At 37.6% G+C, this 136,666-nt stretch overlaps 7 protein-coding genes and 3 non-coding genes across 14 annotated transcripts; 4 read left to right on the top strand and 6 right to left on the bottom strand.

The window, feature by feature from the left end:
- Positions 1–17,388: 17,388 nt before the first annotated feature.
- Positions 17,389–35,590, top strand: adgrg4a (adhesion G protein-coupled receptor G4a). The gene is made up of 26 exons (XM_053506270.1): positions 17,389–17,478; positions 17,575–17,679; positions 18,068–18,697; positions 18,874–18,971; positions 19,080–19,138; positions 19,334–19,388; positions 19,502–19,533; positions 19,635–19,786; positions 19,884–19,922; positions 23,111–23,196; positions 23,283–23,350; positions 23,436–23,584; positions 24,496–24,622; positions 25,289–25,398; positions 26,579–26,783; positions 26,968–27,133; positions 27,255–27,401; positions 29,763–29,882; positions 29,997–30,042; positions 30,151–30,254; positions 30,349–30,470; positions 30,558–30,826; positions 31,195–31,291; positions 31,392–31,672; positions 35,087–35,188; positions 35,305–35,590. The coding sequence occupies exons 2-26, from the start codon at positions 17,595–17,597 to the stop codon at positions 35,433–35,435; spliced, it is 3,480 nt and encodes a 1,159-aa protein (XP_053362245.1). The 5' UTR covers positions 17,389–17,478; positions 17,575–17,594; the 3' UTR covers positions 35,436–35,590.
- A 4,263-nt stretch (positions 35,591–39,853) lies between these two features.
- Positions 39,854–42,861, top strand: vgll1 (vestigial like family member 1). Its single transcript, XM_053506351.1, has 4 exons — positions 39,854–40,067; positions 40,696–40,887; positions 40,995–41,390; positions 41,946–42,861. The coding sequence occupies exons 2-4, from the start codon at positions 40,698–40,700 to the stop codon at positions 41,984–41,986; spliced, it is 627 nt and encodes a 208-aa protein (XP_053362326.1). The 5' UTR covers positions 39,854–40,067; positions 40,696–40,697; the 3' UTR covers positions 41,987–42,861.
- A 4,212-nt stretch (positions 42,862–47,073) lies between these two features.
- On the top strand, positions 47,074–49,973 carry cd40lg (CD40 ligand). Its single transcript, XM_053505352.1, has 5 exons — positions 47,074–47,369; positions 48,297–48,431; positions 48,554–48,575; positions 48,699–48,767; positions 48,847–49,973. Exons 1-5 carry the CDS (start codon positions 47,181–47,183, stop codon positions 49,227–49,229), a joined length of 798 nt encoding a protein of 265 aa, XP_053361327.1. The 5' UTR covers positions 47,074–47,180; the 3' UTR covers positions 49,230–49,973.
- Positions 49,974–52,521: 2,548 nt separating this feature from the next.
- Positions 52,522–86,648, bottom strand: arhgef6 (Rac/Cdc42 guanine nucleotide exchange factor (GEF) 6). 2 transcript variants are annotated; one of them, XM_053505350.1, is made up of 22 exons: positions 86,403–86,648; positions 85,158–85,241; positions 81,600–81,684; positions 75,516–75,628; positions 75,222–75,426; positions 73,667–73,737; positions 73,489–73,583; positions 71,853–71,948; positions 67,490–67,612; positions 63,931–64,069; positions 63,784–63,843; positions 62,598–62,744; positions 59,114–59,200; positions 58,927–59,008; positions 58,696–58,811; positions 58,366–58,551; positions 57,784–57,804; positions 55,153–55,246; positions 54,914–55,000; positions 54,732–54,831; positions 54,126–54,180; positions 52,522–54,035 (listed from the first exon to the last, which is right to left on the bottom strand). In XM_053505350.1, exons 1-22 carry the CDS (start codon positions 86,565–86,567, stop codon positions 53,913–53,915), a joined length of 2,334 nt encoding a protein of 777 aa, XP_053361325.1. In that variant the 5' UTR covers positions 86,568–86,648; the 3' UTR covers positions 52,522–53,912. The 2 variants fall into 2 exon arrangements, with proteins under 2 accessions (XP_053361325.1, XP_053361326.1); XM_053505351.1 differs by lacking the exon at positions 57,784–57,804.
- Positions 86,649–86,873: 225 nt separating this feature from the next.
- rbmx (RNA binding motif protein X-linked) lies at positions 86,874–92,500 on the bottom strand. Of its 3 annotated transcripts, none has more exons than XM_053505898.1 (10): positions 92,350–92,500; positions 91,104–91,218; positions 90,528–90,634; positions 90,153–90,318; positions 89,850–89,963; positions 89,654–89,771; positions 89,443–89,577; positions 89,276–89,367; positions 87,082–88,770; positions 86,874–87,002 (listed from the first exon to the last, which is right to left on the bottom strand). In XM_053505898.1, exons 2-9 carry the CDS (start codon positions 91,210–91,212, stop codon positions 88,478–88,480), a joined length of 1,134 nt encoding a protein of 377 aa, XP_053361873.1. In that variant the 5' UTR covers positions 91,213–91,218; positions 92,350–92,500; the 3' UTR covers positions 86,874–87,002; positions 87,082–88,477. The 3 variants fall into 3 exon arrangements, with proteins under 3 accessions (XP_053361873.1, XP_053361875.1, XP_053361874.1); XM_053505900.1 differs by having other exon boundaries at positions 87,082–87,192; XM_053505899.1 differs by having other exon boundaries at positions 89,850–89,948.
- LOC128532402 (small nucleolar RNA SNORD61) lies at positions 90,027–90,102 on the bottom strand. Its single transcript, XR_008361308.1, has one exon. It is a non-coding gene; the product is annotated as a small nucleolar RNA SNORD61 (small nucleolar RNA).
- On the bottom strand, positions 90,425–90,499 carry LOC128532401 (small nucleolar RNA SNORD61). Its single transcript, XR_008361307.1, has one exon. It is a non-coding gene; the product is annotated as a small nucleolar RNA SNORD61 (small nucleolar RNA).
- Positions 90,721–90,796, bottom strand: LOC128532403 (small nucleolar RNA SNORD61). The gene has a single exon (XR_008361309.1). It is a non-coding gene; the product is annotated as a small nucleolar RNA SNORD61 (small nucleolar RNA).
- Positions 92,501–94,065: 1,565 nt separating the features above from the next.
- Positions 94,066–110,413, top strand: LOC128531725 (transmembrane 9 superfamily member 2). Of its 2 annotated transcripts, XM_053505833.1 has the most exons (18): positions 94,066–94,378; positions 94,741–94,808; positions 94,894–94,987; positions 98,131–98,258; positions 98,415–98,544; positions 98,673–98,800; positions 99,466–99,577; positions 99,671–99,750; positions 99,871–99,976; positions 100,872–100,913; positions 101,380–101,512; positions 101,636–101,755; positions 102,406–102,463; positions 102,550–102,709; positions 106,073–106,224; positions 106,337–106,448; positions 106,878–107,049; positions 109,719–110,413. In XM_053505833.1, the coding sequence occupies exons 1-18, from the start codon at positions 94,208–94,210 to the stop codon at positions 109,784–109,786; spliced, it is 2,034 nt and encodes a 677-aa protein (XP_053361808.1). In that variant the 5' UTR covers positions 94,066–94,207; the 3' UTR covers positions 109,787–110,413. The 2 variants fall into 2 exon arrangements, with proteins under 2 accessions (XP_053361808.1, XP_053361809.1); XM_053505834.1 differs by lacking the exon at positions 100,872–100,913 and having other exon boundaries at positions 94,067–94,378.
- A 1,416-nt stretch (positions 110,414–111,829) lies between these two features.
- Positions 111,830–114,929, bottom strand: gpr101 (G protein-coupled receptor 101). The gene has a single exon (XM_053505835.1). It carries the CDS (start codon positions 114,492–114,494, stop codon positions 113,214–113,216), a length of 1,281 nt encoding a protein of 426 aa, XP_053361810.1. The 5' UTR covers positions 114,495–114,929; the 3' UTR covers positions 111,830–113,213.
- Positions 114,930–136,666: the final 21,737 nt, after the last annotated feature.

Below are 136,666 nucleotides of genomic sequence, written 5' to 3'. Positions count from 1 at the left end.
TACGTGCGCATGCCACTGCACATGTCACCGCTACGTGCGCATGGCACTCCACATGTTACCGCTACGTGAGCATGGCACTGGCAGCTGCCACTCCACATGTTACCGCTACGTGCGCATGGCACTCCACATGTTACCGCTACTTGCGCATGCCACTTCACATGTCACCGCTACGTGCGCATGGCACTCCACATGTTACCGCTACGTGAGCATGGCACTGGCAGCTGCCACTCCACATGTTACCGCTACTTGCGCATGCCACTTCACATGTCACCGCTACGTGCCCATGGCACTCGATCTTTCACTGTTATATGCGCATGGCAACCAACCCGGCACGGCCATGCGCGCATTTCACGCGACCCGACACGGCAATAGGAACCTGTCACTCGACATGGTGTCTTCACATATTGGCTGTCATTCGACCTGTCACCGCTACGTGCGACTGTCACTACTTAAAGCTTGGTTTATAGTCGCAGAGGTGCGCGCGGCGAAAATGACTGCGTGGTGGGTCAGTATGCGTGGTGGTGGGCACGGTATCTTTTGTAACTTCCGAGGTTAGCAGAGAATTAGCAGGGATGCGCGTTCAGAGCACTTGTAATTATATAAAAACATCCGTTTTTCTATGTATTTTTGTCGAGATGGGAATTCACACGCATGTTATCTTTGACATTCGTTTATGTCCTTGAGTATTGTTTGTTTTTGGTCACATTTCAATACATAGTTTTATGTAGTTACACCAACTATTTGCAAATCTGCATAACGTTTAAATTGTTTCTGAATACCCCTTTATTTTTAATTATCCCTCACCGATTTGTCTGTTCATACCTTAAGCACTCGTGTTTGATCAAATTTTACAAATTCAGAGGCCTATAGCGACCCCATTTCCTACACCGTTCATTTGTACACTAGTCACTTGATCTGGTATTCTCTGTATGTCACAGCATTCTCTCAAATTACTATTAAACAACCAAAGGAGATTAAGAAAATTAAAATTGTCATTATTATTAAGACTACTGTCAAGGCTAAATTAAGCAATATGTTTCAATCTAAACTGTAATACTATATTGCTTTTAATATATAGTAACTGCAACCTAAAGTGACAGAAATAAAGTGAAAAGAAACACTATATATAATCACACCAATCACTTCCTTTAATAAGACCTCTACAATGTTCCCTATTTACATTTCTATGATAAAAAAATAAATGACACTTACTTAATTTATGCAAACACATGAAAATAAATAATTACTTAATTTTTACATACATTCTTGAATGTCAGTGAAATTATTTAACTTTAACCACTAGGAATTTAAAAAGAAGTTGGGGACAGGGCCTAGAATTTTGTTTTTGTTTTTAAACAGTGGGCCTCCTCCTCTTGCCTTGGTCCAAAATGTATACTGTACTGAGTAAAGTTGTTGTGTGCCTCCATTATCACACAGGACAACATTTCTGGTGATGAATTTCTATTAAAACCATTTTGGGTTTGAACATTTTACCCTTCAAAAAAGAAACAGGACACATGTTCTACTCCATAACAGTGTTTGATTGTAAAGCCATTTCTGCCTGGAATCTGTGAAATCCTTCTGTCTTGTGCAGAATTATGAATGTAACCTTTTTTTTAGGAGACAGTTATGAGCAGTATGCACAGTGCATTTATTGATATTGTTTCATGTCCTGTATCAAAGTTTCTGTATATCTACCTCAGGGGTCAAAACTTCAAGAATGTAGGTCGTGCTTCCCAGGGAAACTCTAGGCAATTGTGTAACTGTGTATATCCTTTTAATGATCCTGTCTGTCTGTATACAGTATATATATATTTATATACAGCAAATTAAACAAACACAAACTTATTCAAAGTATATACATTTGTAGACAAGGCAAATAATATAAATGAATATGAATCTACCTGTTCTTCGTCAAAAAAACAAAACTTTTCATTGCGTTTCATTTTCAACTTTGGAAAAAATGTGGGATTTTTAAATAAAAACATTCTGTTGGATCTTATTGCGCTATTTTCCAAGCCTTTGTGTAAGTTCTGAAATGTTATATACAAACGGGATTCCAAAAAAGTTGGGACACTATACAAATCTTGAATAAAAACTGAATGCAATGATGTGGAGGTGCCAACTTCTAATATTTTATTCAGAATAGAACATAAATCAGGGAACAAAAGTTTAAACTGAGAAAATGTATCATTTTAAGGGAAAAATATGTTGATTCAAAATTCAATGGTGTCAACAAATCCCAAAAAAGTTGGGACAAGTAGCAATAAGAAGCTGGAAAACGTAAATTTGAGCATAACGAGGAGCTGGAAGACCAACTAACACTAATTAGGTCAATTGGCAACATGATTGGGTATAAAAAGAGCTTCTTAGAGTGGCAGTGTCTCTCAGAAGCCAAGATGGGTAGAGGATCACCAATTCCCACAATGTTGCGCAGAAAGATAGTGGAACAATATCAGAAAGGTGTTACCCAGCGAAAAATTGCAAAGACTTTGCAGTTATCATCATCAACTGTGCATAACATTATCCGAAGATTTAGAGAATCTGGAACAATCTCTGTGCGTAAGGGTCAAGGGCGTAAAACCATACTGGATGCCTGTGATCTCCGGGCCCTTAAACGACACTGCACCATAAACAGGAATGCTACTGTAAAGGAAATCACAGAATGGGCTCAGGAATACTTCCAGAAACCATTGTCAGTGAACACAATCCACCGTGCCATCCGCCGTTGCCCGCTGAAACTATACAGTGCAAAGAAGAAGCAATTTCTAAGCAAGATCCACAAGCTCAGGCGTTTTTACTGGGCCTGGGATCATTTAAAATGGAGTGTGGCAAAATGGAAGACTGTTCTGTGGTCAGACGAGTCACGATTCGAAGTTCTTTTTGGAAATCTGGGACGTCATGTCATCCAGACCAAAGAGGACAAGGACAACCCAAGTTGTTATCAACGCTCAGTTCAGAAGCCTGCATCTCTGATGGTATGGGGTTGCATGAGTGCGTGTGGCATGGGCAGCTTGCATGCCTGGAAAGGCATCATCAATGCAAAAAAATATATTCAGGTTCTAGAACAACATATGCTCCCATCCAGACGTCATCTCTTTCAGGGAAGACCCTGCATTTTTCAACAAGATAATGCCAGACCACATTCTGCATCAATCACAACATCATGGCTGCATAGGAGAAGGATCCGGGTACTGAAATGGCCAGTCTGCAGTCCAGATCTTTCACCTATAAAGAACATTTGGCGCATCATAAAGAGGAAGGTGCGACAAAGAAGGCCCAAGACGATTGAACGGTTAGAGGCCTATATTAGACAAGAATGGAAGAGCATTCCTATTTCTAAACTTGAGAAACTGGTCTCCTCGGTCCCCAGATGTCTGAGTGTTGTAAGAAGAAGGGGAGATGCCACACAGTGGTGAAAATGGCCTTGTCCCAACTTTTTTGGGATTTGTTGACCCCATGAAATTTTGAAGCAACATATATTTTTCCCTTAAAATGATACATTTTCTCAGTTTAAACTTTTGTTCCGTGATTTATGTTCTATTCTGAATAAAATATTAGAAGTTGGCACCTCCACATCATTGCATTCAGTTTTTATTCACGATTTGTATAGTGTCCCAACTTTTTTGGCATCCGGTTTGTAGTTACAAACATGAGAAAAACATAGGATGAAGTGGTGGATTATTTCTTAAAAGTTAATATTTGTATATATTAACTTTATATATATTATATAGATATATATATATAGATATAGATATATACAGTATATGTGTGTGTGTGTGTAGCAAACCTTTGTACCCCGTTCATAAACCCAATTCCCCAAGCCTCACAAGGCTTAATTAATTAGCCTACTGTGTTGTATTTTTCTTGTCATATGAACATGTATGGATGTATGGATTTATTCTTTAGTGCCAGCCTTTTATGTCTTTATGCAGCCTTTTTGAATCATTGATTGCACGTTCAAGTTTTATTTTAATTTTGCTCAGCATACCAGGGCCGGTTCTAGACCAGAAAATTTGGGGGAGCAGTCAGAAATGTGAAGGGGGCATCATGTGTACACGTCATGATCGAGCACTCTTTTTTCCCCCCTGTGCTTATAGTAACAGTATTGTCTTTGCTGAATTGTGTTGTTAGCTGCGTCCAAAGCCTGAAGAAGTGGATTACACTTTGTCAGGCCTCTACCTTCAGACCTGTCCAACTTGGGTGTCCCACTTGAAGACTAAGCTCCTGCTGGTATAGCTCTTAAGGTCACTGAGGCACGCAAACCCCCTGACCACAATAAGGTGGCAATCCCTCAGGGGGAAACTAAAAACTAAAAATTAAATAAATGAAACAAAATAAAATAAAATATCCTTAATCCAGATTTTATCAATCAACAACATAACATTTATCTTAGCTGGATGGTCTAATTCTCAAAAACGTTTAACCTAAGGTAAGACTTAAGACAGTATAAAATATAACTTACTACTATAGGGGCCAAAATAGAACTTTATTCTATTAAAAGTAAATACATAAATAAATTGTATCATTTAAAAATTACAATTGTAGCTCTACAGCAAAAAAAAATACAAAATAAAATTATACTTTAAATAAAACATTTATAATAAATAAAATAAAAATAAAAAACAATAATAAACTTAAGTAAAATCAACACTGTCATCTGCTGGAGCTTTCCAATGTTTAAAATTTACAAAGGCACACTTCTTGCCTTCTTTCTTGAGGCAAAGTCGTACATGAGCTCTTCATATGATAAAGCCTTTGCTAATTCAGAGTTGATGCTGACAGTTGCCAGACCACTCATGCGCTCTTGTGCCATAGATGAGCGCAAGTACGTTTTGATGAGCTTCATTTAAAAAAGAATCCCTCAGCAGAGGTAACAGTTACAGGGAGCGTCACTGAATCATATTAAGAAATATGCGTTAGTCGTGAAATTATTACCGACATTAAAACACATTATTAACGTCGACAGAATAAAATAATAATATTAATTTTCACAGGATTATGAACGTACCTGAAAGTGTAAACATATAAAAACCCCATCTTTGCTGTTAATAAACAGAGACCTTTCTGACGGACAACGTGTGTGTGTGTTTGACCGAGTCTCTCCTGGCGCCAGAAAAGCTTATCAAAAGCACAGCGGACGGACCGAGCAACTCGCTTCTTCTACTACGCAACTTCAGAAAAACTTTACACACAATGAGTCCCGTAACCGGCTTATACAGCTGTCATGTGACCAACGTATTTAACCGTGAGGAGTCCAGTGGCGTATACAGACGTTAATAGTCGCGTTGAGACCGATGACAGACGGACATATCAGTGGCAGCTACTGTACTGGTAGCGTGCGAGTGACAGCTGCCAGTGCAATGCGCAAGTAGCGGTGGCATGTGGAATGGGAGCTGCCAGAGCCATGCGCGCACAGCGGTGACATGTGGAATAACAGCTGCCAGTGCCATGCGCGCACAGCGGTGATACGTGGAGTGGGAGCTGCCAGTGCCATGCGCGCACAGCGGTGACATGTGGAATAACAGCTGCCAGTGCCATGCGCGCACAGCGGTGACATGTGGAATAACAGCTGCCAGTGACATGCGCGCACAGCGGTGACATGTGGAGTGGCATATGCCCGTGGCACGGAAAGATTTTACTCCCTCTCCAGTCACAGGGAGCATTGACCTTTATAAGTCAGTGTGCCAAAAGACATTGTCCTGTGTACATTGGGAGCTGCGTAACTGGAGCTAGGTATCTGCGTTACCATGTCTGCTATTTCATCATGGACAGCAACAACCCAACAAAGGAACAAAAGGTGAACGTGAAATTCAGTTTGAAACGGAGGAAATCTGCCACAGACATATTTGACATGATGTTTAACATGTTTGCGGGGCTGCTGCAATGAGTAATTTAAGGTGTTTTGAGAAGCACCGCACTATGAGAATGAAAGAACTTCACTAAAAGACAACAAGTGATCAGGAACACCTTCAATGAGCTCAATCCTTCGAAAATGTTGAAACCATTCGTGAACTTGTGCAAGATGATCATCAGAGAACAATTTACAACATTGCTGCCACTGCTGCAGTTGTGAACTGCCACTTTGTCCCTAGGCTGCTGAGACATAGCAGAGGGAGTTGCATTAAGGTCTCCCAAGAGCTCCATCAGCGTGCCATGAATGACCCATTCTTCATGGATCATTACTGGTAATGGAAGATGAGGTAGCTCGACCAAAATGCATGCTCATTATTATTAAAAAATTTTTACATTTGTGGCATTATGCATTGAGAATTCATCCCCAAGGGCCAGACCATCAATAGCAAATTCTACTGCCAGGTTTTAAGGCGTCTGAGGGAGGGCATACAGTGAAAAAACAGTGCTTGTAAACAGAGCTAAAGTCAAAACATTTTGATACCACCTTGCATAAAAATGAAATAGCTGTATATGTAAGTTTATTTGATTTACAGTATAGTGCAGACATAAAAAAAACAGATTTTCTTAAACAGGTTATTATTGTTATAAAGACTGTGCTAGGAATAAGGAATTTGAGGGGAGTTACATAGTGGTGAACCACTCCTTAAAAGAAAACACTGCTTGCTCTTGGCATACTACTCCATCCTTACAGATGCTTACCAGTTCTCCTCTTGTTCCACTATCTGATAAGTCTTAGCCCGCATGCCTACTCGTTAATTTTTCAGTTTGGCTTCCGTTACCCTAAATAATGTAGCGCCATCATTGTTACCGGTCACTAAAAAGAGTGTTAATGGGAGTGTTGGTGTCATGTGGAGGGTCATGTTATGTATGGACTGTTAGTCCAAAGTTTCATCCACTGTTATGCTTGTCAGACATAAAAACACTGTCCTTTAAGCTACTTTAATAAATATCAGATGTAAAGATTAATTATAGATATGCAAGACATAGACTTCACATTTGACTGTCTTGGCTACTTGATCTACTGTGTATGTAATTTATCACCAGGATCTGGTGAAGTGATGTAAGGCCTTTTAAACAGAGCATTGTTTTTCCTAGACGAATACATACAAAGGAGTGTGAGAACATTCCTTTGGACATGTGGAGAACATGAGAACCAGACAGAAATCAGTTCCTGAGTTCAGGCTCGTGATCTGTGAGGCTATAATGCACGTGAAATTAGCTAGGCCCTCGGGGGCACCTGCGGCAGTGGTTAGGTGTATCCTGGGAGCCAGAGCACCGGACATAGCAGGTAATCTTAGGGCTCTAGGACAGCATAGGTTCTCCAGTGGTACATGCTGGAGCGAACGATATATACGCCTTCGTCAGTCAGAGGTTAGCAAGAACAACTTTTCAGAGGTGTTTAAATTAGCGAAGGCAATGTCCAATGAAGTAGTATGCTCTGGGCCCATCCCAATGAGATGTGGCGACATATCTTACAGCAGGTTATGGTCGCTGAACTGCTGGATGTCCAGGTGGTGCTCTGAAAACAACGTGGGCTTCATAGATAATTAAGGGGCAAAACTGGCCTGTTAGGGCGGGACGGTGTCCATCCCACTCGGAAAGGTGCTGCTCTTATTTCCTGTAGTATAGCTCAGAGTCTCAGAAGAGGCCTAGTTAATCGGTGACAATCCTGAGCCCAGGCCAGGGAGCAGACAGACAGGCTAAACCAACCGTCTGCTAGCTGCAAAGAGTCGTCACTCAGGGTTCACTGTATTGAGACTGTGTTTGTTCCCCGAGTTAAGCAAAAATGTAGAAAGACCCAGAAAGTCTCTTTTAGTAATTTAATTAACATAGATACCACAAACTCGGATCACACTGAATGCGCAGCCGGCATCTGAAACTAGGACTGTTAAATATTAGATCTCTCGCATCTAAAGCAGTTATAGTTAATGAAATTATCACGGATCAGGAGTTTGATATACTCTGTTTAGCTGAAACCTGGATTAAACAGGACGAGTATGTAGCTCTAAATGAAGCTAGTCCTCCTGGATACAGCTACATACACCAGCCCCGGTTAACTGGTAGAGGAGGAGGTGTCACAGTTATTTGCAATGATATTTTGACTATTATACAAAAACACGGACACAAATTTAATTCATTTGAAGTTCTCTATAGTAACAAGTGTACAAAGTGTACAAATATTAAGTCAGCTCAGTCGATTCCACTAATTGTCATTTACAGACCTCCAGGGCCGTACTCTGAATTTCTTAGTGAATTTGCTGATTTCCTCTCAAACCTAGTTGTTTCTGTAGACAAGGCGTTAATTGCTGTAGATTTTAATATTCATTTGGAGAATCCAGAAGACCCTGTTCGTAAAGCATTTATGTCCGTACTGGACTCAGTAAGAGTAAATCAGTGTGTAGTAGGACCCACTCCTAAAGCAGGTCACACTTTAGATTTAATAATATTATTCGGATTAAGTATAAGAAATTTATTTACAAGTCCATTGTCTGAAGCTACCAAACAGAGTTTTATCAGTAATCTCCCAGAGTTATCAACTTTAATTAGATCACCGTTTTACCCCACAAAACTTGATCAGGCGACTGAATATTTAGAGTCGACGTTCCGTTATACCTTAGAAAATGTAGCTCCCGTTAAAAGAAAAATGATTAAAGATAAGAAACTCGCTACCTGGTATAACAATTATACACGCTCTTTAAAACAGACCGCTCGGAAATTAGAACGTAAATGGTGTCAAACTAAATTGTTAGTATTTCAAATGGCATGAAAGGAGAGCATTCAGAACTATAGAAACACTCTTAGTGTAGCCAGATCAACGTATCTCTCCACTCTTATAGAAAACAACAAAAATAATCCTAGATTTTTATTTAATACCGTAGCCAAATTAACCAGAAATAAGACTACTGCAGAAATCTCCACAACAACTTTGTGTAATAGTGGGGACTTCATGAACTTTTCTAATAATAAAATTGTAAAAATTAGACATAAAATTGAGGCTTTGAAACCAAACAATGTAAGTTATGCAGATGTTAATCGAGCCATGTCAGATCGGAACTTAGAATACTTTACTCCCCTTGAAGAGAATGAACTAATTTCACTCATCTCTTCTGCAAAATCATCAACCTGTACATTAGATCCTGTACCGACACATTTTCTTAAACATATAGTACCAGCAATAACAGAACCCCTGTTGAGAATAATTAATTCTTCACTCAGCATTGGGTATGTTCCAAAATCTTTTAAATTAGCAGTTATTAAACCGATTATAAAGAAACCTGACCTTGACCCCTGTCAGCTGTCCAATTACAGGCCAATATCAAACCTCCTCTTTATTTCTAAGATTCTGGAAAAGATAGTAGCGGAGAAGCTATGCTCATATCTACATAGAAATGGCATTCATGAACTGTATCAGTCAGGATTTAGGCCTCATCACAGCACAGAGACAGCACTCATTAAAGTAGTAAATGACCTTCTATTAGCCTCTGATCAAGGTTGTGTAACCATGCTTGTATTACTCGACCTCAGTGCAGCTTTTGACACCATTGATCATAGTATTCTTCTTCACAGATTAGAAAATGTGGTAGGAATTAAGGGTACAGCCTTTTCCTGAGGGTACAGTTCCTATTTGACCAATCGGTATCAGTATGTAGACTTAAATGGTGATTATTCTGAATGTTCTCTAGTGAAGTTTGGTGTTCCACAGGGTTCAGTTTTAGGCCCATTGCTTTTTTCCCTTCATATGCTTCCTCTGGGCAGCATAATCCGTAAACATGGTACTTTATTAGTTTTTACTGTTATGCTGATGACACACAGTTATATGTCTCAGGAAAACCTGATGAGATAAACCAGGTTACTAAAGTTAAGCAATGTGTGCAGGACATAAGAAATTGGATTCTAATTAACTTCCTTCTGCTTAATCCAGATAAGACAGAAGTTCTAGTCTTAGGATCGCATACAGCTAGAAGTAAGATTCTAGATCACTCTGTAACTTAAGATGGCCTTTCTGTTCCATCAAGTGCAACAGTAAAAGACCTCGGTGTGATTATAGATTCCAGCCTTTCATTTGAAGCTCATGTAGATAATATTACCAGGATAGCATTCTTTCACCTCAGAAATATTGCCAAGCGCTCGCCCTATCATCCGGAGATCGCTGGTTCGAACCCCGGGTGATGCTGTTTTCCTCTCACAGCCGGAGGCACAGAGAGAGCTGATTGGCCGAGCTCTCTCAGGGGGAGGGATGAGAGGTACTTGTGTTCCCACATTAATCACGGCTCTACAGCCAATCAGGGGCGTCTGTGAGCTCGCGCACACGGAAGGAGCGGCTAGCACTTTCCTCCAAATGTGTTACTCCGCCCCTAACGGTGCGTGAGCGAGCAGTTCGAAAAGATGCGGTCGGCTCGCGTCACGTGGTTCGGAGGAAACACGGGATAGCTTTCGTCCTCCCAACTGAGTGGTTGTAGTAGCCTTGATGTGTGTGGGAGCCTCCTAGTGACAGGGAGGAATTGGCCACGACTAGATTAGGGAGAAAATCGGCAAAAAAAGAATCGGACAGGACTAAATTTATAAAGAAAAAAAAAAAAAGAAATATTGCCAAGATAAGAAATATATTGTCGCTAAACGATGCAGAAAAACTATTTCATGCTTTTATCACCTCTAGGGTGGACTATTGTAATGCCTTACTGTCTGGTTGTTCAACTAGGTGCATAAACAAGCTTCATCTAGTCCAGAATGCAGCAGCGAGAGTCCTCACTAGAAATCTTATCTTCACTTCATTGGCTCCCTGTGAAATTTCGCATTGATTTTAAAATACTACTTTTGACATATAAAGCATTAAATGGTCTTGCACCGCAGTATCTGAGTGAACTGCTAGTGTCTTACGATCCGCCACGCCTACTTCGATCAAAGGATGCAGGCTGCTTATCAGTACCGCGTATTATGAAAACTACAGCTAGGACATAGCTTTTTCTTACAAAGCCCCGAAATTATGGAATAGTCTTCCAATTAGTGTTCGGGACTCAGACACAGTCTCAGTGTTTAAGTCCACGCTAAAAACCTATTTATTCAATCAAGCATTTTTGTAAATAGATTTGCCTTAGGTAAAGTAGCAGATCTGTGGGACTCATGGACGTAGAGTACAGTGGAACCTCTGATTTCGAGTAACGCGGTTTACGAGTGTTCCGTAAGACAAGCAAAGATTTTTAATAATTTTTTACTTAAAAAAACGAGCGTTGTCGTGGTTTACGAGCTCCGAGTATCATGTATAACGCATGCGCTTCTTGTTTTGACACCGAGCGTCGCGTCATCACAACTGAGCCAATGATTTTTCTCTCTCTGGCACTGTGGGTATTCATCTCCCTTGCTGGATCTTAGTGCTCGTCTCTTACTGGTATAATTAATCCGTGTGTGTGTGTTTTTTTCTCTTGCGCTGCAGAGTGTGTGTGTTACGTGTGTGCGCGCATAATTTGACACCGCCGGTTCACACACACAGCTGTCCAATTACAGGCTGATATCAAACCTCCCCTTTATCTCTAAGATTCTGGAAAAGGTAGTAGCGGAGCAGCTATGCTCATATATACATAGAAATAGCATCTCTGTATCAGTCAGGATTTAGGCCTCATCACAGCACAGAGACAGCACTCGTTAAAGTAGTAAATGACCTCCTATCGGTCATTGATCATAAGCTTCAAATGAAAGACTAGAATCTATAATCACACCAATGTCTTTAACTGTTGCACTTAATGGAACAGAAAGGCCATCTAAAGTTACAGTGTGATCTAAAATCTTGCTTCTAGCTGAATGCGGTCCTATGACTAGAAGGCAAATCTATTTACATTTTTGTAAATAGATTTGCCTTAGGAAAAGGAGCAGATCTGGGGGCCTCATGGATGTAGAGTATTATGGTGAACTGGTATGTTAACTGTTATCACTTCTCTTCTGCTCTGACCTCTGCTGTCCCCCCCCTTTTCCTTTCTCTATCGAGCTACACATGTTGTTCCTGAGCTGCCAGTGATCCAGACCCCCTCTGCCCTTTGGACCTGTCTGACTCATTCTGGTGCCCCGCTTCTGGTTAAAGATCTTATCAGATGGATGCTCTGTGTGTCTCTTTGGGATGCGTCTGGTGTCTGGGGATGATTTCACTCTACCATGAAGACGGTTCTGACCTCGACTGATGTTGACAGTTGTTTTTCTAAGGACTTGAATTGGCTGCTGTCGCTTGATTGTTCAGAATTGGAAATTCCTACAAGTCTACCTGAGCCTCCAATAACTACCTGGAGTCAATATTAACATCAATTAACATCAACTGTTATGCTGACCTGTCTGCCACCTAACACACTGTATAAATGCAGATCAGTTCCTGCTTTCTGTTTTACTCAAATGATGATGGGTTCCCTGTTGAGTCTGGTTCCTCTCAAGGTTTCTTCCTATTGCCATCTCAGGGAGTTTTTTCTTGCCACTGTCGCCCTCTGCTTGTTCATCAGGGACTATCTGACCATTTTGATTTATACACATTCACATTGTATTCCATACAACTTAAATAATTCTTTTGATTGTGTAAAGCCGACAATGACAATTCTTAAAGGCACTATACAAATAAAATTAAATTGAATTGAATAATGCTACCCACTTACCCAATCTTATCCGACAGTTAAATCAAGCAACATATTAGTTCATTAACACTTTGCTGAAAGTAGACAAATGAATATAGTGAAGTGTGGACAATTACCAAAATTAAAACAGATAAAACTTGCTTTTTTTTAAGGAAAGGCATTTTTATTAAATGGAACCAAGTCAGTTTAATTAAATATAATTTAAAAACTACTATACCAACACTCACTCACTCACTCACTCACTCATAGTCTATACCGCTTTATCCTGCATTCAGGGTCGCATGGGGCCTGGAGCCTATCCCAGGAGACTTAGGCCACAAGGCAGGGTACATCCTGGACAGGGAGCCAATCCATTGCAGCGCACACACACACACACACACACACACACACACACACACACACACACACACACACACACACACACTCACATTCTCAATCACACACTGCAGGCATAGGTGAGCCTTGGGAACCAATGATCCTCTCATAAGTTTACCTGTGTATAATTGACAATCAATGTTATTGTGTTATTACGATGTGAAGTTAATGTTAAGGGGTTACTGATTTATGTTCAAAAGCAACTGGACCGCTGTCCGTCACAAGCAGATGTGTAAGTTAAACATCTGTTTCTAAAACTATGGACATTTATATGTAGTGGATCCCACCTACAGTATGCTGCAACAGTCTCATTCTTCAGGCAAGGGTTTCCAATAGACTTTTGAATTGTGGCTGTAGAGAATTGTGCCTTTTTGTTCAGAAGTGCATTAGTGAGATCAGGCACTGATGTTGGACATGGAGCCTTGAAGTTCAGTCGACATTCCAGTTCACCCCAAGGTGTTCAGCATGGTTGAGGTCAGGGCTTTGTGTAGGTCTCTTAAGTTCTTTTATACCAACAGTGATAAATCTTGTCTTCATGGAGCTTGTTTTTTGTACTGTTATGCTGGAACAAGTCTGAGCCACTTAGCTCCAGTGAATACAAATCATACTTCCAGCTACCGGCTTTGTGGCAACAATGTGGAGAAGGCCCACATATGGGCGTGATGATCAGGTGTTCACATACTTTTAACCACACAATGTATCTTTAACCGAATTACCAGTAGAAATGGTGTGCACAAGAAGTTATATTTAGAGAATATAGAGTTTACATCAACTGCTCTAAGGAGATTATTGCATATTTTGCATGTCTTCACTATCGTTTTTGTAATTACACAGTAAGGTGTGTCCAAACTTTTTACTGGATGTGCGCATTTACTATATTTTATTGTAACAAATTAGTATATATTGTAGATTTTAGATTTTGCTTTTCTCCTGGCGTTTTGCCTCTCTTATTTTCTTTTTTTTTTGGTCACAAACATGTGTAATGATCATGTAAGCATTTCTTTGCATATTATATTGTAATAATAGAAATTAGAATTTTAAAATTGTAATTATAGTCAGCCAAAAAAATTATACAGATTTCTGTAAAATGAAAAATAGTATGATGCGTATTATATCGTATATAATACATAATTTATTAATAATATTTTTTCAAATTATCAAAATATTATAATATATAGTATATCAGTATATAACATATAGTAATCAATTTAGTATTTAAATATTTATACAAGTTTTTTCTTTTCCTGAAGTGTGTATAAATTTTCTTATCACTCACTCATTGTCTATACCGCTTTATCCTGTATTCAGGGTCATGGGGACCTGGAGGCTCAGGGCACGAGGCGGGGTACACCTTGGACAGGGTGCCAATCCATCGCAGGGCACACACACATACTGTACACTCACTCACACACTATGGGCAATTTGGGAATGCCAATCAAGCAAACCTACATGTCTTTGGACTGTGTATGTATATATATATATATATATATATATATATATATATATATATAAACTGTATATTTGTAAAATAAATAAATAAAGATGCTTTTTAGACTTTGTTTGTTTGGCTGTTTGTCTGTTTGTTTGTACACGCATCACATAAATACTACTGAACGATAGGGCTTTTCACAGGTGTATTTGGCCGAGCGTGAGGAACGATATAGGTTTTGTTTCATTGCTATAGGCCCATGGCAATTTCTTTTTATTTAAATGGAAAACGCTGTATAAAAAAAAAAAAAAACACTTTGAAAAAAATAATTAGTTATTCTCAAAATTTAATAGATGGCGCCGTACATTTTTAATACACACTAAACTTAAACTCACATCTTCTCATACATTCATTCTGCGTATTTCACGGTAACACGTAAAAAATTTAGTTCATTCCAAATTCAACAGATGCCATTGTACATTTTTTAAAACATGGTTATGAGTGTACAATTTAAGTCACAGGCACATCTACTATATATAAAAGTTTGGGATCATGTGCAGTAGTAATTTATTTTTTACATTCTACAACAATACTTGGGATTTTTAAGTAACACATACTGTATGGAGTTAAGTAATTATTTAACAACAACAACAGTCAGGTGTTATTGTAAGACACGGAAGTCAGCCTTTCTGGAATAGTTCTTTCAAGAACAGTATAGTTAAATGCATATGCAAAACTGATCAAGAACCATGATTTTCCCTTGTTGAAAATAATTAATTCTTCACTCAGCAGTTCATATGTTGCAAAATCTTTTAAATTGGCCTCTGATCAGGGTTGTCACTATACTTTGTTACTCGACCTCAGTGCAGCTTTTGACACCATTGATTATAGTATTCTCCTTCACAGATTTGAAAATGTATTAGGAATTAAGGGAATGACCATATACTGGCTCAGATCCTATTTGACTGATCAGTTTGTAGATTTAAATGGATACTATTCTGCATTTTCTCAAGTGGAGTTTGGTGGTCCACAGGGTTCGAATTTGGGCCCACTGCATTTTTCTCTTTGCTCCCTCTGGGCAACATAATTTGTAAACATGGTATTAGTTTTCACTGTTATGATGGTATTAGTTTTTACTGTTAACTGTGTGATGACACACAGTTATATGTTAGGACCACATGCAAGCTTTTTGATCACACTGTATCTTTAGATGGCCTTTCTGTTCCATCAAGTGCAACAGTAAAAGACCTTGGTGTGATTATAGATTCCTGTCCTCCCTTTGAAGCTCATGTATAAAATATTACCAGGATAGCATTCCTTGACCTCAGAAATATTGCCAAGATATGGAATATATTATCACTAAACAATAGTTCATGATTATATCACCTCTAGGTTGGACTATTGTAATGCCTTACTTTCTGGTAAATAGCCTTCCAAGTAATGTTCGGGACTCAGACACAGTCTCAGTGTTTAAGTCTAGTCTAACAACCTATTTATTAAGCCAAGCATTTTTGTAAATAGATTTGCCTTACTGTAGGTATCAGATCTTGGGAACTCATGGTAGACTGACTGGTTGCTTTACATCCAGGGGAGTTATTAGGGAGTTATCAGGGAATTATTGTTAATTATGCTGTCATGTTAAGTTTAGTTTTTTTGCATTGAGGGACTAACTATTCTATTCTATTTTATTCTATAGTTAGCTTTGCCAAAGTCCCTGCTTAAACTCTGCATTAAATATACATTCACCTTATATACGTATATATATATATATATATATATATATATATATATATATATATATATATAAAGTTTCCCAATAACAATTTATTGTTCAATTTTAATAATCTTTGTATAATCTTAAACAATATATGTGGATAAAAATACCGTTAAATAGAAGCTGAAATTTGGGTGTCTTATCATCTCATATTTATCCTTTGCTTTCAAACCTCTAAATAGCAATATGCAACTATAGCGTAGAAAAAACACAGAAATTGGTCTTCATTTCCAATACCTTACCCCCTTACCTCCTGCACACATTAAAACTAAATGAAAAATAAGTAAATAAATAAAAATATGCACCCTGTAACTATGCTTTACAGAGCCTTAGAGAAAACTATGGAGAACTTTGAATCAGAATTGGAGTCTGGTTTTATTCACCAAGTATGTTGACACACAAGGCTCTGAAAATCAGATCAACATAAAACATTGTACTGTACATTTATTATAGACAAGACACAATAAGTACACAATAAGTACACAACATTTAATAACTGTACAGATAAAATAAAGATGTACATAAAGTATACATAAAGTGAGTGTGCCTGCTACAATTTATAACCACACATAGAGAAAGTCTATCTATACTTGATCTGTTCAAGGCTGTGAATTCAATTTATTAGAGAAGAGCCATAGCAAACTTTAATCACTGTGGACACAGGCTGTGAAGTGTTTGTGGAACGTTGTAGCTAGATGCATCAATTTTGTGGCCTTATTTTACCACCATTTATTTTTATCACCATCTAGCTGATAACAACCTGCCCAGTGTGTCAAAACAGCTAAATTAAGCAATAAATTGTTTGAGAGACAGGCAAAGAAATTATAATGCATGCACAAGGTCTAGTCTAGACCACTGCATTGTAGTAAATATCTGAGTTATACAGCTTTTCCCATTTTTTTCTTTCTTATCTTTCATCATAACCTTTGGCAAGGTGTGCCTTGTCTTAGACATACAAGTTATGTCAATTATGGCATCATGCAATGTTCCTTGAAAGTGTATGCGTTCTCTGTTCTGTTTAAACATTGCATTTTGCTCCATAGTCCTCTACCATCATTTTAGAAAATACATGACTTAGGATGTAGTCATGTCTACTGTAACGTGACATTGATCCTTGTAGCTGCTGTTTATATAGCTTTGGATATTGGTAGCTTATATTAATTTACACATTATATACACATTATTAGGTTCATTGCTTTCTCTAAGTTTAATGATTAACTGTTAAAGCAAGCAGGAGTGGCCGTAAAGGTCCAACACAATGAGCTACATGGCTTTTTACATGGCTGACCTAAGTGTAAAAGGAGCGCTACCTTGGATTGGATGTTTTTTTGTTACAATTTGACATTATTTATGTCATGCAGAGATGTCATAGTCCTGTAAGTAATATGATTATATAAAAATGTATAGCCTATTACATTAAGAAAAGCTTGCAAAGTGAACAAATATGTATTTAATGTTTTTAATATACATAGGAAGAACTATCCTGTTTCATATGACTACAATCATGGGAACAAATAAGAAATGCCTGGCTTTTATTGTTTGTGTATGGACATGTGGGAGCTATCTGTTATGTTCAGGTAAAGTTCTGCAGTAACAGAGAATAGTATTACTGACTACATACTGTACACTGTTTTTGGCACATAAATGTTTGTCAAATCTTTTGATAAACGGGATAAAAGTGATTTGTGATTGGTTTTTATTCACAAAATCTATTAAATACAGTATCATGATTTTTTCTTTTTAGTTTGACTCCACTACATGGTTTGAAAGAAATGTTGCTTGATAACAGCTAAAGTTACAAAACTATTTATATTTAAAATGTTCCTTTGTACATGTAATTTTATATTATTATTTAAAGCCAAAAAAAAAAACTTTTAGTAGTCTACAATAGCATAACATTAGTAATTTCTTAAATTACAAGCAAATCTTAATGTACCATAAATTGTGAATGTTTTGATCTTTCAGTTTCTGCCAATCCCAGCCTCTGGGGAAAGAAGGTGAACTTCCTAGGTGTGAATTTCTGTCAGTGGCAGCTGAGCAAAACTTTTTCTATGCCGTCTTTAGAGGAACTGAGTGTATGTGTTAACCTTAAGCGAGGGATTTCCACTGCAAGTTGGACTGCTTTTATGTACAATAAGCCAGGAGGACACAAAACTGAGCTTGGCTTGGCTGGAACTGGGGGAAATTTAAAGGTCTGGCTTTTTGGCGAGGAATGGATGATTGCACATAACCTACCCCTTCATAGCTGGCACACAGTGTGTGTGACATGGTCAAATCACAATCGAAAAATCCAGTTGATTATTAATGGCACAGTTTACTTAGATTCTAAGGTAAATGACTCAATGTCCAGTAGCCTGGCTCCGAATGGCACTCTGACTTTGGGAGAGGCTCACAGAGTTGTTGGTGGAGTTATGGATATTGAGACAGGAACAAATTTCATTGGCGAAATTACTCTGTTCCGTATGTGGGAGATGGTGCTGACCCCTCAACAACTTATTGAGTTGAAATGTATTAGTGGAAACGTTGTAAGCTGGAGCTTAAATAACTGGGAGTATCAAAGATGTCCACCTATAACTGATCACAGCCAGAAATGTGGTGAGAAAAACCTAGAGATATTTGCACCAAATTCATATTATACACATTTGAATTAATATATTTTCCCACACCTTATTCAATGCATGGCAGATACTCTAAATCTGAAACATAACAGTGCAGTCAAAGTCAGAAGGATTAGTATCTGTATATAGTTCTAAATTTTTCTCTCATTTCAGAATGCCCCAAATATAAAATACATATGAAAATATCTGTTACACAAAAGATGAATTATGATCTAAATGTCAGTGAGACCAAGGAAGTCACAGAGCAGTGGGTAAGATAATAAAAAAATTTATATCATTTTAACAGCATATTAAACCTTGCAACTTATTAAGTGGATGACATGAAAACTGTATTTTCCTTTTTCATTCCCATAATTTAGCTGAAGAGCATTTTCCCTCAGAGCATTTCTCTAAATTATGTGTTTATATCACATGTAAGGTAATTCCAAGTTTACCATAATGTCCTGAAACATTTTTTGGTGTATTTTCAGAACATACATGTGGAATACGTTGTACCATAATGTCATAAATTCATGATTTACAGAAGCTTTGTTTTCTTAAGTTAACAATCCTATAATTATAATTTTTTAAAGTATATCTACCCAACTTTAAAATTCTGTCTCTTTAAAACCAGCCCAATACTTGAAAAAAACAGTCATCCCAGTGAACAGAACGACGTTAAAATGAAGGTAACATAAACCTAATAGTCAAATACTGACATGCTATTACAAAGATTGTTGTTAAGCAAGTAACAACCTGCATGTTAACAAGTATGTTAATAAACCAGTATGCATCTGTGCAGGAGGGAAGAACTTTGTTATCTAAAACAGAATGGTAAAGTGAATACATCTGCATATACACCTTCTTACAGCGTACATTGATAACTTATCTCATTTTCTCATTTCTTATGTATGTTTCCTCTGTTAATCATTAAGGTTCAACAGCATGGTATATGTGACAGTAAATCCTGCTGCTGCTGTCGATGAGACTCAAGCTCTGCTATGGACACTGTTAATACCTATCTACAACCTCAGGGATCATATCATTCTACAGACAGATCTGGCCTCTGTAAACATCCTTCCACGAGGTACAGTAAGTGTGTGAATACAAGTGTGTGTCAATATGTTTCTTACATACATGATAAAGCAAAGTTCATGTATCAATTCTTGCTCATCCTGTTTCAGCCACAGTTTTTGAAGGCTCGATGAACTCCACTCCAACAGGTTAGTGGTAAACTTTTTTTTAACTCATTCAATTTCTATTTATTTATTTATTTATTTATTTATTCCAAAAATCATGCAAATGTACTATAAAATTTATTACATAAAAAATAATTTGAGACTGATTTATTATATGATCCCTTGTGGATCTAGTTAACATAAAAACACATACATACAAAAAAAACATCGCAAAGAGTGTAATTTCTTGAAGTGAAATTCTTTATTGCAAGTTCCCGAACTATGCTGATAAGCAAAAAGACACATAAGGCATGTAAGGATTGTATAACATAAAGTGTACAATAGTACAGGAGAATACAGTGTGAATATACTAACCATGAATAACATCATTACATTAATCTTAATTATCCTAATTACAGCATTTGTTTTAAATAACAAACATATACAGTTTTTCTTTTTTTTTCTTTCTTTTTTTTAAATATCAACACACAATCCAAAAAGGTGACATAACCTTAGAACAAAAAAGCAGAATATGGTAAGCATGGACTATGCAGAACCTGTCAAAACCAGACTATCCACCAGAATAGAAACCTGGGTTTGATACTGACAGGTGCAGAACTGAGGCCATGTAATAAAATGAACTTAAAGATTGAACGCTTTCTCAGTACACTGGAACCTTCCTTAATATGACTGTCTCCTTTACATTTGAAATGCAGGCCTCCCAGGAGCTCTTTTAATGGCCAAACATGTGGAAATTGTTTGGAATGAGGTCAGGAATGTATAACTTCTAATAACTATAATGTGCAAATTATGTTCGCAAATGTGTACTGTCCCACAAACAGATTAATATCTTCCGCAAGCTGGTGACAAATTTTCAGTCAATTTTCAAGCATCAGGTTTTCCACTTGCCGAATGTTCACAGAAACAACTGTAGTGGGCTTTGACCCCACAACATTCTTTAAAATGTTTTCACTTCATCCATCCATTCATCCATCCATCCATCTTCAACCGCTTATCCAAAGTCGGGTCGCAGGGGTAACAGTTCCCAAAACGTCCCTTTCCCCAGCCACCTCAGTTAACTCTGACTGGGGAATCCCGAGGCGTTCCCAGGCCCGTGTGGAGATTTAATCTTTCCATCTAGTCCTTGGTCTGCCCTGTGGTTTTCTACCAGCTGGACGTGCCAAGAACACCTCCTTAGGGAGGCATCCTGGTGACATCCTTACTAGATGCCCGAACCACCGCTGCAGGTCACAGACTGATGATGACATCAAGACTACATCATCTGCAAACAGCAGTGATGCAATCCTTAGCCCACCAAACTGGAAACCCCGCCCCCCATGGCTGCGCCTTGATATCCTGTCCATGAAAATCACAAACAGGCTTGGGGACAAGGCATAGCCCCTACAACAGGCCAACACCCACCGGACTGTAAGTCTGACTTACTCCCGAGAATCCGAACACAGCTCTCACTTTGGGCGTAAAGGGATTGGATGGCCCTGAGAAGTGACCCCCTCACCCCATACTCCCGCAGTACCTACCACACAAATCCCGAGAGACCCAATCATATGCCTTCTCCAAATCCACAAAACGCATGTAGACTGGATGGGCATATTCCCCCTCCAGGATACCTGCAAGAGTAAAAAGCTGGTCCGCTGTTCCACAACCAGAACAGAATCCACATTGTTCCTCTTTAATCTGTGGTTTGACAATTGGCCGAACCCTCCTTGCCAGCACCTTAAAGTACACTTTCCCAGGGAGGCAGAGTAGTGTAATGCCCCTATAGTTGGCACACTACCTCTGGTCCCCCTTTTTGAAAAGGGAAACCACCACCCCAGTCTTTCCCCCTCCTGAGGTGCTGGATGGTTTTCCAGAGGCACCTTGGTGCCGCTCGAAAGTCCTTTTCCATGGATTCTTTAAGCTCCTCCCACACCCACTGCTTTGCCTCTGGTACCGCTTTGGCTGCTATCCTTCGAGCCCGCCGGTACCTTGCAACTGCTTCTAGAGTCCTCCGGAATAACATATCCCTGAAGGACTTCTTTTTCAGTCAGACAGCTTCTCTAACCACAGGTCAGCCCCACCAGAGCTAACCGATAACCCTTCACCTCCCGCACAAGCTCCGGCTCTTTCCCCCACAGAAAAGTGATGTTCCATGTCCTCAGATCCAGCTTTTGCCACCTGGGTCTGGTCCGTCGAGGCCCTTGGCCTTCACTGCTACCCAAATAACAGCGCACACAACCCCATTAGTTTCTCTCGCAGGTGGTGGGTCCACGAAATGGGGTAGGGCAGGGATTCACCTTGCTCTTTTGGGCTGTGCCCCGGCCGGGCCCCATGGCAGACCCGGACACCAGGCGCTTGCTGATGGGCCCTCTGTCCACGTCCTGGCTCCAGACAGTATTCATGGGGTTTCTCAAACCATACTTTGTCTGGCCCCTCGCCTGAGACCACTTTGCTTTGGGAGACCCTACCAGGAGCACATGGCTTCAGACAACACTGCTCCCAGGTTCATGAGGGCATGCAAACCTCTCCACCACGATAAAGTGATGGTTCCCGGAGAGAAATGGTATATGTTTGCACTATTAAAATGTTTTTTACTGTGACTAAGAGTCTCATCACAAGTAATGTTCTTGTAGTCTTCTCTAAATGTCAAATTTAATCAATAGTCTAGTTTGTCCTGAATGTCCCTCCAACAATTATTTAAATGGAGTTTAAAAATTGCATTGGACAGTTATTTGTTTCTTGTTATTATTTTATGAAACATTATATATATATATCTCCAACATCCTTTCTGGAGGTAAAACGCTACTATATATATATATATATATATACTGTAAATTTGAGTGTACTTACAGTGTTTTATTTAGTTTTTATTCAGTTAGTGTATATAAAATTATATATCTTGGTGAGAATACCTGAAATTTCTTTTAATACTTTGAGTATAGATGTTGATAATGTGATGAATCAGGTCAGTTGATCTGATGGTGTTAGCTGGCTGGGGATCTTGGGAGTTTTTTCAGTGAGACTGGAATGGCATGATAGTGTTAATACACAATAATTTTAATAAAGTAATTATGTACATGTGTTAAAAGTTTATTTATACTTATTTGTGTTATATCATGATTAATTCATGATGTTAATAAATCCAAGAAATAATGTTATAAAATAAATCTTCAGTGAAAACTGTCTCCACTTTATATTTTAAACTATAAATAATTATTTTTTTCATTTTTCACCAGGTTTTATAGACACTTTTTATAGAGTTCATATGAACCTTACAGTGCACAGCCATGTGGGGGATCCAGCTGAAATTATTCAACTTTGGGTGAATGCGAACATACACACACACGCACGCACGCACACACACACACACACACACACACCATATAATAATTCATGTTTTCTTCTTAGCTTCAGCAAACGTTAGGGGGAAGTCAGGGAATGAAGGTTGTGAATTTTAAGCTGACAAGTACCCCAAAGTGAGTACAGATGGCATTTTGTGTACACCATGTTTGGCGGATTACTGGGTTCAGTTGTCATTGAAATATGTTGTCTATACTATAGGTATATCTGCTCCTTCCATGTCCAAGCCCCAGCTTTAACGAATGTCACTGAAACTGGAATCATTATTTTTGTCCTCTTAACAAAAGGATTTAACAATAGTTTCATCACAATAAAAGTCCCACCTGATGAGATCAGCATCTTACACATAGGTATGGACCTACACACTATGGACACACACGATGCACTACAAACACTTTTTACTCTACATGTATACTAGAATATATGCTGTACCTGTACATGTTTTGTATATGTCTCAAACATAAGGCCAATGCACAGTATTCTGTATCTTTGGCACAAATAGTAAATATAGTATGAGTTAAATGTAGTACACAAAGCTTTTAAAGTAACAGAGAGCAATTACAGAACAAACCAGTCAAACCATATGCTATATCACTTAATAGTCCATACAGACAGAATAGTTTCTGTTTACACTTCCATCACCCGGAACTGTCTTGTTCTGCTTATAAACACTATTTTGTTGCTTTTACTCAACATAACAGATGGTAGTTTAAAAATAAAAAATTATATTCTTTGTATATTGCACATTTATGGTGGAAATACACTACACTGACACAAACTTTATTTGCACGATATATATAATACCAAAAATAACTGCTGTTTCCATCCATCCTTATACATTTTCCTTTATAAGTACCCACTATTTTATATTTCTATTTTATTCAAATTTCTGCACATTTTATTTAGATATTATCTTTGTACATACAGTATTATCTATTAGAATATTTTTTTACCATAATGCAAGTATTTTTTTTTACATTTTAAAGTTTATTTTAGGATTGACCTAATGTGATTTGTACGTTATTCTCTTTTGGCTGAGACAGTTGTTTCACTTTATATCGTACTGTGTATAGTTGAGTGTATTGTTTTAATAAAAAAACAAAAAAGCAAAAAAAAAAACATTGAATGAAAGATTTATTGACATTTAGATTCCAGATTTAAAAATGATTGAAAAACTTTTAACAATAATTTGCTCTTTAATGGTAGTACTAATAATTAATATTTCCGGCTAATATTAATCTTTTTTCCTTGCTTTTTCCAGAGCCTGGGTTCTGTCCTGAGGATACTACTCTAACAGTTTATGGTCAATATATGTGGCCTTCAACACCAGCTCAGGAAAACTGTGAGATGAAGTGTGAAAAGGGAAGTGATGTAGCCATAAGACTTTGGTAAGCAGTTTAATGTTTGAATGAATAAAGTTGAGTTATTTTATTTGACATAATCTGATATAACATAAAAGTTGTTTTTATTATAGGTATTATTAAAAATTCTCAGTTAATGATTCCATAATTGTAACTTTTTTTCCACAAAGTATTTTCCACAAAGCATTAAAAGCCTCTCAATTATTCTTGCTTCCTCATGTCTTTGCGTCACAGGGCACACACTCTACACACATCACACACGCTTTTCCCTGTTAGAGTGACTGATAACTGCTTTTTAACAAGCTTTTTATAAGTAATATGCCTCAAAGCAGAAATGAGCTTTGAAGATAATGCATGTAAATTTAAATACAACTCAAATATTAATTCATGAACAAATGAAGATAACAATAAAAAATTTAATAACTGAGGTAGAGCTAATTTATTTTATGAGGCCTATGTTCAGTATATGATGATGGCAATATTAGTTTTGAGTATATTTGCTTTTAGGCTGCTTTGACTACTCAGAAAAAAAATCTATTTTTAGTTCCTTGACCTTCCTGATTGACCTAGTCTATGTTTTGGATATAAATTAATGAATATTATAATGTTTATCCATATTTTATGTAATATTTAGAAATTAGTAACTTATGAAAATCATATATACTGTATATATAAAACCTTTTTGCCTTGCAGTAAATTAGATGCCAGCACTGATGAAGCAGTTTGGGATCCACCAGATTTGTCCATGTGTGAGAAAGTTATGACAGACATTAATGATTTAGAAAGTGTTACTGTTACACCAGGTAAGTGTTTTATACAGGTTAATTTAATCTAATTAATCGTTTAGTTTTATTTAGGATATCTGATATCTAGGCTCTCTATCTAGAGAATTGCCTCTCTGCTTTGATAAATTATAATCTTTGTTTTTAATAATGAATTATTATCATTGTAGTGCAATTCTATAGTATTATAAATAAAATAAAGATTTTACTAGTATACTGTATAATTGCATTATAAAAAAAAAAAAGTTCCCAACTAAAATGATCTCCCTTTATAAAAACAGGTAGAATTACAGCAATAAGTTTTTTCCCATTATGACTAACAAGATTGGAGCCATCCTCTGTATTAGTTATTAGATGCTTTTCCTTTTACATAGAACCCATTTATTGGCAAAAATGCTACTAGTGTGCATGACCAAAAATCCTGATACTTGTCACATTTGACGTTATGTCTGGGAACTGCATTGTGTGAGATGCTCTTGGAAATGGCTTTTTTGCAAAAGTTTGTTGGTAAGAAATTTATTAAATCAAATAACTGCCATCTTCTGGTCTTAACTGTTCTTACAATTAATCACAATTCTCACAGACTAGACATTTTATGTGCATGATTAAATGTGTGCTGGAAAACATGGTAGTGGATTTCAACAGGATTTAACTCCTCTTACTGGATATAGCACGGGGAACAACAATGTTTACTTGTTTAAAAAAAATGGTATTTAACTCTTTTTTTTAATTACAAGTTGACAGTTCCTTAGGGGTGTTCATGAATTTAGCAAATATATTTTGAGATATATATTTGAGAAAAAATGGTAATGGGGATTATTTTGTTACAACAAAGTTAAATAGTCCGTTCAACTATTTAAGTAAAAAATGTAACTAATAATGTGCAATGGTTATGGCATTCAATCAGTTTTACCCTTTCTTGAGGGTACTGGAAATTTTTTTAACAGAATTCCACAGAATAACAGAACAAAGAACAGAAACAGAACAGAACACTTACGAGAGCAGCTATTAGCTATTAGCCTCATCACCATACTGTGCTTAAAGTCTTCTGTAAATGTCAATTGGTTTGACAACACCTCCATTCTCAAAAAATTTCATCACAAGTTTCACTGAACACCCATCACATTAAGCTTGACATTTTGATTCTATATAGGTGCCTCGGTTGATCTGGAATTGTTTCTGTAAACTTCCTTTCCACCAGACAATTCAGATGAAGTTGTGGCCATGATTGAAAATTTGCTGCAGAACGAGACAGACTTGAGCACGTCCAAGCTGAACACTGTGCTGCAAAAACTGTCTGATGTTGCACATGTCGGTATCATGACCATTGACTTAGCAAACAACATTATAAATGTGGTTTCCAAGCTCTTTGTTTGCACATCTTCTCTTTCCGAAGCCACAAATGAGTAAGTGAGGCAACTCTTTATGTTGTATGTAATGTCTTGTGATACACGTGAAATCAAGTTGCATAAATTTAGTTGAAATAGAGTTTGAAAGAGTTAGAGCATCACTATAAGTAAGCCATCCCTGTAAACTGTTTCTGCATTCTTTAAATGTTTTATTTCCTGTTTTTTTATGTCTGTGGTACAGAATTCTTTCTATTACTGACCAAGTAGGAAACAGGATGAATTTCTCTGGAGACTGTCACAACACCACAGTTCCTTCATTGGCACTGCAGCTTGTCAATCTAGATCCACTGCTTTTCCAAGGACTCACATTTGAAGTAGCCTCTTTTCAAACAGGTTTTCTTCCTGAAGTAAGATCCTCAACTAACCCTTTAAATAATTACCGAAACATCTGAACAATAGAAGTGACTTCATACTAGATGCACTCACTTTCACAGCACTGAAACGGATATTGCCTCCTATCTCTTTCAGATATTTCTTAGCCAGACCTTTGTTGAGCAGTCTGACAGTGACAATGTGGCATCAATATCCTTACCAGTTGCCCTGGATACGTTCTTCCCCCAGAGCAGTAGAAGTCGTGTTCAGTTTCATTTCTATGGCATAGAAACTCTTTTCCAGGTAACAGGCACCTCCAAAAATTGCACATTTTAATAACAAATACCACATTGCTTTCTTATCCCTTTTTTAATTTATATATTCCTGTTTTATAATGGATTAAATAATACTTAACTAATCCATTGCTTGTCACATAGACATCTTTAAATAAACACCAGTGAGCCATAACAACCCACCTAATTTTGAGGCCAGGCTTCATTTCCCCATGTGCATCAGTCTGCCTTAGCCGCCCATGACCCTGTTGCCCATAATCCTGTGGTCAAATTGTGATGTCTAGACTGTCTTAGAGAAACTCCATAACTCTTGTGGCATGTTCCCAGTCTGCCGTGGTCAGGACCGACCAAAAGGGGTGCAAGGCACAAACTGGTTAACCGATGACATGGTTATGGGCATCCAAAGCTTACTGTAGCACATGGTGAGTGAAGGCTGTGTAGTTCAAACCAATAGAAAAGCTACTATAACTCAAACTTCTGAAAAAAGTGAATGCTGGCTCAGATAGAAATGAATAAGAACACAGTGCATCGCACTGGTTTTGGTGGCAAAAGAGGGACCGAATCAATATTAGGCAGGTGGTCATAATGCTATGGCTAATTAGTGTACAGTTGTGTGGAAAACTATTTGCCCCTTCCTAAATTTCTTATTCTTTTGCATGTTTGTCACACAAAATGTTTCTGATCCTCAAACACATTTAACTATTAGTCAAAGATAACACAAGTAAACACAAAATGCAGTTTTTAAATGATGGTTTTTATTATTTAGGGAGAAAAAAAATCCAAACCTACATGGCCCTGTGTGAAAAAGTAATTGCCCCCTGAACCTTATAACTGGTTGGGCCACCCTTAGCAGCAATAACTGCAATCAAGCGTTTGCGATAACTTGCAACGAGTCTTTTACTGGAGGAATTTTGGCCCACTCATCTTTGCAGAATTGTTGTAATTCAGCTTTATTTGAGGGTTTTCTAGCATGAACCGCCTTTTTAAGGTCATGCCACAACATCTCAATAGGATTCAGTTCAGGACTTTGACTAGGCCACTCCAAAGTCTTCATTTTGTTTTTCTTCAGCCATTCAGAGGTGGATTTGCTGGTGTGTTTTGGGTCATTGTCCTGCTGCAGCACCCAAGATCGCTTTAGCTTGAGTTGACGAACAGATGGCCGGACATTCTTCATTCCAGGTCCTGAAGCAGCAAAACAACCCCAGACCATCACACTACCACCACCATGTTTTACTGTTGGTATGATGTTCTTTTTCTGAAATGCTGTGTTACTTTTACGCCAGATGTAACGGGACACGCACCTTCCAAAAAGTTCAACTTTTGTCTCGTCGGTCCACAAGGTATTTTCCCAAAAGTCTTGGCAATCATTGAGATGTTTTTTAGCAAAATTGAGACGAGCCTTAATGTTCTTCTTGCTTAAAAGTGGTTTGCGCCTTGGAAATCTGCCATGCAGGCCCAGTCTCTTTCTTATGGTGGAGTCGTAAACACTGACCTTAATTGAGGCAAGTGAGGCCTGCCGTTCTTTAGATGTTGTCCTGGGGTCTTTTGTGGCCTCTCAGATGAGTTGTCTCTGCGCTCTTGGGGTAATTTTGGTCGGCCGACCACTCCTGGGAAGGTTCACCACTGTTCCATGTTTTTGCCATTTGTGGTTAATGGCTCTCACTGTGGTTCGCTGGAGTCCCAAAGCTTTAGAAATGGCTTTATAACCTTTACCAGACTGATAGATCTCAATTACTTTTGTTCTCATTTGTTCCTGAATTTCTTTGGATCTTGGCATGATGTCTAGCTTTTGAGGTGCTTTTGGTCTACTTCTCTGTGTCAGGTAGCTCCTATTTAAGTGATTTCTTGATTGAAACAGGTGTGGCAGTAATCAGGCCTGGGGGTGACTACAGAAATTGAACTCAGGTGTGATAAACCACAGTTAAGTTATTTTTTAACAAGGGGACAATCACTTTTTCACACAGGGCCATGTAGATTTGGAGTTTTTTTCTCCCTTAATAACGTAAACCTTCATTTAAAAACTGCATTTTGTGTTCAATTATGTTATCTTTGACTAATAGTTAACGGTTTTTGATGAGCAGAAACATTTAAGTGTGACAAACATGCAAAAGAATAAGAAATCAGGAAGGGGGCAAATAGTTTTTCACACCACTGTATATGGGAAAATCAATGGTTTGAAAGTTATAAAAAAATATGTTAAATAGTAAAAGTATTTGGTATTTATACAGATTCCAATGGCCAGATGAAAATATACATAGTAGAGATAGACGCACAGTAAAGTGTACAATTTACACTTGAGGGTATGACCATTGTGACATGGTTTTAAAAGTAATGAATTACATGAATTTCCTCTTCAATATCCCATCTCTAGGACCATTATAGCAGCCTGGTGCTGAATTCTTATGTGGTTTCTGCCAGTGTAATCAATGCCAGTGTAATCAACCTGAGGGACCCTGTCATAATCACACTTCTCCATCTTCAGCCCAAAAAGGTCTCAAACAACACAGAACATCTAGTTACAAGCTTAATAATTCTGGTATCTTTTCTTATCCAGGATTTTTCTTAATTTCATCTTAATCAGAAATCTCCTCTTCCTCTTGTATAGGAACATGACACGGTCAAGTGTGTCTACTGGAACTTAGAGAGGAACTGTACGTTTGAATTGAATGTTCTATCTGTGTTTAATGTAATATTCTATCTTTTCATAGGATCAGGCGGAATCTGTAGTTTTTTTCATGATGTTTTTGTTTGTGCAACAGATGGAAAAGGTGGTTGGGATGATAATGGATGCCAAGTTAAATATAGCAACGCCACTCATACAGCATGCCACTGTTTTCACCTCACACATTTTGGAGTGCTGCTGGTAATCAGATGTTGTACTTAGTCTGATATATATTTATATAGAATATATTGAATAACTGTTCATAATATCCCTCTTATTCTATTTTCTCTTGTAGGATATATTTAAAACACCCATAAACTCCAAGGATGACAAGATTCTCACAGTCATTACATACCTGGGCTGTGGCTTGTCCTCCCTCTTTCTAGGCATCACTTTGCTGACGTATATGGCCTTTGAGTGAGTTAACAGTGATGAATCATCTGGATCCTATAAAAGACTGCTGGCTCTATAATACTAAACCATCTCTTTCCTCTTGCTCTACAGGAAGCTGAGGCGAGATTACCCATCTAAGATCCTTATCAACCTCTCAGCAGCCTTGATGGGTCTCAACATGTTCTTTCTGGTTAATTCTTGGCTTGCTTCGTTTAACAATTATAACCTGTGTATTGCCATGGCTGCTATTCTTCACTACTTCTTCCTGGCCACGTTCACATGGATGGGGCTGGAGGCGATCAACATGTACCTGGCTTTTGTGAAAGTCTTTAATGTCTATGTTTCTGCCTTCATCCTTAAATTCTGTGCTCTTGGATGGGGTGAGACTTTTTGAGGAAATATGGTTTCCTTATTAAATTAATTAAATGAAAGCAAATTGAATTTAGTGGAGGTTCGAATATGTGCATAAAAAATACATGTCGTAAAAAATATGCACCAGTTGTTGTTGTGTTGTTAGTGCTCTAAAAGTTCTATTTCAAATAATTAATATGAAATCGAAGAACAGGATTGCCTTACACAATGCTATTCCACATCATTGGATGCACTAGTATCTGTTTTGGGAAGACACTTAGTAGTTTAACTCTACTAAGTTAGAGAAAAAAACGTAACAGTGTTGCTTAAGTAAAAGGGATTTGGTTATAAAATTATTACATTTGGTTGCTGCTAATGTTTGAAGCATTCTTTCCAGGTTTACCTCTGATTATTGTCAGTGTAGTGCTTGCCGTGGACAAAAACATCTATGGTAACACTCATTCCATAACAGCAATTGAAGATTTTTCATCTTTGTAAGTGTGATTATTGCTACATACATGGCAATCCTGATTCCAACATATACTCTATAAAACACCTCTATACTTTCTCCTGTTGTGTGTTTTTTTTTTTAAGCTGCTGGTTACAGAACGACATAGCGTTTTATGTAACTGTAGTAGCATTTGTGGTGCTGATCCTGATGTGCAACGTCAGCGTGTTCGGCGTGGTACTGGTGCAGATACGGGGCATGCACCTCAGTAAAGAAGCAAGCCATTGCAGCAGAATGCTGCATGAAATGCGTGTGGTTGCCAGTCTCACCTTTCTACTCGGCCTCACCTGGATGCTGGCCTTCTTTACCTGGGGACCTGTGCGAGTCCCTTTTCTTTACCTCTTCTCAATTCTTAATACTCTACAAGGTAAGAAGCATCAGGTTGATGTACAGTAATGAACAGTGTTTCAGAGTAAGATCCTAAAAATCTAGGAATTTGTTTTTAATTGATTTAAGTTTCCAAATTGTCGACAAGTTCTGTCTTTTGATGATTTCTGACATTGTTAATGCTTTATGGCGAAACTCTTAAATGAGTAAACCATTAGACTTGACTGATATGCGTTTGCTTAATATTATGACTAACACAATCAGAAATTCCTGTCATGTGTACACCAGTTGTACTTTTGTTCAGAGATTTTTACTCACTCACAAACTTACTAAACTACTCAACATTCAATTCAATTCAATTCAATTTTATTTGTATAGCGCTTTTAGCAATTTTCATTGCCACAAAGCAGCTTTACACAGTCAAAAGAATTATTTAAGTTTGTATGAAATGTGAATTTGTATGAATCAAAATTGTCAGTTTGTCCCTGGTGAGCAAGCCGAGGGCGACAGTGGCAAGGAAAAACTCCCTGAGATGGTAATAGGAAGAAACCTTGAGAGGAACCAGACTCAACAGGGAACCCATCCTTATTTGGGTGAAACAGAAAGCAGTAAATGACCTGCATTTATACAGTGTGTAGGGTGGGAGGGAGTTCAGCTATAATAGCTGATGTTAATTGATGTTAATATGGAGTCCAGGTAGTTATTGGAGACCCAGGTAGACTTGTAAGAAGTTCCAGTCATGAACTATCGAACTGTCAAGTCCCCGGAGAAACAGTTGCCAACACCAGTCAAGGGCAGAACCATCTTCTAGGTAGAGAGAACCATCCCCAGACACCAGACGCATCCCAGAGAGACACACGGGGCATCCATGTGACGAGATCTTCAGCCAGAAGCGGGGCACCAGGGAGGGTCAGACAGGTCCGGAGGGCAGAGGGAGTCTGGATCACTGGCAGCTCGGGAATGACATGTGTAGCTCGACAGAGAGAGAGAAAAAGTGAAAGGGGGAGACAGGAGGAGAGAGGAAAGAGAAAGAGGGGGGGAAAGAGAAGAAGAGGAGAGATGGCAGTTAGGTATGGTCACAGTCACACAATGTATAATGTGAATGTATATTAACTGTAGAGTGCAAGCAGAGACTCCGGCAGGACTAACTACAGTATGACAGCATAACTAAAAGGGAGAGCCAGAAGGAAACACAGACATGACGGCTTCCTGAGATGTAAAGCAAACAATCACCTCACCGTCAGCAAACCTGAGTGATCAATGAGAGTGAGAAAGACAGCATCCAAACATACCAGTTCATCATAATACTCTACGTCCATGAGTCCCCCAGATCTGTTCCTTTACCTAAGGCAAATCTATTTATAAAAATGCTTGGCTAAATAAATAGGTTTTTAGCCTGGACTTAAACACTGAGACTGTCTCTGAGTCCCGAACACTAACTGGAAGACTATTCCATAATTTCGGGGCTTTGTAAGAAAAAGCTCTGCCCCAGCTGTATTTTTTATAATACGCGGTACTGACAGGCAGCCTGCATCCTTTGATCGAAGTAGGCGTGGCGGATCGTAAGACACTAGCAGTTCGCTCAGGTACTGCGGCGCGAGACCATTTAATGCTTTATATGTCAAGAGTAGTATTTTAAAATCAATGCGAAATTTCACAGGGAGCCAATGCACTGAAGATAAGATAGGGGTGATGTGCTCATATCTTCTGGTTCTAGTGAAGACTCTCGCTGCTGCATTCTGGACTAGCTGAAGCTTATTTATGCATCTAGCTGAACAACCAGACAGTAAGGCATTACAATAGTCCAACCTAGAGGTGATAAAAGCATGAACTAGTTTTTCTGCATCATTTAGCGACAATAAATTTCTTATCCTGGCAATATTTCTGAGGTGAAAAAATGCTATCCTGGTAATATTATCTACATGAGCTTCAAATAAAAGGCTGGAATCAATAATCACACCAAGGTCTTTCATTGTTGCATTTGATGGAACAGAAAGGCCATCTAAAGTTACGGTGTGATCTAAAATTTTACTCCTAGCTGTATGCGGTCCTATGACTAGAACTTCTGTCTTATCCGGATTTAGCAGAAGGAAGTTAGTTAGCATCCAATTTCTTATGTCCTGCACACATTGCTTAATTTTAGTAAGCTGTTTTTTCTCATCAGGTTTTGCTGAGACATATAACTGTGTATCGTCAGCATAACAATGAAAACTAATACCATGCTTACGGATTATGTTGCCCAGAGGAAGCATGTAAAGGGAAAAAAAGCAGTGGACCTAAAACTGAACCCTGCGGAACGCCAAACTTCACTAGAGAACATGCAGAATAATCACCATTTAAGTCAACATACTGATAACAATAGGTCAGATAGGATCTGAGCCAGGAGAGCGCTGTACCCTTAATTCCTACTACATTTTCTAATCTGTAAAGAAGAATAGCGTGATCAATGGTGTCAAAAGCTGCACTCAGGTCGAGTAATACAAGCATGGTTACACAACCTTGATCAGAGGCCAATAGGAAGTCATTTACTACTTTAACGAGTGCTGTCTCTTTGCTGTAATGAGGCCTAAATCCTGACTGATACAGTTCATGTATGCCATTTCTATGTATATATGAGCATAGCTGCTCCGCTACTATCTTTTCCAGAATCTTAGAGATAAAGGGGAGGTTTGATATTGGCCTGTAACTGGACAGCTGACAGGGGTCGAGGTCAGGTTTCTTAATTATTGGTTTGATAACTGCTAATTTAAAAGATTTTGGAACATAACCAATGCTGAGTGAAGAATTAATTATTCTCAACAGGGGTTCTGTTATTGCTGGTACTATCTGTTTAAGAAAATGTGTCGGTACAGGATCTAATATACAGGTTGATGAATTTGAAGAAGAAATGAGTGAATTTAGTTCATTCTCTTCAAGGGGAGTAAAGTATTCTAGGTTCTGATCTGACATGGCTAGATTAACATCTGCATCAATTACATTGTTCGGTTTCAAAACCTAAATTTTATGCCTAACATTCACAATTTTATTATTAAAAAAGTTCATGAAGTCCTCACTATTGCATGATGTTGTTGTGGAGATTTCTGCAGTGGTCTTATTTCTGGTTAATTTGGCTACAGCATTAAATAAGAATCTAGGATTATTTTTGTTATTTTTGTATAAGAGTGGAGAGATATGTTCTTCTAGCTACACTAAGAGCTTTTCTATAGTTCAGGATGCTCTCCTTCCATGCTATTTGAAATACTAGCAATTTAGTTTGACGCCATTAACGTTCTAATTTCCGAGCGGTCTGTTTTAAAGTGCGCGTGTGATTGTTATACCAGGGAGCAAGTTTCTTATCTCTAATAATTTTTTTTTAACTGGAGCTACATTATCTAATGCATAGCGAAATGTCGCCTGATCGAGTTCTATGGGGTCAGACGGTGATCTAATCGAAACATGTTTGTGTTTGTTTCAGGTTTTTTTATATTTCTGTTCCACTGCCTCATGAAAGAGAATGTACGTAAGCAATGGCGAATTCACCTCTGCTGTGGAAGATTTAAACTCACTGGCTACTCAGGTTGGTATTTAATCTTGATCTGTAATAGCATATTGATCTGTACTTTATTTCCACACCTTGTGTCATGTTGCTTGCTAATTAAGATGAAAAAAAAAATGTTTGCCTTTCAACCTCAGACTGGAGTGGCTCATTGATGCAGGGTGGTAAAGCTAAGAGTGAAAAACTGGCGCACAGCCCATCTGAAACCACAAGTGAACGGAAGATTTCCAGGAGCAGCCAGAAAGATGAAAATATAAAAAATATATAATAAAAAAAGAAAACCAGAAGCTCAGTTTTATGGTTGTTGATGGTGCTAATAAGGACAATAAGTACAAATGTGATTCATTCTGTACAATTCTCTGTTTATTAATTTATTATGATTAGGCAGATGTAGTGCTTTTTGGTGAAATGACTTTAATGTATTAATACCCTATAAGAAAGATTGTTAATGTCAATAAATGACATGTTGTTGATAGTGTGTTATTATTTCATGACTTCCAGTGGTTACACAAATGTGTAAAACACTGTGTAAATTAAAAAATATATTAATTCAGTAACTAAGCAGTAGATAAAATGTACATGGCGTTATGAATTTTGTAAACACTACACCAAATTCAGCTGTGTTGCAGTGTGCGGCCTGTTCCCCATTCCTGCAAAACTAATGACGCAGATAAAAGGCCTGGAGGTGGTTCTGAGTGTTACATTTGCATTTAAGAATGCATTGAGCTGTTGACTCAAACTCTCAAAATGAGATCCAAGGAGGTGTCTATGTACAGTAAGTCCAGGAGGCCATAATTAGTCTGGGGGGAAAAAAAAGAAAATCAAAACATTGGGGGTGGCCAAAACAATTTGGAACATTCTTAAAACAGAAGGAATTCTGAAATACTCTCTGCTTATATGCAGCCAAATGCTGCAAAACTGCTAGGACACAGCTTTATATTACAAATATATAATGACATTCTGTACAGTGAAAGTTACCCAAGGGAAAGAAAAGGGATATGCTTCACTGGACAAGTCAGTCATCTTCTCTCAGCCTAATACAATATGCTTTTCTCAAGGCAGAAAGACCCATGAACAAGCAGCAGCTGAAGGCAGCTGCAATAAAGGCCTGACAAAGCATCTTAAGGCATGAAACTAGGCATTTGGTCATGTAGATAGATTCCAGTCTTTAAGGAGTCATTGATTGCAAAGGATATTTATTCAAGTATTTAAGGTCATTTTTAGGTTGGTAATTATGTTGGTTTGTGCCATAATTTATGAGCCCCCAAAATGATGTTAATGGCTGTAATTCCTGAATTGTTAATGCCACACTTTTGTCGAAACCTTTGAATTAAAGCTGAAAGTCTTGACTTTGCTACCTTCTTGAGTGCATTTCAAATTCAATGTGGTCTTGTACAGAGGCTAAACAGCAACAAATAAATAAACAAATAATAAAAAAGAACCGTTTGTTCCAAAATTTATGTACCTGACTATATAATAACAGCAGATAACTAATCAGCCCTAAAATTTAAATCATTACGATTAAACCTACCTAGATTTTGGGTTCCCCTTGTGCAACCAGGGGCTCTAGCATCTCAGGTGCAGCTCTGTGGGGCCTCTAGGAAGGCACTGCGGTGTGTGACACCAGGACATTGGCAGAATGTTTTGGATCAGACTTGCTTATTGAGCACATCCCATGGGTGCTTGATCACATTGGGTATTGGGAAATTTGGAGGCTGGATTGGCAGGCTTTTGCTATTTACCTGCCGGCACCCATTCGTGGTGGGCTGTGATGCTGTGATGCTGTGTTGGGCTGTGAATGTTTTGCTCTTTTTCTATCTTTTTATCATTTTGATTCTTTGGCTAGCATGGACTTTTTCAGCGATTTAATGAGTCAATTTAACAAGTTGAGTGAGTGGTGTTGTTTAGTTCACCTGGTGGTTGTGTTAATGTACTGATATCTGGTGACTGGTGTACATAGTGTTTTGCCATCCAAAGATAGAAAATTAGTGTCCTTGTTGCTTTGTTGCAACAGGAACATAAAAGTTCTATTTGACACAACTGATTTAATACCTCATACTTTTCATTGCATAGCTAAGGGAGAGTGTGTGTATGACTGGACTATAAGTATAAATGCAAATTTACCAAAGTTACAATCTGATAAAGTAACGCATATGTGGGCTACATCAAAAGTTGCAGAAGCCCTGATGTTGTTGTGATCAGTTCCCCTGGTAGACATACCTGCTTAAAACGTATTGTTTAATTGAAAATGTAAAGACCTTTGGCACATAGGACTAGGAGATAGGGACCTGTCACCTCAGTCTGTCTGATGCATATAAAACTGAAGGTTGCCTTTTGGCACCCTCTTCTGGCAGAACACTATTGATGCAATCTTGGGCTTTAGAGCCTGACAGATGGAGGAGATGTAAGATCGAGTGCAGGCCGAATTGGTGCCTCTTTGCCTATCCAGGGAACACAAATGGTTCAGGGGGTGACCCGACTCTCCTAGTGCATGAGTCACTGAAAATACCTGAAAATATAAACTAAACTTTAGGTGCCCTTCATTTTGATTTTATTGTTAACCACCAAAACAACACATGGTCTGCCCATCTTCTAGAGAAAAAAATAACTTTTGTTCACTGCATATATTATCTGTAATGCAAATTTCTAATGAGGACTATTGATTTGTAACAATATACCAGAAAGATATAAATAAATACATGTTTAAATATCAACACTTTAAACGACCCTCATAGGCAAATTGTTTTTTGTTTGACCTGTTGTATCTATTCTGTCCTGTTATTAGATAAAACAATTCTTTTAATAATCTATAAACATTTCTGAATGAAAAAATGACTATACTGTATTCTGATCATGATATAGGTTTCATGCTATAAATGGAGGATCTTATATTACTCACTATATACTATTGTATATATTTTTCACTGATTCATTCATTAAGTTAGAGGCAGGTATTTCTCAGCCAGAACTTTGTTGCCGTGGATACGTTCTTCCCCCAGAGCAGTAGAAGTCCTGTTCAGTTTTATTTCTATGGCATAGAAACTCTATTCCACGTAACAGCCACCTCCATAATTTACACAAATCAGTAACAAATTACACCTTGCTTTCTTATCCTTTTTACATTTATATTCTTGAAATGTGGTAAAATGCATAAAAAAATACTTAACTAATCTATTGCTTGTCACATCGTTAAATATACACCAGTGCGCCATAACAACCAACCTAATTTTGAGTAGGTCCCCTTTTGCCACCAAAAATGTGATGTATTGTGTGTTTTGACTCCTTTTTATCAGAGCCAGTATTCACTTAACTCGGACTACACAGGCCACCCATGTGCATCAATAAGCCTTAGCTGTCCATGACCCTGTCATAGCCGAATGATTCATATGTCACTGTGTCGCTTAAAGAACAAAAAAGCAGTGGATTAAGACTTTTGCACAATACTGAATATAAATAAATAAATAAATAAAATATATGTGATCGCTCCCAGAAAAGCTCCCAGAGTAAATACAAAAATAAACCTTTAGGAAAACCAGACTCTAAAGCAAACCCATTCTCATTTGGGATTATGGCATTTTTTTTTATAATTCCTTTCTATATCTGTTTGCTATAAATACATTAAAGTCTTTATGGCCATCTGACATTTAGCATGTAACTCTTCATCGTGTATGCTCTTTATATTTATGTAGCCCACCAACTATTTACTTATGGACATGTCAATTGACAAATATTAAAAGTAAATTAAAGTAAATTAATTTAGATAATTAATTTTACCACAACCTCATTATATGAGTCATTTTTACAAAATAACACATTCTATTCTTCAAGAAAAAAGAACAATTTTGCTACATCTCGACATTAACACACTGAAGCTTTCTAGATGTACTGTAATCCTATTCACCTATTCAAATATCAGGTCCAATAATTTAATGTGTTTTATCATAATTAGACTATTTAGTGGAGCCACAGTTTAGTGGAGTTTTTATTCATGAATTTTTGAATGAGTTTGTATACTTTCCACTCAGAGATGACAGTAGGTCCAAGTCAGCATTATTAATCGGCCTACCTAGTTTTTGACTTAGCCAGACCCAATTTAATGACTTTCAACCCAGTTAAATGACAAGGCTCATAAACAATGACCTCAGTAATAAAAATCATTACGTTAATGGAGATAGATTGTGATTGACATGTTATAGAAAAAAAATCACAACCACTCTGGCTCTGATTCATGATAACTCATTTTGAGCACAATTGATTTAGGTTACTAGGCTCTTATTAGTGTGATAAGAGCCTAGTACCACATAAAGAGCCTTTATGTGGTGATGATGAAGTCAGGCTGGAATAGGATTTCAAGGAACCACTTTAGATTAAGTTAAATAGGAAATTTAAAATATAAACAGCATTGTTCTAGTAGTCAAATATGACAATATGGCTGTTTTATAAAAGGCATAGCTCATAGCAGATATCTCCATAACAGTAAAAAACGCAGACGTGAATCCACTCCTTACTATTTTACTTGTGTGAAAGAAAATTCTAAACAGGTCAAATAAAATGATAAGAACATGGTGAGTTATAGACATGCCGAAGTCACTGGGCTTTTCTAAGAAGCACGTTTTCCCCTCCTGTATCAGTGTGGTTTGACCAGTTCAGGCACATTCTGCTCATGCTGTGAGAATTGCAGGAAGAACACACCTGTGCTGGGGATCATTAATAAAGACGCTAACACTTAAGTAGAACCTCTTGTCTAATAGGTAAAGGAAAACGAAATTTGTTCACCAAAGAAAAGGATTATTTTTTCTATACAGTTTTTTTCAGATGTCTACATGAAATTCAGCAGCAGACTCTGAGCAAGCTCACTGTTTACTTTTCAGTTTGAACGTAGCAGACATATATACTGGAGGTAAGTATAGAAACACATCACAGGAAAAGCAGGAACATTAACCATTGCATGTCTCATGGTAAATATTAATAAACACACTTTTAACTGAATTCATAAAACTTTTTTGTGTATTTAGTAAAAAAAAAAAAAACACAGTAAATGGACACCTATAATATATATTTAGCCAATTTTTGAATAAAAAAAAAAACATTTTACAATAGAAAATGTGAATACTTAAAGACTTGATGTTTTTGTAATTTTTTAAATATTATTTATGTGTGAATATTATGGGCATGACAGTGTTAATGAGATCCCGAGGTGATATTTGCAAATTATATAAAATTTATATAAAAATTATATAAAAGTAGGAGATGTACAGTAGTAAGCATAAACATTTATGATTTTAATTATCTTGCACTTTTATCTTTTACTTATTCAAACTATTGTAATTCACAAAGTATGTTAGAGATTTCCCTGTTTTCATTTAAATATGACTCCATGTCATCTGTTATATGTTGCAACCAGAAAATGTATTTACATTTATTGTTTTATTTAAAGGGGATTAAATAAATAAGTGTATATATTTGTATGTTACATTCACATACTTTGGACAAATGGGTAACATAACACATGAATTCTATAATCTCAGGAATGGAGCACCAACCAGGGAGTCCAGTGGCTGGCAAGGCAGAAGAGCATTCAGGAAGTCTACTTCTCACCTACTTCCAGGGAGATATTAACAGCATGGTAGATGCACATTTCTCACGTGCCTTGGAAAATATCACCAAACCGAAGGGAAACATCACAAAAATCAAGAAACCTTGCAAATTGGTCAAACCTGGTAATTTCTTTATCTCAGAATATTTTAATATGTTATAAACATAAGAGATTAGTTAGTACATACTGACATGCATACAGTTAAGTATTTCTTTTTTGGATGTGTTGCAGAGCAGCCAAGTACAAGCAACTGGGACATGCAATCGCACATGTGCTTTGATGCCACAGATTCTTCAGGACGAATTGAGCTCGGCAGACATGAAGAGATGCCGCCAAAGCCCCGTCTGCCACTTAATGCTCCTGTGGAGAGCACCAATGCTTGGCTCAATAGTCCACGGCAGGGCACAAGTCTGGTGTTGCCTCCCATGGTGTTTCCCTCTGCTGCGTCTGCCGAGGGTTTGGTGGTGGCAGATCATCAATACAATTCCCTATTAAATCTGCTACACAATGACCGACCAGACCTGGGCTCCGTCATGTTAGCCTCATCCAAACAGGAGCTCATGCCAGGATGGGTCCGGCATCCAGGATTTGGAGATCAGATGACTCCAGATCACAGTCTTGACTCTGGTATTGCAATTTTATCTATTGTACTCCTTTCTGTAAAATTTTAATGATACATTAGGACTTGTTTATCATAATTATAATGTTTCAAGCTTTAGTAGGTATGTTTTACAATACTTATCATAAATGTAATTGTCCTGAATAATTAAATGTAATCATGCATGCTGATATTTTATATAGGACCTTGATTGTAACTCCATTTATCTATTTACAGTCAGCTCCATAATTTTAAATCTACATATGCATTGCTTATAGTCTTTTTCACATGTGACTGAGTGTAGCTGAGCTGTAAACCAATTTTATGAAAATAATTCAACTTAATTGTATCCAGTTTAATTTGCAAAGCATGTTTAACCATATGCACTGTCACAATGTACCTTTACAAAAATCCAAATCTCTTCTGAGGGGACCAGTGAGTGAGCCTAGTTATTAAAGTAAAGCTGATTTAAATTATATGATAAAGATGTACTTGAACACCATGTTTTGTATTTTGTGGTGGATTTGCATTAGGCATAAACGTGGCTTTTTACATGTGTGTAATTTGTCCTGTTTCTTTTGTAGGTGTCCCAATGATGGAGAAGAAGGATTTATATTGGTACTAGCACTGTGGTGGTTGTCAGACATCTTTACGCATGAAAAAAAAAAAACCTGATTCTCAAGAACAAGGAAGTCTTATCTCTGTTTTTAGTGGTTATAAAGGTTCAGAGACTAGAAATGCTTTACCCGAAAGCCACTGCACCTGACTACATGCAGACAAACCTGTTCAGGAACAAGCTCATCGTGTAGTCCATCACAGTGAGTTTTAAAAGAACTTCCCTTAAGCCATATGGGGGTTGGTTGTTCCTCTGCTTGTAGACAGAGCATTTCAAGTGACTTTCAATCGCTTTGCTAAAGCTAGGTGATATTTAAATATTTGCGTCATTAGCCTGTCAATTACTTGTTCTTGGGAAGCATAATATCTTGTCACGGCCAGATATGGACATGTAAATCTATGTGTTATTAAACAAATGGACCAAAAAACAAAACAAAAAAATCAAGCATATGTGAAATTGATGTCTGAAAAAAAAATCACAGTCTGGATGTATGTTTGTAGTTGTCCTTATTTAAGTACACACTCTTTTAACAAGCTGTTAATCATATGGACATAATGAAAATGAAAGAGATGAAAAACATAAAATGAGTTTCACTGCGTACAGGGAAAACCTCAAATATTCATTCTTCTGTTTATCTCTGAGCTGCCTCAATTTTGCTTCTTTGTGAACCCTATTAAAAATGAAGTGTAAAAAGTAAAGATATATGAATTAAGTTGGAGCAACTGCTGTACAATGTGTAACATAATAATAATTGAAATCCATATGGATTAGGGACAAAAAGTGTATAAAGTATAAGTATATGCTTTCTGTTTAAAATTACAGGTAACATATGGACAATGTTTGCTGATATTTTTTTGATTCACTGTACATAATGCAAATAAACACAATAATGTGTACCTTAAATAATGACTGTTCATTTTATCCCTTTAGATAACATGCTATTACAATATGCTATTGTAATAATAATTTAATTGACTAAGTGAAGACGTAATCAAGAATATTTCTGAATTATGAGTACATTAGTCATCTGGCAATTTAAGTAATTAGATTTTACAATTGCAACTAGAATTAAATACAATTAAATACAATTAATTTCTTTTGACATAGCTGGTCAGAAAATTCCATAAGTAAGGAATGCATTTTGAACAATTATGTTAACTAGCTAAGTGAGCTATGCTGGAATGAACACAACCTGAAACTTAGCTAAATACCGCTACTGTTTTAATAGGTTGCTAGGTTCATTAGCAGATGTTAATTCATACATATTTCTAGCTAAATAGTTATATAGCTCAATATAGCTAAGATGCTCTTCATACATTATTCTGAGCAAAACAGCAAATCGTTACCAAACATCATAGTGACATCTTCAGTTTAATAAAGAGCTTCAATACTATAAAACATCGAAAGATCTGGCTAGCTAGTTAATAGCTTAACTGTACTTGTGTCCACAGGTTTTGACTTGCATAATGAGTTTTCACGCTATTTCTTTCAAAACCTTTAAAGTGTAAAACACATGATAAATTGAATAATGGAAGCTCATTTCTCTTCACTGTCTCAGGCATTGCTGCTGCTAATGACTTTGGCAGGAAATTGCTTTGTTTTGATTAGGTCCTAATTTATAATTTACACATCTTTACTCCTTGATAGTCCTATTATTTTATACTGTAATATAGATAAAAAAATAAATGTACTAAAGTTCAATAAATCACAGCACAATAGGCTGAGTATCGCTTATCATTAACAGAAAAAGGGAAATTTTAGCAAACATCGTTGGTTAGTTTATATGGATGCTATCACTGACATACTGTATCATGGATATCATGGATGCTTCATGGCATAGAGCTGTAGAGGCTGAATTACTGGCTCTACATATGGACTGCATATGGAAAATTACAAAAATATATTAATAATATTATACAATAATTGTTTATAATAATTATTGTTCCTGTCACTGACACAATACTGCTGTCTATCAACATAAGCTCTACAGCTTATAGCTGCTAAAGCTACATTGGTTTCTGTCATGTTGCTATCTGACAAAGCTGTTTGAGTTGTTTTTCTGTTTTGTGAACGAAAACTGAAGTTATTTATGTGCAGCAACCCTTCAAATTTATTATCTCTTCAGCAAAATGTGACAAGGATTTAGACCACTTTGTTTCCACAAACCAAGTGGGGGGAAAAAAAGACCAAAAACAGGAGTTTTGGGTGAATATGTTTTGTCCACATATGCACAGAAATTGTCATTATTCTGATCCACTTGGAGCACTGAAACAGTTTTATAAAATGCTCCTTCAAATATGCTCAAAAAGTATCACAACCCTAGCAAACATGCCCATGTGGGCCCACTGTGGGTTGGAATGGCCTTATTGTGGGCAGGGCAAACCCACATGAATCCCTCTCAAGTATTAAATGGGACAGCTCATATAGGGCCCTAAGCTGTTTTGGGGCTCTGCAAGGGTTTTCTGTGGGCAACCCTCTGTGGTCTTGTGCACAATAAGCCCACAGGATCCCCCTGTTGGTTAACACATGCAAGGCCCACAACAGCTCCGAAGGCCCTCCGAAGGCTTCCTTAGTATGTTTAATTTGAAATGAAATATTCTGATAATATTTTAAGTTACTGGATTGTTGATTGTTGTGAGCTGTAAGCTGTAACAATCAAAATTATGGATTCGGCTTACACACAATTTTAAATAAACAAAATTATTTCACGCTTAGGAGACAATATGCTTGATCATTCTGTACTACAGAATATTAGAACATATTAGTTGTGTAAATTTATTTTGATAAACTGAGTGCATATACTTTGATCCCTACTAAGCAATTGAAACAAGAGTACATGTAGTTCAATACTTTGTGTTACTTAACTCTGGGAAATTTGCCTTTCAAACAGGTTGGATCCTGCTTTGGTCTAGATACCATGAAAATCTCATGGGCAGGAGTTAAATAGTAAGGAGGAGAGTATATGATGTCTTTCTGCCTAACCGTGGTCATTACTTTCTTTTCTTTTTCCTTTTTTTGTTACAACATTGCCACCTAGTGAGTGAAAGATGAGTGTACTATCTTATCAGTGACACTTAAAAGATTTTTTTTTTTTTAATAAAATACAGCCGAAAAAATATGGTATAAAGCAATTCATGCTTAAATATTTACTTAGCTTGATTGACGTATATGGGCTCTTTAAAGGCATTTTCTTTGTGCTTGTAAGACTCAAAAGATCATCTTCCGCTTCATCATTGTGGTATGTTAGACTTAATTTGGATCTATAAATACTACCTAGATTATTTTTGCTTTGTAGCCTGACCTCATACCCCAAAAACTATTGGTTTCTTTTTTAAAATGAGCAAAAAGGACTGCCTGAAATCAAGTAGCATTGTGGTTAATGCTGCTGCCTCGCACCTCCAGAGTCAAGGGTTTGAATCCTGCTTTCAGTTCTGTCTGAGTGGGGTATGTATGTTTTCCCTGTGCTTGGTGGGTTTCCTCTGGGTGCTCTGGTTTCCTCCCATAGGCTATATGCCTGTAGTATGTGTGAGTGTGTGTGCTTGCTTGTACCCTATGATTGACTGGCATCGCCTAGTCCCCTGAGATGTGCTCCAGTCCTCCCATGCCCCTCACAGGTTAACCGGCATAAAGATAATATATATGTAGCAATTCCATTTAAACTGTAGAACAACTGTTTTTGTTTTACCATTGTTTTGTTGTTAGAACTACTTGAAATAAATAGAAACCTTATTCTTCTAGCAACATGTTCTCTCAAAAAGTGACAGCCATAACGAATATTTTAAAAGAATTAAAAAAAAAATTCACTAATGATAAAATCCTCACCAACTTTTTGGTTACTGTTATGGCTGTTTCCCTGGAGCATAAATCTGAAATAACCACACATTAAATTTATTTGTTTCCATTACTATAGGTAGAATTTTCAAGATAAAATAGACTTATAATTGTTCAAAATAGACAGATGATTGTGCACTGTATAATTAATATAAAATACATAAGCAATGGAAATTAGTATTTACCTGAATTAGGGCCATAGCAGAAGCTTTTACGTGTCTAAAACAGCTGGAAATTGGATACATGAGCAAAGAAAGAGTTCAAAGATCACAGTTTTAAATGTGTGAAGTTGATTATTAGATATCAAGTTTCGAAATCAACTGTTTAACTGCAATTCAGCAACAAGAAGCTGTTCAGAATCAATGCAAAAAAAGTAGTAGTTTCTTACAAACTACAATTGCGATTATGTGATATGTGGTGAGATGAGACCTGGAAAAGATTGATTGATGTGTTTGTGGTTTAGGGGCTTGTGTGAAGGTCGATAGCATCATGAATGCTATTTAGTGTGAGAGTAATCCTGGTTGCTTCTCGCATAAGGTTCCGATATGCCCAAAATTAGAGCTTTTAGCAATATAATAATGATTTCACAAAAATCAGTATTTTGCATTGACCACCTCCTCTATATGTTCCTCTATTTGAAACCTAGTGCAGGTATAAACTTAAGAATATAAATGAGCAAATATCTGCCTGGACATTTGGATAAATAAGAAAGAAAATAAGAAAGCATTTAACAATTCAGCTGCAAAAACACAGATTTTGTTGTGAAGTTGGAGATCAAGTTAGGGTTCTGGTCTAATAATGACTCAGTTTTTATTGTGTTACAAAAGATGATTTTCAAAGTAGCACTATACTAGACATTATATATATATATAACTCTGGGCCTTTCTAAGGTATAACAAGAGCAAGTCATGTGTTTGTGTGTGGCCTGGTTTACCATGAATAGCTGTCCCTCCACTACATGCTATTACAGAACATTTGTGGTTGATTCTAATTGGTCCAGTGTACAAAGTAAATATAGAGCATATCATTTATTAACACATTTTGTTGTTTAGTTTGACTTTTAAATAAGTCATTAATAAAATAACTTGAAGTTTCAAAAAAAATCTACACAAAGAAAGGCATGATTGTAAAAGTTGATGGGTGGAAAACAAAACGAATTAAAAAAAAAAAGAAAAACACTGACACAAACCATAGTTTCATTTACATAAAAAAAGAGAAAGAGAGAGAGCGATATGGTGCTTGACTATCTGAAAAGTTCAGAGCTTCCAGGAAGTTGCAGCACTCAAATGAAGTGTTGTGCTGGTGGAGGCCATTCTTCAGACCTGTATGGGTGGATCTGGTGTTCACGTCGCGCATCCAGCTGCCTGCAAATATGTCCACCATGATCAACACCTTTCACAGCAGCTTCAATCCTCCACCGATACCTCCACGGCCAGGCCACAGAGGAGGACCAGCACTGCCATCAAACACACCATTAGTCAAGTTCTTGTCAGTGCTGCTGCTTCTACTAATGATACAGACATTTGGAGGATTTCTCTACCTGTTCCACAGACTCAACACGGTAGGCACTCATACGCTCAAAGATTAGAACTTGTATCTCAAGAAAAACGTCTGCTTTTCTTTTTTTAACTGTAATCAACTGTAAGATCACAATGTCTTATTAGGTCTTTTTAGAGTAATTTAATTTGAGTAATTTAGAGTCTTAGTTTTGTAAGATTATCCTGATAAAATTAAGTTGTATAATACGTTTTTCTCCCATTGTGTAATAGATTAAAGCAAACCATGATTATAAATGATTTAATTTAATTTAAATTCATATTAAAATTTAATTAGTGGTGTATTTATCATACAGGTGTTACACTGTTAAAGAACATTTTTCAAATTTGACAGCAAAAAACTGGTTCATGGTTTTTTGGGTCGTGTGGTTGATGAGCAAACAAGTGTGCTGAACATCAAAGGAACAAAACCATTAACAATGATTTAATCATTAAGCTATTGTTATGCATTGTCTTAAACTACAGCCCCCACATATTTCTAGGAAAAAACTAAGCTTTGTCTGCTGTTTAGGTGCTACATATTTTCTCAATTACTACAAATTAATATTACTACAACCTTGTGAATCACTAGAACAGAATAAGAATATGAAAAGACATGATATAATATGCCCCACATCTTGACCTGAATATGAATGCATTTTTATTAATAGTCTACAATTGGTTTTAGTCAGTCAACTCTAAAAAAAAAAAAATCATAAATAGAAATGAATGAACAGTTTGAAAATCAACAATTTCCTTAAGATTGAACTCTCCACACTGAAAAAACTAGAAACCTAATTTAAAATTCTGATATTAATCCTAATTTTCACATATTTTGTATACATGCACACTATCATTTGCAACAGTAGGTTGTAAGCACTGTGGTTTTTTTTTTGACTGAAAACTGAATGCAACAGCATGCTCACAAGAAGCTTTTCCTGTGTTAATGGCAGCTGCAGGACAGACAAAATGATAACAAGATAAGCACACTAAAACAACTACAGCAGTGTGCTGAGAACAACCTAGAATTGAAGGACCTACAGTACTGCAACAGTATTGTTGAAAACTACAGGACTGTCATCAAGAAGGTTTGCAATATTCTTCATTTGGACCTTCAAACCTTGAAAGCTTTTTATCATTCTATTCATAGAAATGTGCCTCGTGTTGCTCTCAGCAAGTTAAATAAACTATGATTTGATTCCTTTTACAGATCTCTCAAGCTGAAGGAAAAGGTCGGTAGTTTTTTTTTATTGCAATGCATTTTTTTCTTACTTTTACTGCAAAATGCAGAAACATGTGAACATCTTATTTAAAGATGGGTCTGAGCTGATAATTGTCTTGTTTTCTTGTTATAGTGGCTTTGTTGACTGAAACTGGATCCTCCACGATACCTAAAGCAAGAATGTTACCTTTGATACCTAAAGGTAAGTATTTATACTAATTTTAGATCCTGTCTATGTGATGTATTGTTTTTAATCTATCCTGTTATGGCTTTCTCCTCAGATAAGCACAAGTCCAATACCCTGCTGTGGGACAGTAACCACTCTGTGCTGGAGAAGATCAGTGTTAGCACATCAGGAGAACTGAGAATTCACTACCCTGGATACTATTTGATCCAATCTCATGTCACCTTTTCCAAAGCGCACAGCAAAGCAACACTCAAGCAAACCATATGGATGAAAAAGACACCTGGTGAATCCCCGAGTAAACTTCTTGATTCCTACTGCAGCTTGCCTCGGAGCAGCACAATACCAGATATGTGCACTGCCTCACTGACAGGGGTGTTTAGGCTTGAGAAGGATCAGACGCTGTTTGTTAATGTAACTGACATGGGCTTGGTGAACTTGGCCTCGACCACTTTTGGATTGTACAGGCTACAGGATTAAGTGCAGACTGACTAAGAACTAAAAGGATCCACCAACACATAAAGTGGATATGATTCACTTTATCCCACACCATTTTACATGGTATACATGGATAACCATGCACTGATAACTTTATCACTTTATTGACTATTTTTCTATCTATTCGGAAAAGGAGGTTACGACTTCCGCCGAGAAAAGCTTCTTCCTTTAACTTACACCACAAGGCGAGTTCAGAAAATCTGACACAGCTGGAAACGTAGGGAGAATGGAGAATCTGTGTCACTTAGTGACTCCTTTTCATACGAAGAAATAGTCAATAATTTTAAACATGTAAAGTGGTATAAACGTAGTGTAATATTCTCAATCTGTACTACCAAAAATAATTTATTAATGTTTGCTGTTATGTACCGTCATATCTATATTTATAAAGGGAAATTCCAGTTTGAATAGACTACTCCTACTCCACACCTTATGTGTCATTTTAGGTTATGGTGATTCAGGTGTTCTAGAATAGAATAGAATGTGACACTACATTTAATAGAAGCTTGGTTATTTCTAAAAGTTCTTTACTGACGATAAAATGTTATACGTACATATAGTCTTATGTAGAATTAGAATTATTTTATTTGCTAAATCCAGTTGTGTGTCACAATAAAACTCCATCATAAACATACCACAGATGGAAAGTAGGGTTTAAATGGAAGCTCCTTTTTTTTTAGAATATGTATTTATATTTTTGTATTAAAACACCATTATCCAATTCAAGCACATAATTTTGTTTGTGTTCTGACTTTCAGAATGTTTTATTTATTATGAGATAAATGAAGGAAAGCACATGTATTATAGTCTAAACAGTTCCTACTAGTGATGGAACAGAATCAGCAATCATGCTTACCTACATAAAATCAAAACTGCATTGGCTTATGTGAGATAAATTTTTTTTGTTTGTTTTATATCTGTGTAACCACAGAAATGCTAGGCTCCCCCTCCCCCTATACTTTCCAGCACGATGCATGGTGAAATGGCTTCGCCACTGAATATGAGCCCTGATCTGACCTTATCATGTAAAGGCAATTGCTCCATTGATTCCTGTTTTACTTCAATGTTTAGTGGAAAAAACATTCTGGATATTAAGAATATGAATTAAATGACGATTTAATGAGCGATTATTATATTTTCAGAACTCTAATGCCACTGGGTGCCAGAACACCCACCAAACGTTTATAATCATGCAAGTTTCCTATCTCCATTTGAACAGAATACCACAAACTAATACTATGTATTCAACTAGATTTCATTCCCCACCATGGAAAGAGTGAGTGACAGAATGTACACCCAAGCTCTGGGACACATTTCTCTACTGTTACAGGAAGCGTTCAAGCAGCAACACTCATTCCATTCTCTCACATGTTCTTTGCTCATTTTACCTTTTCCTTTCAGTCACAATTTGCATGAACAGAGTAAAAGGTTATACTTATGTAAATCCGAAGGTAAATGACATGACTGTTTCTCAAGAACTAAAACCACATTTCCCTAAACGTTTGCGAAAAAGAACGTGAAATATTATTCATCTTACGTTTTTATTAAAACAGTTCATTTAAAAATTAAAGCAGAAAGGGGAAAAAAATTCCACAAAAGCACAAAAATGTCAAATATATATGTAACAATGATATTTGCATAGAAACCCATATGGTCTACAGAGTTGGACATTTAAAGGAAAAACGAATAACTAGATGAACATCCAAGAAAAATCTTCTGCAAGTGCTGCAGATATCAGGCAGTTATTTTTCTGATCCTAGACACATTCATGACATCAGTGACAGCATACAATACTGACAAATCTTAAAATATCATGTGATAATATAGTACCGTGAAAACGCAAACAAACAGAACACTTACTGCGCACAATCAGTCCTTCAAATTATGAAGCAGCACATAATCGATTATAGAAAATATGCACATCAGCATTGAGACAAACCACAAAAGCTGGACTGGTGTTTAAATTGTGCACATAGGATGATTTCAAGCCATGAAAGTGACTTCTGGTAGAATTAAACACATTGTGTTGCAATGTGAATAATATTTATAGCAACGATGAGAGATTTAAAAAATTTTTTAGAGCTATGCATAACATACACACATAATGATGAGCACAGCTTTGATTACTGAGTAGTACCAGTAAATTTCAAAAAGGAGAAGAAGAAAAAAAAAGATCACAGCACTGTAAAGACAGGATCATATAGGCTGTAGGGGTAAATCCTGTCGACTAGTCGGAGAACACACCTCAGTGCAAATTGAGGCTAGTCAATGCATAACAGATAACAGTAAACCAGTCTTCAGTCTTATTGCATTGAATACTTTTTTTTTTTGTAGGACTGCACAAATACATCAATTCCCGTTTTTATGGCTTTTTTTTTTTTTTTTAACATTCCACTGTACCGTCCCTAACTTATTATGTATACATATCATTGTATATATATCATTGACCACAGTGTCTAGTTTTGCATCAAACAGTTTCATGTTCAAGGTAATGGCGTAGATGGATGATAAATAAAAGGGAAACAATGCAACTCTTATGGTGGTTTCCTAACAAAGGTTTGGTGTCACTGAAAATGAATTTGACACTTATTCTCACTGAACACCTTCATCATATGATGAAACATTTCTATCCTGATGAGCGCGCTTTTACGGGTCACAAGGCGCTCTCCGCCACCTTCATCAGCGAGACGGAATATCTTTTGGAAGAATGTTGTTCACCGTACCATTACAGTTCCAGAAACTCAGGAAATCTGTTCCACTGAGCACTTACGCTCTTCGGGTGGCTCATAAAGTATGAACAACTTATTGACACTCTGATGATTTTTTTCCCTTTAAAATGTCACCCATCTCTTTGTGTTATAAGCATTATACATTTCAATTTCATAATTCATAAGCCTGATTACTTTACAAAAAAAATTGCAGCAAAGCATACAATATGTTTCCACAGGGTACCAGTTTTGCTTTTTGAACATGTTACAAAAATTATTACTAACAGATTACATCTTAATTTGGTTATTTATTTAGAAATTCACATTCATGGTGCTCTAGTTATAATAATAATAATAATAATAATAATCCTGCAGTGCAACAGCCTTTAATAATGAAAACCTACTAAATTTATTACAGCTGCATAATGTACTTCTAGTTCATCTGCAAATACAGCATTTCCTGTAATGCTAAAAAATCACAGAAGAAAGTCATTTGTTTTTTACCCGGAAGCTACATGAATAAAGGTCGAGACTGAAAGTAAAAGCTTTTTTTTTAAATAAAAAACAAACAAACAAAAAAGAACAATGAAATCGTCTTCACTAATAATTAAAAAAAGAATCCTACAAACTGTGTGTAAGACCAGACTGTTAATTGAGGTGTAAGGTCACAGAAAGAGTGCTTCATGATGCCCAAGTACCATGTTCTCAATACAGGACTACTGCATTCAAAAATAAATATATTTTTACAACCTCACAATGCTGTATGAAGGTTATAATCAATTGTTGTATTATTTCTAAATAGGAAAGCTTAAATCGTTATTTTTGGCTATACTAGCTATTATATACTCTTTTAAGTATATATGATATACATACATTGTTATAAATTATACCTTAATAATATTGAAATATTATTGTCATTTTTTTATGAATAGCTGCATCGTTTGCTATAAACGGCTTTTAACCATAACGACAATAAGAGAAACAAAAATAAAATGATCTGATGTAAAGAAATACTGTACAGTATATTGCAAATTGTAACAGACAGCAACAAAGTTTAAGGGATTTTTTTTTGATGACTGGTAATAACGCACCAGCTACTTTGCAAATTATTCAAAAGGCTAAAAAATAAAAATTAAAATTGAAAGTAGGCAAGAACAAGCAAACAGTCAAATTAAATTCGAGATGAATAGTAAACCATCTCATGTCGTTCATGTGCAACATAACATGACTATAGCTCCTAATATCAAGCACGAATGTTTTGTGTAGCAATCAAATAAACATACATAATTTAAAATAAAGACATACAAAGAAGTGGAAATGTCTGCCAGCGCACCATAATGGTAGTTTCACACATAAAGGCATATGGCCTTTGAACTCACTTTCATGCTTGTTGAATAGTAGCTTTATCAGGAAAGCACACAGTGGCAGGCGGGCACACAAACACACACTCATGTTTTCTGGTTGAAAATTTAACCTTATTTTCCAGCACAAGTCTAAACACTGAATCTTTCCCTCCTTCCAAATGCATGGAAATAACGGCTAGATTTCCAGATAGCTAGAATCTGCTGTTTGTTTACACTTATTATATTATACTGCATCGGTTCATCTCTTAATGGGTGGCCAAGTACATCACTCCAGAGATGCAGACTTTCACATCAGGTTGTAGTTCTTTTGCATAAGTGTCTAACACTTTTTATTGTCCCAGTCACAGAAACTAAGCACATGCTGCATGAACCTCTTCTGAAACCAAGTTAAGCAAAATGATCTCATAGCAAGAAATCCACAAAGAAAGTTATTGTTAAAAAAAAATTTTTACAAGGCAGGAAGGCTTTCGCATTGCAACATTTGGTGTGAACCCAAAACTAGCAACTCATCCACCCACTCTCTCTCATACGCGCGCGCACACACAGCCACACGCACTCACACACGCAGAAGGGGAGAACATTTAGAATGTTACTTAATGGCCTCCATCTTCCCACACATAATCATTCTTCTGTTTAGCCAACTTCCTGACCAGGCGCTCGAGCTCTTTGCGGGATTTCTGCTCTTCTTCCAGACACTGCTTCATCCACCTGTTTTCCTGATACCAGAATAAAAAATGTCATCAGAAAGTGCCGAAGCCAAGTTTAGGGATATTAAACATAATGGATGAGCAGCATTGAAATGTTACCTTTTTTAACTCGTGGACCTCGTCTTTTAGTGCGTAGACAGCATCGACGAGGCTTCTGGAGGAGAAAGAATGAACAGTAAGTTCGTCGTCATGTGCTTGAGGCCTTTAATCTACAACTGCAGCTATACAGTGCTGCGATAAAACCATTTGCCAAATAAATAAATTAACTAAAAGCTCAGTAAAAAGGCCTGATTAGGTAGAACACAGAAAAACACAAATAAAATAAATGTTTATTGCGTATCCTACAAAATCGTGTGTAAAATTATTTATAGCACAGTGCTGTTCAATCAGGCATTTGTTCTAATGCATTATGGTTACTATGGAAACGAATTACAATTAAAATAACCATCATTTTTTTGGATAACATCATTGGTAACTCATCCATTATTTATTAATTCATTAATTAATGTTGTGCTGTAGAAGAAATAAAAAATAAATGCTGGTGATCCCCATCACCTAATTATATTATTATTATTATACATTTTCCTATAAAATAAATACACCACCTTGTTTCTGTCCTTTAAATTACTTTAAATTATAATAAACCAGGTGGCTGACAAAATGCAAAGACTGTTTCAGTGCAATTTATTCTCTAGTTTCACATACTTCTCCTCTGTGATTGTTTGGCCATTGCTCTTCATCTCTTCGACAATGATCTTCTCCTCCTCTGGTAGCAGGACTGGAGGGACGCCGTCCTTACGCACAGCTGTGTAGGCATGAGCACATGGTGTCAAAGTGGTAGGATCAGAATCGTTTTCAGAAATGCTTACATGTCAGCTAGTAAATACCTGTTGTGGTTTGGTGCAGGCTGGCTCCAGTGCAGTACGCTTCAATCACCTTCAGAATTTGGGCATCTTCCTCCAAAGCTGCGGTACCTGTTAATTTCAGCACCACAACCCACATCTGAGACTTGAACATTCAGGGCTGTAATGGGCTTATCTATACCACAAGGAGAGACTCTTCTCCACTTCTTGCTTTGTTTTTTGATTCAATAAATCTTTATTTACCAGCATCACATTTAACCTACTTTTTCGGAGCAAATATTCATCGTCTGATGGTTTTCTCTCTGTCTTTCTCTTGTTCAGGAACTTCTTGATGGGTTTAGGGCTTTTGCTTGTATCCTGGAGAGACAAGGTAGCCATGAGGACGCAAAGGAATTAAGCAAATTAAACACAAATTAAGAGCATACGATTTACACAAATGGTTATATGGAGGGGACAACACTTATAAACAATAAGGTTATGTATAAATTATGATTTGCTATTTTTTGTGAACTGATAGATAGACAAGTAGCACAACTGTCATGTAAAATAAATTAGAAAGCAAATTACATGTCTGTTTCAACATGACTACTTATCCAGTACATGATCATTTTCACACTATTGTGTTAAATATATTAAACTGTCTCGGGGTTTGCATGCGTGGGTTTCCTGCGAGTACTCCAGTTTCCTACCACAGTCTTAAAAAAGCGCATATTAGGCAAATTGGCGATCCCAACCTACCCGTAGAGTGTAAATAAGCATGTAAGTGTGTGTACTGTATATATGAGTGATGGATTGGCACCCCGTCCAGTCTGTACCATAGGTCTTGTGCCCTGGGTCTCCTGGGATAGGCTACATTTCGGAGCCATGATGCACATCAATATTTATTAAAGTCATATTTATGTGCTAACCACTATATTACCATGTAATAATCAGCTGCCATCACAAAATAATGTGGCATTATTTTAGTACTATAGAAGCAGGCAGCATACATTTTTGTATTGTTTAACATTTCTCCTTAACATACTTTGTAATAAAAAATATACATATAATAATAAATCAACCAATGCTATTATTGATACTAAATTGCTTATTATCATGCAGAGTTTTGCAAAATGATCCAAAACTCACACTGATGTAACCATATGTGTTAAATGTTCAAGTGCTACTGTACTCTACATCAGCACTCATGTAATGCATCTTGTCCAATCAAATAGCTTCATGAACATTTTGACACTGTTGTATAGTGAGCTTTTAACACCCTTGTGAGGCAAATGTATATATAGAAACAGAAAATATTTTAACAGATTGTAAAACTTTTAGTAATTAGATTTTCTTATCTATTTTTTTTTTAAACCTGCCAAAATGGAGATCTCTCATTTTGCAGTCAAACTCTGTAATTAATGTTAAAAAATATATCTGAATTCATTATAGCTACAGTAGGTAAACATGTAGACACTACCTAATTTTAGAGCTCTTACATTAAAGTAACTGTGCTCAGTTAAGGATTAAAAATGACTATCAATGAATCTACTGTATATATTTCTGTTTTGGTAGAGTAAGTAAGGTAAGTGGAACTTATTTGTTAATTCTAACAAGCTACACTGAAAAAGGTCACATTTTTGCACAATGCTATGACAAATATACCAGATCAGAATCAAGAAATTCATGAAAGCAGCAGCTGTCATCTCTATACCCTATAACACGGTGGCGTAACATACTTAAGGAAAAGCGCCATCCACCACTTTCACATTTATTTGATCAAAAATGTCCATGATTGGCCAATGTAGCCAGATATGCCAGAGACCGTAACATCTCTTTAATCCAGAGAGCAAGGCTAATTTTGCTGTCTTTATCTCAGCCGAAGACGGGTGTGGCAGCAACAGAGCGTGAATGTTTTTTTTTTTTTTTTCTCGTAGTGTCACCAGGAACCAGGCTTTATAAAAATTGCAGGTGACGAAGAGTGTTGAATATGCAGCTCAACACTACAAGCTGGGATAGTTAGTTTTTTGCTACTCCAGACAAACTGGTTGACAGCAATGCTTCCTTCGAATGTCAATTTTCTTTGAAAATCTCATATAGAAATGCTCTAAGAACAATTGCTATCAATTGCCAACATACAGTATGCAATGCTGTATGCATCACTTTTTAAAAAATAAGATCAAAGATAACAGTCAGCAAACTTGTGTGGTTTTATGATCATCAGTTGTTTTGGAAAATACAATTAATAATTTGTGGTTTCAAATTTGATTTGATCTTGATGGAAGCATGACTTGTTCCAGTCCTTGTTTAAAGTGAAAATTTTAGTTACATTTTTAAAGCACTGAGCAGCACTTTATTTATTCATTATTACCTCATTAGCTATAAGCAAGTGACAAAAATATAACTTAAGCTAAAGCAAGCAAAGACTCTCAAGCATTCTCATTAACAACAAACTACAGGATATGTCATTCTGCATGCTTTCTTTTTATGGGAGCCAAATCAATCAGAAAATCCAATTCGATTAATCACCTCTTACCCTTCAAGACATTTGTTTGGTACCAAACTTAAACTAATCCTGAAGAAAACACACATTTTCCAGTTTATTCCTTCAACATTAAAGGGGTTAAAGGCAAAACCATGGTATTTAAAAGAAAATGCTTAAAAAAACAGTCTATAGTATGTTGCACACAGGACACTGATCAGCGAAAGGATGCGGGAGGACAGAAGACAAACGAACAAACAGGAAATGAGTGGTTTATAGGAACGAAAGAGAGAAAAAGAGAAAGAGAGAGAGAGAGAGAGAGAGAGAGAAAGAGAGAATAAAAAAAAAAAACAATGAAGCATGGCTAAATTGTGCTGCAACACCAGAGCTAGCCAGGCATACAAGACACACAAATTGACTGGTCTACTCTTACCTTCATGATATAAGACATCCTCTAAAGAAGCAGGAAATGAAGAGAGAAAGCGTATGAGAAAATGCATGAGAAATAAATGGAAGAGTCCAAAGGAACAAGATGAAGAGAACAGTGAGGGATGAACATTTCTACTGCGCCCTCAAATCTGACATAACTATACAGTACATATTCTGTCTGTGTGTGTGTGCATTTCTCTAAATCAGATAGGTACACCAAGGCCAGGCTCCGGGATCTATCAATTACTGCACCAGGCCTGGCAAATCTATTTCAGCTTCAACAAATGTCAACCTTTGAAAAAATTTGTCCTGCTCAGCTTTTTCATATTTGGAGCAGTATGAAACTTGTGGTAAACTGTATGGTAAGAGTAACTGTCGTGGTTGTTTGGCTACTGTCTCCACATGTAAAAAAAAATTAACATCAACACTCAAATCCATATCTGCTTGGGTAGGGGGGCTGTGCAACCTTCGTCTCAGGACCACTCAGCTGAGTCACAGACGTGCATTACGCACCCACACAACCACTTCTTATCTGACTCACTGTTTTCCGAACAACATTAAAGATGGGTATACAAAAGCCTCTTACCTCCTTATAGCCCAGGGCTGCAGATGGTTTAAGTGGGGGAGCGGGTCTCAAGCAGCTCAGGGACCATGGCTTGGTGACCTTGGGTGGCTCCAGAGGGCAGCAAGTGCCCGCGGACGTGCCAAAGCCCTGCGCGTGGCTCGGATGAGATGCTGTGCCTACCATGCTCATGGGTTTGCTTTCTACATTCTGCCATATAGAAGCAACACCGTCGATCATGGTTAACATTAATGCACTCTGTTAGAAGCTCAAACATACAAGCTCATTAGGATTAAGGGAGCCGGCTCTATTTATTGCAGATATATGTGGTAGTGTGTGCCTAAAGGTTCATACTTTTAGTATGGTTCCTACTGGACTTCCACCTTTGATAAAAACATGCAGGTGCTCCAGCCATTCCTGCAGGTCCTGGGAACTATTGCAGAAAACTGTCACACGCTCGATCGTACCTCCTGTAAAACAGCGGCAATCCATTCAAACTCAAACGTGGCAGCTACAACATTCTCAACACAGTTTGCCACTGCTATATAATATAAAACCAACAAACACACACAGAAAAAAACAAACCTCCAATCTCAAACGCATAATGACCCGTCTCCGTATCCTCCAAATGTTTAGTCACTGTAGACCCTGAGAGCAGCAGCCGACCCTGAGGAAACAAATATATATATATTATTGAAAAATTATAGTGTTATTGTAACTGTATATTATTTTATGTTACCTAAACCAGTTTATGCAGATTTAGAAAATGTACCTGATAGATGAAGCCACTCATTCGTGGGCTGGCAGACAACAGAATTAACACATTGGGAAACAGCATTAAGTAGCGCTCTTCTTTATCCTAAAAAAACAAAACAAAAAAAACGAATATGTGTCGACTCATAAATAAAAAAGCATTTTAACTCAGAAACCTTTGGAAAAAGTCAAAGAGAAAACCCACCATATGAAAGTGACAGATGTTGAAAATATGTGTGAAGACACATAAGCACAAAAATGCCCACATACAGTTTCTGTAACTAGTCACGAAATTTTTGAAATGGTAGTTTTAAATTCTGCTGAGTGAGGTTGATTAACCAACATCATACCAACAATTCACATATTTCACCTGAATACGGAGAAAAACAGGGAGTACTTTTTAATATTTCACCTTGCTCCATACTTATAATTAGCCTCTGCATGACATAATATTAGCCTCCCGCACATTTTTAGTTTCCATGCTTTATATCGTGGGTTGTTTGTTTATACTAATCATATCCTATTATCAAGATAATGCAGAGGTTTATATAGGAGCAGTTGCTCCTCAAAGTTTGTTCCAATAACTGTAGGAGGCAAATAGAAGTATAGTCAGTGTTATGCATATATCATATGCAACATTGATATGTCTTGAATCCTTGCTGCAGATAGTCAGAGCAGTGGTGTGTTTATCAGGTCTACCAGTTTTCTGCTGCACAAATAGCTATTCATGCAATATCTGATTCATGATATGCCTTTTAAGATAATGAGAAATGTTGAAATAGTTTTCACTAAATTTCAAAACTAATCTATTCATCAGTAGAACCACTATTTTTGTTGAGTTTTTTTAGGCTGACCACTAACAAACTAATTTGCTGTCTCTTTCTGCAGTATTCTTAAGCACAGAGATACTAAATAAATAGTTAAATGCATCTCTTATTGATCTTTCACCCTATCAAAGTTTCTTGATGGATGTATGGATTGTTTTGATGTTGTTGGTCTTTGAGAAGTCCCCAGGAAGAAGTCATTTGTTTTTGAAGGGGTTTAGTGGCCCATTCTTCTAGTCACATCATGTCAAATTCTCCAAGCAGACGAGGGTCTGTCATGGAGCTTTATTAAAAAATTCAAATCAGGACTCTGTCTACACCATGCAAAACTTCAAGAAGTTATTAAATATGATGCTTTTGCTGAAATGTCAATCTTTTCCCCAGACTCAGTTTCTTGGCTGATGAAATTTGTGTTTCCGCTACTATATCCCAGGACGTCACTTTAATCCTGTTTCTTTTAATGATATTTAATGTCCCAGTATGATTAACAGCGCCCCATGACACGATGCTACTACATCTGTACATCACTCTGAGCATGGTGTTCTTGGGTAAATATGAAAATTTTTTCCAACCATGAAAAGCTGGATTACTGCCAAAGAGTTGTTGTTCGCCTAAGAACATTGTTCCAAAAGAGTTCTGATCGGTTTTAACGCATTAAAAAATCTCCATGCTTCTTTTTTTTAAAGGAAGAAAGTCTTACATTCGGGGAAAGAATGGAGATGACCATGCCGGCAGTTCACTGCTTATGAAACATTCCTGATGCTTTAAGGTTGTCCCTAACGCTCTTCACATGACTACTAAATCCACCCTAACATTCTTTATCATTAGTCTCAGAGAAGGTAATGAAATATAGAGTTTATCCAAAGAGCCAAATCCAATTTTTATATACTTATTTAGACATTTAAGACATGAGATCAAAAGTTGAATATGAGAGGATCAAATGATCGCATGTAATTTTCAGATTTTTACATCTGGATGTGTTAAACAACTGCATTTCAAAATGGCACTTTAGCAAAAAAGTCAATTTGAGAAAATGATGTCTTGCTGTATTAAGCCAGTGACCCTGCTGACATCACCAAACTGTTGCGCTCTTCTTTGGTGATGCTTTTCAGGGGTTTTCATGCAGCTTTTTTTAGTTGTTGCTTGTTTTGGGGGATTCCTCCTTTAATCTCTCTTCAGGAGGTGAAAAGCAGGCTCAGTTGAATTAAGGTTTGGTGACTGACCTGACCAGTCCTGAACAAATCCTTTTTGTCAGCGTGTTTTTGGTCATTCACTTGCAGGATGATGAAGTTCCTCCCAATTAGACTAAATGCATTTCTCTCTTCTTTATCAAATGGAATGTTTCCGTAGACTTCTAAATTCATTCTGCTGTCACCATTATGTGTTACACCATTAATAAAGATTACTGAGTATGGTCAAGAAGCATAAATGCAGCCCTAAGCCATGACACTACTTCCACTAGCCTAACTGATGAGCTTGCATAGTTTGGATCATGAGCGGTCCCTTTCTTTGTTCCTCACGCTGGGCTTTCCATCCATTTGGTAGTTTTGTATCTTGTGGTAGGAACTCTATAGTTTTGCTCTCCATGAAGAAGTATGCTACCTTCATTCATGCTATGTGGAGATTGCTGTTTCTGTTGTCTTTGGCAGATTTTTTTTTATTGATCATGGGGAGGAAGGTATAAATGAAAAGGACCCATTCAATCCGGCAGTAAGTAAAGTACACATATAGCCAGCAGTCTATTTTTTATGTGAGACATTCCTTTAAATCTTGGAATGTTCAGGTGGGGATTTGTCCATTCAAGCCACATGAGCATTACTGAGGTCAGGCACTGATGTTAGAACTGTTCCAGTTAGTCTGAAAGGTGTTAAACAGGGTTTTTGTCAAGGCTCACCATGTTTTCATAAACCTTGATTTGTGTTCCATGCATGATGATGTTGGAACAGGTTTGGGCACCTTAGATCCAGTCAAGCGGAAACATAACTCTCCAAAAACATAGACATTTACAATTGCATGTAGTCATTTGGCAGATGCCCTTATCCAGAGCGACTTAAATTTTTATCTCATTATCTGAGCAGTTGAGGGTTAAGGGCATTGCTCAAGGGCCCAACAGTGGCAACTTGGTAATCATGTGGTTGGAACCTGGGACCTTCCAAACTGTAGTCCAAGGCCTTAACCACTGAGCTACCCCTGACCCCTGACAATCCAGACCATCATGTGCTTCCAACTTTGTGGTAAACATTTAGGAAAGCTCCACATGTGAAGATCATTGTCAGCTGTTTAAAGTTTTGGCCATATTATGTAAATATAAAAAAAGTAATGAGTAAGTGTCAGTAAAGTGTCAAAGGTGGCGGTGCTTACAATAAGTTAATTTATGATTTAATAACTTAATAAATAAATTTATTCCACTCTGTCATTTAATACTGATTTAATTTATTTAGGGGTGGTTTGTTAGCTTTTTATCTTTATTTGAAAATGTTTTATACCACTCATACTCTAAATATAAAGTGTATAAGTAAGACTTCTCTGTGAGAATTTTGTTGAGAAAAACAACATTGTGAGCAGCGTGTCTGTGTAACCACATGACTGAAGAAAATCAGCACGTGGCTTTGTATTTTTTTTGACACCCCGTTTACTTCCGGGAGCCCCTAGGCTGACCCACCCTTCCTTTTTCCTCACCTCACTAGAGCTGCTCTGCACGTGCACCTGCGACATGTAGGACACCTGGCCGAGAGACTTGATGCTGTCTCCCTCCCAGCCACGCACCGGCTCGGACAGTATCTGCACCTCCAGGTCCTTTCTCTTGCGCAGATCCTGGCATTGTATCTGAGGGAAATAGACCCGATCAGTAACAGTACATGGGATGACAAAAATATACAGCATTATTGAGGGAAGATAGTAGCTGGTGTAGAAATCATTGATAAATGGCCCCAACATATAATAAAAGTTGTTTACATAGTGAACATAAGACTTGAGAACAGCAATTAGTCACACACACACACAAAAAAATCAGGCAGGAAATGAATGCATATAAAATCATCTTCCAGTCATGACAGAACCATGACATAATATTCATGTCAAAATGGGTTGAACCTCTGAACCAGAACGAGGGTGGAATATGGCACGGTGTGGTTTTTGTTCCTGATGATGTTAGGAAGGCGTAAAGAAGAAAAAGCACAGCTCCTTTACATATCGGATGAATTTTTCACATGTAGCTATTTTCTGTGCATTACTGTGGGGGTAGACCAGGTCTGAAGACAGCATGTAAAACAGCAGGGTAGGCTACTGAGAAAAGAAGGGAAATTCCCTGAAGAGGCAGGAAAATGTAACGAAGAAAGCAGGGTGTTCCACAGAACACTCAGCACAGAACCCTCAAAGCCATTCTTACAGAAATCAAACAATGCTGAGGTTAGATAAACCCCAATGAGGATTCTGTACCAAGCAGTAGGAATGACTCACTGGGTCTTCTTTCCTACTGAAGATGTTTTAAATCTTATAGGAAAGGCAAACTGCTTAGACCCAGTTAGTGAACGCCTACTTCTGGAACACAAACGCCCACTCCAAGGTTGTAAGAGGTTGTTTTTGGTAATCAAAACTTAGTCTCAAAATTACCATTAGCCAATGTATAATGTATAGTTCATCAAAATCTGAAGGTTTTGTAATGTATGTATAAATAGCAGACAAGCTTTAAACTAAAAGCGGAATAACCACTGAGCACATGGCGAGTTTTATCACACTGCGCTGGTAATGGAAGAAAAACCACATGAACACACCCGAAGCACCGAAAAAAGAAGAAAAAAAAAACACAATCATTTGAGGTAGAGTTGTTTACAGGCCAGCGGTCAATAAGCAAATAGGGACATACCACAAGATTTTTAAAAGCAATGTTTGCCTTCAGAATGTCTCCGTAGTCTGGATGGGCTTCCTGAAAGAAAAATAAGATTGCTAAGAAGGAAGCACATGTAAAAGGGAACATTTTCAATGGTTAAGGGTCTGTTTTTTTTTTTTTTACCTCTACGTGTCTTTCCAGCTCCTGCAACAAGGTGGGATATTTTTCCAACCTCATGAAGGGTTTGCTCAAGCTGGTGGTCAGAGTCAGAATGCCTGGAGGACTGGCTCCCTGACTCTCCATGAACTTATCCAGCTCGTCACTGGCAAAAACAAAGATGAAATATAAAAATGCACATGCTGCACACACATACAAATTATATAAGCATGTGCATACTGTATATATATATATATATATATATATATATATCGACTCCAGTGGTGGCGTGCTTTAAACCACTGCATCCTATGCTTTCGGTTGCACTTGGTGATGTAAGGTTTGGATGCAGCTGCTCGGGAACCCATGCAGCTCTTTACGCATTGTTCTTGTGCTAATCTGAAGGCCACAAGAAGTTTGGAGGTCTATAGCTATATACTCTGCGGAAAGTTGGGGACCTCTGAGCACTATGCATCTCAGCATCCGCTGCCCCCGCTCTGTGATTTTACGTGGCCTTCCACTTCGTGGCTGAGTTGCTGTCGTTCCCAATCGTTCCACTTCATTATAATAATACCACTAACAGTTGACTGCAGAATTTTAGTAGCAAAGAAAATTTCACAACTGGACTTGAACAGGTGCCATCCTATCATAGTACCATGCTGGAATTCACTTAGATCCTGAGATTAGATTTTTTTAATTACATTTTTGAGTAAACACACAATTCTCTCTTACAAAATAAAAAAATTATGAAATCATCATGAAATCATTTAGGCCAGTTTCTTCCAACCAAGCAGTCAGGAACACAGAGTAGCTTCTATCAGACGTTACAGAGGTAGTGAATAGTGAAAGAGACTTCACAAAGCCCCTAGGTGGTGCTCTAAATTGAGTGGATTAATAGTGGCATTTTTAAAAGAATAAAAAATTTTAACACCAAAAAAGTCTGTAATATTAAACTAATGAAAACAAATCATACAAATAAACTGAATTACATTTTGATTCTATACACTGCCTGACCAACAAAAAAGTCAGACACAGATATTTTAAGTATACAGCTATTATATTATATTATATAAATATTATTAAAGGTTTTTAACGTTGGTTACAGCACCAACATAGGTCACCTATTCTAATGTAAAAATGATTACTCAAGCTTCCAGAAGCACTCTTCCATAGTGTGCCATTAGGTTAAAAAATACATGGATGTGATAACCTGGTCATTTAATATATTCAGGCAGACAGCTGACTTCTTTTTACTGCCACATACTGTAACATTGCAGAGTTTAGACCTGACCAACTGAAACAACCCCAGATCATAACACTTCGTCTAGAGGTTTGTACTGTTGTCACTTCGTCTAGAGGTGTGTACAGTAGCCACTTCGTCTAGAGGTTTGTACTGTTGTCACTTCGTCTAGAGGTTTGTACAGTAGCCACTTCGTCTAGAGGTTTGTACTGTAGCCACTTCGTCTAGAGGTTTGTACTGTTGTCACTTCGTCTAGAGGTTTGTACAGTAGCCACTTCATCTAGAGGTTTGTACTGTAGTCACTTCGTCTAGAGGTTTGTACTGTAGCCACTTCGTCTAGAGGTGTGTACAGTAGCCACTTCGTCTAGAGGTTTGTACTGTAGTCACTTCGTCTAGAGGTTTGTACTGTAGTCACTTCGTCTAGAGGTGTGTACAGTAGCCACTATGCATGATGGGTGCATCACTTCATGTGCTTCCCCCAGTCTTTGTTCTCCCTAGCAAATTAAAGCATTTTTTTCTGATTATTCTGACTAACAAGTGGTTTTATCATGTTCACACAGCTGTTTAGTCCAAATCCTGTCAGACCTTGTCACACTGTGGGTGGAAATGCTCTTACTTTCACTATTAAGCACAGCTGTGATTTCTACTGTCTATTTTAAATATTTAACTGATTTACGATCACAGTCATTCAAGATTTTTTTCCCCAATCACATTTCATCTGTGAAGTTGATGGTTCAGCACTTTCCTTCCAGGTTTTAATAATGCATTAGACAGTTCATAGCCAAATTCCAGTAATTAAAATGCTTTCTTTGCTTCTGAAATGGTGCCTTCTTTGTCAGGCAGTGTATATTCTACTGCAAATGTTGATACGCACATGCCATAATAGGAAGCGGGCATATTCATTTTCTTGAAATACCTACAAGGCTGTGACTGCATGTCTGAGGCAGTACGCATTTGATTCAAACAAATTTCCTGTGACTCGTGTCTATTTCTAGCAGCGACCAAGGCCAAAGGTCTACACATGACCTTTAGCTATACCTTACAAATTTAGAATTGCTGAAACAAAGCAATTGTTTTGGTTAAGGTGAAAGACTGCTTTTAGAGTAAGAAAACCGAAGCAAGATGATTCATCACAACACATGCTTTCACTAAGTATACGTGCTGTGGAAAACGCTGCAAAAATGCTGCAGCGTGAGATGCAATTTGAGCGCACGCTCAATTTCTCCATCAGCAGAACCACATCTAAAGATATCCTGTTGGGTTAGGGCCAACTTCCTGTGTTGCCTTGACAGTTTGTTGCTGGGATTTAGATAGACAAGTAGACAAGCAGGAAGTGTGTTACCGTCACCAAAGTGTTAATTTTACATTTATATGCTACAAGGAACATCATGAAAGATAAACTGGGTGAAAGATTGTAACTGTAACAAGTACAAAATAAAAGCACATTGGCACCCCCTAGTGGTACATTATTGCCGTTCTACCTGTGCTTACCTGCAGTATGCTAGAGATGTAAAAGTAATATAATGTATTTTTAAAACACGGCTTACAAGAAATCTATATATAACATGACAGTTGCAGTGCTGTGAGCATTGCATTATATATATATATATATATATATATATATATATATATATATATATATATAAACCTAGCAACTATTTTATTTATAGTACTGTGCAAAAGTCTTCGGCACATAGAAAAATATGGCATAAGCAAAAGATGCTTTTGAAAACATTTCTGCATAAAAGAAACTTCTATAAAGAGACATAAAGAGTAATAAAATAAACAGTAAATATTTGGAGTAAAAACTCATTGCTTAAAATCAGGAGTTTTAGACACAGATTTGTGCAGTTTTATACGAAAACAGCTGTTAGGTTTTACTGAGCTTGCTGAAGATTATGAGTTTCTCTGGTGACTTTGTTACACTTGCTGCTTTCTATTTTTATGCAAATCCCAGGAGCGTATATTAGGTTTTTTGAAAACTGCTCTGTCTTGTACTATATTTTTTTCTTTACAGCCATGCATAAATTCCCCTGTAATGTTGTTTATTTCTAAATTTTTAAGTTATATATGGAAATACTGAATGATTTTGCACATAATTATGCAGACATGATAAACATATATAACAAAATTGGTACAGCATATAATATAGTGCCTAAGACTTTTGCACAGTACTGTATATTCTATTTATAGAATTCTAGCATATATAGATTCAATATTTTGCAATCATTGTAAATGTATCCATATGAGTTAAGTGGCCAGTCAATGTTCACAAAACCGCACTAGAATACTAAATATTATTATAAAACCCTCATGCCCAAATGGCTCTCTTTAGTCAGGACTAACCTGTGGTCAGTGAGTACAGCCACTGCAGAAGGGTGGCTGGAGCAATAGGACAGGTACAATGTTCGGACCTGGCACATCAAGTTCATGTAACAGCCTCCGAGACGCTGCTGGCTTTCAGGCATCCTGAGATAGACACACGTGAGAAAAATGTAAATAGTTTTTGGCATACATAAACACGTTTTTCACTTTTGCAGGTAGCTGGCAGGATTCAGAGGTGCAGACTGCAGTTTACTGGTTGTTCTCTCCAAGCCTAAGAGCCAGTTCTCTACACGGAATGAAATGATCCTGACATCCAACATTAATATGATATGCTGGAACAGAGGAGCCAGTTATCTCATTCTGTCACCATGAGCTCAACTCAAGACACTTTACTTTTACAAGAATTATATAAAAAAAAAAAAAAAAAAAAAAAATATATATATATATATATATATATATATATATATATATATATATACTCAGCAAAAAAAGAAACTGGACTGTGTATTTCAACAATAATGTTGTAAAAAACCAAATAACTTTACAGATCTTCATTGTTAAACAATGTTTTCCATGCATGTTCAATTAACCATAATCAATTAATTAACATGCACCTGTGGAATGGTCGTTAAGACCTTAACAGCTTACAGAAAGTAGGCATTTAAGGTCACAGTTCTAAAAACGCAGGACACTAAAGAGACTTGTCTACCAACTGTGAAAAACACCCAAAGAAAGATGCCCAGAATAAGAATATATATAGAATATAAGAATATATATATATATATATATATATATATATATTTAAATAGATTAATTGCACACAGACCGATATATTTCAAGTGTTTATTTTTTTTTTATTTTGATGATTATGTCTTATAGCTAATAAAAACCCAAAATTCAGTATCTTCGAAAATTTGATAATTACTTAAGACCAATTAAAAAAATAATAAATAAATAAATAAATAAATAAATAAGATGTTGGACTACTGAAAAGTATGCCCATGGACAGCACTTAATACTTAATGTGGTGGTAATACTTGGTCTGGGCTCCCTTTGCATGAATTACTGCAGCAATGTGGCGTTATATGGAGGCGATCAGTCTGTGGCACTGCTGAGGTGTTATGGATGCCCAGGTTGCTATTATAGTAACCTTTAGCTCTTCTGTATTGTTGGGTCTGGTGTCCCGCATCTTCCCCTTTCACAATACTCCATAGATTCTCTATGGGGTTCAGGTCGGGCGAGTTTGCTGGTTAATCAAGCACAGGGATACCACCGTCCTTAAACCAGGTTTTAGTACTTTTGGCAGTGTGAGCAGGTGCCAAGTCCTGCTGGAAAATGAAATCTCCATAAAGCTAGTCAGCAGAGGGAACCATGAGGTGCTTTAAGACTTCCTGGTAGATAGCTGTGCTGACCTCAGACCCGATCAAACACAGTTGACCAACACCAGAAGATGACATGGCTCCTCAAACCACCACTGACTGCAAAATTTACACTAGACCGCAAGCAACTTGGATTCTCCTCCTTTCTTCCTCCAGACTCTGGGAACTTGATTCCCAAATGAAATGCAAAAATTTACTTTTATCTGAAAAGAGGAATTTGGCCCACTGAGCAACAGTCCAGTACTTTTGTCCTTAGCCAAGGTAAGACACCTTTGACCTAATCTCAAGAGTGGCTTGACACAAGAAAGGCGTAGCCCATGTCCTGTATACGTCTATGCGTGGTGGCTCTTGGTGGTTGACTCCAGCTTCAGTACACTCCCTATGAATCTCCCCCAAATTCTTGAATGGGCTTAATTTCACAATCCTCTCAAGGCTACGGTTAACCCCGTTGTTTGTGCAAATTTTTCTACCACATTTTTTTCCTTTTTCCATTTAACTTTCAATTAATGTGCCTGGATACATTACTCTGTAAACAGCCAGCCTACTGAGCCAGACTAAGAGACCATTTAAAGGCTCAGGAAATCTTTGCAGGTTTTTTGAGTTAATTAGCTGATTAGGAGCATGACACCATGAGACTCCAATATTGAACTTTTTGTGTTTTCGTTAGCTGTAAGCCATAATGATAATTATAAAAAATAGAAACAATATCAGTCTGTATGTAATAAATCTATTTAATATAAAATTTTCACTTTTTGAATTAAACTACTAAAATAAATCAACTTGTTGATTATATACTCAGCAAAAAAAAGAAACATCCCTTTTTCAGGACTGCGTATTTCAACAATAATGTTGTAAAAATCCAAATAACTTTACAGATCTTCATTGTAAAGGGTTTAAACAATGTTTTCCATGCATGTTTAATTAACCATAATCAATTAATTAACATGCACCTGTGGAATGGTCGTTAAGACCTTAACAGCTTACAGAAAGTAGGCATTTAAGGTCACAGTTCTAAAAACGCAGGACACTAAAGAGACTCTTCTACCGACTGTGAAAAACACCCAAAGAAAGATGCCCAGGGTCCCTGCTCATCTGCGTGAACGTGCATTAGGCATGCTGCAGGGAGGCATGAGGACTGCTGATGTGGCTAGGGCAATAAATCGCCATGTCTGCACTGTGAGACGCCTAAGACGGCGCTACAGGGAGACAGGATGGACAGCTCATCATCCTCGCAGTGGAAGACCACGTGTAACAACACCCGCACAGGATCGGTACATCCGAATATCACACCTGCGTGACAGGTACAGGATGGCCACAACAACTGCCCGAGTCACACCAGGAACACACAATCCCTCCATCAGTGCTCAGACTGTCCGCAATAGGCAGTCCATGAGGAGGAGATGCACTGCAGTACTTCTAGCAGCTCTTCAAGCACTCCAGATACTGACTGGTACTTTTGATTTTGAGCCTCCCTTCATTCAGGGACACATTGGGAAACATTTTTAGTTTATGTCTTATGGTGTTGACTTTTAGTGTTCATACAAATATTTACACATTAAGTGTACTGAAAGTAAAAACAGTCAGAGGACGTTTCTTTTTTTGCTGAGTATACACCCTACCGTTCAAAAGTTTGGGGTCACTTTCTAACTCCATGATCATTCCTGATTTTTATTTCTTTCTACATTGTAAAGGAATGATGAAGGCGTCCAAAAAATGCATTAATCTCCTTTGAACAGTTGATATTGAGATGTTTCTGCTACTTATGCTCTGTAAAGACTTCATAATGCCTTTAATCTGAGGTGCTGTTAATTGGTCATTTTTTAGGCTGATAACTCTAAATGAACTTCTCGTCTGCGGCAGAGGTAGGTTTTGGTCTCGCCTCCTAGGATGACCTTCATGAGAGACAGTTTCATTTTGGTGCTTGATGGATTTTGCAAATGCACTTGACAATACTGTTCTTGCAAGAACTATTACAGAAAGGTTGACTTTTGTGTCTTAAAATAACAACTAACTGTTGTTTTTCTTGTTGTTACGTAATTACCTAATTCCATATGTGTTATTTTATAGTTTTGAAATCTCCAGTGAAATTTGCAAGTGTTCTAAATCTTTTGAACGGTAGTGTATATATATGGGATGTGTGTGTATATACAGAAAAGCATCTTAGACAGCTATTGCTATTAAAGATAGGTGGATGGATGGATGGATGGATGGATAGATATCAAGAATAAACTTTTCAGACTAGACAAAGCCAATTCCATAGCCACTACACAAATGTATTCAGGGAATACTTTCTTTCTTTACTGGACTGACAACAGGTACCCTCATGAAACTTGCATGAAGTAAGAGGTGTGTATGAGAGGTATGTATGTTTCTAATCCCATTCCCGCCTATTCTCATGCTGAGGGTTGCTCTATAAATTACTACCTAATTCTGCTCAACAGCTCAAAGGTTTTAAATTAATTGTGGAATGTGTTTAAATTATATTCATCACATCAATTCAAATGTTTTCTTTTCCTGTGTGTAAAAGAGCTATGCTAGCATTAGCTTGTTGGTAACAGTTGCTGGCTAACAGCCGAAGCTGCTAAATAACACTTGAGCTATTTTAGTAAAGATAAAAAAGTTTATATCGAGATCTCCATACATCATATTATTGATGTTTTTACTAGGGAACCTCAGATTACTCATATTTGGTCAAATCTACAAATATAAAAGTTGTAAGTTTAAGATTTGGATGTCAGATCTTACTCTTAGTGAGCTCAATGTTTTTTTGTAATCTTTTTTTTTTTACAATTGTCAGCTTCCAAACACTACATGGTGGAAAAACCTCTATGATGCTTTTGAAGACATTGCAACATCCATCCATTAGACCACTATTGCCTAATTACATTAAATACAGACATTACCCTCATATTTATGATGGTTACTCTAAAACTATGATGAGGAACGTGTCTGATAATCTTGCAATACATTATTATACATTAATTAATATTTAGGTTGAAACTCACTTGCTACATTCCTCCAGCGAGGCACAAAGTCCCTGTTGGAAAGTAAGTATTTCCTCCAAGTTTCCACATAAACTGCTGCTTTCTGCACTTGAAACCCTGTAGAGTAAACACACACACTTTTCACTGATGGAAAATTCTCACATGGTGTACAGATTACATGTGGTCATATGACAGTTAGTTTTACACCGAAGCATTTCTGAACTCTCAAATCTGGTCTCTGGTCAGAAGGTGTTATACTGTTATACTTTATGTACAGTAAATGCCTTCTTTCTATTATAGTACTGTTTCTATAGGAACATCTTACAGAGGAGCTTGTACAGTTTACTCGTTTTTATATGATTCTCAAGTATATAATTAATTACTATAATTGGAATTTGCTATACTAATTAATTATTATTCTAACCTTAGAGCAAAGGGCATTACACATCATGGGTATTGTGCCAAACAATTGCAGGGTGCAAGCACACACTCAATAATACATTATGGGCAGTTTGGAAATGCCAATCAGACTACAGCGGTGGCCAAAACTTTTGAGAGAGAACAAAAATATTAATTTTCACAAAGTCTGCTGCTTCAGGGTTTTAAGATCTTTTGCCAGATGTAAACAGTCTTTCATATGATATACTAAGTATATTTGTAAGCATTTAATAAGTGTTAAAGGCTTTTATTGACAATTACATTAAGTCTATATAAAGAGTCAATATTTGCAGAATTGCATCTTTCTCAAGACTTTTGAAATCCGCCCTGTCATGCTGTCCATCAACTTCTAGGCCACATTCTGACTGATGGCAGCCTTTTCTTGCTTAATCAATGCTGTTTGAGTTCGTCAGAATTTGTGGGGTTTTACTGTCTACTCTCCATCACTGGAGGATTGACCACAAGTGGGATTAAGGTCTAGGGAGTTTCCTGGCCATGGATGCAAAATTTCGATGTTTTGTTTCCCTAGCGACTTGATTATTTTTTGATGCCTTATGGCAAGGTGCTCCATCATGCTGGAGATTGCATTGTACACCAGAGGTGAGAGGTGGCCAACTTTTGAGGTTGCTAACCTCTTTTGAGTTGTTAACTTTAAAAGCAGAAAAGAGAGACCTGTAAGGGAATGGCTTTTTATAGCTGTTATAATATAAGTGACCATGTTACCAGTGACCAGTGACTAACTTAATGTAAATGTTAAATGTTAAAGTAAAAATTATTAGCTGCTGCCAACTGCTGTCATATATTATCATACATCACTTTGAACTGCTTTGACATACTTAAACCTTGGTAAAGTGCCAGCATTTCATGATTAGGAAAGAAATTTACATTTACATTAACATTTAGGCATTTGGCAGACGCTCTTATCCAGAGCGACTTACATTTTTTTTTATTTATCTTATTACACATCTGAGCAGTTGAGGGTTAAGGCAACAGTGGCAACTTGGTGGTCGTGGGGTTTGAACCTGGGATCTTACGAACCGTAGTCCAATGCCTTACCACTGAGCTACCCCTGGCCCTGGAAATGTAATATGCACTAGACATTATCTTGTATAATGATACTGACCTGAAATTACCAGGTCCGATTTTGAAACTGACCCTTAATTAGATAATAAAAAGTAGCCTATCAACTAATGTGATCTCTTTGTAACTTCTTACTTACTTGTCACTGCCCTGTAGAGGTCGCAGATAGCAGGAGAGTACTGTCTGGAGCTCTTTCACAAACTCACGCTCGTGCTCCAGGATATCTTGTACCACCTGCGACACAACCACAACAATGTCACTAGTATATGGTCTTTCCCCAAAGCCTCAGACTTGCTCATTCAGTTGTGGGAACTCACCACATTGTAGTAGTTTTTGGTCAGCTGTGGAACATCGAACCCCTTTACTGCTTTAGGGGAGGTTGGTTTCTCTGGACAGAAGAGTTGGAATAACAGTGAACAGTAGTTTAATATTGCGGGTATGTCCATCTGTGTTCTGTTACCATAATAACCAGCATTTTGTATACACTATACATCCAGGATATTCAGATATTGGAAATCTTCACCACGAATTTATGTATTAACAGTCGAGCACTTGTGTCGAAGAACTAGCAGCCAGTCATAATATATGCAGCCAGATGTGTCTGATAACAAATTGAAAAAAAAAATCTCTAAAATATGTCTTGTTGCACAATGCTTACTGTACACCCCTCGTTGCAGAATGCTTGCAACATGCAACATACATGTGTGGTAACAAGATGTGTTACCAAAGTGATACCAGAATGTTATTATTTACTGTTTCTTGGGGCAGGGGGGATGTACAGCTTTACAAAAAGTGGTTAGGCAATCAGAAAGGCAAAAAGTAATACAGATTGCACTTCAGAGTGCAAATTCTAGGTACACCAGAGATGAGCCGCACGCTACAAATAAACAACTTGGCAAGTCAAAATATCTTAAATATATTATAGAACTTACACTATATTATAAAGCTTTTATAACGTAACAGTTTCAACTTAGTAATGCGTTTGGATGAAAGAAATTCCATGAGTGGTGAAAATAGAGCATGATAACATTGACACATTAAACTACGTGTATCACACCACATCACAAGTGTTTTAACAACCTTTTTACACACACACTATGTATAAGACTATTAAGCTTCTAGATTTTTTCCCCTCTCATTTTAAGCTTAAAATGCTCTTGGTCACTTGCCAGAAACTGTTTTAACAGATATTTTCTAGAAAAAGGACAACTTATCTGCCAAAAGAAAAATATAATTTAAGACTTGTCTAGAAAAGGGTACATAAGGGTTTTATGGGCCTAGAGCCTATCCTAGGGAACAAGGCGGGGTACACCCCGGAGTGGCAACCCATCACAGAGCACAAAGCAGAAGCACAAAAGCAGGCACACCTTTCTTAGTTTTTTACTTTAATGCACTGTATCAAGCACAGGGAGAACCTGCAAACCCTAAGCGAGATCCAACATTTTTCTTTTTTTTCCCAAGAGCATCTTCACTTGTTAATTTTTTTTTCCAGTGTATCTTTACCCTCTTACCCCCAATATATACTAAATTGAGGCTAAGCTAAACTAGGCTAACTTGCTAACTTTCGTTTGGCTTCAAGAATTCACTTTATTCAGAAGGTTTGATTATATTATTATATACAGTATAATATTTGCTATTATTAAGATCTAACTGTTCTGTATCTATGTACTCTGGCTTAAAAAAATAAATAAAACAAGCCTAACCAACCTGCTGACCTTTTTGGAGAACTAAGTTAGAGACACACAGTGCTTTAAAGACAAATGTTTGATGGATTTGACCTTGTTTGAAAGAGGGCATGACATGAATAATTGTGGAAACAAGTCTGGAATAACAGACTGATCATGACCTCTCATACTGCACTTGGTTACTTACCACATGGTTTGACCTCTCGGACATAGTTGCTAGGGAACCAGCCAGTCTTGCCATTGAGCTGTCCCTCCCACCATCCGCCCTCCTCCTGCCGGGTGACATGGATCAGCTCGCCCTTGTTGAATGACAGCTCGTCTTCGTTGTTTTGTTTGAAGTTGAAACGTGCCTTCACCACCAGCTGGCCACCTGCTCCGTTTTCTGACATCTCCTGCATCCAATGCCACACGGTATGTTTAGACATCATTAAAATCTTTAGTTTCATGAGCCAGGCTCTCTTACACTGGTCTGAAGTCTTACCACAGCTTTTGATTGTCTTCGCAAGGATTTGGACCTTGAGGTGGATGATGATGAGACTGACAAGTTAGGAGTAGAGGAGCTGGACTGGGGACATGGTCTCTCTGTACTGCAATCTAGCAGGGAGAAAGGGAGAGAGTGAAAGAGAGACACATGCAGACAGACAGAGTTCTGCCAGGATTGGGCAGTAACTAAATAGAAAAATATATGCTGATCAAAAAAATATTAAGGGAATGCTTTGTCCCAGTTTGACTGGAATGCCACTCAGCAGCAGATTAGTGTATAACATTTTTCCATATTAAAATTTGCCTGTGCAGCTTGTATGTATTCACCCACAGAGAATGAATTATTTTTTTTTATTTAGAATTATTTAGAATTTGGAACTATGGAAATCATCAATAAAAACAAAAAAAAAAAGTCATTGGTAAAGTCTCTTCACCTTTCAAGTTTTCACTTGAAAACTTCTACAACAACTCAATATTTGATAATGTACCATGGGTCTTCAATTCTTTGTTGAATATTTTGCCATATTTTGCATTTCGTAATGCACCAAACATTCCCACTTGCAGCAGGCAGTCCAGTCTACAGTAACACACATACTCATGTGTAATCCGAGCAGAATGTGGTTTGGTGTTGTTATGCTGGAAAATACAGATATGTCTCTAAAAGATGGCAGAATATGTTGCTCCAAAGAGAACATATTTTTCCTTATTAATGGTGCCCTTACAGATAAGCAATTTATCCATGCCATGGACACTGGCACACCCCCATACCATGACTTGATGCTGATAACAGCTTGGATGGTCCTTTTCATCTTTGACCCAGAGAGACAGAACAGCTGTTGTTTCTGAAGTGTTGACTTGTCGGACAGCAAAACACATTTTCAGTGTGTCCATGTCCAATTCAGATGAGACAGAGCCCAGAGAAGTCTTTGACACCTCTGGACAGCATTGATGTATGACATCCTTAAGTTTCCTTGAATTTCTTGATGATAGCGTACTAACAATGGGCAATGTTAGACAATATAAGATAATTTGATCGGCAAGCATCGCCTTATCCTTACTCTAGAACTAGAACGAGACTCACTGTATTCTAACATAACGTTGTTGGTCCACCTGTTTAACAGAACTTGTTTCGCATCACCTTTTTACTTCTGCTTGTTACATTCTTATTAGTATGTTTAAATTGGCCCTGTCGCAACTTTTTTGGATAATGTAGCTACCTGATTTAAAATTAGTGCATATTTTTAAATAAACAATTACATTTACAAGGCAATGTTGAAATCATGTTGGTGTTGTGGTTAGTAGTGCTTTGGCCTCGCACCTCTTGGTCGAGGGTTCAAGTCCCACATAGGGTGGAGGTTTGTACCCTGTACAGGATAGGCGATATAGAAGATAAATGAATAAAGGCAATGTTTTCAATATAGTACAAGGTAAAGAGACTTTACAGATTACTTTTTGTTTTTCATTGCCAATTTTCATAATGTACCATTTTGTTTTGGAATTGGGGTTGTATTATGAATGCAGGCAGTAAAAACAACATTATTTCAGTTTCTAATTATGTTTAATTTAACAAACATTATAATATTGATTTCACAATCTTCTTCTGAAGATTTTTTTTTAGATCGAGTTGATTTTTGTGGGGGTAGATTTGCCTTGCCTTACAACGATTAAGCAGTATTGTCCCTCATAAAGCTTATACAATGATGCTTTATACCCTATTCACACCACTCTTTCCACTATCCTCTCTTTGTTAGTCCACAACCTTTAGGCAATAATGGATCTAAAAGACTAAAAGATCTAAAAAACTGTAATCAAACATTCACACAGAGGCGCCTCCAAAAACTCCCTGCATCTCAGAAGTCACAGTCCTGCTTTCATGCTTTCAGCCCTCAAAGCCTCAATCTGGACTGCACGCTGATAATGAATAAAGCAGGTCTCTATCCATAACATTTGTTGCTTCTGGGCTTTGAGACTGTGGATGGCAAGACCATTCTGTTTCATATTTCGAACAGAACGCTGCTCTGCAGGGGAACATTGAGCCTGCAGATTACTTCTCTCTTTCACATAGTGCTGCCCTCCACCTGCTCTGGCAACACAATCAGAGTAATGCATGCTATTGAACGACTCCATCTCCAGACCTGTGTACAGTATGCGTGGTACGAGTCAAAATCTTCCAACTCTTGCTCACCAACAGAGTAAAAATAAAAAATTTAAAAAAAGACAAATAAGCCTGATCAAGAATAAATGTGCATAGTGTACAAAAATTAGGAGGACAAATGTGCTCCAGTTCAACATAAACAAATTAACTCCTCTCCCTTCTGTTCTGTCCTTCAGTTGACCTTCATTTTTGTGTGTGCATGAAAATATTACTTTTTAGCAACCCTGAGCTATAGCTTAATGTCCTACTTATGAATATTAGACCCTTTCACTCCAAGTCCCTGTATACAAGAGCTGTGAGCCAGAGAGAGAGAGAGAGACTTGTGTAACACACTTTGTCCTCAGCAGGCTGTGAGCAAAAAGGCCACAGATTCCATGTGCTTATGCAGATGTAGTCAGTTGCTCAAACAGACTGCTCAATAAACAACTGTCTGTTGGCCAGAGCAGAAACAGGCAGCTGCTGAAACTTGAATGTGAGGCCCCATTCACACTTGGAGGGGTTCTCCAATTTTTCTTGCCACCAGGGACCTCTTTAATGACTCCACAGCTCCCTTCAGTATATTTACTTGATAAAGTTTAATAACCAATTTATTTTATGACAATAATCCAACTATTCAAAATATTAGGCTCATTATATAAACATGTAGAACAATTTTGGACTCCTTATTGAAGTCATCTAGCTTTTTCTTCCTAAACATCCCATACACATAACACACTAATTATAAAAATTCATGTTAGATTCTACATTATCAATTATTTTTGATGTATGGGGCGGTAAATCAAATGAAAGTCATTTGGAACAATCCATCATGCTAATAAAAAGTATAACTTTAAAAACTGGATGATGAACTCAATGAACTCAAACTAGAAGAACTCAATGATAAATGTAACGATTATGATAATGAGGTTTTCAGTTGCCTTCATTTTATTCCCACATAATGCCTGGAACTTAGACCTGACCAACTGAAGAACCTCAGAACATAACACTGCCTCCAGAGGCTTGTACAGTGGCCACTATGCGTGATGAGTGCATCGATTCATGCGCTTCCTTTCTAAACCTGATCCGCCCATTAACCTGGAATAGGCTCAATCTGGACTCATCAGACCACATGACCTTTTTCTTTTACTCCGAAGTCCAGTCTTTATGCTGCCTTAAAAATGTAAGCCTGTTTGATTATTCTTACTAATAAGTGATTTTACTATGGCCACACAGCTGTTCAGTCCCAATCCTGTGAGTTCTCCTCAAACTATGTGTGGGAATGTACTTTTTTTCACTATTAATCATAGCTGTGATTTTCACTGTCGATTTTTTTAACTGTTCCTGAGCATGGTTTTTTTTTTCAACCACTAAACCCAATTCCAGTAATTTCAGCAAACTCCTTGGTTGGTTTCTTTTCTTCTGTAACAATATTTTTCATGATCGCAGGATATGTCATATGTCAAAACCTATTCACTGCATGTACTGGGTTAAAATTTATTTTCAGCTGATACTACCTTTCACCCCTCGATTATCTCTACGATTACATCATAGCTAATTTCCACCCATCTTTCTGTTCGGCTACTCTTCTATTAGGAGGACAACTAGCAGGACTACCACATGCTTCCTCAGAGACATGTCATGCTAGTCAGCTGCATTTTTCACTTGCTTGCTGATGCAATGTTATCTTCCCCTTTATCTTGTGCTTACTCACAGACACTTATGATTGGCTAGTGCTGCCATGACTGAGCATGTGGGGCTGCTATCTTTTCACCCGGGCACCCCGCACAGCCGATCTGCCCTCAAGAGTCTCTTGCCTACTTATGGCTGCAGCATCACCCGGAAAACAAACTGCCGTTTCTATTACACCACTTGGGACCCCCCTTACTGAAACATATTGGTCATTGCTGTAGTTATTCTATCAAGTACTCTTAAGTATTTGTATATTTAAATCCAAACAGTGACTTTTTTGGAAATGCAGATAATGTCCAGCTCTAACAGCTTACCCCGGTGAAAAAATCTATAAATAGCATGCCCTTTCAAAGTTTTATAGACCCCTTTAAAATCCTTGGATACCTTTCCAAGTACCATTGCTATAGAATAACAAAGTCTGTTACTTTTAACTGATATGAAAAAGCAAGCATGCCTCCTTTACTCAAACCAACATCTCTGTTTACATATACTAAGCGTCTTATGGTACTAAAGCTAACATTAAATATTTAGAAGAAGAATAGAGAAAGAAAATCAATTCACTGCAGTCCCCATAATCTACACTATACAGCTAAATGTTTATGAATACATAACTATCTTACACATCTGTGACTCTTTCTTTAACTGTTGGAACAAAGACTGAAGCACAAAACTGTCGATAATGTCTTTGCATGCTGTAACTTCAAGATTTCTTCTCCACTGGAACTAAATAGCCTAAATCAAGGTTAACAAAAGGTAAATACAAGGTTGGTGGAGATGAACTTGAATGTCTTGCACAGAGCTCTGACCTCAACCACACTCAACCCTTTTGGGATGAACTTAAAAGCTGACTGTACATCAGGCCTCCTGATCCAAAATCACACTACAGTAAAGGTAAAGGTTATTATAACAGCAAAGGGAGAATACATTCATCATGGGTTGTTTAAAGCGGGAAAGTTTGTTAGACCTCCACATGCTATCTGCCAATTTACAGGATTTTAAAATAAACCACTTCACAGTAGCAATTTAGTCACAGTATTTTCTGGCTGTAATTGTCATCTACATTAGAACATGATTCGCTTAATTGTTCCGATGACAACAGAAATAGAATATGAAGGTATAGAGAAAAGCTCATTAGCACTGTTATGAATATTTTCAGCCTTCCAAATTTTCCTCCTTTCTCCACTTAACTGTGTGACTTTAAGTATTATTATAACTCTCAACATTTTCCTTTATTCATAGCAGCTAGATTCCTTAACCTTTATTTAATTTGTCGGGGCTTAAGGAACATGATATTATTGGATTAATTGTGAATTTCAAAATCTGCCAGGGAACACTAAAACAAAGTATGATGCTGTGCACAAAAAAATGTACCAAAACCCAAAATGAATGGTTTCACATGACCAAACTTTCAAGCAAATCCATGACAGTACAACACACAGGGAGAGTTTGGGAAGAAGAGCCGAGTCAAAGGTCGAATCTAAATGTAGTTGGCATGCTGTGTGAGACTTCAGGAAGGACAGATCTATAAGAAAGCCCTCTAATGCTATAGTGATAAATCAGAGTAAGGCTAAAATTCATGTCACTCTGAAAGACAGTTATATGAATACAAATGCACTCTAGCCAGAAACATACTTACATCTCTAGAACATCTGTAGATGCATGCATAAGACTTAATGCAACCCTGCTTCAAAGGACATGGGTACGAATACAAGTTATATTTCACACACCCTCTGGTAAGGGATCACACCCTAACCACTGACCAACCTATAACTTACACAGATGATTCAGAAGAACCAAACATCATATAAACTCATTTTGTCATTTTCTTCAAAGGCAATTAGAAAATTCTATATAAAAATGATGATACAGATGGGCCAGTGCACTTATTTTGGGTAATGTATTTGAACTGCAGGAAATATATTAATAGTCTTGCCATGAGCAAAGCAGGCACAGATTTAGTGTGTTAACTTAGCAGTGCATAGCATGGCTGGCTCAACTACTGCCAACATACACATTCGGGTGCCTCAGGGCATATTGGAATGTTCAAGGAAAATGATCTAGCTGATGGTACTCAAAGCTAACCATTGTTCACTGCCAGTTTGGAGTTACTTCTGGTTTATGAGAGACTTTTAGTGTTAAGACAAAAATGAACACAAGGCTCATTTAATGCCAAAACCCATACACAGATTTCTCACAGACATACAAGTAGAACATCACTATATAGTCAAAGATGTGCCGTGGTCACTGCGATACAATTACCTTGAGTGGCGAAGTTTACTGCTGTCAGTGTAGACAGAACCTTGCTAAAATTTTCACCAGTATATAAGCTCTCCGGCTCAAAACCCTAGAAATGAAAAAAAGAAGAAGAAAAAAAAACACTGAATAAAAAAAGGAATTACACGATAAAAACACTGCTTCAGTGTAAACAATAAAAAATTCAAGTTCATCAAAAAGTTGTACAGTGATATAAGACCACTAATAAGGATATAGATGTCTCCAAATTGCACTCTCCTCTCGCCATTCGCTCTAAAGCCTCCAGTGTTCCCAAGCAGCTATCTGTTTTCTTCCAACAGGTTAGGTTTCACATTTTAAATAAAACATCATAAACAGGGAGATTACATGGTACACTAAGGTATTGCGGTCTTTGTATCTGTTTAGAAGCCATTAGCAGTTTTTAACAGGGCAGGATAAAGAATTTTTCAACTTTATCGTTTACTCTGAAGCAGTTTACTATTTGAATTGTTTTCACAGCACAACTAGTTTAGCTAGTTTAGATAAAGGTTGACAAAGACTTTATATATTTCAAACTTAATCACACAATCTAGTGCATACTTAAATCTAAATCAAAGCTCTAAAGAAGCTGGGGGAAAAAACAGTTTATTGTTTTCTTCCCTCTGGCTATGAAGATGACTGTCTTGGCCAAATTCCTTCCTTCCTACATTTTAGAGATGCTATCTTTAAGACTTTGCCTTTTTTTTTAACATGTGCTATTGAATGTGTACCTCCCATTTTATCCATTTATCTTGGAATTTACTGATCTGCTTATCTTTAGACTTTCATTCCAGCTTGTTACCATTACATTACTACAGGTTTATTTATCAAGTTTGCAGAGTTATTTCGAAAGGGTAATAACCTGTTGTTCTAAGTAACATCGATCCATCCATCCTTTACCTATACTGCTTGAGAGACCTGGAGCCTATCCCCCTAATCATACACTACGGGCAACCCACTCCTGTAGATAGGAAGAACTAGAGGTTCTAGAGGAAACCCACTATGCGCAGGGAGGACATGCAAACTTCACAAACAGTAAAAGTAGGCAAATCATGCACCACTCACACTCTGACCATTTACTTACTTTATGTTGACATTCAAGGACCCTCACAAACATGCTACATAAACACATAGTCAATGAAATTCTAGCTTAGAAATGTTAACTTGGAGCAAATGAAGGGCGAAAGCAAACTAGACAGTGGCTGCGGATGCAAAACTGTTAACTTAGCTGACTACTGCTTTCATATGGATAGTGATATAAAAGTTTGCATATTTATGCAAAGACAGCACACGTAATATCACAGACAGTTACACATTAGTGATGCGCGAGTCGGGTATTTTTCCAACCCGCGGGTCCTGCTCTTATGAAATTATTTGGCGGCCCCAGCCCGCCCCGCACCACTGTATCTATTTTTACAACCCGCCCTGCCCCGCGACCATTAAATAGACATACTAGGCATTGTAATTCAAATAAAAACAGCCTTTATTTCAACCTGAAAGTGCTTGGAAACATCGCCCTGTAAACTGGCAACAACATATGATTATGAATATGAACGATAAATCAGGTCATATTAATAACAAGATAATGATACACATTTTAAACATTTACAAAGCAGCGTTTGTAATCTAGGCTAAACAATTTTTCATTTTAGATTTGTATAGGGCAGGCCTACAGTTTACAGCCTACGCTAAATAACCACTGCCTTTTTTTTTATTTATTACACGGAAATGTTCATTTAGCGTTGATGTAAATTCCCGACCTCAATTTCTCCCGCACCTCTAGCAGGATGTGATGCTACGATATTTATTTCTTTGTTTTTGTTGTGACTGGCAGCGGTGGCTGCTTGGCGCTTTCGTGACTTGTCACGTGACGTAATCTTATCAAAGAACCTAATAAAATATAAAAATAGATATTCCCAAATATTTAATATAGGCTATAGGGAATTGCACGCAACATACATGAATTTTTAGTTAATTTTGTTTTTAATGACCCGCCCCAACCCACCCCGCAAATAAACTGACAATTTTTTTACCCGCCCCAACCCGACCCGCGGGTTACCCGCGGGTTACCAGATGACCCACTATTACACATTATTGTCCATGGCAATGGAATGGCAAGGGATGACTATATGCCTCTATGAAAAATGGGTCAAGCCCTCAAATATGACAACACTCAACATTCAAGCGAAAAATGCAACAACAAAGATTGACACAATAGCTAGGAATTACAGATTTTTTTCAAAAGTGGGAATTTTTTTAAATGAATACTGGTGTAGCTTTCTTTAGCTTTACTGCTTCCTCAATACTAATAAACAGTTATAGCTGGCAAACATGTATAACCATGTATAAGAAACAGGATGAAGTAAAATAACTCTAATGTATGTGCTCGTAGGGAACATTAAGCCACATCACAAAACATGTGAACAGCTGAAGTCTGAATAATAATTAAGATAGCTCTTGAACTACTTTTACTTTGCTTCTGCTTTGAAGTGTTTCCAGAAAAAGCAGAAGCGAAAGTTGGGCAAGTGGCTTCTCTGTCCAGTCACATGGTTAACATCTTCTGTGAGCAGTGGGTGATGGACTTCTCAGATCTCACATGTTCCACTTTAAAACAAGTGCTCTGTTTGCATCGTAGCATCACATCCTGCTAGCATTTCAAACAATAAAGTAACGCAAGGACACTTAATGATCTGACTTTGTTTTGGAATCAGAACTAAACAGGGAAGTAGTTGGAAGAACCGACATTTCATTTACAGTACATGACAGGGCAAATATAGTTTGCAAAAATATTTTGCTAATAATATGTTTACTGTTAAAGCACAGGTACAGCAAAAACACCCTGAAATCCTGACATGTCATTGCTAGTCCAACCTCGGTTTTCAGGTGACAGCGCTGCCCAGACATGTTTACCCTTCAAACTGGAAATAGCCCTCCCATTTTGGGGAGGAAACAGCATTTATTTGAGCAAACTAAATATTTAAGGTGTTGTTTTGCAATGCTCACTTGGAGCATTACTTAAATGATTCCTGATATAAAGTTCCCTTTTGGTTGCGCTTCACAACGTAGCCTGTAAACTGCCTGTTTACTACTGTAGGTTTCATAGAAACAAAAATACCCTATAAAATACATGAAATCTAGTTTAATAATCTATGCACTTATTTGATCAGAGTTGGCTACAGAAGTATAGTGATAGACGGATAAGCAGGATGTAACCCTCAACTTAAGATTAAGAGACCACAAAGGAGAAGAGTGCTGACTGGCAACCAATACTGGTAAAACCACATGCATGTTAGTGTACATAGTGTAATACATGTACAATATTTACTGTACACTCGCTATCTGACTTGGATTTATGATGCAGACCTAAACAGAACTAGGTCAACTATATGCACAGAACGTTTCTCTCAAATTATTAATGGCTGAGACTTTTCAAATGATTGTGTACCTCATAATAATAATGCCACTTCATATGCATATCTTTATATGTGTCATGCATTTAGTTGGGAGAATGATGCTATCTCGTAATGAAGTGCAATGACAGCTTACCTCAACCTTTAAAGAGGTGCATCCTTTCAAAAACTCTCGAATGTTAGCAATGCAGTCGGCTTCACACTTAGGATCCGGACAATACTGCAAAAACGAACAGGGTAAAGAATGATTATAATACTGATGTCACGGTCTAATACTGTCGTTACCGTTACTCAAGGCTGAAAACAAGCGCGAACTGATCGCATGATTTATTTATTTTATTAGTATTATAATTTTTTTTTTTTTTTACATCAGATTCCCTCTAGTTAAACAGCGTAACCGGTCCGTTTATAACGATTTAGCGCTTTTTAGTTTGTCCGAGTTCGTTATGCGATAGTGTTTCTTGTCAGCAAAAACTCTTTTGCTATCGCCTTTAACGCTTACAGCCCTGTTTCCCCGTCACACCAGGAAAAGGAGCTTTGTTGGAGGAAGTGACGATCTGTTCAGGCTCTGTGGCGACAAGTATGGACATATTAAAGCGGGACTACTGAGACAAACACCACACTGACTACATTACATTACTTAGTCATTCTTTATATTACACTTTATTCGTTACAGTGCTTGAACTTTGTGTTGAACAACACGCTAAACTGACGCGTACTTCAGCAGGCCTTTATCAACAACCGACTGTGGGATGTTGTAGCGGTTAAATATGTTCACATTTCATCACAAATAAGCCCGAACAACAATCTCAGCTAAAACATTTTATCTGATTTAAGCTTTACATACATGGACACACACACACACATACACGTTAAACTTGTCAGAAAACGGCGGCTGCAGACTGTACAGCCTTGTGTACGTTTTAGCAGCATTTTTCAACCTATTATTTGACCGAAATAAAAACCGTCAGACTAAATCTTTGCCTTATAAAGTATATAAAAGGTCTAGAAGTGGATAGCGGCTGATATGAACGGCGTGTTTGTTTTAGTGTAACGCGATACAGGCAGCTGAGCGCGACAAGGACGTTAGAGAATGCGGAACACTCAGTCTTGAGACAGGAAGTCGGAGTTTACATCGCAATTAATTCGGGCGTTTTTGAACGACTTATTACAAATTAACGATCAAGTATTTAGTGTGTATTCTCTCGACGTTTTCTTTTCCGTCTTCTTGCACGTTGCACTTATCGTGTTTCAGCTAATGCATTATTGTGCCGTTACATTCATACTCATCTTAGTCAAGCCCAAAGCTACAAGTAACCACAAACTACTACATTACTGTCTGTTTAGTCATCCTTTATCCCCCCTCCACGAACCGTGTTACCTTTGTGACAGATCCAGGTACCAGTCGCTCCATAAGCTTGCACAGAACGACTCCATCTTTAAGTGATGTTTTGAGAAACCCCTCCGGATCCGCGATGTTCTTTTTAGGGGAATTAAGCACTCCTAGAGAGATGAGCCAGGTTACAGTCTGCTCCTCCGGGTTCATGGCTGCTCGGGCTGCGCTGCTGCAGCACACAGGCCGCTGCCTACATCCGCAACACTTCTGCTTTGCGGAACAGCATTCAAAACCAGCAGTGAAGCATCATCCCCGACTCTTCAGCAAGAGGATGTAGTACATCCCCGCCAACCTGACGCTCCAGCGAACTACATGCACACCCAATAGAGCTCCTAAACCCGTGTGGAACGTACTTTAGACCAAGACTCTGAAGTGAGAAAATGCTGCTTATGGCTTATTTTTATTTTATACAATATTCAATAAAAAGTGGCCCTGCAATAAATGGACAGACACAGGTTTAAAGAACATAAAATGTTTATTTAAGAGGAAGATACACACAATGCTCAAAAAAGCAACACTTTTGTAGACTTGATCTCAATTCCATCTTAAGGACTCCCCGAACAAATGTCACAATTCAATCTGGATCTGAAAGGCAGAAGGAAGGGAAATGAGAAAATGAAAACAATTTATATTGAATAAACGAGTCTAACGGGAGTGGGTATACCTGCAGATTGCCATGCTTGCTGCACATGTTGGCTACAACCAAGCAGCCATGTAAGCAGCCATGTGCATTTAAGGATTATAAGCGCTGGTCCTGTTGATCAGGCTGTTCATCCTGCAATAAGAAAATTTGATTAACATACTGCTGCAGCAACAAAAACATATGGATCTACACACAAAGTACATGAAAGCAAAAATAATTTAATGCATCAGGATCCAATTTGACTGGCATCCAGTTATTTTCCAGGCTGAATTTTAGAAGTGTCTTTCCAGGCGTCTCTCCTTTGTTAGAAAGGGAATTGCTTGTGAGCAGCTTTGGCTTTTGTTTAAAACTAAAGGCAACATTTACAATAAGGTTCCACTGACAATGCTCTGGATATGATTTGAAATTTGGGGGACTTATACTACATTGTAGAAATTGTCCAAAGGTGGGAGGCTTCATCTTAATATCCTTAAAATGCCATTTGTCACTTGGAATGTTGTGTTGGAGAGTTGGAAATCCATGTTTTCCCTCGTCATTCAATCCTGAGACTATGGTACTTTAAATTCAAATGATCCATTGATTTTTCACAAAAGATTAGGCAGACTCCTTTGAAAGCAGAGGTTTTTTTGTGTTTGTTAGATTTTTTTTGTTTGTTTTTGAGCCAAGTTGATCAACCATGAAATAACTGAACGGTGTTAACACAGAGGGTTATCATCTGTATGCCCAGAAGAGTAAAGATGGTGTATTAACTAACCTGATGTTGAGATACCACTCATACCATTGTGTCAGTTCACTTAGACCAGAGACAAAAGGGTTTGCTTTGCTTACCAGCTGATGTCAGGTTTAATCTGGTGTTGGATTGTTTCTTGCATATTGGTTGTCTTTGGATAGGTCGTTGCAAGCCGTCAATGTTTAGGATTTGTGATGAGGAATCCATTTGCACTGAGGAAAACTATATTGATAATGAGTTTTGCAAAGACATTGGTCTTGTTCTTAACAGACTCAACATAGTCAACAAGATTCTCCACATAATCTAAAATGGATCAATTAAGTTTTCCCTCACCATGAATGAGGCTGGTAGCTGACAGTTTTCACCATTTAAGTGAGTCCTCTTTGAACAGGAGCGGGGCATGAATGTTTTGATAAAAAATTTTATTGATAAATGAAAAACATCTTGGGCATTGCAGGTTTTTACATCACTAGGGCACAAAACTAAACACTCCGCACTTAAATTGGCAACAGTACTATTGAACGAGAGATGGGCAGGGGGAAAAACAAACTGTAACACTCAGGAAAAAAAAACTTGACATGGTTGCGTACAGATTGAAACCGAAGCTTAGAGTTAAGCTAGAAGTTAAAAATTTTGCTTCTTTGTTGTTTCACAATGTGACCTAACCCTTTTCCAGCAGAGTCCATTTCAGTACCGACTTCGGTTCATTCCTCTATCTGCTCGATTAGCTCCACGGCCCCGAGGTGCGCCTCGGCTTGAGCTGCTGTACTGACGAGGAGGGTAGCCTCTCTCGAGGTCTTGCCTGGCCGGGCGCTCGGCTCGGCTAGCAGAGTACGACTCACTCCGACCGCTGGCGTAACTGTCGCGACTGCCATAGCCATCCCTGGAACTGCTGCCATAGTCGTCATAGCGACTGCCTCCACCACTCCCACCATAGGACGGAGGAGGTCCCCTTGAGGGTGGGGCACTGCGTGAGTTACCTGCAGGGTCAATGGGTCATGTAATTGGCAAAATTCACAGACATTTTTTTTTTTTTGTGCAAGTTGTCAAGTGCCCACTGTCCTAAATATTTTCCTCATGGGGTGGTATGAATGATCTACAGATCTTGGGCCATAAGCTCTCAAGTGTTTGATGACTTAATTACGAATGAATGTGGAACTCTGGATTTACGAACTAAACCAGGTTAACTTATTAGTTCATGTCAACATGTTGGTTCAACTGGTTTCCTTTAGGAATAGGGTCAAGAGGAAACACTGTAGTTTGGCCACTTTGCTTCTCTTGTGTGATTTATACTGGGCTCTTGGAAAGGCTCAAAGGAGGAGGGATAATTCTTATGAAGAAATTGTATGACTTTAGTTGAGAGGAAGCTTTGGAGGTACCCATGACTATTTGCATTGACATGAGGTCATCTTGTCGCAGGAGCACAGCACTGTTCAGACATCCTTAAGCTCTTTTTTTCTAGAACACTAAAGTCTGAAATCTTACCGTAACCATCATAGGGTTCTCTGTAAGAGCCTCCGCTTGTTCGCTCCATATATCCTCTGTGTTCACGACCTCCCCCATAACTGTCACGATCACTACAATAAAGGAAAAGGTCAGGCAACAGGCTCAATATCTCCTAAACAATACTAGTGGAAAAGAGCAATGTATACCTGTAGCTTCGAGACACTGAACCGTAATCATCTCTGGAACTGGACTGGGAGGGATAGTCACGATATGAATAATCCCGTGGTGGAGGGCCATAGTCTCGACTGTCTCTTGAGCTCATGTAGTCTCGGCTAGAATAGCTAAACAGCACGGACTGAGAGTTACACAAAGATACAAATTACATTATTAAATTATAATTCATTTCAAGTGGCTTACCTGTCTTTGACACTGTAGTGATCATCACGTGGTGATGGGTAGTCATCCCTTCTAGACATAAGTGAATCTCGGCGAGGAGGAGGGGGACCATAAGGATCTCGATCCCTAGACATTGGTGCTGCAAAGCAACATTAAGTGTTCAATACAGAACTGGAACAAGCAAAACAAAATAATTAAATCAATGACCACTACTTACATCTGCCCATTGGCCCAGAAGGTGCTGGTCTCTTTGGTGGTGGCCCTCCGTTGCGCATTGGTGGTCCTCTTTTTGTTGGGGGTCCTCTAGACGACATGCCTTTAAAAAAAGGTTCTACAATCTCTACGTTATCACAATACTTTGCAGCCCAACAGAGTGACATTATTTAAACACTTTAGACTCAGTACTTCTTAGAGAACAACTGAAAAGAACATCAGCTCCAGTGGATCAAATTAAGCAAAGTCATCACAGTCCAACATTCATTAATTGTGTAAATAAAGCTTCTATTCTTTTGCTTAATACCTCTGCTTGGTGGACCCCGCATTCCACTGGGACCTCCTCTGGATCCACGTGGCCCTCGAGGAGAGCCACGACTGCGAGGATGCATCGACGAAGGGCCTCGACGGCCAGATGACTCAAATTGAGGCTTTGTTGCTTGTTCAACTTTGATGGGTTTGCCATCTAGGGCCTAGGGGGGAAAAAAACAACAACAAAAAACATGGTATTGCTGGAATTATTCAAGGCTAACAAGGATTTCTTGGTAAAATGATAGATAACAGATAATTTTCATAAATAAGCTCAGTACTTCTTAGAGGACAGTTGGGCTAAATCAGTTCAAACTGATCATTGCCACGAAGCATCATCACAGCCCAACAGACCAATTTAACTGGATCTTACCTTTCCATTCATTTCCCTCACAGCATCTTTTGCATCACCAGGATTCTCAAAAGTCACAAAAGCGAACCCTCTGGACTTATTCGTCTCACGATCCTTCATTAACAGAACTGTGGAATGTGGAAAATAAAGTGTCAAAGCAAAATATATATATAAAAAAATAATAATTCAAACAAAATAGTGTCTGGATTTATGCAAGCTCAGAACTTCTCAGAGGTATTGATGTAATTATTTTCACTTTTTGGATCAATTCCAAAAGTATTCATCACAGCTTGCAAAACAGAGTCTAGACATTGTATATGATGTGGAGAAGGCAAATTCACTAAGAAGCTCTGTATATTTTCCCTAACTAATTGTCATTTCCAACTTTTGATGTTAAGTAATTCCCCCATATCGCACACAAACGAAGAATCATTACAGCAAGGTCAGACTAACCAACAAGTTGTTCGAGTCTGGTTGTTCTGTAAAAACAAGCTTATCATTTTGTAAACACTACTTAACCAGTAAATGTCTTCACATGTACAGGGGCTTGTTTCAACTCCACAGCATGTACTATTTGCTGTTAATTTTATTAATTACCTTCAGATATCCGGCCAAATTTGCTGAAATAGCTTTCAAGAGCTTTCTCTGTAGTTTCAGTGTTCAAGCCACCGATGAAAAGCTTTCCAGGCCTGTCTGCCTCCGCCATTTTCAGCTAAAAAAACAAAACAAAAAAATATATATAATATAATGTTTGCAGGTAACAGGAAACAATATGGATCAAACAATCAAAATAAAACAATATTGCTCTGTCAATTGGAGCAGCCGAAAGACTGTCAAGCATTTTTTTTTAAATATCAGGCTATAGAAAGAATTAGGCACATAATTAAGTTTTTAGAGAAGATTTTTTTAAAAAGTGCGTCATATCAAGCATGTTTCATAAACTGCTTGCAAAGGAAAGCATAAAAAACAACAGTACTTAGACTTCACTCAAATGGTAAGTTCAAAGCATTCAAAATAGTGTTTTGCAAAATTATGTTGTCAAAAAATGCTACCATATCGTGAACAGTAAGTGGAGCATGTTTTTGGTACATTATAGCACTGTTGGAAAATTAAGGAGCAGAATATTCTATCTCCATCACACGATGCTCCGAGTATATAAGCAACCACGTAAATAAAAAATTCTGAGCTTCTTGGTTCTCGCACGTGCAGAATTATTATGTAGAAAAAAATTAAGTAGTAGCATGGATTGACAGAAACCCGGCTGCATCAGTAACCGCACAAGCTAGCGATTTAGCTTCATGTTAGCCTCATTTAAACTACGCGGATATCACAGTAAATACCGTTAACTAAGCGTCTACTCTAAAATTTTCGTAGAAACCGTCATATAAATCCTGGAGAGTTCGCAAAATAAACACGCTCTTCGCTTAAATTAACACCTAGCTTTAGCCGTTTGGCTAACGAGATTCACAAAATGGCGGACGCTGCTGGCGATTTTAGAGCCTCCTCACCCGCCATGGCCATTATGGCTGCAGTACCCAGTTTGTTAACATAACTACCGCAATTACCAGCATGTTTTAATGACCTGAATTCGTGTTTACTTGTTAACTTATACGTGTTCACAAAATAACAATGGTGACATTTTGTTTTTGAGATCTAGTGTGCCCCATCTGTTAGACAAGCACGCAGCGCGCTCGCGACTAGAAACGTGCTACTTATTCAACACTGACAGTTTTTAACTCTAAACTCATCATTTCAAAGTGGTTATTACTTAATGTAACAAAATATACTAAACCTAACCATTGTAACATTGATGCTAAAGTACAATTATGTATTAAGCACTCACCTGAACACGTCAAGCTCTCAACAAGAGAACCCGAGAAAGACCTCAGGCTGCCTTTGATCACACAGATGGCCCACCCGGCGTAGCGCAAATATTTGCTGTCGTGTAATTTTGACGCACTTTGCTTAAACTCGCATGCGCTTTTCTTAGCGCATGCGCAATTTTCAACGAGCGGTGTCGCACAACAAATGTATGTCTGCAGTGCATTATGGGAATTAGTTTATCCAGCTAGACCTTTAATTGTGTTCGGTAAACATTATTGGTTATCTTTTTGCCTTTTTTTTATATCTGCGAACGTGCACATTTTCCTCCCTTCAGTTTGATTTTATATTTCTTAAGAAATTATGCAGTGTCAACACTAGGCCTACATATTAAAGGAGCAAATATTACAAAATGCTCTTTGAAGAGTGCTTCAACACATTATCAAAATCTGGAATGACAGTGCTAAACCATCAATTTTGTGAAAGAATGTGGTAAAAACAAACAAACTTGGGAATCAAAATGCAAAAAAAAAAAAAAAAACATACCCACGTTTAATAGTGAAAGTAAGAGCAGTTCTTACACATAATTTGATGTGAACTCAGAGTGACTAAACAGCTGTGTGGCCATAAGAAAACCACTAGTTAGTGAAAATAATCACAAAAAGACTTCAGTTTGCTAGAAAGCAAAAAGATTGGACTTTGGAACAATTAAGGTTGATCCTATTTCAGAGTGATGGTTGCATTAGGGTGAGACTGGAAGTGCATGAAGCGATGTACCCATCATGCATAATGGCCATTGTACAAGCCGCTGGATGCAGTGTTATGATCTGGGGTTGCTTCAGTTTGTTAGGTCTAGGCTCAGCAACATTGTGTGGGAATTAAATTAAGTGAACTGGTGACTTTAATGTACTGAATGACCAGTTTGGAGTTTTCCTCCTCTGATGGCACAAGTATATTCTAGGACGGAAATTGTGAAAGAGTGGTTCTGTATCAAAGCTAAAGGTGACTAAATGAAATCGACAGGAGTAGATGAAAAATTAACAGCAACAGCAAGTGAATAGTTAGTTAACAAGGTTGATGTATATAAAGGCTTGAAAATGGGCAAGTGTAAGCTACAGTATGTGTAAGTCATGGCTACAGGACTGGAGCTGAGCATTTTCAAAATGGCAGATCTTGTGGGGTTTTTCTGATATTATGTCGTAGTACCTACAACAACAACAAAAAAAGATGTGAACCAGTCAGCCAACGGCAGGGTTGTGGGCACCCAGGGTTCATTGATGCGCATGGATTAGATCCTAGTCCAATCCTCATCTGATCCCACAGAAGTTGACATGTACCACAGCAGACCGTTTTGTGAAATCCATGTCTTGATGTGTAAGAGTTGTTTTGGCAGCACAAACTAAACTTACTCTAAATTACCCAGGGGATTTTAATAATATGGCTGCAGTGCTTACAGCCTACAGTTTACCGGTGAAAGCTCATTGAAAACATTCGAGCCTAACATTTGTGCCTAACAGCAACGAGTCAAACAGCCAATCAAAATAGTTGTGGGCGGGATTCCACGTAGTTCTCCACCCAGAGGTCTAATCCCGCCCACAACTCTAGGAAGCATCCAGGGGTGTTTACTGGTGGTGTAAGCCGTCAGGAACAAGCCCCGCCTTATCGTTTACTACAGGCAAATACTGAATTTTTTCGGTCACGCCCAATAGCACCGTGATTGGCAGGAAAAAACGACCATCGTCCCTCATTCGCCACAAGCGCTTTCCTGAGTGCAGTTGAAGGTCTAGCATATGGAAACGGAGAGGTAGTCCGTCTGAACGAGTAGTTTCAAAGCGGAAGGGGAAGCCATCGAGCTTTATTTTCGACAAAGTGGCTCAGGAATGATATTGAAACTAAGCCAGATAGAATTTGTCACTACAATGAAGCCCCTAGACTTGTGCTTTAGACTTGTGTGTAGTTTTATCGCTATTAGCACAGTCTCTGGATTCTACCTTCCGGGTTTAGCTCCGGTGAATTTCTGCGAAGAGGATAAGAAGACCACTGACTGTCAGGTAACATTATCACCTCCTACGACATGTTTGTTTACATACAGTTTGTTTTAGACCTCTGCAATATTAAAAGTAGGCTTAGTGGACATGACTAGCACTCATGCTGTTACGTAGTTTAAGAGCTAGCTGGTTAGCTGAGTACACTGCTAGTTTAATTTCTGCTTAAGTCACGCTGCATTAAGTGACAAGCAAGGTTATACAATATCTTCGCTAATTACCACTCTCATACAACAAAGTTAGGTGTGACAGTTTATAGAAAGCCTGTCTTTATCATTTAATAATCAGGGCAATTAAGCAGGTAGAGCTAATTGCACACTGGCACATCTTGGTCAAAGTTTGACATCAAGTTTTTGTCATTGCTACAGAATGAGATCCAGCTGTTTGTTAACCGGTTAGACTCGGTGGAATCCGTCCTGCCCTACGAGTATGACGTGTAAGTGTGACCAAGCCTTCCATACAGCATAACAGGTGATACCTGCTTACCTGGATCTGACTATACATTAATTTTGTGATTTCAGGTTTGATTTTTGCAAAGATGAACAGGAGAATAGGCCGTCGGAAAACCTTGGCCAGGTGCTGTTCGGGGAGAGAATAGAGACGTCACCTTACAAGGTAAATCAGAAAGAGGTTTTAACCTGAAGTCCTACATGCTGACACTATTAAGAATTTTTGTTTGTTGGGAGAAAGCATGCCTAATGCTGCACTTTTTGCATAAATTAATTTTGTGAACTCTTATGTGATGCTTAATGTAATAATCAGTTGTTATGACCCAAACAATATGGCATTAACCCTATTACATCATAGGTTAAATTGTTTAAATGAGTTTTTTTAATTATCCAGGCCTTTTGGACATCTTAACATGCTCAAAAAGTCATGAAAATCAACACACTTTTTAGAAGCTGTTGCCCTTAGGATGCCTGAGAGTCTGGGCCCTGGGCACAGGACATTTTGCTGCGTAGCTCATACACACTTGGATGTATGCATGTGAAACTTCTAGATCTCATTGAGCTGAACAATTTTCTTATTGAGCTGAACAACATTGTTGATACTTTTTAGAAATACTTTTTAATAAATCCCAAACGTTTGGATATTTGATAGGAATTAGACTCATGATCACAGTCCTCTCAAACCGTGAGGAGGGCAAATCTTACATTATTGTTGCAGAATTATCTGTAGAATAATTTTTTTGACAGTACATTGTTTAAAACATTTTCCATCCAAATAAACAGTCACCCTGTTTATTTGAGCTCTCCACTTACTGCATGTGTTTGTTTTTACGTTTTATCCTACGTTGTTTTGTTTTTTTTACAACATAAAAAACATAATAAAATCAGCTACAAAAACATAATTAAATCAGCTGATCATAATGGGTCTTAATTTTATAAAAAAATACTACCTCAGACAAACAACAACATATGATTTAAAAATGTTTAAGTTAAACTATTATTGATTAAAAAAATCTTACTGCTTCCACAGGATTTAAGAGACTAAGTTGCAGCCAGGTGTTGCTTATCATCAACCGTTGATTAATTGCTCATTTCTCATTTTGTAGTGAGAGATTATTTACAAATGGAAAGCATTCAATACATTGTGTTCAAGGTCAGATAAATAAATTACAGAACCATACAGGCTTCACTGACCATGTTAAACATTAAAGTCTGTGACAGTACAATTAGAAGAAGACTGAACATGTATGGTTTGCTTGTAATGGTTGCCATAAGGCCTTTTCTGTCTAAAAACAAAATGGAAGCATGACTGAGGATCGCAAATTGGCATCTGAACAAACCACAAAATTCTGGAGCAATGTGCTATGAACAGGTGAGATCAAAGTGGAGTTGTTTGACCTTAACGCCCAGTGCCATGTTGCATGGCAAAAAACAAACAGCATTTCAGCAGAAACACCCCAAACACACTGTCAAGCATGGCTTGATGATTTAGGCTTATTTTTGTAACCACAGGACTTGGGCACCTTGCAGTCAATGATCTGAGGCACAATACAGTCGTAGCCAAAAGTTTTGAGAATTACATAAATATTGGAAATTGGAAAAGTTGCTGCTTAAGTTTTTATAATAGCAATTTGCATATACTCCAGAATGTTAAGAGTGATCAGATGAATTGCATAGTCCTTCTTTTCCATGAAAGTTAACTTAATCCCTAAAAAAACTTTCCACTGCATTTAATTGCTGTCATTAAAGGACCTGCTGAGATCATTTCAGTAATCGTTTTGTCAAGTCCAGCAAGCGCCAGGATCGTCTCCAAAGAGGATTCAGCTGAGGGATCGGAGTCCCACCAGTGCAGAGCTTGCTCAGGAATGGCAGCAGGCAGGTGTGAGCACATCTGCACGCACAATGAGGCGAAGACGTTTGGAAGATTGCCTGGTGTCAAGAGAGGCAGCAAAGAAGCCACTTCTCTCCAAAAAAAACATCAGGGACAGATTGATCTTCTGCAGAAAGTATGGTGAATGGACTGCTGAGGACTGGGTCAAAGTCATATTCTCCGATGACGCCTCTTTCCGATTGTTTGGGGCATCTGAAAAAAGGCTTGTCCAGAGAAAAAAAGATGAGCGCTACCATCAGTCCTGTGTCATGCCAACAGTAAAGCATCCTGAGACCATTCATGTTTGGGGCTGCTTCTCATCCAAGAGAGTGGGCTCACTTACAATTTTGCCCAAAAACACAGCCATGAATAAAGAATGGTATCAAAACACCCTCCAACAACAACTTCTTCAAACAATCCAACAACAGTTTGGTGAAGAACAATGCATTTTTCAGCACAATGGAGTACCGTGCAATAAGGCAAAAGTGATAACTAAGTGGCTTGGGGACCAAAATGTTGAAATTTTGGGTCCATGGCCTGGAAACTCCCCAGATCTTAATCCCATTGAGAACTTGTGGTCAATCCTCAAGAGGCGGGTGGACAAACAAAAACCCACTAATTCTGACAAACTCAAAGAAGTGATTATAAAATAATGGGTTGCTATCAATCAGGATTTGGCCCAGAAGTTAATTGAGAGTATGCCCAGTCGAATTGCAGAGGACCTGAAAAAAAAGGGCCAACACTGCAAATACTGACTCTTTGCATAAATGTCATGTAATTGTCGATAAAAGCCTTTGAAACGTATGAAGTGCTTGTAATTATATTTTAGTTCATCACAGAAACAACTGAAACAAAGATCTAAAAGCACACTTTGTGAAAACTAATATTTGTGTCATTCTCAAAACTTTTGGCTACGACTGTAGTAAATCTACAGCAGAATGGCTGAAAAAGAAATAAATCTTTTGAAATAGTCCAGAGAGTCCAGACCTCAACCCAATTGCTGTAAGTGAACCCCAAAAACTTTTATGAACTGGGGCCAATGTTGTAAAGAAAAATGGGCCAAAATCAGTGAGAGACTAATAAAGTCATAAAGGAAACCACTTCAAATTATTGCTGCTAAAGGTGGATATAGCTATTGAATCAGTGGATTACTTAGTATTGCCCACATATTGATATTTTGTTTTTCGTTTTTGGCTTTGTTATTTATTTGAGGTTGTATTTGCCTAATACGAAGATCTGCTATGATTAGATAATTGTTTTTACACACACATGAAAAAAAACATATTAACTTTTTTTCACACAGCTGTATAGAAATTCTTGCTCATTTTCATGAACAGTGCCAATAATTCTGAAGGGCAGCACTGTATATTGATTTACTTTTAAAATATTTTTAAATGTAACAATTTAAAGTCTGTTGCATAATCTTTTTTTTTGTTCAGTTCAATTTCAAGAAAGATGAGCCTTGCCACAAAGTGTGCACCAGATCTTATGATACATCTAAACAGGAAGATACAACTACTTTGGAGTTCCTTAAGAGAGGCATGGACCTAAATTACCAGCATCACTGGTGAGTGGCTCTGCATTTATTTTTCTGATTAACATTTATTTAGTTGCTTAGAAACATCTTGAGACAGCTTTACATAAATATGAGCAGAGGCTGTTTTCTATTTTGATTTGAATAGTAAATTTTATCATGTTTAATAAAAGTGTATGTTGCTTGCAGGATTGTTGACAACATGCCTGTAACATGGTGTTATGATGTGGAGGATGGTCAAAAGTACTGTAATCCTGGCTTTCCTATTGGTTGCTTAGTAACCTCTGATGGACGATCTAAAGATGCCTGCGTCATTAATGTGAGTAAGCTGTGGATGCTAAACATCTACTGGGATGTGTGATGCTAACACTGTTTGCCCTGCTAGACCATGTCCTGCAATGCTCATCAAATGTCCCAAATGCCTAAATTTCTTGTTTTTGTTTCAAGTCTGAGTTCAACAAGAAAAATACTTACTACCTCTTCAACCATGTGGATATCACCATAACTTACCACAGTGGGGAAAATGAGAGCTGGAAAGGTTCTCGGCTGGTTGGTGCTAGACTGGAGCCAAAAAGGTTAGCCATTTTAACCACAACTGAAAATTGTGTCAACAAAAAACTCTCACAAGGACTGTTCAAGTCAAACTGGGATTTTTGATTGTGCAGAATAACAGAGCAGTTCTGACAGTAAATACTCCTTTTATTTCTCTATAAATTATTTCTATATAATCCCCTGACACACTAAGGCAATTATCCCACTGTTTCATTAGTGCTTGGATACCATTATATAGAAAGTTTTTTTTTAGGACGCTGGACATAAGATCAAAATGCCTTCCTCACAGCTTGGCCTCCCAGAACTACTTCTGTGGAAATGTCTGGGAGTGAGGTCAGGACTGAAAGGGGTATAAGACAATAATTTTCAGAGTTCCTGTAATGTGCAATGTGTGTACAGTCTCCATAGACAAATGTGTCTCTTCTGCAAGTTGGGTACAAGTTATCCGTCACAAGTCCTGCTTTGACTTGAACGCCCCTCAAATATTTGTGATACAAATAATTTAAATTCTGTTTGTTTTGTAATTTATAAATGGCTTAAGTGTGAAATCACTTAAATGTTAAATGATCCAAAATTGTCATTGTCATGTAAAAAAAAACTAAGTAAAAGTGTTGGGTAATTCTCAAGATCATTGTCCCTGATAATTCTCAATAAAAGAACTTAATAAGTGAACTCATAATTGTTTCAGCATTAAACACAGTGAGGAAAACAGCCAGTCATGTGAAGGACCGCCCATGGATGTACCAAATGAGTTCACTGGTAATCTGAAAGTGACCTACTCTTATTCCGTCAAATTTGAGGTATGATTGCAAGTTTAGAATTTTTATACACATGAGTGTATACAGAAAGTTTGACGCTTTAAGGTTTTTACTTTTTTTTTTTTTTTTTTTCAGCACTCGGATCAGATCAAATGGGCTTCAAGGTGGGATTACATTTTGGTGTCCATGCCTCATACAAACATCCAGTGGTTTAGGTGAGGCCTCTCTCTCTCTCACTTGCTCTGTCATTCTCTCTTTAAAACCTGTTTTAGATTGAAAAAATTTTCAGATGTCCTCATGCATATTCATGACTGTTTCTTCTGTCTTTTGTGAAGCATCATGAACTCTCTGGTCATTGTGCTCTTCCTCTCTGGTATGGTTGCCATGATTATGCTGAGAACACTACACAGGGACATCGCCAGGTACAATCAGGTGGACCAGGTACAGTACTTAATAATTCCTATTTGCCTATGCATTTCATAGGCTTCCTACAAATACTTTGCACAATGACAATAAAGTTTAATTAATGCTTTACAAATAATCATACACAATTTGAAATTGCGATATTAACTAATACAATTATTTAATAGCATAGCAATAACAGGCATTGTAGTCAAAGTAATGAATTTGTTTAAAGTTTGTCAGTAAATTAAGTATTTGTTTATTTTTTTTGAGGTGCTAAATTAATTGTAGCAGACTTTCTTTTAACGAGACAATTTGTGTCATTATTTGGTGTTAACCTACATAAATACTTTCAAAATACAAAATATATTTAATAGTTAAATATCACAGTTTAAATTGCAATTGCCATATGTGTCAAAATAATTGCAATGTGATTTATTATTTTTTTTAATTATTATTATATATTTTTTATCAAATCGAGCAGCCATAAGTTGGCTCTTAACTAAACCATAAATCGTCTAAATAACATTTGAAAATGGTTACATTCTGACAATGTATTTGGGTTTGAAGATTATTGGATAATGAGAAAATAGTGTTTTTTATTTATTTATTTATCTTCCCATAAAATTATATTTGTGAATATTTTTTTACATTTTATTGCAATGTTTGTTGTAATATCCCAGGCGTGTAACAGCTAGATATAACATTGGAGTCAATGCTATTATGTCACACCTAAGTGAATTTTAATTCACCTGTTGTGAGCTATGAATATATTATAGCATTAATTGTTTAATCATTTTTTGTACTTTGTTTAAAAGTAATAAAGGTTTCTTGTCATCTAACCCTTTACATTTTTCTGGATACATGATTAGTTGCATTGTCTATTCAACCATGGGAATTCCAGTCACTGAAATCTCATTTGTAACATTTGCAGGCAGACTTGGTTAAGATCCACCAACACTCAGGCATTGCATATGTAAGCCTATTTCCAGGCCCTGTTTGCATATCTTCTCGGGGTGTTTTTTTTCCTGGTGACTGCTAAATGAGTAATTTCTGAGGTTTCTTGATGTGATAAAACATGGTGCATTTCTGACAGGAATCATGGTAAAAACAGATGCATGATTATTCATGCAGGATTTCTGCAAATGTCTGCTGACTGAAATTTGCTGCCACATAATCACATTTATTCTCTGCACCATATTTTATCATATCTCAGATGTATCATCTTGCTTGAGCTTGGAAAGTGAAAACCGATGAAATCACTGACTACCTGATATCTGAAACCTTTATTATTTTATTGGGATCTGAGAAATGGTTTAGATGTCCATAAAAATGTAATGATTGAAGTACCTGTCTTTCCTTTTCGCTTATAAAGCTTTTGTTTTTAATTCAGCAAGATTTTGTTGTTGTAAGCTGATGTTTTTTTGTGTCCTGTGTTATAGGAGGATGCCCAGGAGGAGTCGGGGTGGAAGCAGGTGCATGGGGATGTGTTTAGACCACCCAGGAGTGGCATGCTGCTGTCTGTCTTTTTAGGGCAGGGCACACAGATTTTCATCATGACCTTCATCACGCTGTGTAAGGAAAACCTAAATTAACTACTTGAAAATCCTGTAATACGTTTTTGTAAAGAAAGTCACTGCATTGTGTCCGTCATTAATTTAAGGACATTAATTTTTGGTCCGTAATTCTTATTTTCAGTTCTAGCTTGCCTTGGATTTTTGTCGCCAGCGAACAGAGGAGCCCTTATGACCTGTGCAGTGGTGCTGTGGGTCCTCCTGGGCACTCCTGCTGGCTACGTATCAGCCAGATTGTATAAGAGTAAGGACATCATATATTATAAGGACTGACTCGTTGCTGCTATTTATGCAGATAATGAAGAAATGTTACAAGAAACTTTATACCTCAAATGGTGAAATGATGACATTGTCTGCTGTACCGTATATTATCTGGAAATGATTGGCTTTCCATCATAACTAAAGATATAAACTTGTATGATATAAAAAATGTATGCTATAGGCGGGAACCATTTTGACCATAAACTGATATTTCGTCTTTACTGGTTTGCCGAAATTCTCAGTTGCCATCAGTTGGAATTTCCCTAGCCAGTACTTATTGGCTTTTTAGATCTCACTTTCTGTTCAAATTATTTACTCACTGTTAAGTTTTATATATAACATTTTTGTAAAATAGATAGTTAAATTTTACATTAGATTCCTTTTATTTCACTATTAATTGGTATTTTGGTTAGATTTCACTAAAATGCTTCAGTTTTGAGAAAAAGTTTTATTTATGCCTAAGATTTTAAAATTTGCTTGCATATGTATTGTGGTTTTATTGAGTATCATTTGCTTAATATTCTGTGAATTCATAATGCTTTCTTCGACAAGACAGCTAAAATACTGATGTTGAATGTATGACTAGTATTGGCATTATCACATGAGCATTATCTTTTTTTTTTTTTTCTTCAGGTTTTGGTGGTGAAAAATGGAAAACAAATGTTTTATTGACAGCCCTTTTATGTCCTGGGTATGTTGATTTATTAAAATTTGTTTTGTATAATGAGGTAAAAACTGAAAGGTGCCTTTCACATTATAACGTTATTTTCTTTACAGCATTGTGTTTGCGGATTTCTTCTTGATGAATCTGATTCTGTGGGTAAAGGGCTCGTCTGCTGCAATCCCATTCGGCACACTGGTAGCCATCCTGGCACTATGGTTTGGCATTTCTGTTCCGCTCACCTTTGCAGGTGCATATGCAGGCTTCAAAAAACCGGTAAGTTACTACTCTGACTTAAGTCCAGCTTTTAGGATAGATAAATGGAGGTTTGGAGTTAAAATGGAGAAATTTTGTTAAATATGTTTGTTTTAAATTAAGGTGTAGGCTTGAAACTTCATCTAACAAATACACCAGTGATATCAATGATCTTTCACGCCATTATTTTTAGACTATTTTTACAGAATGACAGTAAATAATAACTGTCAATAATACATAAATGCAATGTGCAAAGTCTGTTCTAATCCAAACATTCATAGTAGTATTTTAGTAAAGATGCAGACAAAGCACATTGTAACTAGTCATTCATGAACTTGATTGTTCAGAGTAAAAAAAAAAAAATTGCCATCAGCAACAAAACACAAACATGCTTTGGTATAAAAAGAAAATATTGCATTTATTTCTTGAGCTCTCTCTCTGACAGGTTGATCTTTTTAATAATAAATAAATTGGCAAAATCCGAATGGTTTAAAAATAATGCTTTAAATAATGTGGTAGCATAAATTCTCCATTGCTTGTATTTACGGTATAATGGTTTGTTTTGTTGCTTAGGTAACAGCATTTTAACACATCATTGCTGAAAACACACGAAAACCAAGACTGCTAATGTAATCTGCTTGACACAAACTCAGCCATATGTGGGTTTGGTCTTGTCTCGACTTCCCCTGCTGTTAGAGCTACAAATAAAAAAAAAATGTTTTTCAACTGATAGTTGGGCATGTTAACAAACAAATGTAGATTTATCGTAAATAATTGATGGTAACAAGATGCACATTTAATCTCGTTTTATTTAATTTTTATTTAAATTTTAGCACACAAAGACATGCCAAATTTGTTATGTGAGACAAATTACCTCAGTGTTTATTTAAAATACAGTGTCTAGTATTGGGCACGATGACTTTTTGCACTAAACAGATGTTTATATGTCCCATTACAAATAGCGTGATTTGGCAAGCTGGCCTTATCAGTTATCATATTTTACAGAAATAACTTAAAAGCCAACGTTTGGCAAGCTGGCCTTATCAGTGATCATATTCCACAGGGAAAAAACATAACCAACATGAAGAGTTGGTGGTCAATGAGAGCCATACAGTGAAATTTGTTAATTGCTGAGAATGATCGGAGAGGGAAGAGCTTGTCTAGTAGTAAGGCAGCTCAACAGAGTGGGATAATAAAACTCATGCCTTCAGACAGCCCTCATGCCCTCTGACCAGACGCCTAAAGCTGAGTTGCAGGGTTAGACATTATGCAAACGATCATCTCTTAGATATTGATGTGAGTCATTGTGTGACGGGTTGAAGAATATCTGGGCTCTGTATCATAATTTGCATTGTATTAGCTGGGCACACTTTATTTAAACATGAATATTAGAAGCTAGTTATATGCATTAAATGTATGTATAGACATACTCACTTATTACTGCAGAAAATAAGTGCGCACTTGCACCATAGTCTTTCATCACTTTCTCTCAATTAACACATTTATCAGGCTCTGGCTAGCAGTCAGCTTTTTTCCTCAAAGTGTTTATATGTAAAATTCCGGTGTGTTGTATAGTATCAGAGTTGCCTAACGATTTTGTCACTTTTTCTACACCTACTTATACCTGATTCTGGATAAGAAGCATAGCGTTTCTTCAATTAATGATAATGCCTTATACAGTATTTAAAAGTAGTTCCTATTTAGAATTGGTGTTAGTCCTTGTTTATATACTAATGTATTTTAACTTTTTTGTTGTGTCTGTTTAAACAGAATAGTGTATACATATTCAGTTACCTCCTTACATCATATGAAGAGGGTGTGTCCTTGAGGTTGTTACATCCTTTTTTGGAATAAATTCTACGATTCTTCATTGTATTACTGATTTCATAAAGTGCAAGCAGTAACTCAAATCAGTTAAACACATGATGTGTTTACTTGGAGAAATTAAACTCGAGAAGGTTGGAAGAAAGCATGTGCAGACTGTGTTACTCATAAAAGTTTGCAATAGTAATTTGCATAACAAATTCATCTAATATGCAAGATATCATACTTCATAAGTGAAGTTATGTGATTTTTCTTCTCAGTTGTTATCTCAGGCAAGACAGACATAATATGCACATTATTATAAAAGTAAGAGAGAGATGATAAAAATTGTAAATGCTAAGACTTGTCCTACAGTAGTTTTCATGGTACAGTGTATGAGGAAATGGCACATTGCTTCTATGTATGATTTTGATGGTAAAATAATTTATTTTCAAATCTATATCGTATAGTCTTTTTCCTGTTCTTTAAGATAATTGAGTTTAGAAACAGACACACAATGTCTTTGCTAGTTGGTTGGTGTAATGTAACTCTTAAGTTGTGTGCTTTTTACATGGGATTTCAGTTTAATTAATTTGCATAGTGCTTTTAACAATGGTCATCGTCGCAAAGCAGCTTTACAGAATCAAGAGAAAATTATGGAAATGTGTATGAATCAAAATGAACTGTTGAAACTAGAGATGCACCGATTAGAATCAGCCAAGAAAATTGCAGTTTAAAATTTTTGTAACTCAACTTTTTGTAAGTTATAATTCATTGGGACGTTCATCCTAAAACGGGATGTAAATATATATATTTTTTTACATTTTCTTCAAAGCTGCATATTTGGACTCTCTTTTAAACAATCATATCTTAAAAAAAATGTTCAAGGATTTACCAAAGGGTAAGAAAAGTATTTTCCCTTGAGACACATGACACCAGCTGAGTGCCTCTTTTCGGACTGCTCACACATCATTAGGGGTGGGAGGAATGCTCAGATTGGATAGTGGGAGAGGCCACCCCTACTTCCTAAAAGCACAGCGAATCTGCTTTGTAGACTCCCAGCTAGGGATGGCTGTAATGGAAAGTGAACTCCAGAATGCTTTGTGTGTGCGCGAGTTTGCATGTAATCTTCTATACGCGAGGCTGATACGGTCACTGTCCGATCGATCTGTGCATCTTAGTTAAAAGCATATTACGAATATGCAGTTTGTTTTCTAAGCAGATCATCTGGTTATCTATTGCTGTAACTGCTTAATGAATCAAGTAATCATTGTCTTTCTTAATTTCATTTATAACTTCATAATGCAAGGGGGAAACCAGGATTTACACACACACACATTATTCACATGTGCGTGTGTGTATGGAATTTGGTTCCTTTTTAAATTTTAGTGATTGCTTGATTGCTTGTATTCCTGCTTGGATCTCTGCAGGATTTCTACAGTTTGTAATAGGATTGTTATAGCATCCTTAGAATTCTAGCAATGAAAAAAGAATGATGACATTTTATCAATTTACTATGTAACACTATGTCTGTGTCACACAAAATTCATTTGAAATGTTTGTTTGTGTTGTTCTCCACAGGTGATTGAAGTGCCGGTACGAACAAACCAGATTCCACGGCAGATCCCAGAGCAGTCGTTTTTTACCAAACCTATCCCTGGCATCATAATGGGTGGCATCCTACCTTTCGGCTGCATTTTTATTCAACTCTTCTTCATTCTCAATAGCATCTGGTACCCTAATATTTCAATCTTATTAATTGTGTCAATAATAAGAACTACACACCATACTTGACAGTAAGGTAAAAACTGAACTGGATGTTTTCTGACATCTTAAATCTTGCAGGTCTCATCAGATGTATTACATGTTTGGCTTCCTATTCTTGGTGTTTATTATCCTCTTCATCACATGTTCAGAAGCGACCATTCTGCTCTGCTATTTTCATTTGTGTGCTGAGGTGAGCATTTAGACTTGGACATCATAAAGTCATGCGTTTCCTGGATGTTTTTATTAGTAATATCTGAAAATGAATAATAGCGAGTGGATCTGTCGTTTATGACACATCTACATAGTGTGTGTTTGTGTGTCTGTGGGGATTTTATTTATAGAAATGACATATATTTCATATATATAAATGACAAATTATAGTATACAGATTGTTTAAGAAATATATATTGTAATATTTAAAAGGTCTATCTAAGCATAAAGACCTGCAAAGTATACATAGTGATTTTACACAGGAAAACCCAGAGCAAATGGGTCTTGTGCTCAAATGAGTTCTGTTTTCACACTTGCATTACTAAAGACAGAAAGCTGCAGCAAACTGAACGCTTGTCTATCATGTAGTAATGAGTTTTTAAAAGCCTTGTGTTTTTTCTGTTTACAGGATTATCACTGGTGGTGGCGATCATTTCTCACTAGTGGATTTACTGCGGTTTACCTTTTCATCTATGCTGTACATTATTTCTTTTCCAAGCTTCAAATCCAAGGAGCTGCCAGTACCATTCTTTATTTTGGCTACACCATGATCATGGTCCTCATATTCTTCCTCTTCACAGGTGAGTAGTAGGCTAAGTCTGAACAGCTGACATTTCCAGAAAAAAGCATTGCTTATAAAACAGTGTAATGTACAGTCATTTTATAAATGTGTCATGTCTGTGGAACATGTCATTCTTTAATGTTATAAAAAAGTAGATAGTCCTATATTCAGAAGCATTTATCAGAAACGTCAGTCTGGCGGCAGGTGTTATCTTTTAATGATACTACAGAGCAGGAGGAATCAAGAAAGTCAAGCAGAGGGTAAACCATTTGCTCTATTTACACAGCCTTTGATGGGGAACAAAAGTCAATATGTTGCGCAGTGGCCCACATCGGTAATTTTAGAATTGCCAGGATTTGTATCCTGTTGCCATTCCTCCAAAGCAGTACACCTTAAGCAATAGCCGTGTACTTACTCTGGCAGCTATTTACTTTTTTCCCCCTTTAACCTTTTTTTTAACCTCACACCTTTTATGTGCTGATCTTATCTGTGATTTTTAAAACACAGGAAAATTTTTCCTGAGCAGAAGCAAATTTAAAGATGTTAAAAAGTACAGTTCTGACCTTTAGGAATACTAGTGTCCAGCTATAATTTGCATGAAATAAAAGTTATTTTTTTTAACTAACCATAAATATGTTTTATTGTCAAGGGGGTCTGTTGCCATGGTAAAATGAACTGTTATCATCCCCCCCCCCCCTTTTTCTTTCTTTTTTTTTTTTTTAATGGTATTTAGGCCAAGAGCAAATAAAGAGACTTATAAATATCAGCCCCCATTTTTTGTGGCATTGTGAGAGATGGATATTGTTCCCCGTGACTGACTTCAAATTAAAAAAAGATTCAATAATTAAGCTGGGTTTCCAGTGACTCTGGAACAGATAGGGTTAAGGGCCTTGCTCAAGATCTCAACAGTGGCAGCTTGGCAGTGCTGAGGTTTGATTCTGTGACCTTCCGATCTGTAACCGAGAGCCTTAACCGTTTGAGACACCACTGCCCCAGTTTCTTCAATTCCTTGTATCAGTTGGAGGCTAGAGGAAATCAGCTACAGCCCTAGCAAATGGCATATAAATAAATGTCATACTGACTGCTGACCTTATTTTGCTTTGCAACTTCCTAAAATGACAAACTTGTTTAGCATTGGGGTACAATAAAAGTCCTTGGCCCCCGGCTCCCTCCTTTGTTATTGAACAGCTTTAAGCTGTCACTGATGCTGAATCCTAGCTTTTTGGTTTTCTTCTTGAAATGATAATCGGTGTAGATAGTAGATGCTTAAAGCATTTGCGGTCAGTATTAAATCAATCGGCAGTTACATTGAAGCACTCCTTATGCTCACATATAATTGCAGGACTCTGTATGTCTTTGCTATTATAGTTTTAGAGTTGGTACGACTGTTTACATAATAAATATCAGACTCCTAAGTTGTTGCCATGGCATTTAATAAATGCTTTAGAAACACCGGGTAAAGCACTTATGACATTTACCTCATGTTTAAGATATAAAAACAAGTATCAGAACCTTTTTATTTATACAGCCAATGATATACACTTCCCAGAGTGTTAGTATTTTCTAAGTAGAGGTGGTCAGAGGTTGACATGGAAACAGCACGATCTAGTTGTTTCTGGTTGAAAACGCCCACACATGCCGATACGTGGGATGCATTAAACCTGTACAGACTTCTAATAGCTACGGATCATTCTCTCCCTCACTGTACAGTATGTATTTAATGTAGCCTCATTGAGCCCAGTAAAGTTCAATGGTAGAACTAAGATTTTAATGCTAGCAGATTAAGAAATGTTAAATCTGTTGAAAAGCAAACACTTTCATAACACATTTTATTTTAGTGATTTAAAGGGGGAAAACTTATGGAGAGTTGAAAACAACAAAATTAAAAATAGAGAAGTGCTTCATATCTGCAGTGTGAACAAAATCAACATTAAAGTGCATAGGCAAACTCTTTCTCCTTTTATAATTTGCTGATCATTATAAATGAACATGTGATAAACATTTTTCATTAACAGCAGTTGAAATGCATAAGCTGTGGTTAAATGTGATAATGTAATCTTGCACAAGGGGTGTTCAGGTCAAAATTGGACATTTGATTGTACAGAATAACAGTACAGTTATAAGAATAAAAACTACCTTTATTTCTCTATATTATTCTCTGCTCCACATACCCCAGTGTGTCACTAGTGCTTGGATACCATCTGGGTAACATGACCCATGATGGGACTGTCTTTTCCTGTCTGAAATGCTGGCCTCCCAGGGGGTGTGGCAATTAGCTGTCCGGTATTGGTGAACCAGGTGTTTAACTCACTGCATGTTCACAGAAAGGACTGCAGTGGACTCCGATCCACCTCAGCCTGGGATTGCTATTCGCAGAAGTACAGCTTTCTTGAAAACCTTTGCACTATTCAAATACTTTACTGCAGCTGAGAGTCTTATTAGCATACTGAGCTTAAAGTTTTCTTTAAATGTCAGTCGGTTTTATGTCATCAATGAAATCTTACTATGAATCTTACCATGAATCCTAGTTTGACTTGAACACCCCCAGTGACTCTGTAAATACCTCAAGGTATATGATAATTTTACTAACTGGATTTTTATAAATACATGTCTTGTCTAAATGCTTCAAACATTTCATGGAAAAATTTGTTAATATCCATCTTGTTTAACCTGTCTGTTTCTTCTCAGGTACCATTGGCTTTTTTGCCTGTTTCTGGTTTGTAAATAAAATCTACAGTGTGGTGAAGGTGGACTAAGGCGGGGAATCTCCGCACTGAACTCTCTGGACAATGTGATGAAATATCTTCATCTTGATTGGCAGACTTTTAGAGAGAAATGATCTTTGCTTGTAAACTAGTTTTCCTGTCATAATTCTGTTTCTACTTGTATGTAATTTGGTTGATTTTAATTTGCACAATTACCATGTTTGAACATTATGAATGTGACGGACAAGCTGACCGGGGGGCAAAAGCAGAACTGAGCGGGCTCAACCATTTGCACGTGAAAGGGTTTACTTGTCATTCATAATCGTGGACTCTAGAAACTGTAAAAAAAGTGAAGGAACACAAATTTTGATCAAATAATCTATAGGGAAAGTTAACTGAACGTTAAGCACAAATTACTATTGGACTAGACATTCATATATATATATATATAATGATTTTATATTGTTCTCCAATTATGCTTATTTCTTTTATTTTACACATGTTGTGCTGTAAGTTTTAGAAGTTGAATGTTTAAACATCCATTATAATTGTTAGTTCTGTTTTATACTTTCATTTTAGCCCAAAGGTAAAAAGGTTCGTAAATAAAAAAGGGGATTTTAAAGGATTGTTCATATCACCAATAATTGGATATTAAAATGACTGTTATTGTATCATCAATCAATATACTATTTAACTTTTGCACATATTAAACACTGAGATTCTTGTAAAAGAAAAAAAAGGAATTGCATGAGAGGGAGTGCTGTTGAAATGAATATCAGCACGGCCTTAGATGTGTCCAGACAACAGCTCGACTGCCGGTTTGATACTGCTCTACAGGTGCCATTTATTATTAACATATTATGATTTGTTTATTTAATGAGTTATTTGGCTTCATCAACAGAAATAGTTACACAGTTGGACCATTAAGATGCTGTACATCGATATATAGTAATTAACAGTTATTACAACCCCTCATGGAATGCACAATTTCCAATGAAATTACTTGATCGGAAATAACCTTTGATAAATGAATGATTATTTGATCAAATAAGTGACAGTTTGGTATTAGAGCAATAAGAAATACCATGAATCCTGCAAAGCTTTGTTTTAGGAACTTTAATTGAAATGTTCACAGCTGCTACTGAGCTTCAGAAAATCATGTGAGGTATACTTAATAGTTCTTGTATTATGAAACAAAAGTAAACCACAATATAAAGCATTACAATACACAACTTAAAACTTTTTACTTTTTTAATAAGTACAGGTTAACACCTTGCATGGTCAGGATCTTAATTATTTACTTATAAAACATTTGATTTACTACAGAGGAAAAAATGTTGTTAGAATTGAGTCAATAATTATCATGTCTTCACTTTCAAGCAAAAATGGCAGGCTTTAACCTTGTTGAAAACACACAAATGTTAAGCTATTCAAATACAAAAAGGTAAACCAGTCTAGAATAATAATATGAGAAAAAGAATTGACTAAAAAAAAACATTTTTTATTTAAAAAAAAAAAAGAAAACAAAAACGGCTACATAACCTCTTCAGGTTATACCTGTATATGCCTTTTTCTTGAATATGGTTGAATGTAGTACTTGTATACAGCATATTAGAATTGGTTTGTATTTTTAATACTGTTTTGATGCATTCCCTGCTCTCAAACAAACTGGACTCAGCTAAGCATTTCTAAGGATGTGAATTGTGTCACAAAAAGAAAACAGTGCAAAGTGTCCCAAAGACCAGGGACTGCAGACCCACGGGCTTAAATCACTGATTCATTTTCAAGTTTGGGAGGTAATAACTTTTACCAGATTTAAACTGCAATCCGCTTAATAACACTCACCATCATAATGTTTATTTTGTCTATATCCACTGAGACTGTCAGCTTAACAGTCTTATTAATGATGCATACTAAAAACGGCAGACACACTATCTACTGTATTGAAGGACAGGTGATGCGTCAGAAGGCTGTAAAACTACAAATAGAGACACGTAATTAAAATACTAATATACTAAGATAGACTGGGTTTTTGTGTGTTTCTGAAAGCGAGAACATGTTTCCAATATTTTAATTCACTAGCCAGTAGTGAAAGTCTGTCAGTGTGGTGTTCTTCCAGTTTCATCGCTTAGTATAAATAATATTTAATAATACAGTATTGCTCTGGACTTGTTGAGTGAGACTGCGCAATCTATTATTTGTTAATTATTATTTTCATTTTGGGCTCTGCAATGTATAAATAAATATACTGATGAATTGTAAACATGGTTAGAAGTATATGTGGGTATTATGTCAAATAATGACATACTATCAGTAATAAATTGTACAAAAGTTTAGTATAGGGCAATAATTTAAATATATTGTGCAGCCCTATGAGATTTAAAAACAACAACAATGCAGATGCAAAAGTGGCTGTTCCTCCAGCTGTGGTCCATGGGTGATGTTATCCCTTTATACATTTGATATACATGTTGAACTAGTATAATTACACCTCCTAAAGGTAGTGAGATATTATAAAGCTCTCTTAGAGAAGTGCTCTAAAACGGAGCCGACATCTTTATAGCCAGCAGAGAATTTCAGTGGTCAATCTATAAGCCACACTGTACATTGAAAGTCTCTGCACCCTGGATGTGCTTTTGAGGAACACCAGTGACTTGTATGGAGACAATCTTCTGCACGAAGTGTAATTGTGAAATTGGTTTGGAAATCTTTTAGTATTGTTTTCTTCAAAATGATAACTTCCCAGTTTAAAAAAATTGCTTGTTGATGACTAGTAATTTTGATGTTCTAAAAGCCACCTGCATTTGTTACTGTAATAAAAACCTTATTTAAAAAAAAACGTATACATTTTTCATGTGTGTTCTACATCTATACATTTGAGGGACCACAGCAAGATTTATGGCAAGCTAATTTTTAAGCGTCAGGGCTTCTCCCTGTCTTTACAACTTTTTGGATCTGTTTTGGTTACAAATATTGCACATAGCATCACAAAATGACAAATGTAAATCGTTACTATATCAAAAAATAGTAAAAATATACTACATTTAACATTTTTATAACTTCATAATAATTCAATATCAACAGGCCATCAAAGTCCCTACTTTCCCCATCAAGAACATTAGCATCGCATGTTTACAGTACAATGTGCAACCACCAGTTGAAATGACTTAGGTGCTAACAGGACTATCAGAACTACATGAGCTTTCTATGCATTTGACCCTTTTAACTTCACTTTTAAACTGACAAATAATATCTACTAACCACTGTAGTAGTACATAATTACTTGGTCATTGTCTATAAAGGTATTCAGTTACTCAGGCCATTTTAAGTGTCTGGTATATTGAGGTAAAACTGGATAAGCAGTCAGACATCTTTAACACAAAAACCTAGTCACCTGGACTAACTACTACTGACTCTACCATGCAAATTGATGTCTTCATTTGCCTCAAAAACATTATAAATTAACTAAAGAACCAATTCACTTGGTGTTATGAAGAGTAAGCTCCTTCTCAGAGCTCAGGCTCTCAGACGTCATCTCTTTGTGGCTCTCCCTTGATCTCCGTTCTATAGGTGAGGACGATGTTGTTCCTTCCTCCCAAGTCTGGAGGGAGCACATATGGGTCATGTGATTGGGGATGTGCATCTGTGCTGACCGACCATCTGTCACTGTGAAGCAACTGTCCACAGCCGATCCTCGCCCTGGACGGGTTTGTCCGCATCGTGGTCCACAGAGCAAAGCCATGAACTCCTTGCGCACACTGCGGTGCATGTAGCCGTAGATGTATGGGTGCAGGCAACACTGCAGAAAAAAGAGGACAAGTGCCAGTGAGGCCAGCCATGGTGGGACGGTAGTGCTGGAGCGTATGGAAATGGTGCTCAAAACACTGTACGGGCCCATGCTGAGCACATAGGAGGCCATGATGACGAAAACCACCCTAGCTGCCTTGCAGTGGTAGTGGAAGCGCCTGTGCCTGTTTCTGGATGTATTTGTAGCTGAGAAAGAGCTTTCTTGTTCAGGCTGCTGCTGCTGCCTACGGGGACTGGAGCCTAAATCTGGAGGGTGGTTGGTTTGAACAGGGTGCACCAAAGCATTCTGCCGCCGGGCTGCCCTGAACACCATCCAATAGCAGCAAAGCATGATGGCCACAGGCAGCCAGAAGGAAAGAGCAGCCACCAGTGCTGAGTATGAATGACTGGAGGACCATACCATGGTGCAGGCATTATGGTGTCGGTCGAAATCGATAGCTCCCCAGCCATAGAGAGGTGGTGTGCTCTGCAGCAAGCTCAACAGCCAGGTAAGAGCAATCAGGTTAGTGCCCAGGTGAGGCGTCATCCGTGTAGGATATGACAGGGGATGGATAATGGCTAAGTAGCGGTCCACAGACACAACGATAATAGTGTTCACCCCAGTGAAAGCAAAAAGGTGCATGAGCACCACTAGAGCTTGACACAGACGGGCGTCCAGTGGCCAGACCTCAGGAACAGTGGCAGCAATAACAAACGGCATGACGAGTACTGTTTGTAGCAGATCAGCCAGCAGTAGGTTGAGCACAAAGCGGTTGGCCACATGCAGGAGCTGTGGCTTTCTTTGGAACACCAGCAGTACCACCACATTGCCAAAGAGAGACATGCACACAATAGCTGAAATGGCCACCATCTTCACAGCACTATTTGTCAGCGAAGGCGGATGAAGGGCGCCAGGGTCCCAGGGCACCGCACTCAAGTTATAATTCATGCTAGGATGCTGTGTTGCGGACATGGTGGTGCTGAGGAAGTGGCTGATGATGCATGTGGCGGCCTGGAACACCCCAGCAGCATCACCATGGCAATTTATACAAGCCCTGTCGTCCTGTCTTCACCTGGCCGATTATTTCCAATGCAAGTGCACCGAGGGTTTACATTCAACAGCCTGACAGATTTCATCATTTGTCCCGCTATTTCTAGAACGAACATCCAATATGGAGCAGCAGGTCCGACTTACAGTCTTAAATCCGATGGTTTAGAGCATGGCAGCGACTTGGCTCATGTTCTCCTTGATATTTTTCTTCAGCACTCGGGGCTGACTGAAGCTAAAGCCAGTGTGGTCAGTCTGTTTAATCCTCCTGCACAACGGTGACAAAACAGCTGGAAAGCACAGCTGTCAACATTCCATTGTTAACCCAAGCGCGAGGATTCTCAGGACACAAAGAAGCTGTCGCCGTCCGAATCGGTTAAAAAGACGTGGGATTATTATTATTATTTTATTTTATTTATTTTATTATTTTTACCTTGCGATTGCGACCATTACGAGGAGCGCTGACTCTTCTGTGTGGCTCGTGCCATGTCCAAGCCCGTGGTGTGTCCTCGCTCGCGCGTCCCCGGTGGACGGCGTTGTGCTGCGCTCGCGACGCTGCGCTCCCATTTTAGCGATAATCAATGGCCGCGTTGTGCTTTTGCATGCAGCACACGTCTCTGATTATCACTCACAGCTTTGCTTTATATCTGCTGCTCTTTCTCTCGCACTCAGATCGCAATAACACCCTCTCACAGCACACATCGGGTGCTAAATCTTCTGTCAATGTCCCCTACATGCAACATGCACCCGCTCTACATGCAGCTGCAGATCTGCTACTCGCTCTCCAGCGTTAAAAAGCCCTAGACATGAAACCATGACTGATATTAGACCAGGAAAATAACATGCAAGATTAAATACAACCGTGCAATTAATACCAATAAACCATAACAACAACAATAATGATGGACGTTTTTTTTCTTCCTGTAACAACAAATATGTCATGATATATTGTAATGCATAAATACAATATTCAGTTCACTTTTATTTGTATAGCGCTTTTAACAATTGACATTCGAAAAGCAGCTTTACCAGATCAAAAGAATTATTTAAGTTGTGTATGAAATGTGAATGTGCATGAATCAAAATTATATGATTGTCCCTGATGAGCAACCAGAGAACGACGGCGACAGTGGCAAGGAAAAGCTCCCTGAGATGGCAATAGGAAGAAACCTTGGGAGGAACCAGACTCAACAGGGAACCCATCCTCATTTGGATGAAAACAGATAGCAGGGATTGATCTGCATAATACTATGTGAGACTGGAAGTTCAGTATAACTGGAGACATAATTAAATGGAGTCTAGTTTGTTCCTGGAGGCTCAGGTAGACTGTAGGAAATTCCAGTCCTAAACTATTGAGTGACTGAAGTCAGTGGTCCTCCGAGAACAGCTGTCTGCATCAGTCAAGGAAAGGACCGTCTTTGTGGAAAAGTGGAATTATCCCCAGTCACCACACGCATCCCAGGCAGACCAAATGGGGCATCCAAATCTCCAACCAGAAGCAAGACTACAGGATGTGTTAGACAGGTCCAGAGGGCAGAGGGGGTCTGGATCACTGGCAACTCAGGAGCGACATGTATAGCTTGACAGAGAGATAGGTAGAGGAAAAAGGAGAGAGAGGGAGAGAGAGAGAGAGAGGAGAGAGCAGAAGAAGAGAGAGATGGAAAGATAACAGTTGGGTAACTATGACAGCATAACTAAAAGGGAGAGCCAAAATGAAACACAGACATGACGGCTCCCTGAGATGTAAAGCGACCAATCACCTTACCGTCAACAAACCTGAGTGATCAATGAGAGTGGGGAAGACAGCATCTAAACATACCAGTTCACCGAATAGAAACCCAGCACTAGCACTTTAAACCCTGTAAATATATTTTAAGCCTAAATTTGTGTAATCATATTTACATGTATACAATATTTACTTAACACAATTAGGTCTTTTTATTGTTAAGACACAAATTTGCTATATTTGCTTTAAGCACTTGGGACAATGGAACTGTAGCTCATCAGGTTAATGTTCTGGGTTACTGATCAGGAGGTCAGCGGTTCAAGGCCCAGCTTCATCATACTGCCATTGTGGGCCTTTGAGCAAGACACTAAATCCTGTTTGCTCCAGGGTCACGTATAATAGGCTCTGCCTGGTGCTCGGATATGCAAGGGAAAAAACACTGTACAGTAATGTATATGTAACAAAAACTTAAATAAACATGTTTTCATTTTCAGGAATTGCTTTATTATTATTTATTTCAGGAACACAGTATGCTATAGGAATAAACCCGATAAGAAAATCAGTTTAGGTGGCAATTAAGATTTATCAATCAATCCTTCCTTCTTCAAAAGCTTATCTGAAATCCAGCAGGGAACCTCAAACTTCAATTTCCCCAGCCACCTCAGCTAACTCAACTCATCTCACCTCAGCTATCTCTCCACTTAGTTCTTTGTCTGCCCCGTGGTCTTCTCTCAACTGTAGCCAGGAACTTCTCCCTAGGGACGCCTCCTCGTGACATCCTTACTAGAACCACTTCAACAGACTCTTTTCCATGCAAAGGAGCAGCAGTTCTACTCTAAGCTTCTCACTGATGTCTGAGCCAACCTTATGCTTCAATGTCCCATCACTCGTAAACAAGACTCCGAGATACTTAAACTCTTTCACTTGGGGTAATGACTCGCTTCCTACCTGGAGTAGACAATCCATCGGTTTCCTGCTGAGAACCATAACCACCGATTTCGAGGTCCTGATCCTCATCCCCGCTGTCTCACACTCGGCTGCAAACTGATCTAGCAAGCGCTGGTGGTTACAGACTGATGATGACATCAGAACCACATCATCTGCAAAAAGGATTGGTGACAGAGCAAAACCCTGATGGAGGTCAACACCCACCAGAAACAAGTCTGACTTACTGCCGAAAACCTAGAAACAGCTCTCACTTTGAGCGTAAACAAATTGGATGGCCCCGGGAAGTGACCCCCTTCCCCCCTACTTCAGTAGTAACTCCCACAGAAAAACCCAGGGAACCCAATCAGACGCCTTTTCCAAATGCACAAATCACATGTAGACTGAATAGGCATATTCCTAAGCCCTCTCCAGGATTCCTGCAAGAGTAAAAAGCTGGCTGCCGTTTCATGACCAACACTGAATCCACATTGTTTCTCTTCAACCTGGGGTTCAAAAATCAACCAAACCCTCTTTTCCAGGACCTTAGCGTACACTTTCCCATGGAGGCTACATAGTGTGATTCCCCCATAGCTAGCACACACCCTCTGGCCCCATTTTGAAGAGGGGAACCACCACCCCAGTCTGTCACTCCTTAGGCACCTTCCACACAATGTTGAAAAGGCGTGTCAACTAGGACAGCACCTCAAAAGCCACAGCCTTCAGCATTTCTGGACAGATTTCATCAAAACACCAGGCTTGGCCACCATAGAATTGTTTGACTACCTCAGTGACCTCACCCAGGGAGATTGATGTCGACACCTTCGCCATCCTCCAACTATGCCTCTGCAGTAGAGGGTGGATTAGTCAGGTTCAGGAAAGTGCTCTTTTCACCACCTGATTACCTCCTCAGTCGAGACCAGCAGTGTTCCATCCCTGCTTTACACAGCTTGGGTTTCCTCTCCTAAGGTGCCGGATGGTTTTCCAGAAACACCTTCATGCCGCTTAAAAATCCTTATCCATGGCTTTTCCAAACTCCTCCCACACTCACTGCTTTGCGTCTTCTACCTCTGCATCTCCCATCCTTCGAGCCTGCCGGTACCTTGCACCTGCCTCCAGAGTCCCCTGAGATAACATAATTCAGACTTATATTTGATTTAAGATAAAACATACCGTACATAATTATGCAATTTTTTTTTAAGATTCCAACTGAACATAAATATTTGTATCATCATTTCATTTACCATTAAACCAACACTGTAGCTATCTTAATTTAAGATGGAGGATAACCTTCTGCAGTTAATATGTCACAGCCTTGGTGTAGATAATACCAGTAGTAACATGATTAAGTTAAGATTAAGTAATAAGAAAGATACTTAGCCAACACTGTTTTAGCATTTACAAACACTTGATAAATTGTACTGTATATTGTCTATATCCTCATTGGCTGACCTTTACTATAGAAAAAACAAATATGTAGCTAGCTATTGTTTGCTTATGACTGTATAATAAACCTGTCAGACTATTGTTAATAGTTTGTTGCTTTTGCCCTGTCATCTGCAAGTGTTTGGCCATTGAGTCTTATCCAGTTTTACTGCCAGACATATGTTATCTGGTGGTTTACTGAGCAGGATAAATGTCTGTCTGTTTAATAGAAATTTTGTTAACTTCCTTATTTTTTCATATTAAACAGGAGTGTCTTTTCTTGTACAGTACTTTCCTTTTTGGTCTTAGGCTACTCATTCCTTGGTTTTAACCTGTTAACAATCCAAAGCTACTCGTAAATTTATAGGTAATGATATTTTATTCTGTAGATTACTCTGACAATTATTTATTTAATTATTCTGCTAGTATTAATGATACTTTCTCTTATCCTATGTTTCTCGTTATTCACCCTTTGCATATGACACATTTCATACAATCGTCACAGCTAGGAAAGGATCCATTTCCTTATTTAAATTCTCTTTTATTGTTTGTGAGTTTTTCTCACTTTACTTTCGAACAGTAGAAGTGATTGCTAAAATCAAAGAACAAAATGAATGTTCCATTAATCATAACAACTGCAATAGCCCCAGTGGGTCTATCAAAAATATACAGCCCACCTAAAAAAAATAATGGAAAAGTTTTCTTTTCCAGCAGGGCTTAGCACCTGCCCAAATGTCTGACCAGATAATTTGTCTGACCTGAACCCCATAACTCCCTCAATCCCAAGCCCAAACCTACCTTCCATGGAATACGGCAAACAAACCAATCCAATCCATGGAGATCCCACCCCGCAACCCTCGGCACCCAAAGGGTCCTGCACTAATGTTCTGGTGGCAGAAAGCACCAGCACACCACCAGTGGTCTTGTGGACTCATGCCCTGAGGGTCCAGAGCTGCACAAGTGTGACATAAGGGAAACCCATGCAATATTGGGCATAATGTTTTGGGTTTATTTTTATGGCTGATCTGTGTAAATATTAAGGTTCATTGAAAATCTTAATACAGACATATACAACACACATAAAATGACATTTCTAAATAGCTATTTAAATGATATTGTGTTTCTGATTACTCTCAACCTATGTACTATTGATTGGAAAGGGTTTAAGCATGATGATACAGTATATAAAGTGATATGTTTATTATCATGTTGTACAGCAAACCTGTGAGCAGATACTGCTGTTCATTTATACATTATTATAATAATTCTGTACAGATTGCTACTGTTTTTGTTTTTTGTTTTTTGCAGTGAAGCAATTCTGTTTATTAACCATGTCTGTGCTAGAGAAAAGATTTTTGTTCATACCTAATACAGTGGGCATAACACTGTTGCTAGGGGATTACATGTGTAGGTGGATTAGCTACTCTAAATTGCTCCTAGGTGTGAATTTGGTGCCCTGCAGTGAACAGGGATTCCATGCCGAGTATATTTCTGCTTCATGCCCAGTGTATATGGGATTTGTGAGAGATACAATAAAAACCGGAGCAAGGTAAAGTAGTTATGATAAATAAATGCATTCAATAGAAAGTTTTATTAGTATTACTAGAATAGCCTTGCTACTAAGTGAAACAATCCAAGAAATTAATGTATTAGTTTAAAGTGTGTTTTTTAAGTTAAAATTGGCACGAGAGTGTATTTAAACGCGAAACTACTTCTCATGTGTCTATCCAATTTATTCCATGTTATTTTCTACATAATGTCAGCACTATATGAAATATTTTGTTCTTTTGCAGTCTCATTTGGTGGATAGGACTTATAGGAACCAATATAGAGTTAGACAAGGACGATCTGACAAATATATATCACTTTTTTACAGGCTACCCCCAATTATTTCGAAAGGGGAAAACAGTCCAGCATGGATAATACTAAGATGTACTGGAATGGTAAGGCAGATTCGTTCGTTTTGGTTTTACAGTGAAGTTATTTGAATTTTTGATCAAAAGATCAATATGAGACAAGATCTGATTTTCAGCTTTCGTTTTCTGATAATTAAATTTGGATAAGTATTTGGTTATAAACACCAGTTTTGTGATTTTACATTTGTATAACAGCGCAATGCATTTGAAGTGATGCAATTAAAGTTTGATTGAAGTGTGGACTGTGAGCTTTAATTTAAGGAGTGTACTGTACAATATATTCATTAACTGTTTAGAAATACGACCATTTTTACAATGTCTTCACTCTCTTCCACATTTCCACAGGCAGCATCATGTTTTATAAATGTTTAGCCATAGTAACTTACACATGCAGATTTTAGATTTTCTTTTGCATATTCACATATTGTCTGTTTGTTTCAATCATTTTCTTTTAATATTTATGGAAGACTCCAGCAATAAAAATTAGTTGTTGTGCAGTCCCATCCATTAGGCTGCAATTTTAAGGGCCAAAGCATAAACTTCGGGGGGCTCTAGGTCATGGTGACAACACAAGATCAGTCCACATTTTTCTATTTCTGTCAATTTTAGGGGGCATCTTTGGGCATTCCCAAATCTAACATGTTTCCAGGGTATGCCCCAGGTGAGGTTAAGGCCATTGCCAGAACTGTAAACAGAAATTTGTCTCAAACTTGAAAATACCTAGGATATTTGCTGGTGAAAGAATGCGCACCTGAGGACAGGGCTGTATGTGTAATTTACTATGGTGTAGCAGTGATCCAGTGTGTCTCTGAAGTGACATATAATGTGTTGGTTGTTTTGTATTAGCTCTTGGCTGGAATTAGCTATATTAAGGGATGGATTCTGAATTTTATTGTACTGCGCTGATAATCCCTGACCAAATCATCACCAAGGTCATCTGCAAAGAGCATTTGTGGAAAGCACACTTTCAGCCCCTCAGCTGAGATGAATAAATCCTTAGTAGGTAATAATCTAACCTATCAGAAATTATTTCCCACATAATCATAATGATTTTTGCACTCCAAACACACCTTCTGAAATGTTTGATAATTCCTTATAAGATGGATATGTTGGTGGGAAATCAGTAAAGCAATTAGTTCTGGAGCACAGAATACAGATAACTAAGAAAATCAATTACCTCAACACGAAAATATTATGTATTTTTGGCTTCTAACCTGGTACACAAAACATAAAAAGGCAGTCAGGGGATGGAGATGTGGATTGCGCATGGTCTTGTACAGGTGATGAAACACATGGGAATGGGATATGTATTTGCTGTATTACAGAAATTATTATCCGTATCGGCAACTACTTTAAACAGTATGTCCCCATTCACACATGCACCATGAGCTGTGAGCAGGGAGCTCAAAAAAGTATAAAGATAAATAGACATAGATGATGCACTTGTGTAAAGCTCAAGGGTACCATCTAGTGGCTGTTGTGGAAACTGCTGCGGTGTAAATTTAAATATTTAATGAAACGTGAATTACAGCCAGTTTGGACTAAATATGGACGCGCACACACATTTGATTTATTATAACCTTTGCCATATTTTGTATAACTTTTCTATTATACGAATCAGCCATATGCAATTTCTATAAAAAGGAATTTAAATTCAAATTTTGTCACAAAAAATAATAATTATTATTTTTTATATAAAAGTTGCAAATGACTGATTCATATAATTATTTGAAGTCAGCGTTTAGGAGAAAATTTAGATCAGTACTATAAGGATTTTTAATGGCAAAAATTTCACATATATATGAATCAGTCATATGCATTTTTTTTTTGTAAATTGCTACCATTAAACCACAAAGTGCTGAAAACTTTTTCAAACAGTCAGTGGAATTATTGAATTCTTGAGATGTCTTTTAGTTTTGAACCACGAAGAACGCATAATAGACAGCATTCAGGCACAAAAGAACCTAATCTCCATTATATAGCATGCTGTTGTTAAAATGTGATTGTTTTGCCTCCAAAGGCATTGGAGTTCTTATTGGGATCAACAGCATCTTGAGTTTTAAGGGTTTTATATATATATATAATTTTTATTTTATTTTATTTATTTTTTTTTAGCAAAATCTGGCATTGCCAGGAGGGGAAATGTGGTTCTTTGTTGGATCTCTGAGGAATATGTTCCAAGACATTCCTTTTGATCCACAACAAAAAAATACTTTAATTCTAGAAGTAGGCTTTTGCATCAGCCACCCTTCTTCAATATATTAATTTTGACAAATGTTGTGCAATTTTTCTATTGAAACCAGGAGATATTCTGTGTGAAGGAGCAGGGAATAAAGCACAATGGGACAAAACATTTCATCTGTTATGTTTATTCCTCACCCTGTTAGCATACATTTCAGAACACTGAGTGCTGCTTGTTGTGGTTTTGAGGTTGGAAACCATTTAAATAATAGATAAAATTTGACTGTAACACCCATACTGTATGTGCTCAGTTCAAAACCATTGGCATTTACATGGATTTTAACCCCTCTTTCTTTCTTTCTTTCTTTCTTTCGTTCTTTCTTTCTTTCTTTCTTTCTTTCTTTCTTTCTTTCTTTCTTTCTTTCGTTCGTTCTTTCTTTCTTTCTTTCTTTCTTTCTTTCTTTCTTTCTTTCTTTCGTTCTTTCTTTCTTTCTTTCTTTCTTGTTGTTGTTGTTGCAATAGCCACTCTTCTGGGAAGGCTTTCTGCTATAGATTTGGAATGTGTTGTGGGAATTTGTGCTTAATCAAACAACAACAACAACAAAAAAAAAAAACATTAATGAGGTTAAGCATAGTCAAACCTTAGGACTGCAATTGTTATGAACAATTTGTACTAAAACTGTTTTCATCATTAAAAAACATAAAACAGTTGTTTATCTCAACACTATAATTAATTCTGAAATCCTGAGCCTCTAATTCTGTTACTCATAAGTTGATCATATGCTCCTATTATTATGAAAACAATTTATGTTTTATACAGTATTTAATTTTTTTCTTCAAGTAAACCTGATCAATGTGACAATGTTAGTTATTAAGAAATCTACAGAAATAAAATGAAATTAAATTTAAAGGTCTTAATTGAAGTCTTATTGTCTTATTGAAGCTCACTTCGTACACAGGGGATGAAACAGGATCCAGTGAGGAGCGTCCAAAATAAATGTTAGAAAATTGTCTATTTTTGCTTAATGCCCACATATAATGGTCAGTTGCCCACAGACATTCGAGGATACAGTTTTTAATAGAGTCAATAATTTTACCAGGTACTGTAGGGCAAATTATATACAAAATACAAATAAAGAAAGTGATCGAGTGTCTAATAGAACCTACAAAAATAAAACATTTAAAGGGTTTCTATTCTTATTCCTAAGGCTTGTTTTCACTGCTGAAACTGTTTAAAAGTAATTACTTGTGATTTCTGTTGAGCCTCCCATTCATGGTAGTGGACTGCAACCACAACAGGCCAAAGTGCTCAATGGATGACTGTCCTCTCTGGGCCCAAGGAAGACATTCAAAGAAATTGTACAAGGCTCTTTCAGGAGATTAACTTGCTATGAGGGCTACCTGCCATGTATCATATTCATGGAGTTGGCACAAAAGATTTTCCAGTTGAGGCCACAGCTGTGTGAAAACCAAGGCTCAATAGGGTAATGGTCACAAAAGACAAACCTCAAGTGTAGAAAAAAGTCTTCTTAGATGTTAGATTCCTATTCATGTGATGATTCTCTCTGTCTTCTATTGAGAATCTGTGAACCAGCCAAAACACCCAGGCTAATTAACTTCAGAGGCAGTCTTGAGGCATGGCCTGCAAAGAAGGCAGCATAAAAGACCAAAATAGTTCTTAATAAAATCTTTCACCAGACTCCTTTGTAGCCGTACACATTACAAAAGTAGAACATGAACATGGTGTTGGAGTGCTGAAGCTGAACTATGCTGCAAGCTCATTTGTATATTATTTGAGTCAAGTCTTAAAATATATTTATTTCGTTTATTATATAGAAGTTACAATTATGAACCTGATGGACAAGGCAAACACATGCTGCAGGATGGCAAACATGCAACAATTTTTCCAAGTGCTGCTTACGGTTATGTCTTCAGATAAAGTTATGCTTATGATGCTGCAACTGAGAGTGTTAATATCTGAATATCAAAGACCTGATCAGGAGGATTACAGCAGGCTGGCCTCCACCTCCCTCACACATAAAAACACTGGGTGTCTTTGTGTTGGGATGCAGCACACCATCAAAACTCCATCTGCCATGTTCATCTTTGCCTCCTGCAGGCCGTGTGTGACTGCCCTGACCACAAAGAAGAATGTGCGAATGACACACACACACACACACACACACACACACACACACACACACACACACACACACACACACACACACACACACACACACACACACATATCAAAACTTAAATCATGGCCAGTTTCTAAACATGGGTGTGGGTATGCAAGTAAATGTGAAAAACAAATGTGAAAAAAAAAATGTAAGAGAAGAGAAGGTATATTGGTGGCAATAAACAAACAAATATTGAATGGATTGTAAAAGAACAAAAATTATGCAGAGGTACATGCAAAATTGTCAACGCCATTATCTCAGGGTTAAAACTGAGAAAAGCAACTGAATGGTCCTCTTTCATACACGGAACATGCTGTGCCATATAGAGAGAACCAGAGGGAGGCCCTGGGCGCTTTGCTTGTGCTTACAGAGTGGAAAGGCTCTGACAGGTGTGTCATTATGTGTGTGAGGGTGTGTGTGAAGTAAAAGTGTTCCAGGGGAGTTCTATGACTGCTGGTAATGTGTTTATCAAGCATGAGTCTTTTAAAAGAGACCATTTGAACTGTTGCCTCTCTCTCTCTCCCTCTCTCTTCCTCTCTCTCTCTTTCTGTATTTCCGCTGTTGCCTTCATAACCTTCCTGAAGAGAAAAAAAGCCTCTGGCTCACAGTTGGCTGAACCTTCCTTAATGAGCCTGAGAGCCAGCACCAGTCTCCATTCTGCTACTCAGACATATGAGAGAAGCAACACAGCAAGAAAAAGCGAGCAGAAAGAGAAAATGAAATGAATGAATTAATTAAGAAATTAATACTAATGATATTAGCTTCCACAACATTGCAAATGCTTAGGGAACTGGCCTCCATCTAGGTATGCCTCTGCTGCACCAGTTGATAGGCTTTTTCTTCACCTGGGTAAGAACATTTCCAGTATTTTGTCAAACCTGTGTTTAAGTTGATGTTTGGAACTCGTGGTGATTTTCTACATGCTGTATATAGCCATGTATGAGGTATGCTCATATATTAAATGCATATAACCTTGAAACCACATTGTATTTATTTGAAGCCATGGCGTCGCAAGACCAGTCACTTCATTTAATTGAATGTATCTTCTTCTACAAAAAAATAGTTTTACAGTGTATTTAAGAAGCTGTTCACAGTGTATCAGTATGGCACAGAGAGTAGGTTTGCTGAGCTTGTGGTGCAGTCTGTGTGGAATATGAGCGCATTCATTCCATTTTCAGCATAAGTTTAGTCTGATTTCCTCACACTTCCCCAAAGCATGTAATTCCAGGAACAGACTCTGGATCCACAATGAATGAATTAATGAAAGAAAGAATAAAGCCTGTGAATCATGTGCAGTCTTCGTTACATGTAACTTCAATAATCAGTTCTGTTGACTGCTTGAACAGATACTTCACATTTCAGCCACTAGATGTCAGTGTTCACCTGGCTACTGGCCCTTTGGTCCCTTGGGGCGCTTTAGCAGACTCATGGTGTGACCGCTTCCCTAGGAAGCTACCATGACATTTACTTCACTTAATGACACAAGCTAATTAATCATTAGCGATCCCAGAGGTATTCCTGTTAGGGAGCCTTTGTCGTGCCTGCTCCCAGCAGGAGGCCTAAGCCTCAACATGTTATGTATGCATATGTTCATCAATTTTATTCTGGGCTAAAAATATCTTCCTGTTCGCCTGTTTATGCATTTCAATTTGACTTTAGTTCAAGATCTGAGTTCCAGTGAAGTATGCCATGCTAGTTCGGTTATATTCGTCTTAACCTCGCTGCGACTCAGGAGACTACAGACGACCTGTGGATCAAATGCATGAACACTTTTGAAAGTAGAAATAGAAGCAATTATATGATCATGCGCATGTCACAGATTTTAATTTAATTGCTTCATTTAGAGATAGCAGTGTCTCTAAGTAAGCTTCAGTGTCACAGGCAGTGCAGCACTGCAGTGGTTCTAATTTAATACTCTAGTCCTTGTCTAAAAACATAATATAGCCTTTGCATGCAACAGACTGGTTTGTTTTGGGGTGTGAAGATATTCTAAAGTATATAGTCTGAAAACAAAAATACATAGGTTGTGCCTAATTGTCTCCCATGCTGTGGAATCTTTTGCTGTAAAACCCGAGAAAAAATGTGGTTGTGTGTGACTCGTGTGCGGAAAAGGACAGCAACCCAGTGAAGTTCTGAACTATATTATGAGCTATACGCTCTGACTGATTTTTAGTCTCCCATATGGAACTAGAATGAGCCACTAGGGACCCCTACCAGACACACAGTAGGGGGCTTATTTTCTGGGCATACTGTAGAGTTTCTCTGCCCTACAGATCTTCCTGGCTGTAGGAAGATCATGTCCATCTCCCCCCAAGAAAGGAGAATGCTTCCAAGATGCCTATTCGGCAGTATGAAGCTGAAGTACTCATCAATAAATAGTTTTTTAGCCACATTAGCAAACCCCTCCTACTGATTTGGGCATGCCATGGCCAGCTGTTCCTACCTGAAGAAGTGTTTCAAAATGGGAAATAATAAATCACCTTTTCTAATATACAGTGTCTGGCCCCTGGACTGTATTTGTATACTGTATATATCTCTCCAGTTCTTTTTCGCACTGTCCTCAATTTAATTGTATTTGGAAATGTTTGTGGCTTGTTTTCTCCCTTCTTATGGCTTGACCTGCTGAGTCTTCATGATGATGCCACACATCTTGAAAGTGATGTTGGCTACATTTGCTGCAGAAAGATGAATTATTCTATTTCATGGCTGCCTAGTCATTGCAATACAAAGTAGACTCTGGGTCTGTCCCACCCTGCCAAGAAGCATGTAAGATTGCTTGCATTGACATGATATCTTTCATATCTACTTTAAATCAGGTTTGAAAAAAAAGGAAAAAAAAACCCACTTGAACATAGAGATAGAGCATCCTGATACAGGATAACTTTGCAAATGCAAATCACCAAATCGCTTCAGTTACCAAGGGGTAATCTGTAAAAAAGTTTGTAAATGGTTGTGCTTTTCTTAAAAATCTTATTACCTAATATAAAAATTAAGTAATTTAACATAATTCTAAAAAACTATGACTGGTCGCTGCCAAAAGAACTTAATCACAACCATTCACATCCAGTTAATGATTATTGCACAACATTTGCCAAGGAATAACATGGTCAACTCGTGGCTCACTTTACTGTTAACAGTACCACCAGTGCTGTAAGTGAGAGGTCTGGAGTTAGAGGTCTAATTGGAGCGTAGTTCAAGAGTTTCCTGCTTATCATCTGAGTGTGAACATACTACTCACTGTTGATCAGATCTGGTGCCAGCTGCCTAAGATGCCCTCGGTGTCTGTAGGCCCACCCGTGGTGAGCCGGATGGAGCTGTTCCAAGACGCGCCAATGTGGGAGAGCATGGAACTTTGGCTGCCAACAGCACAGGAACACCTAGATCCCAAGAGAACTCCATCTGTGAGCATTTGGAGCCCCCTCGGTCTTATCACCCATTTGTTGGTCACCTCCAATTAAATGTTAGTCGGTCACACAAAGGTGCAGGGCTTGCTGAGTACCTGCCACGTTTTAAACTGTTGGTGCCCAGAAACATATTCAGACTTCCACAGCACATGTGCTTATATCCCAGCAGGAGCTCGCTATGGGAAATATCAAGATGAATAAAGCTTATCTCTCATAGTGCTGCCTATATTTTCCCTTGCTGAGCAAAGAGTCAGCTTATCAGTGTCAAATCTACATCATAGACTACCAATAGTTCAGTTAAAACTTACAGAAGTAAACAAAGTGGGTGAACATGCAAATAGTTGGAAAGTGGCAGTAATTTTTGAAATTGCTTGATACTCAGTGAAACATAACCCTTCCCCATGTATTTTGGTGTAGTTCTCCATTCACTTTGCAATATCAAGGTCAATGTGTGAAATTGCCTTTTGGAGCAAGTCGGAGGATTTGTAACGGTGTCCCAAAGGACAGCTTATTTACACCCCTGATTATGGATAATCAAATAACAAGAAAGTTTTTTTTCTTCTTATTATTATTTCTTTGGCATTGGAGCCTTTTAGTGATGGCCTCTTTCATAGCATCATAGGACTGGGTCAGTGCATTGCATGCGATTCACTATCTTTGTGAACCCTGCAATTACATATGACATGACTCTCCATGGAGTAACGCTTTATAAGCCTTTGTGTAGCTGAGCTGTAAAGCACCTGGGCCCTGTGAACACCGCCTTTTTATTCCTCCCTCTCTCCCCCTACTCACAATCCTCCCCTTTCTCCATTTAGACAGAAGACTAAATGCAATGTGTCGTCTTCTACCCTGTACAAATGCCCTATGCATTGGTCACACCTTGGTTGGCACAAAGGATGAAAAGCAAAGCGAGGCTAGAACAGGCAGAATGCTTCTTCCAGGAGCAATAAAGATGCTTCAAAAACCCAAGCAGCAAGATGCTGCAACATCGTTTTCGATGTTAAGTAAGTAACGGATAGAAAATAAGTGAAAAAGAAAGATAGAGAAAGAGAGACAATCAGGTCTGCATGATTTGTGCATCAGTGTAAATTTATTTGTATGCTGGAAGACACCAAAACATCTAATACGTATATGATATGGGACAAAGATATAGTACAAATTATTATTGTACTGTATTATTAATGTTTTTATATGAATTATAATTTGGGAAGAGAGTAGCATTTAGAAGCCCTCCATTTTTTTTAACAATTATACTAATACCCAATGTAATGCTATTATATTATAAGTGTACTATTAAATTTGCTTAGGGACAATAAACAAAAATACACATGAATGTTAATGCAGTTTGGTATATTGGTATTACCTCCTGTGAGACAGATTTTATTCATTTTTTTTTAGTTTGACTTAAACCCACAAAATGTAGATGGATTAAAAATTGAGTGGCTTTCTGCCCATCTTCTCTCTCTCTCTCTCTCTCTCTCTCTCTCTCTCTCTCTCTCTCTCTCTCTCCCTCTCTCTCTCTCCTGCTGAAACAGATGGCGATTTATGCTGAGCACAATCACGACTATTCAGTATGGGGCTGGCAGGCACTCCCCACAGGAGCAGGGCCCAATCAGAGCCCTAATGAACACATTGGGAGCTGTCAGATCCAAATGAGTCCCAGTAGGAGCCAGCCCACAGGTACTCCCTGCCCAGTGGCAGTGCTGCCTGCACACACACACACAATGACTTTTCCATAACCCACTAATTCAATCATTTTTATACCTATCCCAAAGCATTCCATCAGTAAAAAAATGTAATAACAAGACCAAGTTACTTGCAAGGTATGGATAGATAGGCGGTGCAGGTTTGTACAGTAGATATTACCTAAAGCATGGCTGCTGATGGCGAAGGTGTAATTGTAATCTGTGTTCATACTAAGTGTATAAATCTCTTAATTGTTCATATTTGTAATATTTGCCTTTGTCCAGCATTTTGTAATGGAAACTCTGGAGAGAAACTTATCCAGTAACTTGTCCATTACCATTATTTTTTTTTAGAGTCTGTTGCTGGATTTGGCTTATAATACAAGTGAGATTTCACAATAAATTTATTACATGTTCTTTCATGTCTGTGTACCCATTGCCTTGTCCAATACTCTTGATTATACATTCTTATACCATCCTCACAGTGAGGTACTAAGACTCCAGTTAGTACACAAATTTCCAGAATGCAGCCAGCTTCTCCCATCTGTCAGTCTGTCTGTGTGTGTTTGTGACTGATGCTCATTCAACCGCCTAAACCATTGCACTGAGAAACAATCTCTAATGTGTATCAACTCCCTGAAAAACATCTTCCTTCCTTATATAAAAGCTACAACCCCCACATAGTTACCCCTTAAAAGTTAGTTTTAAATTTTAGTCAATGCATTGCCTCTGTATCTGTCCATTCGAATCTCAGAGAACGTGACAGGAGCACGGCCCCTTGTGCTGCCCTAATCTGCACCTCAAGAGCTGGTGGCCAAGGGACACAGCCTTCTGCTACATGTCAAAAACCCACCCGGGTCCAGTGGCCCTGAGGAAGTGCAAATATCCTTTAATGGTCTGGATGCAGATGGATGCGCCCATGACAATAGCCCCCGTGCCGGTGCTTTTTTGTCAGCAGCCAGTAGAAAAGGCCATCACAATTACTCAGCAGAATTATGCATGCAGGCAGGAGCCATTCTTATGCTAACCGATTCTAATAATGAATGTGAACTATTCCAGGGAAGTTGTGGGCCACTTTTTTTTCCTCCTTAACATGTCCTTAAAGAACAGACTGAGAGTAGCATAAGGCATTTACTGAGACAATAGCTGAAAGACATAATAAGATAAATGGGCTCTATTACCTTATGCCTGCCCATTACATTAACATAGGTTGTATATCACTCAGAAACAGACCTTTGCTTGACGAAGTGTGCTTGGATATTGACCCCTGCAAATCCTGGCCTAAGATTGACAACATGTCAGAAATAGCTATATGGGTCTGGGAGGCTGGTGACTGCCTTGGAGATTTTCCTGCACTTTATATGTTGAACCAAGGCAAATACCAAGGTTTCATCAGGACCTAAGGTTACAATTTAATTTGCAATTTTATCCACACCTGTCTGTATATGGATTTTTACTTTTGCAATTTGCAATATAAATGACTTCCTCCTGGATGGAACATTCATTCAACTCAATCGCCACAGCACTTTGTTACTATAGTGGACACAGCTATTTGCACAGTAATCTAAAACCAGGAAGCCTTTGAAACCTAATGAAAGCCTCTTGAGGAACAGGTTGGTGGTTCTGTGTCTTTAGGACACTCAAAGCCTTCTGTTCGGACACCCTGGGGCAAACTTCAGACACGGATTCCTTGTCATTCTGAAGCTAGCGACTTAGCTTAGGACTTAGCTCTGATCTACCCATTGCTGACATTGGACAACATCCATGACCTCAGGGTTAAGCAATGAATTACAACATCTAGACCTTGTTTTACACACCATGTCTTTGAAAGTAAATACGTTGGGATACACAATCTTTGCAATGCTAAGTCTATCTAAAATGTAAATTACACATCTATCATTTTTGGGGGTATAAGACTGCTACAAATACATTATGGTTCTTTCCTTTCTGCTTTGTCTGCCACAGTGTTTTATAGAAACGGATCTAAAAATGAGATTGCAAACAAGTTTTTGATCATGTACACAGATAATGTCTTGGATAATGCATGCATATTAAAATGATGGGGTAAGCTTTGAGATTCAGTTGTAGCAGACTAAACAGGAAGCAAGGATGTGGCTGTACACCCAAAGTGCGGCTATAGCACATTTATACAAGCTCACAGCATGTACAAGTTAACGAGATGACTCTTACCACGGTGGCCACACACATAATTAGGATGCTGTTGTATTTGCCATAAAAATGGAGGAGCAGGGATGCTGTGGATGCAATTTTGACTTTGAACAGCGGAAAATCCAATCTGTCAAAACCTCAATGGGTTATTTTGTTATAATTCCAAAGTTTATGGATTTTTCCTGTGTGTGGCAAACTCAGTATAAAAGGTTTAAGTAGTCCTTGTCTGTGCAGTAGAATAAAGGTTGCAGTGTTTGCACAATGTACAGTCTCTCTTGGGAGGTCTGGCCTCAGGTGATAATTTCGCTGAATCACCTTATTAACCCACCGTAAATTAGGAGCTGTTCTTCTTCCTGGATTACTTCAGTATTCATTTTATTCCCTCAAATTATTGATGCATTGGATACACATGCAAAATCTTAATACAGAAATAAACATTGATTTTATTCCACAGCTGCTAAATCTGTTAAGAAGAACAAGATATTTGTATTTATGAGATGCATTGCTCAGATCTCAGTTACTCAGTCTTAGACACGATAAATACTAATCTACAGGCCTGCTCTCTGTGCAAGACTGAAACCATATTGAAATACATTCAGGCATAGTTCATGGAAAGTTTTTCATAGTTCTTGTCATACTCTCAATACTCTGTGACACCTCAGTTTCTTTTGAGTGGAGCATCTTTGAATGCACTATAACCAGTTGTAAATCTATATTATTTTGCCTGGACAATGCTTTTTCAAATGATTTCCATAGTGGTCCCTAAAAGATCAAATCATCGATGGCCTGCTGCAGACCCTTGGTTATCTATGGAGATCAGGGAGATTCTGGTGGTGGTCTGTTAAGATGACCACTCATCTCTTGCTATCTATGCAAATATAAAGTTCCAGTGGGAAGTATGCTCTTCTGGCTACAACTTATCTTATCATGTTATCATGCTTGATGTGCAGGCTGATTCCAAACTTCTTGACTCTCTCTGTACTACCAACTGTCTGCTATCTCCATTCATTTCTTTCCTTTTCTCCTACACAAATCTACCATTAATTACAATTTCATTACTTGTTTTGCCATAAAGATGGCTTGTTAAAGAGCTAGAGCTCAAGATCAAACCTTTAAATTAGGTCAAAAGGTTGCTATGCAGACGCAATCTTCATTCCAGCTGTAGACAAGTCAGTGATTTGATTCTAGCTAGACTCCTGACCTCCTCCCCCATAGCCTCTTTGTCTCCACCGAGCTCTGCTATCCCAGCATGATTATTTCTTATCATGTATTTATTTGTTTAATCCACCCCTCCCCCAGCAGCACTTGCCTCCTCGTCCCCTTGTATTTTGTGTGACTGTCTGGCAGTGAAGGACACCCTCCTTTATTCAAGAAATGGCAGAAGAACTGCCACCATAGCTCATACTTTTGCATTGTCACAAAACGGGTTGCCTTTCAGTCCAGGAGCAAACACTTTTCCCTTCTTCCTTGTCTTTAACATGGGTAGCCCAGCTGTGCAAGCACTATAAATAATGGATACATTAGTATGCATGAATCTCTCTCTCTCTTTTAGGGAAAGCATGTTGGCAGGGGGGGTTGCTCTGTGGGGTTTAGATGCCTTAATTCATTATTAATCCCCTTGCCAGGCAAAGAGGGGGTCTATAGTCTTCAGTTATACCCACTATACCCTTCCTTATAACCATTATCTATGCTCATTAGCTATCTTTCCAGAGAGGAAGACATGACAGTAGTTTTGTAGTGCTTCAGCCATGGAAGAAAAATAAATGAAGATTCAGTTAATATGCAGTTGTAACACCCAAACTGTGTCAGGTAGCAAAGTTTTGCTTACTGATCAAAACAAGCTATAATGTCAAACTATTAAAAAGAAACTATAGATACTACCCTATTCTTGTCTTTTTTTTTATCTGGACCCCTCCCCAACCTATTTAAGACACATATAAGTTTCTTATATACTTCATATGGCCAAATGTTTGTAGACATCTGACCATCACACCCATTTGTGGGTGTTCCCTATTTCTTTAAACAAAGTTGGAAGTGCACAATTATATTTAATAGTGTAGAATGTATTTGTATATTGTAGTATTATAAGTTCCAAATCAATCCCAAAATGACAGTGCCCTTGTGCACAAAGCAGGGTCTATGAAGATATGTTTTACTAAGTTTTAAGTGGAACAACTTAAGTTACCTGCACAGAGCTTTGACCTCAACCCCACTAAACACTTTTACGATGAACTGGAATGCCAACTGTGCACAAGGCCTTCTCACTTGACATCACTGCCACTCTGTCTCTGTCATTTCTCTTGTAGTTGAACAGGCAAATCCTCACACACATTTTCCTCTAGTAGAAAGCCAAAAGTAGGACTTAAACTGGAATGGGAAACCACAGATATGAATATGGTGGTCAGGAGGCAGGTACAAAAACTGGAAAAAAACCAGATGATGGTTTTCTTTAATTGTCTCGTATCTGTGAGCCTTTCGCCAGTGTAACCTCAGATTCCTGTCTTAGTAGACAGGAGTAAAACCTTTTGTGGTTTGCTTGCTGGTTTTAGCAAATTCAAAGCAAGATTTAAAGTATTGTGCATTTTGAGATATTTTTCTGCATTCCACAGTTGCAAAAAGTAGGTTTTTAAGTTACCATAGCTTTCCTGTCGCATCAAACCAATTTGGGAATTTTCCTCTGATGTCCTTTGTCAACAAACCTACAGACTGCCACTAACTGGGTGCAATTTTGTTATTTATGCCTCAATATGTAAAATCTCAGGATTTTTTTGAATACTCAAACCTGCTTTTGCCACCAACAACCACATCATAAGAAAAAGCCCGAGATCACATTTGGATGTTTGATATAAACATTACTTAAAGCTTTTGACTAGTGCTTGCATGATTTCTTGCACTGCATTACTACCACATTATTTACCTTTGGCATAATTGTATGAACACACAGGTAATAGGGTTTCTTTTAAAGTTATAGTGTAATAGTTTTTTTTTTAATTACATGCATATTTTGTCTTATATATTTGATGCCTTTTGCCATATTTCATTAGTAAAAAAAAGAGCATTTTTCCTCCATGGTAAGAAAACTGTATCAAGTGTAATGGTTTAGAATGTTGACCCTAGATGCTTTGTATTCCCTGTGTTCCTGGTTAAATTACATGTAGGTCTAAACCACGCACAGACAAAAAGGGCAAAAAAATCTGGAACCAAGTTTAAGAGTTTGGCCCACAGTCAAAGGGGGGACTGTTTTGACTACTAAATATCCCCATGTTCTTCTGCTGCTATCCTTTCAACTTACTGCTCAATGCAAGACTTTATTTGGATTTTTTAACGGGTAACCATTGCTTTACATTGACACCATTGAGGCATTTGGCCATGAATCAGATTTGGATATTATATTATGACCCCCTCTTTATCTAATATTTACTTTTTATGTACGTTCATCTTTGAGTGCACAGTGGTTATATAGTAAGAAACAAGCATTTTTTCAATTTTATTCCATTTAAGATTTCTTACAAGGTTGATGTTGCTCCCTTTGCCTTTGCTTTAATAAAAATATATGTGCCACTTTGCAACCATTGCTAAATATTTTACTTCAGTGTTTAAGGAGTATGGTATGAGACTGCTTGTGTGCACTTTGAGGGAAGGTTCAGAGACTTGTTAATGTGTTTCATTTTGATCCTCCTCCCCACCACTAGGGTGCACCGCGTGCCACAAGGCCTCAAATTCACTCAGGCCAATCATAGTGCTCCAGATGAAAAGCACACAGCCCTCCCCCTTACTCTAAAATCCACAGACAGAAAGAAATACTCAATTCCAAATAGACTTGCACATGCACTTACTGGATATCAGCCTGGTTTTGTCACATAAAATGAACATGCATAATCACATTTCCTAGTAACACCATGATACTCATAAATATAACTGACCCAGATAGCACTGTCAAAATATAAGACATGCATCACAGTATGATGTATGACTTTATTCCTGCATGTATTTTTGTCTGCTTTTTAAAACCCCCCTTTTCTCTGTCTCTCTGAACATATTTTCTTTGCTTTGGGAAAGAGCACCATGCTGGAGAGACAGACTCTAAAGTAAAACAACTTGAAATGCCTAGCTGTATATCTATTATGCCAGCAATTTACTTTCAGCTGTTTTGTCTGATGTAACACGTGCCAGGGCCTATTGATTTCCTGAATTGTGTGACTGTTCATTGCCTTATCACATTTAATCTAGATGTTAACCAAAACGACATTACTACCCCCTGCACAATCTGTTATTAAAATGCATTACAAATGAGGATTATCTTTTTCATAAACCCATTTCATGCTCAGATGTAAAATATTTGCTTAGGTATATTTAAATTGATGATAGAATAGAATACAGTGTGCTAGACTAGAATAGATTAAAATCACTTTATTCTTATTGTACATGTACAACATGCATTTATGTTTATACAGCATAAATCATTCACAGGATATAAAATATTC

This window comes from Clarias gariepinus, chromosome 10 (genome assembly GCF_024256425.1).
Source record: "Clarias gariepinus isolate MV-2021 ecotype Netherlands chromosome 10, CGAR_prim_01v2, whole genome shotgun sequence".
Classification (NCBI taxonomy): domain Eukaryota; kingdom Metazoa; phylum Chordata; class Actinopteri; order Siluriformes; family Clariidae; genus Clarias; species Clarias gariepinus.
This window is presented reverse-complemented; position numbering and strand designations above follow the sequence as displayed.

Coding starts and splice junctions, on each gene's coding strand:
- rbmx (XM_053505898.1), bottom strand. CDS start 91,212: ATGGCGGAGGCAGACAGGCCTGGAAAGCTTTTCATCGGTGGCTTGAAC. Junction 90,635..91,103: donor ATTTGGCCGGATATCTGAAG/GTAATTAATAAA, acceptor CACATTCCACAG/TTCTGTTAATGAAGGATCGT. Junction 88,771..89,275: donor AGAACCCTATGATGGTTACG/GTAAGATTTCAG, acceptor TTGACCCTGCAG/GTAACTCACGCAGTGCCCCA.
- adgrg4a (XM_053506270.1), top strand. CDS start 17,595: ATGACTACAATCATGGGAACAAATAAGAAATGCCTGGCTTTTATTGTT. Junction 30,471..30,557: donor CTGACGTATATGGCCTTTGA/GTGAGTTAACAG, acceptor CTTGCTCTACAG/GAAGCTGAGGCGAGATTACC. Junction 35,189..35,304: donor TAAACTCACTGGCTACTCAG/GTTGGTATTTAA, acceptor TTTCAACCTCAG/ACTGGAGTGGCTCATTGATG.
- arhgef6 (XM_053505350.1), bottom strand. CDS start 86,567: ATGAACCCGGAGGAGCAGACTGTAACCTGGCTCATCTCTCTAGGAGTG. Junction 81,685..85,157: donor GCACCTCTTTAAAGGTTGAG/GTAAGCTGTCAT, acceptor TTTCATTTCTAG/GGTTTTGAGCCGGAGAGCTT. Junction 73,584..73,666: donor CCAAAAACTACTACAATGTG/GTGAGTTCCCAC, acceptor GTTGTGTCGCAG/GTGGTACAAGATATCCTGGA.
- gpr101 (XM_053505835.1), bottom strand. CDS start 114,494: ATGTCCGCAACACAGCATCCTAGCATGAATTATAACTTGAGTGCGGTG.
- LOC128531725 (XM_053505833.1), top strand. CDS start 94,208: ATGATATTGAAACTAAGCCAGATAGAATTTGTCACTACAATGAAGCCC. Junction 99,578..99,670: donor CTTATTCCGTCAAATTTGAG/GTATGATTGCAA, acceptor TTTTTTTTTCAG/CACTCGGATCAGATCAAATG. Junction 102,464..102,549: donor ACAGCCCTTTTATGTCCTGG/GTATGTTGATTT, acceptor TTTTCTTTACAG/CATTGTGTTTGCGGATTTCT.
- cd40lg (XM_053505352.1), top strand. CDS start 47,181: ATGTCCACCATGATCAACACCTTTCACAGCAGCTTCAATCCTCCACCG. Junction 48,432..48,553: donor ACAGGACTGTCATCAAGAAG/GTTTGCAATATT, acceptor TTCCTTTTACAG/ATCTCTCAAGCTGAAGGAAA. Junction 48,768..48,846: donor GTTACCTTTGATACCTAAAG/GTAAGTATTTAT, acceptor CTTTCTCCTCAG/ATAAGCACAAGTCCAATACC.
- vgll1 (XM_053506351.1), top strand. CDS start 40,698: ATGGAGCACCAACCAGGGAGTCCAGTGGCTGGCAAGGCAGAAGAGCAT. Junction 40,888..40,994: donor TTGCAAATTGGTCAAACCTG/GTAATTTCTTTA, acceptor GATGTGTTGCAG/AGCAGCCAAGTACAAGCAAC. Junction 41,391..41,945: donor AGATCACAGTCTTGACTCTG/GTATTGCAATTT, acceptor TTTCTTTTGTAG/GTGTCCCAATGATGGAGAAG.